A 131544-nucleotide genomic window follows, 5' to 3' on the forward strand; every position below is an offset into this window, starting at 1 on the left:
AGCCGCGCTGGCCCCGCCCCCAGAGGTGAGAAAAAGAGGTGGGGCCTGAGCGGGGGGCGGGGCCAGAGGTGCTGGAAAAGGGGCGTGCTTTGATAATAAATGCGTGTAGTTTGAGGAGGGGCGTGGCCAGCGGTGCCGGGAAAGGGGCGTGGTTTGTGAAGAAACGTGTGTGGATTTGGTAGGGGCGTGGTCAAAGGAGGCTCCGCCCCGGCGCCGCCCGGTCCCGGCGGGGATTGGGCGAGCCCGGGGGGATTTCGGGGGGATTTGGGGGGGATTTGGGGGGGTCAGGGACGTTCGAGGGGCGGCTCAGAGGGTTTGGGGGGTCCCGGTGCATTCGGGGGTCCGAGTTTGGGGGTCCCAAATGGTTTGGGGATCCCAATTTTAGGGATCCCGGTTCGGGGGTCCCGTGAGATATTTGGGGTCCCAGTTTGGGGGTCCCGGGTTATTTGGGGGTCCCGGGTTATTTGGGGGTCCCGGCGCAGGCATTCTCGGGGCGGGGCTCTCATAAATATTCTCGTGTTTGCATTAAGTTACATAGGAGGGGGCAGGGTCTCCCCTGAGTGACAACTGTCAATCAATCACCCGCGGGGCCTGGGCAGCCCAGGGCGCTCAGGCGGGGGGGGAATGATTGACAGCTGTCAATCACCTGCCGGCACGTGCAACGTGCCGGGGGGAGGGGAGGGGGTGCTGACGGCTCCTGGTGCTGGTGATTGACAGCTGACAGTCCTGGTGATTGATAGCTGACAGTCCTGGTGATCGGGGGTGGGGTCCATGATGATTGGCAGCTGCTGCTGATGATTGACAGCTGACAGTGATGATTGACAGCTGATGATCATTGACAGCAGCTGATGATGACTGGCAGCTCTGCATGCTGATTGACAGCTGACAGTGCTGAGAGTTATGGACAGTGACTGACAGCTGCAGATGATGATTGACAGCTGGTGACAATGATGGCCAGCAGTGCTCTGTGATGATTGACAGCTTCCGGTTCTGATTGACAGCTGTCTCTGGTGATGATATACAGCTGTCTCTCTCAGTGATTGACAGCTATCTCTGGTGAATGACAGCCGTCTCTGGTGATGATTGACAGTTGCTGATGGTAACGATTGACAGCTCTCTCCGCTGATGACTGACAGCTGTATCCAGCGATGACTGACAGCTGTCTCCAATGATTGACAGCTGTTCCGATGACTGACAGCTCACCTGGGGCAGGTGTCGGCCAGCAGTGACTGACAGCTGTCTCCAGCGATGACTGACAGCTGTCTCCGTTGATTGACAGCTCACCTGGGGCAGGTGTCGGCCAGGTACAGCCGCACCTTCCCGCGCAGGAAGCGGCTCAGGACCCCCAGGAGCCGGGGGAGGGTCCGGACCCGCACGGGGGCGGGGGGCGACGGCGGGGGCGTGGCCTGAGGGAGGGGGCGGGGTCAGGGGAGGACGGACCGCCCCCCGGCCCTCAAAAACCCGAAAAACTCAAAACTCCCCCCAAAAACCCCCGGACTGCCAAAAATCCCCAAACCCCACTGGAGCCCCTCAAACCCCCCTAAATCTCACTCAAATCCTCCCAGGACCCCCCAAATCTCCCCCAAACACCCCCCAGGACCCCCCAACTCCCCCCAAGACCCCCAAAAATCCCCCCAAACTTCCCGAAATTCCTCCCAAACCCCTCCAGGACCCTCCAAACCTCCCCAAATCCCCCCCCGTTTCCCCCCAAGACTCCCCAAACCTCCCCCCAACCTCCTCCCAAGTCCCCCTAAGCCTCACCCTAACCCAAACCTCCCTAAATCCCCCCTAAACCCACTCAGGACCTCCATAAATCCCCCCCAAATCCCCCCAATTTCCCCCCAAATCCCCCGGTTACCGGCGCGGGCAGCCCCCGCAGCAGCCGCGCCAGGCTCCGCGCGGCTCCGTACGCTCGGTCCAGGCTCGGCCGCAGCCGCGGGTCCCGCAGCAGCTCCCGCGCCCGCAGCACCGCGGCCGCCAGCGCCGCCTGGCCCCGGGCCACCTCCAGCGCGCGGGACCCCGCCTGCCGCACCGGGACGGGGTCACGGGGGGACTTGTGCCCCGATTTTTCCCGATTTCCCCCGATTTTTCCCCGATTTTTCCCTGATTTTCTCCAATTTTTCCCCCCAATTTCCCCCCGACTTTTCCCCGACTTTTCCCGATTTTCCCCAATTTTTTCCCGATTTTTCCCGACTTTCCCTGATTTTTTCCACGATATTTCCCAATTCTTCCCGATCTCAGCTGATTTTCCCCTGATTTTCCCCGACTTTTCCCCGACTTTTCCCAATTTTCTCTGTTTTTCCCCCGATTTTTCCCCGACTTTCCCCGATTTTCTCCAATTTTCCCTGATTTTTCCCCATTTTCCCCGACTTTCCCCGATTTTCATTGATTTTCCCTGTTCTTCCCCATTTTTCCCATTTTTTCCCGATTTCCCGGGATTTCCCCCATTTTTTCCCGATTTCCCCCCATTTCTCCCAATTTTTCCCGATCTCCCGGGTTCCCCCCCTCCCCATTTTTCCCCATCTCCCCCCTTTTCCCCCATTTCCTGGGATTTCCCCCATTTTTTCCCGATTTCCCGGGTTTTTCCCCCCATTTCCCCCATTTTTCCCGATTTCCCGGTATTTTCCCCCATTCCCACTCACGTCCAGGCTCCGCCACAGGTTGAAGTTGACGCCGGGGTCGGGGACAGCGACGGCCTCGGGGAGGTCACAGTGGGGGCCGCACCCGGCCTGGGGGGGGACGGACACGGTGACCGAGGGGACCCCGCCTGTGTCCCCAGCCCCCCGAAATGTCCCCAAGCCCCCCCAAATGTCCCCGATGTCCCCAAGCCCTGCAATGTCCCCAATGTCCCCAAGCCCCCAAATGTCCCTGAGCCCCCCGATGTCCCCACGCCCCCCGCTGTCCCCAAGCTCCCCACTGTCCCCACACCCCCAGATGTCCCCGCTGTCCCCGCTGTCCCCGCTGTCCCCGCTGTCCCCGATGTCCCCACTGTCTCCAAGCCCCCCGCTGTCCCCGCTGTCCCCGCTGTCCCCGCTGTCCCCGCTGTCCCCCGCTGTCCCCGCTGTCCCCGCTGTCCCCGATGTCCCCACTGTCTCCAAGCCCCCCGCTGTCCCCGGCTGTCCCCGCTGTCCCCTCACCGTGCCGCGCTCGGCGTCGCGCGCCTCCAGGATGAAGCGCTCCATCACTCGGGGGTCGCAGAGCGAGGGGGGGCCCTCGGGGCGGGGCTGGGGGCGCCCCGGGACCCCCAACAGCAGCAGCAGCAGCAGCGAGCACAGCCCTGGGGGACACGGGGGTCAGCGGGGTCATCCCGAGGGACACGGGGACAGCCCCGGGGCACGGGGACATCCCAGGAATGGGGACACGGGGACAGCCCCGGGACACGGGGACATCCCAGGAATGGGGACACGGGGACAGCCCCGGGACCCGGGGACAGCCCAGGAATGGGGACACGGGGACAGCCCCGGGGCACGGGGACAGCCCAGGAATGGGGACACGGGGACATCCCAGGAATGGGGACGCGGGGACAGCCCCGGGACCCGGGGACATCCCAGGAATGGGGACACGGGGACAGCCCCGGGACCCGGGGACAGCCCAGGAATGGGGACACGGGGACAGCCCCGGGGCACGGGGACAGCCCCCCAACCCCCGGGACCCCCCGGCCCAGGGATACCGGAGACCCCCCCTCACCTGAGCGTTCCCCCCTCACCTGAGCGTTCCCCCCTCCACCCGAGTGCCCCCCTCCCCTGAGTGCCCCGCCCCCCAGAACTTCCCGGGCTCTCGGTGGCCCCCGGGACCCCCGACACACCTGGGACCCCCCCCCCCGCGTGGTGTCCCCCCCACACCTGTGTCCCCGCCGGCCACCTGAGCGCGCGGGACGCACCTGGGCACCCCCAAACTCGCCCCCCCGCGAGACCCCCGGCTGTTACCTGCGCCCCCGCCCCTCCCGGTGCCGCCGCACACGTGGGTGTCCCCCCTCCCCCGCACACCTGGGCCCCCCCGGCACACCTGGGACCCCCAAACGCACGCGTGAGACCCCCTTCCCGCACACCTGGGACCCCCCGCAGCACACCTGGGACCCTCGGGCACACCTGGGCCCCCCCGGCACACCTGTCCCCCCCCGGCGCCCCCCGCTCACCCGCCGCCCCCATGGCCGGCTGCTCATGGCCCGGGGGTCCCTGGTGGCCGTCCCGGGGCTGTCCCGTCCCCGCCGCGTCCCCCGGCCCCGGCCCCGGTTAATGTTTGATCCGAGGGGCCGCGGGGCCGGAAGGGCCCTTGGGGGGGGGGGTTTCCATCCGCTCCCCCCGCCGCCCCCCCCAGACCGTCGAGGAAAAGGCAGCGCCGGGCGCAGCACGTCGGCCCCTGGCCACGGGCCACCCCCGGGCGCCGGACAGGCGGGGGGACACCGCGGGGACACCGGGAGGGGGGGACACCGGCAGGGGGGGACACGGGGACGTGAGGAGCCAGGCACGGAGGTGTGGGAATGGGGGGATATGGGCGGGACATGGCGGGGACACGGGGATGGGGGGCTCGGAATGGGGGGACACGGCGGGGACACGGCGGGGACACGGGGACACCGGGAGGGGGGGCTGGGAATGGAGGGACACGGGGGAGACACAGGGAGGACATGGGGGGACACGGGGACAGGGGGATGGGGGACACGGGGAGACCGGGGGACACGGGGGGGACACGGGGGGACACGGGGGGGACACGGGGGGGACAGATGGACATGGGACAAGAAAAAGGGGTGAGACGGGGATGGTGAATGGGGGGACACGGGGGGACACGGGGACGTGGGGAGCTGGGCACGGAGGGGACACGGGGACACAGGGAAAAGGGGGACACAGGGATAGGATGACAGCGCGGGACAGGGGGACACGGGGTGACACGAGGATGGGGAGCCGGGCACGGAGGCGTGGGGACAGGAGGAGGGACACGGAGCGGACATGGAGGGGACGTGGAGGGGACAGAGGGACACGGAGAAAGAGGGACACAGGCACGGGGGGTTGGGCACAGAGGTGTGGGGACACGTGGGGGGACACAGTGGGGGTCAGGGTGGGGACACGGGGACACAAGGACACACAGGGACACGCAGGGACAAGGAGCCCGACATGCAGATGGGGACAGAAGTGGGGACAGGGGCACGGGGAGTTGGGGACACACGGGGACAGGGATGGGGGACAGGGAGAGTGCCATGGGGGGCACACGGCGACAAGGTCCCGGGCACGGAGGTGCGGGACGGGGAAAGAGGGGACGGGGACAGAAGTGGGGACACGGCGGTGGCAGAGCGGGCGCGGGGATGGCGACATCGGCATGGGGGGACACGGGGACGGCGACACGGGGACGGCGACACGGGGACGGCGACACGGGGACGGCGACACGGGGATGGGGACGCGGGGACGGCGACTCGGGGACACCCCCGGGCCGTGGGAGCGCGGTGACACGCGAGCGGGGACACGGGGACGCGCCAGGCCGGGGGATCCCGGGATCCCCCCGGGCCCGGCGGAAGCGGCCGAACAATGGGGCAGCGTCACTGTCGCCGTCACCGTCCCCGCCGGCAGCGCCACCGCGGCCCCGGGGGCGGCCCCGGGGACCCCCCGGCCCGGGGGACATGGAGGGGCGGGGGGGGGACACGGGCAGGGCCGAGGGGACGGGAGGCGACACGGGGGACATGGAGGGGGGGACACGGGCAGAGCGGAGGCGACGCGGCGGGCACGGGGGGCGCGGCAGGGGACGCGCGGGACACCCAGGTGACACGGAGGTGACACGGGGGACCCGGAGGTGACACGGGCCCCCTGCCAGGCCGTACGTGCGGCTCCGCACAGCCCGGCCGCGGCTCCGGCGCCAGCGGGGCCAAAGGGCACCCGGGGGCGGGGGGACGGCGACAGCGACAGCGACGTCACCGACGCCAAAGGGTCCCCCCGGTGTCCCCCCCCCCCCCCCCCGGGCAGGGACAGCCCCGCACGGCGGGGACGGCCCGGGGACAGCCTGGGGGACCCCCGGTCACCGGGAGCCCCCTCTGGTCACCTGGCGGTGCCTTTGTCACCTGGGTGTCCCTTTTGTCACTCGGTGTCCCTGTGTCACCAGGGTCCCCCTCATTTCTCCCTCCCCCGTGCACCTTTAATGTCCTCAGTGTCACCTGGACCCCCCCCCAAGTCCCCACATTTCCCCCCTGGGGTCCCTCTTTGTCACCTGGGTCCCCCCCCGTTGTCACCCGGACCCTCTCCCTGTCCCCCCCGCCAGGTCCCCTGGGTCCCCCATTGTCACCTGGGGGTTTCCTGCCCCAAATGTCACCGGTGACGCAGAGGAAGCCCCAGTCCCGCCTCCCAGCCTGTCCCAAAAAACCCCAACAGTCCCCCCAAAATCCCCAAAAAACTCAAATCCCCCCCAAAAACCCTGAGGCGTCACTGCTGCTGCCACCGGCTTTATTGGGGTGTCACCTCCCTGTGTTCCCCCCAAAGTCTCCAGGCTGCTGTGGGGAGGCTTGGGGTGACACCAAGGGTTTGGGGTGACATCGAGGGCCCAGAGTGACATCGAGAGGCTCAGGGTGACACTGAGAGCTTGGGGTGACATCCAGAGGCTCAGGGTGACACCAAGGGCTTGGGGTGACAACAAGGGCTTGGGGTGACACTGAGAGTTTGGGGTGACATCCAGAGGCTCAGGGTGACACCGAGGGCCTGGGGTGACACCGAGAGCTTGGGGTGACATCGATGGTTTGGGGTGACACCAAGGGACCCGAAATGACATCGAGGGCTTGGGGTGACATCCAGAGGCTCAGGGTGACACCGAGGGGCCTGGGGTGACATTGTGGGCTCAGGGTGACACTGAGAGCTTGCAGTGACATCGAGAGCTCAGGGTGACATCATGGTGGCCCCAGCTCACGGCGCTCTGCACCCGTTGGTGGCATCTCGGTGTCCCCAAGTCCTTGCGGGTTCCGGGTGACCATGACCGGCCCCGGGCAGGTTCCGGGGGGATTTTGGGGACCCCCGTAGGGTGGGGGTGGTCCCGGGCCCCCCTCACGCGCAGGGCGCCTCCCTGCAGAGCCGGATGTGGATGGCCGAGTTGTGCCGCGGGTTGTCCCCGTCGCCGTCCCCGCTGTCGGCGCTGTCGGGGCGCTCGCGGTGGCGCTCGCGGTGCCGGTGCCGGTGGTCCCGGAGGGGCACGGAGGAGGTGCTGGCGTGCAGCCGCAGCGCGCCGCCCGCGCCCGCCTGCAGCTGCAGCGCCAGGTTGATGGTGCGCGGCACGGCGAGCCCCAGCCCGTGCAGCCGCAGCTCCCCGGGAGCCCCCCCGGGACCCCCGCCCGGCGCCAGGAGCCGCTGGCAGCGCCGCAGCTGCGCCCGGAAATCCGAGCGTGACGTCACGAACACGTCATTGCTGCCCGGGACGGCGGCGGCGGCGGCGGCGGAGGGGGGGGGGGAGCCCGGGGTAGGGGGGGCTGGCCCCGGGGGGGGCGGGGCACGGCGGCGGCGGCGCGAGGGGGGCCCGGGGAGCGCCCCCGGCGGCGGGGACGGAGCTGCGGAGCGGCCCGAAGACATTCTGGGGGAAATGGGGAGGGGGCGTCATGGGGGCATCCCGGAACCCCCCCGGGAACCCCCGAACCTCCCCCACACCCCGAACACCCCCTCCAGACCCCACAACCGCCCCCAGACCCCCCCAAACCCACCGTGACCTCCTCCCCCGAGGACATTCTGGGCAGAGGCGGGAAAATGGGGAGGGGGAGTCAGAGGAGGAACCCGGGACCCTCCCCACACCCCGAACCCCCCCCCAGACTCCCCCAAACCGCCCGTGACCCCCCGTGACCCCCTGACCCCCCCCGTGACCCCCCAACCTCCCCCCCGACACTGAACCCACCCCTAGACCCCCCCCCAAACCCCCCGGAACCCGCCCCAGGGCCCCCTCCCCAAAATCCCCCCCCCCCCCCGAACCTCGCGCGTCCCGCGCCGCCGCCGCTTCCGCTACGAGGCCACGCCTCCCCCCGAGCCACGCCCCGCATCGGCGCGGACACGCCCATATAATCACCGCCCACACCGAACCACGGCCCCCCCGCGCGCCAGGGAGCGTTTTTTGGGGTATTTTTAGGGTTTTTTAGGGCCGACAGGGGGCGCTCCGCCCCCTCCCATCGTGCACGAGCCCCGCCCCCCTCGGATCCGCCGTTTTGGGGGTTTTTAATTAATAAAAACCGTTAATTTTTTAGTTAATCAGCGGGGATGATTGCGTGGGAGTGGCTTAAGGGAAACCACGCCCCTTTTCACAGACAGATGCCCACAGCCATGCCCACAAGGGGGAGGGGCCTCGCTGCACAGACCACGCCCCCTCGCGGTTAACAAAGGGCCGCGGCCCCTTTAAGCGCCGCCATGGCGGCCAATGGGCGCGCGCGCCGCACGGCGGGCGCTGATTGGCCGCGGGCGGGGCCCCGCCCCCTCCCCCGGCCGGCGCTGTCCCGGTGCTGAACGCGGCCATGAGCGGCGGCGTCTACGGCGGCGGTAACGGGGCGGGGCCAGGCCCCGGGGGCGGGGCTACCGCGGGGGGCGTGGTCACGGCGGGAGGGGCGGGGCTAAGGCGGCAGGGGGGTAAAGGGGTGGGGCATGGGGGGGTCCCCGGGGGTTCGGGGGGGTCCCGGTGTCACCGCCGTGTCCCCGTCCTCTCAATGTGAGGGGGGCGTACGGGGGACTCATTGTCCCGGGGGGGTCCCGGTGTCACCGTCACTGTCCCTCAATGTGAGGGGGGTGTCCCGGGGGGGTCTCATTGTCCTGGGGGTCCTGGTGTCACCGTCGTGTCCCCGTCCCCTCAATTCCGGGGGGGTATCACTGTCCTGGGGGGTCCTGCTGTCCCCTCAATGTCCTGGGGGCGTCCCGGGGGGCTGTCACTGGCCCGGGGGTGCCCTCATTGTCCTGGTGTCACCATCGTGTCACCGCCGTGTCCCCTCCCCAGACGAGGTCGGGGCCCTGGTGTTCGACATCGGCTCCTTCTCGGTGCGCGCGGGCTATGCCGGCGAGGACTGTCCCAAGGTCAGTGGCACCGCGGCCCCTCCTGTCCCCTCTGTGTCCCCCCCGTGTCCCTGCCACACCCCCCCGGACAGACGGGGCCGCCGTGTCCCCAGCATGCCATCCCCATGGTGGTGACAGTGCCACCATCTCCACGGCCATGGTGTCCCCGAGGCCACCCTAGGCCAACGTCCCCATGGTGGTGACATTGTCACTGTGTCCCCAGAATGCCGTCCCCATGACCGGGGTGTCCCCAGGCCAATGTCCCCATTGTGGTGACAATGCCGCCGTGTCCCCAGCATGCCATCCCCATGGTGGTGACAATGCCACCACCCCCATGGCCACGATGTCCTCAGGGCCACCCCCAGGCCCTGTCCCCAAGGTGGTGGCACTGTCCCCTCGCTGTCCCCAGGCGGATTTCCCCACCACCGTGGGGCTGCTGTCCCCGGACGAGGTGTCCCTGGAGCTGGACGGGGACAAGGACAAGAAGGGTGGCAAGGTGTACTACATCGACACCAACGCGCTGCACGTGGCCCGCGAGGGCGTCGAGGTCCTGTCCCCCCTCAAGAACGGCATGAGTGAGTGTGGGGACACTGGGGGGACACTGGGGACATGGGGGGACATGGGGGGCACTGGGGACAGTCGGGACACTGGGGACATTGGGGGGACATTGGGGACAGTGGGGACATGGGGGGACACAGAGCAATGTGTGGGCACCAAGGGGACTGCAGGGGATACGAGGAGAGATCAGGGACATTTGGGGACATTGGGGCACACGGAGAGGCACGGGAGGACACGGGGGGAAGGTGGGGGGACAGCACAGGGACATTTGGGGACATTGGGCACACGGAGAGGCACAGGAGGACACCAGGGGCTGGGGGTCTCAGGGATCGGGTTGGGAGCCTTGGGGGTGGCTGTCGTGCCCCGGCCTGCATGTCCCCAATGTCCCCAACGTCCCCAATGTCCGCAGTCGAGGACTGGGAGTGCTTCCAGGCCATCCTGGACCACACCTACGGCAAGCACGTCAAGTCGGAGCCGGGGCTGCACCCGGTGCTCATGTCCGAGGCGCCGGTAGGTGTGACACGGCTGTCCCCTCCCCGGTGCCCCCTGGGCGTCCCCAGGTGTGACCTGGCTGCCCCCAGTGTCCCCCGGGTGTCCCCAGTGTCCCCCTGTCCCCCCTGTGTGGCAGTGGAACACGCGAGCCAAGCGGGAGAAGCTGACGGAGCTCATGTTTGAGCACTACAACATCCCGGCCTTCTTCCTCTGCAAGACGGCCGTGCTCACCGCGTATCCCTGCTGTGGCACCCGAGTGTCACCATAGTGCCACCCCTGGGTCACCTCTGTGTCACCTTCGTGTCACCTCTGTGTCACCTCGGGATCACCCTGTGTCCCCCCCGGGTGTCCCCGTTGTGCCCCTTGACCCCCGGCTCAGCTGGGCAAATGGGTGCAGCACGGGGCTGGGTGTGTCGGGCGTGGCTGGGCGTGGCCAGGAGAGGTTGGGCGTGGCCAGTGGGTGTGGCCAGGGCGGGTCCCGCCCCCGTTGTGCCCCCTTGACCCCGGGCTCAGCTTTGCCAACGGGCGCAGCACGGGGCTGGTGCTGGACTCGGGCGCCACCCACACCACGGCCATCCCCGTGCACGACGGCTACATCCTGCAGCAAGGTGAGAGCACACCTGGGACAGGTGAGAGAGAACCTGGGACACACCTGGGACGCACCTGGAGTAGGGGGGGCACATTGGGTACATCCTGCAGCAAGGTGAGAGCACCAGGGACACACCTGGGACAGGTGAGAACACACGCAGGACACACCTGGGGCAGGTGAGAACACAGCTGGGACACACCCAGGCAGGGGAGGAGCACCAGGGACACACCTGGGACAGGTGAGAACACAGCTGGGACACACCCAGGCAGGGGAGGAGCACCAGGGACACACCTGGGACAGGTGAGAACACACGCAGGACACACCTGGCACAGGTGACAGCTTACCCGGGACAACCACAATGGCCACCCCCCCCCCGCCCCCCCAGCCAGGTGAGCGCCCACCTGTGGCAGGTGAGGGTGGGCGTGGCCTGACGCCGGCCCCGCCCCGCAGGGATCGTCAAGTCACCGCTGGCCGGGGATTTCATCTCCATGCAGTGCCGGGAGCTCTTCCAGGAGCTCAACATCGACATCGTGCCCCCCTACATGATCGCCGCCAAGGTGGGCGGGGCTAAGGGCGGCCAATCAGGGAGGGTTGGGCCACACACAATGCTCCTCCCACTTGTGGGTGGGGTTATGCTTAGTCCCATCCTTTTTGGGGTGGCCTCATTTAGCTCCACCCCTTTCTGAGCAGACTAAATTTTAGGTCCGCCCATTTTGGGGTGGGCTTTTCCCCTAGCTCCGCCTCTTTGAGATCACACCCCTCATTGGATAGTCCTACCATTTAGCCCCACCCCCTGAGTGACATCACCCTTAGACTCCTCTTACCCCCGCCCAGGGGAGGCTCCTCCCCTTTCCTTTTGCATTATTACTCCCAAACCACGCCCCTTTTCTCCTCGGCCACGCCCCCATGGCCGCGGCCTCTCCCCCTGCAGGAGCCGGTGCGGGAAGGGGCCCCCCCGAGCTGGAAGAAGAAGGAGAAGCTGCCCCAGGTGTCCAAATCCTGGCACAACTTCACCTGCAACGTGAGATGGGGGGTTTGGGGGTCCCCGAGTGGGATTTTGGGGTCCCCGAGGGGGATTTGGGGGTCCCACCCCATTTTTTGGGGTCCCCGCAGGAGGTGATCCAGGACTTCCAGGCCTCGGTGCTGCAGGTCTCGGACTCCCCCTATGATGAGCAGTGAGTGCCGGGTCTGGGGGGGTTTTGGGGGGAATTTTGGGGTGGGGGGACCCCAAACTTGGCCGTTGTCACCGCAGGGTGGCGGCGCAGATGCCCACGGTGCACTACGAGATGCCCAACGGGTATAACACCGACTACGGGGCCGAGCGGCTGCGCATCCCCGAGGGGCTCTTTGACCCCTCCAACGTCAAGGTCTGGGCTTGGGGGTCCTGGGGGGGGTCTCTGAGGGGTGTTTGGGGTCCTGAGGGGTCTCTGAGGTGGGGTTTGCAGTCCTGGGGGGTTTAGGAGACCCCCATGCCCTGAGTTCTGCCCTACTGACTCTTCCAGTGTCAAGGTTTGAGGGTCCCTGGGGGGGTTTTGGGGGTCCCAGGAGGTGTGTGGGTTCCCGGGGGGGTTTTGGGGCTTTTGGGACCCCCTGACCCCCCTGTTTTTTCCCCAGGGCCTCTCGGGGAACACCATGCTGGGCGTGGGACACGTGGTGACCACCAGCATCGGGATGTGTGACATCGACATCCGGCCCGTGGGTCTGGGGGCGCCGGGGGGCCCGGGGGGGGGGGGGTCCAGGGGGGCGGCAGGGACCCCTCCCCACATCCCTGTCCCCGTGTCCCCTCCAGGGTCTCTATGGCAGTGTCATTGTCACCGGCGGGAACACGCTGCTGCAGGGCTTCACTGACCGCTTGAACCGCGAGCTGGCCCAGAAAACGCCCCCGGTGAGGGACCCTGGGACCCCCGGGATGGGGACCCCAAACCCCCCCTGTGAGGGACCCCCACAATTTGGGAAGGGGGGACTGAACAAAACCCCAAATTCTGCCTGGGAGAGACCCCCTGATGTTGGGATGGGGGGACCCCAAACCCCTCTGAGGGACATTTGGGGGTGGGGGGGAACCAGACTGGGCCTCAGAGTTTCTCCCAGTTATCACCAGTCACTCCCAGTCACTCCTGTGGTGGTTTCCCAGTCACACCCAATATCTCCCAGTGCTGCCAGTTGCCCCCAGTGGTTCATAGCTGTTCCCCCAGTTGCCCCCAGTGGTTCACAGCCGTTCCCCAGTGGCTCCCAGTGCTCCCAGTAACCCCCCTCTCCCAGAGCATGCGCCTGAAGCTCATCGCCAGCAACAGCACCATGGAGCGGCGCTTCAGCCCCTGGATCGGAGGCTCCATCCTGGCCTCGCTGGTGAGTGCGGGGCTCCAGGGGGAGCCGGGAGGTCCCCCCACGAGGGACCCCTCAAAACGGCCCCAAATTCCCTGCAGGGCACCTTCCAGCAGATGTGGATCTCCAAGCAGGAGTACGAGGAGGGCGGGAAGCAGTGCGTGGAGCGCAAGTGCCCCTGAGGGAATCTGAGGGGAACCTGAAGGACCCTGAGGAGCCTTGAGGGGATTTGAGGGAACCTGAGGGGTCCTGAAGGGATCTGAGGGCATCTGAAGGGCCCTGGGGGAATCTGAGGGGTCCTGATGGAGCCTTGAGGGGATCTGAGGGAACCTGAGGGGAAAATCGACCAGGAATCCATTAAAACCCGCACAACCCACCTGGAACTGGCTCAGTGGCGGCAGGGATCGGTGGAGGCGGTTCGTGGGTGGGGCGGCGGGGTTTTTTTCACCGATTCTGGCGGATTTCGCCTCAAAAAACGGATGCCCGGTCATGTGACGGGTGGGGCGGGCGCACGTGCCGGGGCAGGTGGCGCTGCTGCGCTGGCGCGAGGGCACGTGACAGCGAAAGGGCGGGAGAACGTGCGCGAGACGCCGCGCGGGGTCTCGCGAGAACTCGGAGACGTCTGCGGCGGCACCGCCCCCCTGCGGCCGCGGCGGGAACTGCCCGCCGCCGTTTTCGCGAGAACCCCGCGTGCGCCCCGTGAGCTCCGTTACCGGGCGGGTGGGGCGAGGGGAGGGAGGAAAAGAGAGAGCCGGTTCGGTGACGTCACGAACCGGAACGGTGACGTCACGAGCCGGAACGGTGACGTGAGTACTCGGCCGAAGGAGAGACCGGCGCTGGAACGGGGACAGGGGGACGGGGGGGGTGTGCGGGGGGAAAAGGCACCCGCAGTGCGCACGCGCGGCCCCTCACGGACTCCAGCTGCCGGCAGCCTCCGCGCGCGCGGTGAGGACCCCGCGCAGGGCGGCCTTACTCCGCCTGCTCTGCCTTCCGGCCGCCCGCCGTTCCCCTCCCCGCGCTTCGCCCGTCCCTCAGACCTTTAGCGAAATCCTCCCGGTGCCTCCTGCCCTTCCCCCCGTCCGGCGTTCTCCCGCGCTCTCCGCGCAGGCACTCCCCGCGGCCACCCCCCGCTCCTGAGGCCCCCTCTCTCTCCCCGCGCGCCGACTCTCGCGATTGGCCGCCGCGCGCCCCGCAGCCGCTCCTATTGGGCGAACCCCGCCGCCCCTCCCCTTTCAGTGGGCGTTCCCGCGCTGAGCCCCGCCCTTCTCCTATATAAGCCCCGGCGGGCCGCCGCGGCGCTGCCATCGCGGGCGGGAGGCGGCGGGCGCGGAGGCCCCGCGCGTGCGGCTCCCCCCGCTACCCCCTCCGCCGGCGCATGCGCGGGGGCGGCGCGGCGCAGCGCGCAGGCGCGGGCCGGGCCGCCATGGCGGCGGCGCCTGAGGCCTTCCTGGTGCCGCCGCCGCCGCCGCCTCCTCCCGCCGCCGCCGCGGCCCCGACCGAGCCTCCCGAGCCGCCGCGGCCCCGCAATGGCCTCCGCGCCGCGGGCGGTGGCGGCGGGAAGCGGCGCAGCAGCTGCGGGGCGAAGCAGCCGGCGTGGAAGCGGCGGCGCCGCGCGGCCTCGGAGTGCGGCCCGGTGCTGCCCTCAGAGTTCCTGCTCGGCGGGAACATCTTCGACCCGCTCAACCTCAACAGCCTGCTGGACGAGGAGGTCAGCCGGGCCCTGAACGCCCGAACCCCGCAGTCCTCGCCGCTCCCGCAGCGCGGCCGCGACCCCGTGGAGATCCTGGTGCCGCGGGACATCACGGACCCGCTGAGCCTGAACGCGCCCGGTGAGGGGCTGCGCCTGGCCTCGCCCGCCAAGAGCGCCCGCCGCCGGCACCGGCACCGCGGGCAGCAGCGGGGCGGCACCGCCAGCACCGCCGCGACCGCCGGGACCGCCGGTGAGGAGCCCGCCCGGCCCGCCGAACCCTCCGCCGCCGCCACCGCCCCGCCGTGCCCCGCCGCCCTGCCCGCCCCCGGCCGGCACCGCAAGCGCCGACGGACTTGCAGCAAATCCGAGGGGCCTCGCCCTCCTCCTCCTCCTCCCAGCACCACCGAGAAGCCGAAACCCCCCGGTAAGGCGGCGCAGCGCCCGCGGCACCAGGTGCGCAAGTTCCAGTACGGGAATTACTGCAAATACTACGGGTACCGCAACCCCGACGTGGAGGACGCGCGGCTGCGGGCGCTGCGGCCCGAGTGGTTCGCGGGCAAGGAGGTGCTGGACGTGGGCTGCAACGTGGGGCACCTGACGCTGAGCATCGCCAAGCGCTGGGCGCCCGCCAGAGTGGTGGGGCTGGACATTGACGGGCGGCTGATCCGCTCGGCGCGCCAGAACATCCGCCACTACCTGTCCGAGGGGCTGGGGGCGGACGGCGAGGCCGCGGGGGCGCCCAGGAAGGGATTCCCCGCCGCGCTCTTGGCCAGCCGGGGCCCCATCGCCGCCCCGCAGCTGCCGCCCGACGGGCCCGGGGCCGCCGATTTCCCGCACAACGTGGTGTTCGTCACGGTGAGAGAGCGGGGCGGGGGGTTTGGGGGGGTTCTCGGGGTGTTGGGCCGAGTTTTGGGTGGGTTTGGGGGGGTTTGAAGGGGTGGCAGGAGGGGATGGGGGTGGATTTTAGGGAGGATTTAGGCGGTCTGAAAGGGATGTGAGGGATGTTTTAGGGGAGTCTTGGTGGGTTTGAGGGGGTGACAATAGGTCTGGTGAGTTTTAAGAGGGTTTTGGTTGGGTTTTAGGGAGTCTTGGTGGATGGGAAGGATATTTTAGGGGAGTCTTGGTGGGTTTAAGTGGGTGAGAGGAGAGGAACGGGGGTAGAAGGGGATCTGGGGTGGATTTTAGGGGGGATTTAGAGAGTCAGAAAGGGATGTAAGGGATGGTTTATGGGGGTCTCAGTGGGGTTAATGGGGTGACGAGTAGGTCTGGAGGGTTGGCAAAGGCTTTAGGAGGGTTTTGGTTGGGTTTCAAAGGGTCTTGGTGGGTCTGAAAGGGATGTGAGGGAATTTTTAGGGGGGTCTTGGTGGGTCTAAGGGGTGACAAGAGGGGATGGGGGTTGGGGTGGGTTTTGGAAGGAATTAGAGAGTCAGGGACGTGAGGGGTATTTTAGGGGGGGTCTTGGTGGGTTTAAGGGGGCGGCAAAAGATCTGGAGGTTTTAGGGGGATTTTGTTGGGTTTTAGGGGGATCTCGGTGGGTGTAACAGGGCCGAATAGGTTGAGAGGAGTTTTAAGTGGATTTCAGGTGTTTTTGGGGGTCCAGGCAGGCCTAGACAGGTGACAGGGGTGGGTGTGTGGGGGGACGAGCGGCACGGGGGGATCTGGGGGGGCTCTGCAGGGGTCCCCAGGAGGGGGGAGTGGTGTGGGACCCCCTGGTTCCATCCTGGGGTCTGCGTGGGGCAGCTCCGGGCCTCGGCGTGGGGCACCCAGGAGCCCTGAGGGGGGCTCAGTGTGTGCCCCCTGCCCCCCAAAATCCTTCTATGGGTACCCCAAAACCTTCAGTGGAGCTCAGTGTGTGCCCCCCACCCCCCAAAATCCTTCTATGGGTACCCCAAAACCTTCAGTGGGGTCCAGTGTGTGCCCCCTGCCCCCCAAAACCCCTCCTTGGGTACCCCAAAACCTTCAGTGGGGTCCAGTGTGTGCCCCCTGCCCCCCAAAACCCCTCCTTGGGTACCCCAAATCCTTCAGTGGAGCTCAGTGTGTTCCCCCTGCCCCCCAAAACCCCTCCTTGGGTACCCCAAAACCTTCAGTGGAGCTCAGTGTGTGCCCCCTGCCCCCCAAAATCCTTCTATGGGTACCCCAAAACCTTCAGTGGGGTCCAGTGTGTGCCCTCTGCCCCCCAAAACCCCTCCATGGGTACCCCAAATCCTTCAGTGGGGCTCACTGTGGGCCTCCCAGGCCCTCCTTGCATCCCAAAACCTTTCAGAGGGGCTCAGCCCGTGCTCCCCGCCCCATCAGACACCCCCAAAACCCCTCAGGGAGGCTCAGGTCCCATCCCCAGCCCCCCAAAACCTTTCAGAGGGGCTCAGCCCGTGCCCCCCGCCCCATCAGACACCCCCAAAACCTTTTGGGGTCTGAGCCCCACGCCCTGCCGTTGTCCCCCCCCAGGGTAACTACGTGCCCGAGCGGGAGGAGGCGGTGGGGGCGCAGCGCCCCGAGTTCGACGTGGTGCTGCTGCTGTCGCTGACCAAGTGGGTGCAGCTCAACTGGGGCGACGAGGGGCTCAAGAGGCTCTTCAGGAGGGCGTTCAGGCACCTGCGGCCCGGGGGGCTCCTGCTGCTGGAGCCGCAGCCCTGGGAGTCCTACCGCAAGCGCAAGGGGCTCACCGTGAGTCTGGGGGCGTCCTGGGGGGGTCTGGGGGGTCACTGAGGGGTTTGGGGGCGTCCTGGGGGGGTCTGGGGGGTCACTGAGGGGTTTGGGGGGGTCATTGAGGGGTTTGGGGGGTCACTGAGGGGTCTGGGGGGGTCACTGAGGGGTTTGGGGGGGTTACACAGAGGTTTGGGGGGTTTACACAGAGGATTGGGGGGTTTACACAGAGGATTGGGGGGGTTACAGAGGGGTTTGGGGGGGTCACTGAGGGGTTTGGGGGGGTTACAGAGGGGTCCTGGGGGGGTCATTGAGGGGTTTGGGGGGGGTCATTGAGGGGTTTGGGGGGTTACAGAGGGGTCTGGGGGGTTACAGAGGGGTCTGGGGGGGTCACTGAGGGGTTTGGGGGGTCACTGAGGGGTCTGGGGGGGTCACTGGGGGGTTTGGGGGGTCACTGAGGGGTTTGGGGGGTCACTGAGGGGTCTGGGGGGGTCACTGGGGGGTTTGGGGGGGCAGTTTGAGGGGCACCAGAGGGCTCATAAAGGGGTTTGGGGGGATCTTTGGGGGTTATAAATGGGTCTGGGGGAGTCATTGGGGGCTCTAAAGGGGTCTGGGGGGATCTGTGCCTTTTGGGGGGCAGGATTGGGGGTGAATCTCTGTTTTTGGGGGGTTTCTGACCCCTTTTTGCCCCCAGGAGACGATGTAGGGATATCTCTGATTTTGGGTGGGATATCTCTGTTTTTGGGGCCGAATCTCTGGTTTTTGGGTTTTCCTGACCCTTTTCCCCCCCAGGAGATGATCTGGGTTATATTTGTGTGGGATATCTCTGATTTTGTGCGGGATATCTCTGTTTTTGGGGCCGAATCTCTGGTTTTTGGGTTTTCCTGACCCGTTTCCCCCCCAGGAGACGACGTACCGGAACTACCAGCGCATCCGGCTGCGTCCCGAGCAGTTCCCGGCGTACCTGACCTCGCCCGAGGTGGGGTTCGAGCGCTGCGAGCTGCTGGGGACCCCCCAGCACAGCTCCAAAGGTGAGCCACCCAAAAAGGCCCCAAATCCCCCCAAAATCCCCTGCCCGGGGGGACACCGCGCCTCAAAACAGCCTTAAACAGCATTTTAGGGGGATTTTAAATGAGTTTTTTAGGGATTTTCTGAATTTTAGGGTTTTTTAATGAGATTTTCTGAATTTTTGGAATTTTTTAGGACGCTTTTAGGGTGTTTTCAGGGATTTTAAAGGGTTTTTTAAGGGTATTTTAAGGATTATTAAATATTGTTAAAGGTATATTAGGTAATATTAAGAGCATGTTATTATTAAGGGTGTGTATATATATTACATATTATGTTATATATAATATATATTATAATATACATGATATATAGTTGTATATAAATAGTATATATATAATGTATATATATTATATATAGCACAATGTTATTAAGGGTATATTAAGTATTATTAAGATATTTTAAGTATTATTTAAGAATTATTAAGTATTAAAATTTTTCATGGTTTTTTTTTTTTGGAATTGGGGATTTTTTAGGACTATTTAAAAATTTTTAGGGATTTTTTAGGACTGTTGAGGGTTTGTGGAGGATGTTCTTTGGAGATCTTAGGGTTTTTTTTAAATGGCATTTTTAGAGCTTTTTTATGATTATTTAGAGTACATTTAGGGATTTGTTAATAGTATTTTGGGGATTTTTAGGGTTTTTTTAAAAGTAAGATATTTTTGGAACTCTTTTATGAGTTTTTAAGGTAGATTTAGAGATTTTTTTCCTGTTTTTTTGGGGGGATTTTATTTTTTTTTTTTTGAAACCAGATAATTTTTGTCAGTATTTTAACATTATTTGGGGGTACCAGTGTGAGGAGGGGGCTGTGAATTTTGTGCCCCCTCCCCAATTTTCTCTCTTTTTTTCCCCCCCAGGTTTCCAGCGGCCGATTTATCTCTTCCACAAGGGCCGAGGTGATGCCCCCTGAGCCCCCCCCGAGCCCCCCGGGGTGGGGGAGGGGCGGGGGGGCTGCTCCCCTCCCCCCCCCGGCTGCCAAACGGGGGGGAGGGGCTGCGCGCGCCCCCCTCCCCCCGGATTTTGGGGTGTTCCCTCCCCCCTCCCCCCCCCCGGGCGTTTGCCGTGGTTTGCTCCGAGCGGGGGGCGGGGCCCCGAATAAAGGAGGTGATTGGTCAGCGGAGGGGGCGGAGTCGTTTTTTGGGGGCGGGGCCACGGGGAACTTGTACGGGTTTATTATTTTGGGAGGGGAAAAGGGGATTGGGGGGGTCACAGAGGCCGTCAAAAATAACAAATTCATTTTTTGGGGGTGAAAAAAGGGGGATTTGGGGTGAAAGAGGAGATTTGGGGAGGGGGAAAAGGGATTGGAGGGAAAATCGGGACTTGAGGGGGGTCACAAGGGTCACAGAAGCCTTCAGAAATAACAAATTTATTTTTTGGGGGTGAAAAAAGGGGGATTTGGGGTGGGGGAAAGGAGCATTTGGGGATAAAAAACGGGGATTTGGGGTGGAATACATGGGGTTTGGAGGGGGAAAAGGGTTTCGGGATAGAAAAGGGAATTGGGGGGGGAAATGGGGTTTTGTGGGGGGATACAGGGGGGTTTTGGGGGGGTCTCTCCCCATTAGCCCCCTCCCCACTGCAGCCGTTTCCGGTACATGGCGAAGGCGGCTCCGGGGGGGCGCGGGTGGGCCCGGGAGGGCTCGGGGGGCGCTGGAGGGGGCAGCCACGGCCCCCCCCCGGTGTTCGCCGCCCCCTTTGCCAGCACGGCCAGGCACGGCCCGGGACCCTGGGGGGGCACAGGACACGGTGGGGACCCGCCGGTACCGAGGGTGGGGGAAAGGAAACCGTGGGGTCCCGCCGGTACCGGGGGGGCATCGGGGATGGATTTGGGGGGGCCTCACCTGCGGCGGGGGCGCGGGCGGGACCCCCCGGCGCGGCCCCGGTACCGGGGGGGGCACGGCCAGGCTGACGAGCCCGCGGAACAGGCGCTGGGCGGGCGGCACGTTCATGGCTGGAACCGGGGGGGGATTCCGGTTAAACCGGGAGCGGGGTAGGCGAGATGGACCCCCCCTCATACCGGACCCCCCTCTTCACCCCCCGGTCCCGCGGTTACCGGCGGCCGCCGCCCCGCCCAGCGCCGAGCGCGCCGCCCAGGAGCTGCCCAGGAGCGCGGCCGCCGCTCGGGGGGCGTCGAACGGAACCGGGGGGATCCCACCGGGCCCCCCGCGGGTGCTGTGCGGGGTGGGCGTGGCCAGGATCGGCTCCCCGGCTGCTTCATCCTCTTCATCCTCTTCATCGTCATCATCATCCTCCTCCTCATCCGGGATGGGCGCGAACCGCACCTGGGAATGGCGGGAGGGGAGAAATGGGGTCCCTGAGCCCGCCCCCCTCCCGGTTTGGGGTGTCCCGGTCCCGCCCGCACCCACCCCGATGTCCCGGAGGGTCCCGTTCCCCCCTCCCCCACCTGCCGGTGTCCCCCCCCGCGCCCCCCCCGCCTCAGGATTCCCCCGGGCGGCGGCGGCGGGAGCGCGCGCGGCCTCATGGCGGCGGAAGCCACGCCCTCTTTCCGCCGCCGGCTACGCCCCCCTGTTAACGGTGACCGCGCCAAGATGGCGACGCCTCCCTGACCTCCCCAAGATGGCGGCGCCCACGAGGCCACGCCCTCCCCAAGATGGCGCCCGCATCTTCCCGTGTCCCCGACGCCGCGGGTTCGAGTCCCGCCTCGGCCGCTGCCCCCAGTTCACTCCATTTTACCGCAAAATGACCACTGCGCATCCCCCGTGCTGTAAAAATCGCGAGTTTATTAAAAAAGGCCCCGAATCGCGCAGGAAGCACGGCAGAGCTCGCTATGCTCTGTCCCTTCCTCGCAGTGAAGCAGCAGCAGAGCGGCGAGTGCCGCCCCCTCCCCGGGTGCCCCAAAAACCCCCGGGGTTCCTCCGGGATCCCTTCCTGGGATCCCCCCGGCTCAGGGTGGCCCCGGGGGCGGCCCCGGGGGCAGGCGGGCCAGCTGCTGCGGCGTGGCCAGCGCCCGGAGCAGGCGGTTCTCTCTCTCCAGCGCCGCCCGCCGCTCGCTCAGCTCCCGGATCTGCTCCCGCAGCGCCTCCACCTCCTCCCGCACGGCCAGCAGCAGGTGCGACTTCACCAGGTCCTGGAGGGCACTGTCAGGAACCCCCAAAGCCCCCCAGTTCCTCCCTTCCAGGACCCTGAGCCCCCCTGACTCCTCCCTTCCAGGACCTCAATCCCCCTTGGCATCTCCCTTCCAGGACCCCAAGTACCCTGTTGCCCCCCTTCCAGGACCCTCAGCCTCCTCATATATCTCCCTTCCACGAACCCCAGCTCCCTGACTTCTCCCTTCCAGGACCAGAAACCTCATGACAACCCCATTCCAGGATCCTGAGTCCACCAAATCCTCCCTTCCAGGACCTCAAACCCCACATCTCATCCCTTCCAGGACCCCAAACCCTCCGACTTTTCCCTTCCAGGAGCCTCTCCGCCATTTCCCCCCCTCACAGTCTCACCATGGCCCTCTCAATTTTGTTGTCGATGGCGGTGACGCCGCTGCCAGTGCTGGGGACGAGGCCAGGATCAGATGGACGGACAGACAGATGGACACCGTGGGTGGGGGAAAGGAACAGCTCCCCCCCCCTCCCCCCCACTTTTTTTCCTTCCCCTTTTTTTTGGGGATGGGGGAGGGGAACTCGCGCCCCTCCCTCGCACCTGCCAAGCCCCGCCCCCTCTCGCCCCGCCTTAACCGGAAGTTGCGAAGACGGAAGTGCCGCCCTTACCCCTCGTCCTCGCTCTCCTCGCCAGCCAATCCCAGGCGCGCGCTGAGCTCGGCCCCGCCCCCTGGGCGTGGCGAGGGGGGTTTAGGGGGCAGCGCCTGTAAACAAACAAAGGTGGGAGTTGGGGGCGTGGTTACCGTAGCCCCGCCCCTCAGGAGACCCCGCCCACCTCACCTGCTGCACGAGCTGCGCGAAGGCCCCCAGGGACCGGGGCTGGTGGGGGGCGGGCACGGCCCGGGGGGCGTCCAGCGACACCGGGACCCTCCCGCCGCCAACGCCGCCGCCCCGCGGGGACACGTCTCGCTCGTAGAAATCGCGACACAGCCACCGCCCCCGTCGCAGCACCTCCCCCGGCGACAGCAGGCGGACGAGGCGGAACCGGGACCCGCTGGGGCTGCTGGACGAGGAAGGCGGAGAAGCGGCGGCGGCGCCGGTGGCATCGCCGGCCGCGCTCCCGCTGCCGCCGCGGACGCTGGTGATGGCGAAGCCGCTCTTCTTGCGGCTCATGGGGGCGGCGGCGGCGGGAGGAGGAGGAGGAACATGGCGGGGCCGGCCCGGAGCCGTTACCGGCGGCGGCGGCGGCAGCACCCGGAAGTGGGAACCGGAAGTGATGTTGCGCTTTAAGGCGGTGCTTTAGGGCGCGCCCCGCCCCAAGCCACGCCTCATTCACGGGAAGCCACGCCCATATCAGGACAGGCGCTCTAACCACGTGATCTCCCGTTGCGCCGTGGGTCCTCCCGCCGCCAGGGGGCGCCCTCACGGCGGCGGCGCGTCCCGGACGCTGCGTCAGCGCCAATGGAGCGGCGCGAGCGGGAGGCGGGAGCGGCCGGTGAGGGCGGAGGGGAGGGGTGGGGGTGGGCCCGGAGCCCCTCCCGCGCCCGGTGACCACCCGCTGCCCCTCCCCCGCAGGCCGCTAGACCCCCCGCCATGGGCCAACGCCCCCCGTGAGCCCCCGGCGCCCCCCGGGCGCGGCCGTGCTGGCGGCGGTGGGGGGGGGGGTGCGGCGAAGGATTCCCCCCCCCCCCAACCGTGGGACCCCCGAGAGAGCGACAGGTAACGGGGGAGGGGGGCGGGGAAGCACCGGGAGGGGGGTACAGAGGAACCCGGGGGCCGGGTGGGGCGGGGAGGGAGGGGGATCCCTGGGTTTGGGGTGATTTGAGGGAGGGGGGGGCTGGAGAGTCCCCAGCGCCGGTGTCAGCGGAGGGGCCGGGGGTCCGCAGGCGTTCGGGAGGTTTGGGGTACCCCGGTGTCACCGCGGAGGGGTCGGGGTGGGGTTGGGGGTCCGGCGAGCGGGGGTCCCATAGGGGGGAGGGGAGGGCAAAGGTACCTGGGCCCTGGGTGGGGACGGGTCCTGGGGGGTCTGGGGGATTTGGGGAGGGGGTCCTGGGAAGACTGAGGCGGCTGGGGGTTTGGGGGATTTGGGGAGGGGGTTCTGGGTGGCCTGAGGCGGCTGGGTGGTTTGGGGAGGGGTACTGGGGAGTCGGGGGGTTTTCGGGAGGGGGTCGTGGGGGCACTGAGGGGTTTGGGGAGGGGTCCTGGGGGGTTTGGGGAGGGGGGCTTTGGGCGCTGAGCTCCAAGGGGGTCTCGGGCTTCGGGGGTGCCGGTACCCCGGGCATGGGGGAGGGGGGCGTCCCGGTGCCGAGCCCGGGGGGCGGGGCCCGCTCTGAAGCCCCGCCCCCAGCCCCCCAGCCATGAGCGCCCCCCCGCGGTCGGAGCTCGCCGCCGCCGCCGCCGCCGCCCTGCTGCGCCTGGGCGAGGAGCGCCCCCCCGCGGCCGCCATGAGCCTCCTGCAGCGCAAGGGCCGCAACGAGTGGCGCCCCCGCGAGGAGGAGCCGAGAAAGGGGTCAGGGACAACGGGGGGACGTGCGGGGGGCGTCGGGGGGGACATGGTGGAGGTAGACATGGGGGGGACATGGGGACACCCTAAGGCTGCCCTGGGGGGAAGCCCGTAGCCCTGTGTCCACCCTGGACCAACCTCAGGGGACCCTAGTAGCCAAGGACCAGCCTGTATCACTCTTGGGGGATACTGGGACCCCCAGAACCACCCTGGCACCACCCTCGGGGGGACAGTGGGATCCCTCAGGACCACCCTGGGAGGTCACTGAGCCCCTCAGAATTCCCCAAAAAGCCCCAAATCACCCTGGTGGAACCAGAGCCCCCTTCCCCTTCCGAGGACCCCCAGTGCCCCCCTGCACTCCTGCACCCCCAAATACGGGTGACCCCAATTCCCTCCAACAACAGCAGCGAATTCCCAGACAGTCTCTGGGGGGGGGAGTCGGGGCATCCCCAGCAATTCTAGGGTGTCCCTGACCCCCACCATGTCCCTGTCGCCCTCTCCACAGGGTCCCCAAGGCGCGGGAGGGGGGGTCCCTGCGGCGCCCCCTGCGCGTGGGGTTCCTGACGCTGCCGGCGCCACAGGAGCGCGGCCCCCGGCCCTGCGCCCCCGGCATGGCCCCCCGCTCGCTGTCCTGCCACGCCGTGGGGCTCCCCGACCCGGGAGGGCCCCCCCTGCGCCCCCCGGGACCCCGCACCGGGCCCCACGAGGGGCGAGGCCTGGAGGCACCGCCCGCCAAGAGAGGGGGTGAGTGGCACCCCCAGGAATTGGGGCTGGGGGCAAACGAGGGGGCAAATGAGGAGGCTCAGGGTGGTTGGGAGGGGCAGGGAGGGGGTCCTGGTGATGTTTGGATGGCAGGGAGGGGACACAAGGAATTTGGGGAGGAGGGCACGGAGGCGTTGCCAGCCTCTGACCCCGTTCCCTTTGCCAGGCGCCCCCCGGGGGGGCTGCGTGCGGCAGACGCCCCCCCTGAAGCCCTCGCGCAGCCCCCAGACCCGGCTGTCGGCGGGGGCGGCCCCTGCCGAGCAGGGCGAGCAGGAGGAGCCCGTGTACATCGAGATGGTGGGGGACGCCCGGGGGGGCGCGGGGGGCGACCCCCGCAGGGGGGGCGGCCCTGGGGGCGCGGCCCCCCCGCCCGCCGAGGAGCCCGAGGCCATTTACGAGGAGATGAGCTGCCCTCTGCCCGCGGGGGAGGGGCCGGCCCCGGGACAGGCCCCTTTCGCGGGACACGCCCCCTTCCACGGACACGCCCCGCACGCCGCCCACGCCCCTTTCGGCGGCCCCGCGCTGCACTCCGGCCACGCCCCTTACGCGGGACACGCCCCGTTCTCCGGACACGCTCCTCATGCCGGCCGCGCCCCTTTCATCGGCCACGCCCCTTTCTCCGGTCCCGCCCCCATCCCGCCTCCTTTCCCTAATCTGCTGCCGCCCCGCCCACCCCCGCTGGCCCCGCCCCCCGAGGGCGCCTCGCGCCTGCCCCTCCCCTCGCGCCGCGACGCCCCGCCCCCCGCCCGCGCGCGCAGCCACTCCACGCCACTCCCCCCGCACCACGCGCCGGGAGGGGCGGGGCGCGAGCGCGGGGGGTCGGGGCTCGGCCCCCTGCCCCTCCCTCCCTCCGCTGAAGCCCCGCCCCCGGGGAAACGCCCGCCCGCCTACGAGAGCCTGCGCGGGGGCGTGGCCTCGGCAGGCCCCGCCCTCGCCCGCGAGGAGGAGCCGCCCCTTCGCCGCGGGGGCGGAGCCTCCGCCCGGCGCGGGAAGGAGACCGAGAGTGAGTGACAGCCTGGGTGGGCGGGGCTTGCTGCGGGGCCACGCCCCGTGGGCTGCACTGACCCCCCCCCTCCCCCCTCCTTTGGCAGAGGCGCCAGAGCCCCCCCGGGAGGAGCGGGGCGGGGCGGGGTCGGCCCTGCCCCCCTCGGGAATCCCCGTGAGGGCGGAGGGGCCCCGGGGGCGGCCCGGACCCCCCCTGCCCTGTCAGACCTTCCCCGCCTGCGGGAGAGCCTCGGGTACGTGCGGGACAGACGTGGGTGGGTTGGGGGGGGAACACACCTGCGGGGCGGCACTGCGGGACAGGTGGGGAAACACCTGGAGAGATGGGGGGCACTGAGGAACGGGGGGGACACACCTGGGGAGGGTGGGGGGGCACCGAGGGGCAGGTGGGGACACCGAGGGTGACACCGGGGGGGTTGACATGGGGGGTGACCCCGGTGTGTCCCCCTGACGCCCCCTCCCCTCCCCGCAGAGCTCCCCGGGGGTCCCCGCCTGGGCCGCTCCGCCTCCACCTCGGGGGTCCGCCAGGCCGGAGCCCCCCCGTTCCCGCGGGCCCCCCCCCCATCGCGGCCCCTTTCCGGGGGCGTCCCCGGGCCCGGGGCGGGCTCGTTCCCCGCCGCCCCCCGGCCCCGGGACGGGCAGCTGCAGGAGGTGATCGACCGCAAGCGCTGCGTGTGCACCGAGATCAAGGCGCGGGGGGGGCGGGGGGGGGGGGCTGTGCAAGCAGGACAGCCTGCCCCCCCTGCCCGCCCCCCCCGCCTGGAAAGGGCCGGGGGTCGCTGCCAGCACCGAGGGCCGCCCCCCGCCGCCCCCGCCGCCCCCCGGGACGCCCCCGGCCCGCCGGCCCCACGCCGTGCTCTGGGACACCGCCATCTGACCCCCCCGGGGTGCCTGGAGCACCCCAAAGCCGGGCCCCCCTCCCCAAAATCACTCATGGGGGGGGGGGGGTCCTGAGGATAAATATGGGGGGGGGGGGGTCCTAAAGTGGGGAGGGGGGGCGACACGGCTGGGCCGGGTTAGGGGAGAATTGGGGGGTATTTATGGGATGTGGAGCCCCCTCGGAAATAATGGGGGGGGACACTCCGAACACAACGGGGGGAGGATGCAGACCCCCCCCAAAGGAGGGACCCTAAAAAGAGGGGGGAAAAAAAACCCCAAAATGTGGGGCAAAGATTAAAGCCCCCCCCCATAGCAGGGGGGGGTGTCGAGCCCCAAAATCGGGGGGCAGCCCCCCCCCCGCGAGCCGAGGGGGTCCCTGCAAAGGGGGGGTTCACCCCAAAAAGGGGAGGGTGCTGTAACTGCTTTGCAATGTATTTATGGGGGGTTATTTATGGGGGTGCATCGAGCAGGGGGGGCCGGGCAGGGGGTCCGCAGTGCGGCCTGGGGAGGGTGGGGGGTGCTGGAGAGGGGGGCGGGCCCAATATTGGGAGGGGGGTGTGTGTGATAGGGGAGGGGGGATCTCCTCTGGGAATTTGGGGGGGGCCACCAAAGGACCCTTTCCTGGGACCCCCCCCCAGGCCCTCTGTGCCTCATCTCCCTCCCCCCCCTTTGCCCCCCGTTACCAGAATTGCCTTCGTCCCCGCGGGGTCCGGGGGGGCCCCAGTTTGGGGGGGGGTCGTGGGGACGGGGGGGTTTTGTAACGTGGTTCTGTGCACTATTAAAGAGAGATGCAGCTGGAAGTGAGATTGTGGGGGGGAGCGGTCCAAAAAGGGGAAATGGACACCCCCAAAGTGGCACTGAGACACCCCCAAAAATGGGACTAGGATCGTCCCAAAAATGCAACTAACTGTGAGCGCCTCAAAAATGCGACTGGGAACCCCCAAAAAATGGGACTGGGAACCCCCCCTGCAGCCCCTCACAACGTGCTCAGGGGAATTTGGGAAAAAATTACCCCAAATTAGGTAAAAGTAGTGAATTTGTGGGGAAATAAGCTAAAAGGAAGAGGAGTAATAGAGAGTTTGTAGGGAATCAACTGAAAGGAGGAAGGGAGAGTGTGGATAATAGTGATTTTATGGGGAAATGGCCCTGAGACTCTCCAGACCGTCTCGTGTTTGGGAGAGGAACAATAACAGAGATTTTGGGGGAAAACTACTCAAAAGAGGAACTTTATTTTTCGTGAGGGGCGGGGGGGGGCGGGAATGGGACGGCTCTGAGGGGACAAAAATGGCGGGAAGAGTTGGGAGTGCCCAGAGCCCCGTTCCTCACCGCGGGAGCAGCCGGGACGCGCCGGTGGTGGAAACTGCTGGTTTTGATGGTGGAAAATGCCCTTTTTCCGTGAAATTCACCCAAAACGAGGCGTTTCCCGCCGAGGGGCGGTGAATCCCCTAAGGGCGGGAGAAGGGGCGGTGCTGAGGGGAGGAAAAGGGCGGGAAGCGGCGGCGTGCGAGACGCCAGGGGGCGCTGCGCGCCGCCAATCAGCGGAGGCGCTGTGGCGGAGGGGGCGGGGCCCGCGGCAGCGGGAAGATGGCGGCGGGCAGCGGCGGCACCGGCACAGGGCCGGGAGCGGGGCCCGGCGGAGGCCCCGGGGCCCGCAGGGGCAGCGCGGGCCGGGACGCGGAGGCCGAGGTTTGGTGCCGGCGGGTTCGGGAGCTGGTGAGCGCGGATCCCGCCAACCGGCTCTGCTTCGAATGCGGCCAGCGCGGCGTCACCTACGTGGACATCAGCGTGGGCAGCCTCGTGTGCACCGGCTGCTCGGGGGCGCTGTGAGCGGGGAGGGGCCGGGGGCGTGAGGGCGGGGCGTGGGTGGGGCTAATTTACACCTGAGGATGGTGGGCGGGGCCTCACCGGGTCAAGGTGTCATTGATTGGCTGCTCCCTTTGGGGGCGGGGCTCGGCGGGAGGGAGCGTGGCCGCGGCACGTGGCTTCACACGCTGCGCTTATCGGGCACCTCTTTTTGGGGAGAAAGAGCTCAGTTTTGGGTGTTTACGGGCGCAGGGGGGGCGCACACCTTTTTGGGGAGAAAGAGCTCAGTTTTGGGTGTTTATGGGCGCAGGGGGGGCGCTGACCGCCCGAATCCCCCCCCAGGCGGGGACTGAACCCCCCGCAGCGCGTCAAGTCCATCTCCATGACGACGTTCAGCGAGGCCGAGGTGCTGTTCCTGCAGGCGCACGGCAATGAGGTAAGGTGGCAGCGGCTGGGGGGGCTCTGCCCGGTCCATTCCACCCTGCCCGCCTCCCCACGGACCCTCCCCGACCCCCCAGGCCTGCAGGAGGGTCTGGCTGGGCACCTTCGACCCCCGGACGTCGCTTCTCCCCGACTCCCGCGACCCCCAGAAGGTTAAGGAGTTCCTGCAGGAGAAATACGAGAAGAAGCGATGGTAGGAGAAGGGCTGGGGGAATTTTTACAGGGGGCAGCACAGGATGGGGAACCCTCAGATGATGTGTTCCCCTCCCACGGCAGGTACGTGCCACCAGAACAAGTGAAAGAACAAGTGAAAGAACAAGTGAAAGAACAAGTGAAGCCCCCCCAGAGCACATCAGCAGAGCCCGGGCCCCCCCAGCTCCTCCACGGGGATACAGGGATGCTGCCACAGGTGGGACTGGGCCCTTTCTGGGCGTGCCCCGGGGGTACAGCCCCCCCTGACCCTGTGGTGCCCCCCCCAGCCTCGCCCAGCTGCCCGAAAGGCCAGCACCGACCTCCTGGCTGACATCGGGGGGGACCCCTTCGCCAGCCCAGCCCCTGCCCCTGCCTTCGCTGCCTTCCCTGGTGAGCTCGGGAGTCTGGGGGGCTTGGGAGGGGGGGGCACAGGGGTCTCCAGGGGGCTTGGTGAACCCAGGGTGACCCCATCTTTGTCCCCAGCCCCAGCCCAGTCTGCTTTCCCCAGTTTCGATGCCTTTGGAACCAGCCCTGGAGCCCTTGGAGCACCCACGTTTGGGGGGGCTGTGCCCCCCTTCTACATCCCCCCCAGCACCACAGGTACCCCGCCGAGACCCACCGGGGCTCTTGGAGAGGGACCAGGGAGGGGTTTGGAGCACCCCCAAGTCTTTTGGACACCTGGGATTGATGGGCAAGGGGGGGAGCTGGGGTTTCCCCATCCCTGTGGGGAGCTGGGGAGGGGGCTTGGGGTCCCACCAACACTCCATGGTGATGCCTGTGCCCACCCCTCCAGGATACACCAACCCCTTCACTGCCCCCATGGCGCCCAGACCCTCCACGAACCCCTTCGAGATCAACGGGCCCGGTGAGTGACCTCCTGACCCCCCCGACCCCCCAATTCTGGACCAGGGTGGGGTCTGGGGGTCCCAATCCTGTGTCCCCTCTCTCAGGTGCTGCTTTCAACTCACCCCCTGTTCCTGGGGGCTTCCCCAGCCCCTTCCAGGCCGATGGTAAGAGCCAGGCGGGTTAAATATTTTTAAATTTTATATATTTATAAACTGCACACCCCCTCACTGACCCCTCCCCATTTCCCCCCTCAGGTTTGCCTTTCTCTTGGTTCAGCGTTGCCAAAGCTTCCACCAACCCCTTCGTGGTGAGCACCGGGGGGTTGAGGCGGGGTCCGGGCCCCCTTTCCCTGCCGCTGACTCCCCCTCTGTGCCCCCCCCCAGACTGTCCCGGCTTCGGCGGCGCCGTTCGGGATCCGGCACCGGGCCACCAACCCCTTCCTATGACCGCAGCTGCTCCGGGGGGCCCCGCAGCGCGCCGCACCTCCGCCGGGACCAGGTTTTATTTTTGTTCCGAGAGATTTATCGTAATATCTAATATATATTCGGTAAAAACGGCTCCGATCCGTTCCTCGTGCTGCCCCGCCAAAAGCTCCCCTCACGGCTGTACCCTCGGTAAAGATGGCGGCCTCCCCTCAGGGCTGTGCCCTCGGTAAAGATGGCGACCATGGGTGAGGCCTCCCCTCACGGTTTTGTCCTCATTAAAGATGGTGCCCCCATAGCCCCCTACGCGCCCTTAGCCAAGATGGCGGCCGGGGCCTCACCCCCGACGGCATGTCCATGGCGGCCTGCCCTCAACAAAGATGGCGCCGAGGGAAATTACCGGGGGCACCGGAGGGGTGGGAACGGGAATTAACGGAGGCACCGAGGGCGGGGGATGGGAATTAACGGAGGCACCGGGGGGGGACGGACGCCCCCAGCCGCCCCCGCGGGGCCCGGGCCCGGCTCGGGTCCTCCCGCACCTGCTGGGGAAGGGCGGAATTAGCGGCGGAGCTTTGGGGGGACAAGGGGGGGACACACGGGGCGGCACAGCACAGCTGAGAGTGGGACGTTCCCTTTTGGGCACAGAAAGCGCGAAAACGGACAAAAAGCTGAGCGGTGGCAGCAGGAGAGGGAAAGGACTGAACCCCCCCCCCCCGCCCCGGGGTTTGGTCCCAGCTGGTGATCGGTGTCACAAAGGGACAGGGATGTACCAAGTGTGATTTTGAGGGGGGTATCCGCACCCAGAAACTAAATTATTATAATAATTAGAGTGACAGCCCTATAATAGTTAAATATAATCATTTTAATAATAATAATTAATTACAATAAAATTGGTCATCCGTATTTTAGTGTTCTTCCACCATAATTAAGTTACAATTAACTGTAATAATTAACTTATTTTGCTCACAGTCCTGTATAACAACTCATTATAATACCTCATTATTATAATAGCGACAACTCATGATAATAATAATAATAACTCATTATAATAATAAAACTCATAATAATAACTCATAATTAATTAATTATAATATGAATAATTAAGTTCACACCCCCAGGGGGGCACAAGGGGTTCAGCCCCTCCCCCTTCCCTGCCTCAGTTTCCCCAGCGTTAAGGCACAAGACAAAAGGGGTGAAGGGGACAAGAAAAGGTGCAAAGATTGGGACCCTCCCCGGGGGTCTGGGGGGTCCCCCAGGTCCGGGGGGCTCCCCCAAGGTTCTGGGGGGGTTCCCCAGTTTTTGGGGGGGTCCCTCAGCAGCCAAAGAGCGCGCGGTGGGCGGCCACGAGCAGCACCATGAGGAGGCCGTAGAAGAGGGCGAAGAGCAGCCCGGGGGGAGGGCGCCGGGGGTGGGGGGGCTTCACCTGAGGAGGGGGGGGGCAACCCCGCGTCAGCCCTGGGAGGGTGCGGGACCCCCCCCCCAAATCAATCCCACACCCCTCCCAGAATGGGACCCCCCCCCCCAGAACAGGACCCCCCCCCCAGATCAGTACCTCGGAGGGCGGCGGCGTCCGGCGGGGGCTGGGGGGGCTCTGGGAAGGGGAAAAGGGAGTCAGGGGGGGTTTGGGGGGGGCTCAGGGGTAAAAAGGGGGTTGGGGGGTGATTGTGGGGGTGTCAAGAGGCAAACTGGGGGTTTAGGGGATGTTTTTGGGCTCAGGAGGTTGTTTTGGGGCTCGGGGGGATATTTTGGGGCTCTTTTGGGGGCTGTTTTAAGGTATTTTAGAGCAGTTTTGGGTCCCACTCACTGCCCAGGGCCACAGCCGTTTTGGGTCAGTTTTGGGGGGAGTTTTGGGGTATTTTAGGGCCGTTTTAGGTCTGTCACTCACCGCCCAGGGCTTCAGCCGCGCTGCCACGCGCCCCAGCAGCTCCAGGTCCCCCCCCAGCTCGTCCGGCAGCCGCAGCTGCAGCAGCGCCTCGAGGCTCTGCGGGGGTGGGGGGCACAGCAAGGACCCCCCCGAGCGAGTCAGGGGGGCACAGACCCCCAAACCCCCCCAAAATACCCAGGGAGGGGATGGGGGTGGGGGGCGTTACCTGTCGCAGCTCAGCCATCAGCTGGTCGGGGTCTGGGGGGGCTGTGGGGACATTTGGGGGGTCAGGGGACACTGGGGAGGGGACTGGGGGGTACTGGGGAGGGGATAGAGGGGACATTTGGGGGGGTCAGGGACTGGGGGCACTGGGGAGATTTGGGGGGCCAGGGGCTGGGGAGAGGTCACAGGGGAGGGGATGGAGGGCAGATTTGGGGGTCAGGGGCTGGGGGGCACTGGGGAGGGGACTGGGGGGAGTTTGGGCGGCACTGGGGGGAGTTTGAGGGGCACTGGGAAAGGGACAGAGGGGAGATCTGGGGGTCAGGGACTGGGGAGGGGACACAGGGGACTGAGGGGCACTGGGGAGGGGACATGGGGGTTTTGGGGGGCACTGGGAGGGGTCACAGGGGAGTTTTTGGGGTCAGGGGCTGGGGAAGGGACAGAGGGGGGTCGCTCTGTCCTACCTGGCTTGGTGGCACTGTGGGAGGAGGAAGAGGAGGAGGAGGAAGGGCTGCAGCAGGCGCTGGGTTTTGGGGGGCTGGGGGCTCCGTCGGGGTCCTGGGGGGGTCTCCGGGGGGGGGTCCTGGGGGGTGAGAGCAGCCAGTGCCTCACCCCAGTTTGTCCCCTGTCCCACCCCATTCCTGATCCCAGCCCAGCGCCCCAATTCCCAGTCCCCAGTTCCCAATCCACATTCCCAAACCCCAGTTCCCAGTCCTCAATTCCCAGTCCCCAGTTCTCAGTCCCTGACCCCAATTCCCAGTCCCCAGTTCCCAATTCCCAGTCCCCAGTTCCCAATCCCAGTCCCAAACTCCAATTCCCAAACCCCAAACCTCAAACCCTATTTCCCCGTACCTGTCCCGGCTCCTCTCTCTCTCTCTCTCCATCCACACCTCCAGGTTCTTGGGGCGCCGCCGGCAGTTGGGGACCCCCCTGCAGGGATGGGGGGGGTCAGACACCCACACACCCCCCCCAGGCCCTCCCGGAGCCCCCAGACCCCTCCTGGAGCCCTCAGACCCCCCCAGAGCCCCCAGACCCCCCCAGACCCCTCACCTGCTGCCCTCAGGGGTCTCACTCTGCTGCTCCTGAAGGGGGACAAAGGGGGGGTCAGGATTTGGGGGACAAACCCCAAATTTGGGGGGGATCAGAGATTTGGGGGGTGACATCACCTCGGGCGAGGGCTCCTCTTCCAGCTGCTCCGGGTCACTGTCACAGGCTGTGGGGACAGGGAGGATGACAAGGGGGTGACAGGGGTCCCCAGGGGGGTGACAAGTGGGTCCCCAGGGGGTGACAAGGGGGACCCAGAGGGTGGCAGGGGGTCCCAGAGGGTGACATGGGGGTGACAGGGGGTCCCGGGGAGGATTTTGGGGACCCCAGGGGGATTTTGGGGACCCCCGTCCCCTCACCTGCCCTGCCGTGCATCTCTCTGTGCTGCCGGGATGGCTCCGAGGACTCATCCGAGCACTGAAACGGTGCCAAAGGGGGTGCAGGGTTGGGGGGCACCCCAAATCCCCCCGAAACGCCCCCAAAACGCCCCCAAATCCCACCTCGTTCCCCGACCAGCGCTTGCTGCCGCTGTCCACGCTGTGGAAGCCGGAGTCCAGCCCCCCTCGCTGCCGGAGGGGACACGACTCATCCGGGGGGCTGTGGGGAGGGGGCAAACGGCGCTCAGAGACCCCCCAAAAACCCCAAAAACAACGCAGCGCCCCCTCCCCGAGCCCCCCCTTTACCATGCTGGAGCAGGATGGGCGGCAGCCTCGGCTTCCAGGTACTTGAAGACGTGGACTTTGCCCTTCAGGCAGATCTGGGGGGCACAGAGGGCTCAGCCGGAGCTTTTGGGGGGTCGGGGGGACGCCCCGGGACCCTCCTCACCTGGGCAGGGGGGAACTGGAGCGGGTTGTTGTCCGCCAGGAGGGTCTGGAGGTGCCGGAGCCGGCGGAAGCAGCGCGGAATCGCCACCACCTGGTTGCAGGAGAAATCCAGGCGGACCAGGGGCAGCTCCGAGAGCTCTGCTGGGGGGAACACGGGATGGAGGGGACCCTAAAAAAGCGGAGGGACCCCCCCAGGGCCCTCACCCACCCTCGGGCAGCGCTGCCAGCTGGTTCCGCCGCACGTTGAGGTCCCGCAGCGCCCGCAGCTGCCCCAGCCCCGGCGGCAGCGCCCGCAGCCGGTTACAGCCCACGTCCTGCGGGGCGAGACGGGGCTCAGCGGGGTCCGGCGCGGCCCCGCGGGGTCCCTCCGGCCCGGGCCAGGCTCACCAGCTGCCGCAGCGTGCGGAGGGCGCCCAGGTTCGGCGGCAGCCGGGCCAGGCGGTTGTTGCTGGCGTTGAGGACGCGGAGCGGCAGCAGGCACAGGCAGGCGGGCAGCGAGCTCAGCTGGTTGCGGCTGCGGAGGGGACACGGCGGGGTCAGGGCGCTGCTGCTGGAGCTCCCCGGTCACGCCGGCGGGGCTGGAGCGTACCTGAGGTCCAGGTGAGCCAGGGCCTGCAGGTTGGCGATGGCCGGGGGGACGCTGCGCAGGCAGTTGTGGTGCAGGCTCAGCCCTTCCAGAGAGACCAGGCGGCAGGCGGCCTCCGGCACCTCCCCGAAACGGTTCCGGGACAGGTCTGGAGGGAGCCGGCGCAGCGTGTGGGACAGCGGAGGCGGCCCGCAGGGACGGGGCATTCACGGGGATAGGGAACGACAGGGACAAGGCAGCCTCAGGAAGGGACTAATGGGGATAATGGACGCCCTGGGATAAGGACAGAGGACGCAGATCCGCGGGGACAGTGGTGCTGATGGACCCCGAGCCGCCCGGCTGAAGCTCGGGGACGCTGAAGCCGCCGGACCGCCCGGACCGGGAGCTCCGGCTCGTCCCGTCCCGGCGCCTCCGGCAGCTCCCGCGGGCCTCGGGCTCCGGGACGCGCCGAGGGAGGCGGGGCAGCCACAGCTTCCCCTGGGAAACACCCCGAGGGACCCGGGGCTGTGGGGAAGGGTCGGGGATCCTGCCCCGGGGCCGCGGTCTCACCGGCCTGGGTGGTATCGCTGAGGTCCCAGCGCCGCGCCGCCGCCGCCGGGAAGGCGCGCAGCCGCCGGCCGGCCAAGCTGAGGGTGCCGGAGGCCTCTGCTTCTTCCAGGGCGCGCTCCGTGCCGGCTCCTCCAGGCAGGCGGCCCGGCAGCGGCAGCGGCTCAGCCGGGACAGCCCCCACCGCCCCCGCGGCCATGGCGGGCCCGGAGCTCCGCTCGCCGCGGCCGCCGCTGCCCGACTGAGCCCCGGACGCTTCCGGACCCCGCCGCGGAGGCGGGGCCAGAGCGGCAGCCAATCAGAGCAAGGGGTGCGCGGGGAGGCGACGAATCGGAGAGGGGCAGTGGGGGGCGCTGCCTGGAGAAATGCGGAAGTTTGGTCTTTGATTGATAGGTAGGTTGAACCAATCGTCGTCAAGTGATGAGGGGATGCTGCCCAACTGCAGCCAATCACGGCTAAAGCACAATCTCCACCAATCCCGTGAGGATCGTTGCCAGGCAACGGTTACGAAAATTTTGGCGGCATCAGCCAATGGAAACCGAGGAGGCGGGAGCAGCGCCCGACATTGACGTGGCGCTAACCAATCGCGTTTGACGCAAAAGCGGGATGATAAAAACCCTGCTCGTGGCCGGGGCATGGCGGCTCCACCAATCAGGAGTTACGGCAATGATTGACAAGCAGAGAAGGTCTGGAAGCCACGCCCCGATTCCTTCAGCCCCGCCCATTGCTCCTCTTAAAGGAGCCGCACCTTTTAAAGGGGGGGTGTCCCTTTTTGGGGGGGGGGTGTCCCCATTTTAGGGGTCCCATTTTGGGCGTCTCATGTTGAGGGTCTCATTTTAAAGTCCCCATTTTGAGGATTTCATTTTGAGGGTCCCATTTTGAGGGTCTCATTATGAGGGCCGCATTTTGGCGTCCCCATTTTGAGGGCCCCATTTTGATGTCCCATTTTGAGGGTCCAATTTTGAGAGTCCCCATTTGAGCTTCCCATTTTGAGGGGTCTCATTTTGAGGATCGCCATTTTGGGGGTCCCATTTTGAGACTTCCATTCTGAGGCCCCCATTTTGAGGGTCCCATTTTGGGTGTCCCCCATTTTGAAGCTCCCATTTTGGGTCCCCATTTGAGGGTCCCATTTTGCGGCTTCCATTTTGAAGTCCCCATTTTGCGGTCTCCCCCTTTGAATGCGTCGCCCGGCCTCTCTCCCCCCAGACCCCTCACGCACACGCTCCATCTCTGCACCCTTTATTACCGAATGCTCGGGGGGCACCCCGCGGCCCGGGGCGGGGGTCTCAGGGCCGGGGCCCCTCAGGGGCTCCCCCGACACGGCCTCTTGCTGAGGTTGCCCAGCAACTGCTGCTGCTGCGGGCGGTAGGGCACCACGAAGGCGTCGGGCGGCAGCAGCGCCGCCCCGTCCGCGTCCAGCCGCCCCATCAGGACATAGCTGGAGCCTGGAAGGGATTTCGGGAGGGGGCGTCAGGGCCGGGGGGCCCGAACAGAGCCCCGCGGGCTCCCCCCGGGCACACGCACCTTTCTTGAGCGAGGGGCAGAGGCGGCAGGGCAGCTGCAGCCGCAGCGAGGAGCCCTTGGCGGGCTGAGGCAGCCCCAGCGGCGCCGCCGCCTTGAACACGCCGAGCACGGAGAGCACGGCCCAGCCCGGCTCCTGCGGAGGGCCCCGCGACACCGACTTCACCGTCCCGGTCAACACTGTAGGGACGGGAACGGGGGTCAGGGTTCCTAAAGCTCGGGAGTGGGGGTTTGGGGGGGGGCGGCCTCAGGTTCCCCTCAGGGCTCTGGGGAATTCTCCAGAACTTTCTGCCCACTTCCTGCCTCAGTTTCCCCTCACGATTCTAGGAATTCTCCAAAGCTTTTCGGGTCTCCTTGCCTCAGTTTCCCTCATGATTTTGGGGAATTCTCCAGAACTTTTCGAGTGCTCCCTGCCTCACTTTCTCCTCACAATTTTAGGACATCCTCCACCCCCATTTCAAGCTGTCCCTCCCCGTTTTTTCGGGGTGTTTCTCACCGAAGTCGCTGCTGCAGAAGTTGCTCTGCAGGGTCCCGGCGCGGCGGCAGCGCTGGGGGCAGGGGGCGGCCGTGGGGGGGGGCTCGGCTTTGGGGCCGGGGGGCGCCTTGGCTTTGGAGCCCCCCCGGGGCTTTGGGGCGGGGGTCTCGGGGGTCTCGCTGCCTCCTGCGGGGTCCCGCAGGGTGTAGGAGGCCGAGAAGCCGTCGGCGGTGACGCTCAGGTCGGACACGAACTGCACCAGCAGCTCCGGGGAGCTGGACACGATGGGCCTGGGGGGTTTGGGGGGTCAGGGGGATTTGGGGACACGATGGGGCTGGGGTACGTGGGTCAGGGGGATTTGGGGGGCATGGGGGGTCAGGGGGGCATGGGGGGTCGGGGGGGATATGGGGGCTTTGGGGACACGATGGGGCTGGGGGCACGGGGTCAGGGGGATTTGGGGGGCATGGGGGGTCAGGGGGGCTTTGGGGACACGATGGGGCTGGGGTCATGGGGGGGGTCAGGGGGATTTGGGGGGTCAGAGGGTTTTGGGGGGTTGGGAGGCTTTGGGGGCTGTGGGGGGGTCAGGGGGACACGGGTTCCCAGGTGTGTTTGGGGGGTACTCAGGGGGTCCAGGTGGGTTTGGGGGTTCCCAGGTGGGTTTTTGGGGTGCTCAGGGGGTTCAGGTGGGTTTGGGGGGATTTGGGGGGCTCAGGAGGGTTTAGGAAGGACAGGGACATTTTGGGGTGGCTCGCACAGGGTTTGGGGCGGGCCGGGGGGGCTCGGGGGGGCTCACCCGGGGGTCTCCTCCCCACAGAAGCGGCCGAGGCGCCACGCGTCGTCCCGCGCCCCCCCCTCGAACACGGCCACGTAATCGTAGCGGCAGTGAGGGTCGGGCTCCACGTCGAACTTCCCGAACCGCAGCTCCACCACCTGCACAACCCCCCCGGGAACCGTGCTGAGACCCTCGGAACCCCCCGGGCTCCTCCCCCACACCCTGCAGACCCCTCCCCAAATTCGCCCGAGCCTCCCTGAACCACCCTGCTCTCTGCTTAGCCACCCCGGACATCCCCTTGTGACCCCAAAAAAGGATTTCTGACCCACAAAAGGAGTTCTGACCCCCCCAAAGGAATTTTTGACCCCCCCAAACCCCCCCAGACTCACCGAGCCCCCCCTTGAATACCCACAAATCCCTCCTGACCCTCCCCATCCCTCAAATCCGATCTCCCCAAATCCTTCTGACACCCCCAAACCCCCTGTGAACCCCCCCAGACCCCCCCCAAACCCCCTGTGAGCCCCCCAGAATCCCCCAGACCTTGCCGGGGGGGGCCACGATGTGCCAGGAGCAGCTGATGCCGGGTGGATAATTCTCCTCGGGCCAGTTCGGGGTGCTCAGGCTGCCCTGGGGCTTCTCCAGCCGCCCGCCACAAAACTGATGCTCTGGGGGCGGGTGGGGGTCACGTTTTTGGGGGGCACAGACACCTTTGGACCCCCTCCCTTCTCCCCACACCGCCGGCATCTCCTCTGTCCCTGAGACCCCCCAAAATCTGGGGGGGAAATTTGGGGGGGGCTCCGCCAAAACCACCCTGGGACTGTTGGGGGGAGATGGAATTTGGGGAGCGAGACCTCCCCCCCGGGAATGTTTTCTGTAAATTTTTGAATTTTTAATTTTTGGGGTTTTTTTGGGGGGGGAGATGGAATTTGGGGAGTGAGACCGCCCCCCCGGGAATATTTTTGTAAATTTTTTTTAAATTTTTTTTTTTGGGGGGGGGGTCGTACTCACCGTCAAAATAGTGCCAGGACTCCCCGAAAAAATGGGGTTTATTAAAGACCCCCGAGCGCCGCCGTCCCTGGGGGGGCCCTGCAAAAGGGTTGGGCTGGGTTGGGGGGGGGCTGGGGGGTCTCCACGGGGCGTTTTGGGGCAGATTTGGGGTTTTTTTTTTTGAGGGATTTTGGGGCAATTTGGGATGTTCCATGCGGCTTTGGGGGGTCTTTGTATGGATTTGGGGTCTGGGTGATTTTGGGGTCTCAGTGCTCCCCTTTCCCTCTCAGCTTTTCTCTCCATTTTGTGCCATTTTTTTGTGCCAAAAAAAATAAAGTTTCCTTCATTTTTTTCCTGACACTTTGCTCCATTTTACTCACTGGCTTTTTTTCTCCAATTTCTTTCTTTTCACTCATTTTTCCCTCCGTTTTTAAAAAAAAAAAATTCAGTTTTTCTCCCCTCATTTTTCCTTTTCCTCTTATTTTTCTCCTTTCCCTTTCACACTTTCCTCCCCTTTTCTCCTCAGCTTTTCCCTCCTTTCCTCCCTTGCACTTTTCCCTCATTTCCCTGTTTTCTCCTCAAACTTTCCCCCCATTTCCTCTGCACCCTTTTCCATTTCTTCATCACACTTTTCCTTAATTTCTCTTTTTTTATTCTCTCACTTTTCTCCCCAATTCCCTATCGGGGTTTTCCCTTTCTGTTTTCAGTTTCACAGTTTTCCCTCCTTTTCCATTCACATTTTCTCCTCATTCCCACTGTTTTTCTTCATTCCTACTCTTTTTTTCCTCATTCCCACTGTTTTGTTTTCTGCTCATTCACCCTCTTTTTCCCTCATTCCCAGTTTTCTTTAATTCCCACTGTTTTTTCCTCATTCCCACTATTTTCATTCCTAGTGTTTTTTATTAAAACGGCGTTTTAATAAAGTGCTTTAATAAATAAAGTGTCCTAGTATTCCTTATTCCCACTGTTTTGTTTTCTCCTCATTCTCACTGTGTTCTTTTCTTCTCATTCCCACTGTTTTTCCCTCATTCTTACTGTTGTTTTTCCCTCATTCCCACTCTCCTCACACTTTTCCCAATTTCACCTGCTTTTCCCTCTTTGCCATCTCTCTCCAGGGAGTCCTTTTGCCCTCTCAGCCCTCACATTTTGGGGCTCTTTATGGCACTTTGAGGGTTTTTTTTGATCTCTCCACATTTCCAGGGAGTCTCTGGGTGGTTTTGGGGTGTCCCCCCGGGCCTGTCCCTGCTCCCCACCGGCGGTGCTCCCCGTTTTTGCCCCGGGGGTCTCGCCCCGTTACCCACCATGGCTCGGGGGGCTGCCGGCGCTGAACCAGGCCAGGAACCCCCGTCCGGCCGTGGCGCCGTCGCTCTCCATGTGCAGGCGGAGCCGGTTTTGGGGCGCCCGGAGCGCCCCGGGGCGGAAGGTGCCGCAGAAGCGCCCCAGGAGCGGCGCCGCGGGGCCGTGGCCCCCGAACACGGACAGGGCGTCGAAACGGCACCGCGGGTCCGGCTCCAGGTCGAACACGCGGAACGACAGCGTGGCCACCTGGCCCTCGGGCACCTGGGGACATTGGGGACACTGCCGGGTCACCACCTGGCCCTCGGGCACCTGGGGACATTGGGGGGTCAGCACTGGGACACTGGGGACACTGTCGGGTCACCACCTGGCCCTCGGGCACCTGGGGACATTGGGGACACTGCCGGGTCACCACCTGGCCCTCGGGCACCTGGGGACATTGGGGACACTGCCGGGTCACACCGGGACCTGGGGGTCACCACCGGGACCTGGGGGACTTGGAGACATTGGGGGTCCCCACCTGGGCCTCAGGGACACTGGGGACACTGCGGGGTCGCCATATCCAGGGAGCCCCGGGTGACCGTGGGGGTGTCTCCGGTTCCGGGGAACCCCCGGGGGTGTTGGGGTGACCGGGGCGGGGGTCTCCGGGGAGCCCCCGGGTGTCCGTACCGTGATGGTCCAGGTGCAGTTGCTGCCGGGGGGGTAATGCCGGGGGAAGCCCTCGCTGGCGATGAACCCCGACTCGCCGCGATGGTCCCCCCCGCACGGGAACACCGGGAACACCGGCCTGGGGGGGACACGGGGGGGTCACGACGGGGGAACCACGCTCGGGGGTCCCGGGCGGTGCGGGGCTCCCGGTTCCGGGGAGGTTCGGGGCAGCCCCGGCTCTGGGGGCTCCCGGTTCCGGGGAGGTTCGGGGCAGCCCCGGCTCCGGTTCTGGAGCGGAGGCTCCCGGTGCCCCGGGGGGGGGTTCGGAACAGCGCGGGGCTCCCGGACCAGGGTGTCCCGAACCAGGAGTGTCCCGAACCGGGAATGTCCCGCCCCGGGCCCAGCCCCGTCCGCGGGGGTGGCGGTGCCACGTTCGGGGGGCGGTCCCGTCCCGGAGGGGTCCCGTCTCGGAGGGGGGACCGTCCGGCCCCGAGGCTGCCGTCCCGGGGGTCCCGTCCCGGGGGTCCAGTCCCGAGGGGGTCCCGGGGGTGCCGTTACCTGGTGGCGTTGGGCCGGGGGCTGGGCGCGGGGCTCGGGGGCGGCTCCTGCCCCGCGGCCCGGGGGGGACTCAGCGCCCACAGCGCCCCGAGCAGCAGCAGCGGCAGCGGCGCCCCGAGGCGGCTCATGGCGAACGGGGCCGGGGCGAACGGGACCGGAACGGGACAGGAACGGGGCCGGGGGGGACCGGGGGGTGCGGGGAGAGGGGAACGGGGGGGCGGGAATGAACGGGAAAAGGCGTGGCCTGGCGGTGACACGCCCAAAAGTGGGCGGAGTTCACGGGTCCAGCTCCGCGCTGCCTGCGTGGGAGGGCGGGGTTTTCCTGAATGCCACGCCCACAAATGGAAAGAGGCGGGGGCCTCAGCGACTGGGCGGGACACGACTTGACTCCGCCCCAGAAGGCGTGACCGGGGCGTGGCCTAGACATGCCAAGCTGGAGTGGGCGTGGCCAGCAGAGAGGAGGCACCAAAATTGGGAGGGGGGGTGCCCATAATTGAGGCGCTTCTGTTTAATTAGCCATTAATTAAGGACTCCCCTTAATTAATTAATAGGATCGCCATTAACTAAGGACTCCCTCTAAGGGGGCGGGGGGGGGGGGCCCTCCTGACCGAGGACCCCTCCCCAGACACACACACACACACACACACGCGGGGGGGTGGGGGCAGTGTGACAGCAGCTGGGGGCTCCCCAGGGCAGGGAGACCCCCCAAATGTGGGGAGGGGGCTGTGATTGTCCATTTGGGGAGGGGGGCGCGCTCCCAAATCCCCTTACGGGACCGGACCCCGCGCCTTCAGGTCGGGAGCCGAGCGCTGGCGGTGGACTCGGGGCGGGGGTGGGGACCCCCCATCCAGAGACCCCCGGCGGGGCCGCCCCGAGTGCGGAGGGGGCTGCAATGAGGGGAGGGGGCTGTTATCAGCTTGGGGGGCGTCCCCCGCGCCCCCTCCCCACGCCAGGCGGTGCTGGGGGTTACTCTTGAAGGGGAAGCGCAGCTTGGAGTCCTGCTGGAAGCGCGGGGGGCGCCGGGGGGGCTGCAGGAGGGGCTGCGGACCCCCGCCCGCCATCAGCCGTGCCTGCTCCTGGCGCAGCCAGCGCAGCCGCCCCCGCCGGAACGCCGGGTCCTGCTCCATCAGCCGGCACAGCCGCGCCGCCGCCGCCCCCGGGGGCGAGGGGGGGTCTGCGCGGGGCTGGGGGCGGCACGGGGAGGGGTCCCGGGGCGGGTCCCGGGGGGGCGGATCGGCATCGTCAGCGTCGTCCTGGGAGCGGGATGGAGAGGGGGGTTACAGGGGTCTGGGGGTGCTGTGGATGGTTTGGGGGTGTCAGAAGATGGGGAGGGGGGGCTTGGGGTGTCAGGGAATGGGGAGGGGGCCCTTGGGGCGTCGGAGATTCCATGTTGGGGGGTGTGGGGTGTGAAAGGGGGGGTGGGACACAGGCCGGGGTCCAGGGGGACGGACCAGGGGCGCTGGGGGGGGTGTGGGGCAGGCAGACCCTGCTCTCAGTCCCTCCCCATGTCCGTCAGTCCCTCAGTGTCCGTCAGTCTGTCTGTGCTCACCAGGGGGATGGGGATGACGTGCTCCATCACACGCGTCCCTCAGTCTGTCCCCGTGTCCCTCAGTGTCCGTCAGTCCCTCAGTGTCCATCAGTCCCTCAGTGTCCGTCAGTCCCTCAGTCTGTCCCCGTGTCCCTCAGTCTGTCCCCGTGTCCCTCAGTGTCCGTCAGTCCCTCAGTGTCCGTCAGTCCCTCAGTGTCCGTCAGTCTGTCCCTCTGTCCCCAGGGGGATGGGGATGATGCACTCCATCTGCCCCACGCACGTCCCTCAGTCTGTCCCTGTGTCTGTCAGTCCCTCAATGTCCGTCAGTCCCTCAGTGTCCGTCAGTCCCTCAGTGTCCGTCAGTCTGTCCGTGCTCACCAGGGGGATGGGGATGACGCGCTCCATCATGCGTGTCCCTCAGTCTGTCCCTGTGTCCCTCAGTCCCTCAATGTCCGTCAGTCCCTCAATGTCCGTCAGTCCCTCAGTGTCCGTCAGTCTGTCTGTGCTCACCAGGGGGATGGGGATGACGTGCTCCATCACACGCGTCCCTCAGTCTGTCCCCGTGTCCCTCAGTGTCCGTCAGTCCCTCAGTGTCCATCAGTCCCTCAGTGTCCGTCAGTCCCTCAGTCTGTCCCCGTGTCCCTCAGTCTGTCCCCGTGTCCCTCAGTGTCCGTCAGTCCCTCAGTGTCCATCAGTCCCTCAGTGTCCATCAGTCCCTCAGTGTCCGTCAGTCTTTTCCAGGCTCACCAGGGGGATGGGGATGACGCGCTCCATCACGCGTGTCCCTCAGTCTGTCCCTGTGTCCCTCAGTCCCTCAGTGTCCATCAGTCCTTCTCCGTGTCTGTCTGTCCGTGCTCACCAGGGGGATGGGGATGACGCGCTCCATCTGCCCCACGCGGTCGCGCAGGGCCCGGATCTGCTCGTCCTTGGCGCTGTTCTGGCGCCGCACCTCGCTCAGGATCCCGGCCAGCCTGTCCAGGTGCAGCCGCAGCCCCTCCACCTCGCTCACCTGGCACACAGGTACATTCTATCAAAAACCCTTTCCTTAGGGTTCTCTCTCCTGAGAACTTGAGAGGCCTCAGAAATTAAAAGTAAATAATAATTATCACCTATGGAATGCAACAGGTGGATCTGTGATTAATCTCATGTGATTGTTTCTAATTAATGGCCAATCACAGTCCAAATGTGTCTCTCTCTGGTCAGACACAGGATTTTGTTATTCATTCCTTTTCTATTCTTAGCTAGCTTTCTAATGAAATCCTTTCTTCTATTCTTTTAGTATAGTTTTAATATAGTATTAAAATACTAATATAATATTAATATAATACTATTTAATATAACACTAACATATTAACATAATAAATTAATATTACTTTAACATAATGTTAAAATAGTAAAACATTGCCATACTATGAATTTAATATTAAAATATTAAATTAATATCATAAAATAATAAATCAAACCTTCTGAAACACGGAGTCAACATTCTCCATGTCTCTTCCCTCATCCTGGGACCCCTGTGAACACCACCACACTCACCTGCTCACCACCTTCATCCTTCTCCTCCTCCTCCTCCCGCAGCCGCGGTGCCGGCTCCAGGCTGGGCTCGGTGCTGACCCTCGGGGCTGGCGATGACGATGATGATGACGACGATGATGATGATGGTGAAGGCGCTGTCCCCCGGCGGCGCTGCGGGATCTGGTAGACGCGCAGCGGCTCCCGGCGCCCGGCCCGGCGTGGCCCCGAGCGCACCGAGGGCACCACCGAGGGCACCGAGGGCACCGGGAGCGGCCGCCAGCCCGGCCCGGGGCACGGGGGGGGCTCAGGGCACGCGGGGGCCTCAGGGGGCTGCGGGGAGATGGGATGGGAGATGGGGGAGAGGCTCTGGGGGGCACCCAGAACACCCCCAGGACACAGAGAGGAGGGTCACAGGACACCGAGGGGACCCAGGGGCGACCCCTGAGACACATCCAGGGTGCTCACGGGACACTGAGGGGACTCAGGGGACAATGAGGGGGACAACTGTGACACCCAGGGGCCACCCAACTACATCCAGAGGACCCGGGGGTCACCTCTGATGGGGGCTCCTTGGTGCTGGGGGGCTGCGGGGGGATGTAGGAGAGGCCCTGGGGGAGTCAGGGCAGCCCGGGGGGACACTCAGGAGACCCCCGAGACACTGAGGGGACAAACGTGACACCAGAAACAGCCCCAAAACACATCCAGGGCACTCATGGGACACTGAGGGGACCTAGGGGACAATGAGGGGGACAACTGTGACACCCAGGGGCCACCCAACTACATCCAGAGGACCCGGGGGTGACCTGTGACACTCGGGGACACCCAGGGGCCACCCGGGGACACCAGGATTCCCAAACGCCCCCCGTGCCCCCCTCACCTGCGGCCGCTCCGACCCCTCCTTGTCCCCCTGGGGTTGGTTCTGCAGCTCCTGCAGCCTGGGCCGGGGGGGACACGCAGGGTGAGCCCCCCCAGGGCACAGCCCGGGGGTCCCCGTGCCCAGCCCTGCAGGGCTCCGGGGCCCCGTGCCCACCTGTGCAGGCGCATGTCGATGCCCTGCTGCTCCAGCAGCTCCCTCTGGGCCAGGTTCCAGTCCGGGGGGGGCCCGGGGGACGCCCCCCGCTCCCGCTGCCGCCGCGCCTGCTCCGGGTGCGTGAAGCGGAACACGTGGTTCTGCCCCAGAATCAGCCTGTTCCCTGGGTTTGGGGGGTCACGGGGGACTTTAGGGGAGATTGGGGCAGGTTCTGCCCCAAAATGAGGGTTGGGAGGGGGTTGGAGGGGTCACAGAGGGGATTTGGGGCAGAGTTGGGCAGGGTCACAGGAAGTTTTGGGTGGATTTAGGTGGAAAATGGGGCTTTGAGGGTGTCATAACAAACTCCAGAGAAAATCTGGGGGCAACACGAGATTTGTGAGAGTTCCAAGGGAATTTGGGGAGAAAAGTTGGGGTTTTAGGGGGGGTTTCAAGTGAGACCCATGGGGATCTTGGGCACAGGGGGATTTTGGGGAGACACACAGAGATCTGGGGGGGGCTTTGGGGGGTCCCTACCCGAATTGAGCACCACCGGCTCCGTCACCTGCTTCCCGTTGACGTAGGTCTCAGCCCCCTCACACGGCTCCAGCGTCACCACAGCTTCAGGGGGGGACAGCAACACCAGGGGGGGTCACCTCCGTGCTGGGGGAACCCCAAATCCCACCCAAACCACCCCAAAAAATCCGCCCAGGAGCCTCGCGGTACCTGGGGGGGGCCGCGCTGACCTGCTCCAATTGCAGCATTTTGAGGAGGAAGGGGGTAAAAAAGGAGTTAATCTGTGCCAGGAGGGGGCTGGGCAAGGGGGGGAGGCACCCCAAAATCCGGCGGGGACCCCCCAAAATCCCGTACCTTCCCCCGAGGGGTCGGGGCAGCTGCGGAAGAGGCAGTGCTGATCCTGGATGGACGGTCCTGAGAGCTTGATGTCCACGTCCACCCTGCCCACCCTGCCCGAGGGGGCAAAACACAAATTGGGGGGGTCCCAAAGGGGGTCCTGAGGGGGTTTGGGGATCCCACAGCCCCCCCACCCACCTGGTGACGCCATCCTTGATGTGGTACAGGAGGCACTCGGACATCAGGGGGTCCTCGTTGAGGTTCACCAGGTGCGGGGTCTGTTTGGGGGGATTTGGGGGGGGCACGGGGATAAAAAGGGGGGTGAGGGGTTGGGGGGGACCCTCAGGGTGAGGTGAGGCCCCCCCCCAGTTTAAAAGAGTTAAAACCTTGCCTTTTTGGGGGAAAACACCCCGACGGTGCCGCCATCCTCACGCAGAGCCACCCCCATCTCGGCCAGCAGCGCTTCCCTGGGGGGGCATAGGAATTTAGGGGGGAAAAAGGAAATTTGGGGATTTGGGGGGAAATTTGGGGATTTGGGGGGAAAAGGAATTTGGGGAGGCACAGGCAATTTGGTGGGGGGAAAAGGAATTTGGGGGGGGAAAAGGAATTTGGGAGCGTTCTGGAATATTTGGGGGGGGCTCAGCGTATTTCGGGGGCCGTGGGGAGGGTTCAGGGTATTTTGGGAGGGGTCAGGAATATTTTGGGGGGCACGGGGGGTCCATGGCCCCCCTCACCGCTCCAGCCTCAGCGCCTCCGTCCGCCTCAGCTTCTCCTCCCAGGTCTCGTTCAGCTCTGCGATGATTTTCTCCGTTTCCTGGAGGAAAAACAAATTTTGGGGGGGGGGGGTCCCCGTGGTTTGGGGATCCCCCCAGGCTCCCTGAGGAGCAGGGCAGGGGTTTTTGGGCTTTATTTTGGGGTTTTTTTGGGGGGTTGTTCACCTGCAGCCGCTCCATGGCCTCGGTGGGGCCCAGGGGGGGCTCCAGCCCCGGGTCCCCATTGAGGGTGGGGGGCGTTGTGCCGGGGGGGGGGCTGGAGGTGAGGGAGGGGTCGGTGAGGCCTGGGGGGAGATGAGGGGTGGGTGTGAGGGGGGGTGCCACCTCCTGCACCCCCAAATCAAACCCCAAACCTCTTCTGCCCCCAGATCCTCTCTGCAACCGACACCCCAAATCCGCCCCCCCTGCAAAACCCCCTAAATCTGACCCCCAGACACCACAAACCCCTTTAACCCCATCCTGAAACACCAAATCCCCCTCAAATCCCTCCAGAGCCCCCCAAATGCCCCCAAACCCCCTCACCCTGGGCGCTGAGCAGCTCAAACTCCCCAAATCCCCCCAAAACCCCCCAAATCCCTCACCCTGGGCACTCAGCAGCTCCTGCAGTCTCTCAAAACCCCTAAAAACCCCCAAATCCCCCCTAAATCCCCTCAGAGCCCCCCAGACCCCCCGGCCCCTCACCCTGGGCACTCAGCAGCTCCCTGAGCCGCGTCACCTCCCGGCGCAGCTCGCGGATCAGCCGCGCGTTCGGGTCCTCGTTGATCACCGCGTGGCACCGGATCTGCTTCGTGCGGTCCGCGTACCTGGGGGGCACAGAAAGGGGAGAAATGGGGGTGGGATCAGCACCGGGACCCCCCCAACCCCCCAGAGCCCCCTCCTCACCGCAGCGTGCTCAGCGTCTCCTCGTAGCTGCAGTCGGCCGGGCTCAGCGCCGCGATCATGGCGGTGCGGGAGTTCCCTCCTGTTTATATAGATTTATATTTATATAAACATTTATGTAAATATTTATACAGAAATACATACAAATTTATATCTATATAAATCTATATAAACAGGAGGGAACTAAATATATAAATATATATGCATAATATATAAATAACAATGTATAGAAATTATTTTATAAATAATAAAATTACTTTTAAAATAATAGATATATTAAAATGATATATACAAAATATATATTTACATATAATATAGAAATTATTTAATATATAATAAAGTAATAATATATGTTTATATATAAATATATTAATATATATTTATATATATAAAAACATATAATACATATTTTTATATAAATATATATAAATAGGAGGGAATGAATAATAATATATATAAACCATATTATATGTAAAATTACTATTTTAAAAGTAATATATATTTAAATAATGTATATAAAAATAATATATGTTTATATATACTGTATAAAATTATTTAATATTTAACAAAATTATCAATATAAATAATAATATAAATAAATAAATAAATACATATATTTATTTATATATATATAAAAATACCCTGAGCCCCCCAAAATATTTTGGGTATTCAATAGTTGTTTAGATAAAAGGGCTCTGTAATCACCTGTAAATTGTGTTGTGTATTTGGGAGCTATCCCACAATAAACATAAGTATTTACTTTCTAACTCTAAACTGTTAGAGATTTTTTCTCTCTCACAGTTGGATATCGGTACTAGATCAATATCCATATTTTGGTGCTAAATCAATATCCATATTTTCAATAAATCAAACCCACCCAGGTTCTCCTTCAGCAGCCACGTCAGCACCGAGTCCCGGTACGGGATGAACTCTGGCTTCTTCTTCTTGCTGGTCTGCTGGGAGGATGAGGAAGGTGGTGAGGAAGGTGGTGAGGGGTCCCCAAAAAAGGAGGGGACCCCCCCGAGGGCGAGGGCCCCCAGACTCACCGCCTCGGCCAGGGCAGAGATCACCTTGCCCAGCGTGGTCAGGGATTTGTTGATGTTGGCGCCTTCCTGGGGAGGAGGAGGAGGAGAGGAGGAAGGCTCAGGAGGGCTCTGGGGGCAGGGGGAAGTCGCCCCCTGTTTTCTGGGGGTCCCAGCCCCTGTTTTCGGGGGTCCCAGCCCACCTTGAGGCGGATGCCCTTGGCCCCCGATGCGTCGGCGCGTTCGCTGCCCGCCAGATCCACCAGGGAGATGCGGCTGACCTGGGGGGACAGGGGGGTTTGGGAGCGAATTCTGGGGGTTTGGGGGCTGTGAGGGGATTTGGGGGGAAATTTGGGGGTGTTTGTGGAATTATGGGGAGATTTGAGGGAGCGGAGAGAATTGATGAGTGCTGGATGAAGATAACGGAGAATTTTGGGGGGGATTCAGGAGATTTCAGGGGGATTTCAGGGGATGATTTTGGGGGGATTTTAGGGGAGATTTCAGGGGGATTTCAGGGGGATTTCAGGGGAATTTCAAGGGAATTTCAAGGGATGATTTCAGGGTGATTTCAGGGTGATTTCAGCGGAATTTCAGCAGGATTTCAGGGTGACCCAAAACCTGGTTTGGACAGATTGAGGGGGTCACTCCAGGGCTCCCCAACCTTCTCGGTGGCCAGCTCGCTGAGCGGGTCCTGGCGGCGCTGGCTGAACACGATGCTGAACACTGCGTGCGAGCGGCTGCTGGTCTCGTTCATGTTGGTGGCTGCCACCGTCCTGCGGGGGACCGGGACGGGACCCTCGGTGCCTGGGGGTGGTTCTGGGGGGTCCAGGCTGCCCCCGTGCCCCGCCCTGCCCACACCTGGCCTTGTTGCCGCTGTCCATGAGGTCGGCGATGTCGGCGAACGAGGCCACGGCCAGGCGGGACAGGTCCTGCACGTAGGGCCCGAGCAGGGGGTGCTCCCGCACGCGCAGCCCCCCGCGGCTCTTGGGGTTCAGCAGGTCCCGCACGCGCTCGCAGTAGATCTCCAGGTAGCTCACCTGGTGGGGGGGGGGGGGGCACGCTCAGCAGGGACCCCAACACTCGGGGGGGAATTTGGGGGTGAAAAATCCAAACTGGGGGGCAAATCGATGGGGATTTGGGGGGAGGAATCCCCAAAATGGTGACAGGGAAAAATGCCCAAGGTGCTTGGTTGAGCCCCCAAAGTGTTGGGGTGGGGGGCAGATGAACCCCCAAACTGTTGTGGGGGGTTTGGGGTGAGTCTGCAGGAGCTGAACACCCAAATTACTCAAGGGGGGGTCTGCAGGTCACGCTCTGAACCCCAAAATCCCCCTGACCCCCCCAGAGTCCAGGAGACCCTCCCCAAAGCCCCCGAAATTCACCTCCACAGAGAATGACAGCTCCGGCGACCCCTCCCGAGCCATGCGGGCGAACAGATCCTCGCAGAGCTGCAGGTGAGGAGGAACCTTTGGACCAGGGTCTGGGGGGGCTCCAGCCCTTCCTGAGGCCCCCGGGAGCCCCCCAGCCCCCGGACCTGCGGGATGATCCCGCGCTGCCCCGGCTCCTGCCGCCCCATCATGGTGTAGGATTTGCCGGCTCCCGTCTGGCCGTAGGCGAGGATGCAGACGTTGTAGCCCTCGAAGGCGTGGGCCAGCATCTCCTCGCCGATGTCCTGGTACACGCGGCGCTGCGAGGCGAAGTTGGGGTCCTCCTCCTGTGGGGGGGCACTCAGGGACCAGCCCCCCTGTTCTGGGGGTCCCAGCCCCTCTTTTTGGGGGCTCCAGCCCCCCCGGACCCCCCCAGCACTCACCGAGGTGTGGGACCAGTAGGAGTAGTCGAAGGTGAAGTGTTTGGTGCCGTCCTTGGGGAGCTTGGGGTTGGTGATGCCTGTGGGGTGGGGGGGGGGACACCGGCGTTGGGGTGACCCCCCCACATCACCCTCACCCCCCCAGCACCCTCACCCCCCCCCAAAATCCTCCCCGTTGCTATTTTTAGCCCAGGGCAGCTGGCACTCCGGGCTCGGGGCCAGCACGGGACAAGGACGGGGACAACGGGGGGGGGGGGGGGTCCCATATCGCGATCTCCCCTCCACCCCTGGGGGCTCCCTCCCCTTTCCGGGACCCCCCCTCCGGGACGCCCCGCACTCACAGGTGGTGTTCCCCTGCATCTGGATGACACACTTGGCCTGGCGGCTGCTCTCCCTGGCGCTGAAGGGCCGGACCCGCACCGCCACCTTCACCGAGGCGCCCGCCATGCCCGCGACAGCCTCAGCCTGTCGCGACAGAGCGGCGTCACCGCCCCCTCCCCTCCCGTCACCGCCACCCCTCGGCCAGGTGCGTGTGCCAGGTGTGTGTGCCAGGTGTGTGCGACCCCCGGGCAGAGCAGGGGGGGCTCCGTGTCCCTCCCCCGGTGCCGCCCAAGGAGAGCCCTAAAAATAAACCCGGGGGCGGTACAAAAAAAAAAAAAGTTTTTTAAAAAATAAAAATAATTTTAAAAATTAAATAATATTAAAAATATATAAGCATAAATATAAGAAATATAAATATACATAAATCTATAAATGTAAAATATATATAGTATAAGTAAGAATAAAAAATAAAAATACATAAAAGGATAAATAAACATAAATATATAAAATAGTAATTGTAAACACAAAAGCTAAATAAAAATAAAAAGTACATATATATATATAAATGTAAACAACTATATAAAAATATAAAAATAATAAACATATATACGTATATGAATATATAAATGTAAATTATATATAAATACAAATATATAGAAATAAATAAAAGTAATAAAAAAAAATAAAACCGGGGGAGGGGGTGAGCAAAAAGCCCCCCGGGCCGGACCCTCCCCAGCGCCCCCCCCCAAAATTCAGGGGGCGTCCCAGCAGGGTCCGAGGTCAGGGATGGGGGCACAGGGGGGGATTTGGGGCAGGGGGTGGGAAGCCCCCCCTGGAGTTTCCCCCCGCCCCCACACCCCAGGTGACTCCAGGTCACAATAAACAACACATGACACACCCGAACCCCCCAGGACCCCCTAAACCCCCTTCCCACACCCCCAGGACCCCCAAACCTGCCCCTACCCCCCTGTGAACCCCCCTAATTTGCTCCCCGAGCCCTGACGTCCCCCAAACTCTCGCCGTTCCCGCTCACCGGCCCCGCGCTGCGGCATCCCCTCGGCCCGGGGGTGTCCGGGGTTTCCGAGGGGGTCCCGGGGGGTCCCCGGCCGTTCCCGGGGAGTTCCGAAGATTTCCCGGTGGTTCCTGGTGGTTCCCGGCGGTTCCGGGCCGTTCCTGAGGGGTTCCGAGGGGGTCCCGGGGGGTCCTGGCCGTTGCCGGGGGGTTCCCGGGGATGTTCCGGGGGTTTCTGGGGGGTTCCGGGGGTGTTCCGGAGGTTTCCCGGTCGTTCCCGGTGCTCCGCGGCGGCTCCGAGGCTGTTCCGAGGGTGTTTTCGGTTTTTCCCGGTTGTTCTCGGCCGTTCCCGGCGCTCCGCGGCGGCTCCGGGGCTGCGGCCGCGCCCGGGCCCGGCGGGGCGGGGCTGGGCCGGTCCGAGGGCGGGGCCTGGGGCGTGGCGCGAGGGGTGGGGTTGATGCTCCGCCCCTTCTTAAAAGGGCAACGCGGTACAGATGGGGCCCACAAATGGAAGGGCTTTTCCCGCGTTTTTACCTCAGGATTTTCCCGTCGCGTGTCTCTCTCCTTTTTCCTTCAGGCTTGTGTTTTCCCCATTTTTTAACTCACGCTTTCGTCTTCTTTTTCTGAAATAATTTCATCCATTTTCTCTTTGCTTTTTTCTTTCTCTTTTCTTTCAGGTTTCCCTATATTTTTTTCGCCCAGAAAGGCTACAAATCCTCAAAATGGCCTCAAAAAGACAGCCTCCGAATCCTCAAAATGGCCCCAAAATTGCCTCAAGAAAGTTTATTTACAGTACTAATGGTATTTCTCACACCATTGGAAACCTTTTTTCGTGGTTATGTAGTCTGAGAGCACAACTGGCAGTTGTTCGTCGCGCCACGTCGCCCCGCCCACACGACCCCGAACACCCCCACCCAACCACGCCCTTTTACGCGCTGACCACGCCCCCGCCCGGCGGAGCGGCCCCGCCCCCTTGCGCGCTGACGTCAGGCGCCGGCGGCGCTGGCCCGCGGCGGGCGGGAAGATGGCGGCGGGCGGCGGGGGCGGGGGCGGCGGCGGCGGCGGCGGCCCTGAGGCGCCAGGTGGGGCCGGGGGGGCCGGGGCGGGGCCGAGGGCGGGGCCGGGACCGTGTGGGGCGGGGATGGGGGTTGGGGGGGTTCCGGGGGGGGGGCCGCTGTGGGGCGGGATGTGGGGCGGAGATGGGGGGGCGGTGGGCGGGGCGTGGGGGGTGTGGGGCAGAGATGTGGGGGGCAATGGGAAGGGGATATGGGGGGCAGTGGGGCAAAGATGTGGGGGGCAATGGGAGGGGGATGTGGGGTTATAGTGCAGAGATCTGGGGTGCAGTGGGGCAGAGATGTGGGGTTAGACTGCAGAGATGTGGGGGGCGATGGGGCAGAGATGTGGGGGGCGATGGGGCAGAGATGTGGGGGGCAGCGGGGAAGAGATGTGGGGTGCGATGGGCAGGGGATGTGAGGTTACAGTCCCCTGTCACCCCATTGATCCCCCACCCCGTCAGCCGTTTTTTGGGGGGTCCCTGGTTCCCTGTCCCCCCGATGTCACCCCATTGATCCCCCACCCTGTCAGCCATTTTGGGGGTCCCTCCACTGTACCTCACCCCATCAGCCGTTTTTGGGGGGTCCCGTGTCCCCCACCCCATCACCTATTTTTTTTGGGGGTCCCTGCAGGTTGCAGCCCTTGCTGTGCCCCCCTTGGGGAGCCCTGAGGGCCCCACACACCTCCCGAGATGAGCAGCAAGGACCCCCCTGAGGTCTCAGGTGAGGGCAGGGGGACACGGGGACAGGGAGGGGACACAGGGGACACTGGGGGGGCGTTGGGGACAGGGAGGGGACACAGTGGGGACACTGAGCCATCCCCCCCGGCAGAGAGGGGACACCTGAAGGTTTTCCTGCCCCGGAAGTTGGTGGAGTGTCTGCCCAAATGTCCCGTGCTGCCCAAGGAGCAGCTGCGCTGGAACACCAACGAGGTGGGCACTGGGGGGCACTGGGGGGCTCGGGGGGATCGTGGAGGGGATGTGGGGACACGAGAAAGGAGATGGGAGGGATGTGGGGTGGGAAGGAGGAACTTGGAAACATGGGAGGGGATGTGGGGACACAGGAATGGGGATGGAAGGGACTGGGATGTGCAGGAGGCATCTGGAGCTGTGGGGACACAGGAGGGGGCTTGGTTTGGGATGGGGGGAAAATGAGGGACGGGGGCAGGACAGGGGACATCCAGACCGTGGGACAGCAGGGGTGGGACAGCAGAGTGGTGCAGGGTTGGGGGAGAGGGGACACAGACTTGTCGCCTGTCCCCTCCCCAGGAAATCGCCTCGTACCTGATCACCTTTGAGAAACACGACGAGTGGCTCTCGTGCTCCCCCAAAACCAGGTGTGGGGATGCCCTGAGGGGCTGGGGGTGGCCTGGGGGTGCCCGGGGGGCTCCCAAGGACCCCCTGACCCCGTGTCCAGGCCGCAGAACGGGTCGGTGATCCTGTACAACCGCAAGAAGGTCAAGTACCGCAAGGATGGCTACTGCTGGAAGAAACGCAAGGACGGCAAAACCACCCGCGAGGACCACATGAAGCTGAAGGTGCAAGGAGTGGAGGTAGGGGGCCCCCAAAACACAGCCCCCCACCTCCCCAAAAAACCCCTGGTGCCACACAAAAAGCCTCCCTTTCCATAAAGGTGCCCCTGGTTCAGGTATGGGCAGCTGGGGATGCACCTCTGGGGGGTGTCAGGACACACAAGAGGGGGATCACAGGGGGCTGGGTGCCCTCAAGGGACACTTGGGATGCTGGGGACACCCAGTGGGCGGTTTAGGTGGTCCAAGATTCCCAGTTGTGTGTCTAGGCGTGCTGGGAGGTCCCGAGCTGGGGGTTTGGGGGTGTTGGGAGGTGCCCAAAATGGAGTTTGGGGGTGCTGGGGATCCCCAGCGGGCAGTTTGGGGGTGTTGGGAGCAGCAGAGGATGGTTTTTGGGTGCTGGGGGGCAGTTTGGGGGTGTTGGGAGATGCCCAAAATGGGTTTGGGGGTGCTGGGGATCCCCGGGAGGGGCAGTCTGGGGGCGTTTATTTCCTCCAGCCCATGCAGCTAAAACTCTGGGGTCACCCACACTTGGATGTGAGACCCCCGTAGGCTGCAGGGACCCCCCAAAATCCGTCAGGACCCCCCCCAGTCCGTGCTGTGTCCCCTCCCCAGTGCCTCTACGGCTGCTACGTGCACTCCTCCATCGTGCCCACCTTCCACCGCCGCTGCTACTGGCTGCTGCAGGTAACTGGGGAGGGGGCCAGGACCCCCCCCAGGGACCCCCCCAACCCCAGTATGCCCCCCCAGAACCCTGACATCGTGCTGGTGCCCGACCTGAATGCGCCGGCCGTGGAGGAGTGAAACCCCCCGGCTTTGCAGCCCCCCCCGTGCTCAGGGACCCCCGGGACCCCCCCGGGACCCCCCCACACCCAGAGCTGCCCCCTGTGCCCCCCAGAACCCCGACATCGTGCTGGTGCACTACCTGAACGTGCCGGCCATGGAGGAGTGCGGCCGGGGCTGCGCCCCCCGGCTCTGCAGCCCCCCCCTCTGCTCGGGGGCCCCCCCGCTCTGCGACCCCCGGGAGTGGCTCAAGTGGTCCCAGGAGGAGCTGGTGGCTCAGCTGCGCCCCATGTGTGAGTGGGGGGCGGCCCCCGGGGGGCTTCTGCATCGGGGGGGTTTGCACGTAGAGGAGTTGGGGCAGTGGGAAGGGGAGAGAGGCCCTAAATGCTCTTTTTTGACAGATTTTTTAATTTCTTTATGAAATTCTGCAGGGTAAAGTGGGGCTGGGGAGGGGGAGAACACCCCAAACCAAATTCTGGAGGAATTTTGTGCTTTCCCACAGGATGGAGTGGAATGGGGGGCTCTGTGGGGCTGTTCTGGGGGGCTGGGCAGAGGCTGTGGGGCTGTTTGGGGGTCAGGGAGGGGTTGCACCCCCCAGCTCTGTTTCTGAGGGATCTCCCCCTCTGTCCCGCAGTCCACGGGGTGAAGTGGGGCTGTGGCAATGGGGGGGCCGCCCCCGGGCTGTCCCTGGAGCAGCTGGTGCAGCACGTCCTGGAGAGGCACCAGGCCCGGCCACCCCCCCGCACCCACGCCTGCCTCTGCGCCGGGGGGCTGGGTGAGACAGAGCCCCCCCGGGACCCCCGAAATCCTGGGGAAACCCTCGAACCCCCAGGGAATCCCCCAAAACCCCCAGGGGAAACCCGGGGAATCCCCCAAAATCCCAGGGAAGCCACCGAAACCCCAGGGAACCCACTGGGAACCCCCAAAACCCTGGGGAAACCCCCAAAACTCTGGGGAACCCCCCAAAATCCCAGAGAACCCCCCCCAAAACCAAAGGGAACCCCCCAGCACACCCAAAACCCCCGGGTAGCCCCCCAAAACACCAGGGAACCCCCCGGGACCGCCCAGAACCCCTTGGGAACCCCAAAACTGCCCCTGGGACCCCAGAACAGCCCCTGGTACCCCAGAACAGCCCCTTGGGACCCATGTGGAACCACCCCAAACCCCTCGGGACACCCCCAAATTCCTCTGCTCACTCTGAACACCCCGAATCTCTTTGGGACTTTCCCAAAATCCCCGTTGTGACCCCAAAATCTGCCCCCACCCCAAATTCTGCCCCCCGCTAACCCGCCCCCCCTTGCCCCCCCAGGCACCCCCGGCCATAAGTGCAGCAGCACCAAGCACCGAATCATCTCCCCAAAACTGGAGCGGGAAGGGGTCGCCCCCCCTGGGGACCCCCCCAAACCTGCCCCCTCCTCCCCGGACACCACCCAGCCCTCCCCCGCCCCCCCCGAGGGACCCACCCGACCCTCCCCATTTCCGCCCCCATCCTCGGGGGGTGGGGGTAGTAATGGGGGGGCTCTGCCCCTGTTGGTGGTCGCCAATTTGGGGGGGGGTGGGGGGGGCGCGGCGGCGCCGGGGGGTCCCGAGCAGCCCCTGGGGCTGACCCCGAGCCAGCACCTGGTGGGAACCCCCGAGGGGTCCTGCCCCACGGCCCCCCCCCCGCTGCAGCCCCCCACCACTGCCTTCGACCCCGACTGCTTCCTCAACAGCCCCCGCCGCGGGCAGACCTACGGCTGCGAGGCCGACCCCCCCCCCGGCGCGCCCCCCCCGGCCCCCCCAAAGCTGCAGGAGGAGGAGGAGGATGAGGAGGAGGAGGAGGAGGAGGAAGGAAAGCGGGGGGCTGCAGCCCAGGGCCCCCTCCCTGCCGCCGCGCCCCCTCCCCAGCCCGCGTTCCCCCTGCCCTTCCCCGAGCTGCTGCTGGGGGGTGGGGGAGACACGGGGGGGGTCCCCCCAACCCTGCGCGACCCCCCCCACGCCCCCCCCCACCACCAGCTCCCCTCCTCCCCCTCGGGCCCCCCCAGCGACCCCCCCCCCGCCGTGGCCATCACCGATTTCTCCCCGGAGTGGTCGTACCCCGAGGTGAGCGATTTGGGGAGGGGGTGTTCTCCCCGGGTGACCCCCCGGTGACCCCCCCCGGTGACCCTCCCGGTGTGTCCCCCCCAGGGCGGGGTCAAGGTGCTGATCACGGGGCCCTGGGGGGACCCCGGTGCCTCCTACTCGTGTCTGTTCGACCGCACCTCGGTGCCCGCCGCGCTGGTCCAGCCGGGCGTGCTGCGCTGCTACTGCCCCCGTGAGTGCCCCCCACCCGCAAATCCCCTCCCCGCAAGGGTCTGTCGGTGCTCTGACCCCTCCTCTCCGCGTCTGTGTGTCTGTCCTGCAGCCCACGAGGCCGGCGTGGCCGCCCTGCGCGTGGCCTGTCCCCCCCGGCTGCTCTCGGCTGCGGCCCCATTCGAGTACCGGGCACGGGGGGCGGCCCCCGGGGCACAGCTGGACTGGCTGGCGCTGGACGGTGAGTGGGGACCCCCGGGACCCCCCCAGAACAGGACAAACCCCCCCCAGGGATAGCACCCAAACACCTGTGTTCATTTTGGGGTCCTGTCGTGGTGGCCCCAAACCCATCCTTCTCTCCATGGAGTAACACTCTTTGGGGTCAGGGCTTTTGGGGGGGCTCAAAGAGGGTCAGGGTGCCCCCCTCACCCTTGGGTCCCCCCTCTGCAGAGGCCCAGTTCCGTCTGTCCATCCTGGAGCGCCTGGAGCAGCTGGAGATGCGTTTGGGGGCCCTGCCCCCCCCCGCGCCCCTTCCCCCCCCACGGGGGGCTCCTTCCGAGACCCCCCCCGAGCAGGTGAGGCCACCCCGGCACCAAGGTCCCTGTGTCCCCTGACATTCCCTGATGTCCACACTGTGTCCTCCATGTCCCCTGACATTCCCTGGTGTCCCCAGGGGCCGAGCTCGTCCTTCGAGGCGCGGGTGGTGGCCGTCTGCGAGGCCATGATGGCGCGGCCGGGCTGGTCGGGGTCACCAGGGACAGCGCCGGGCACAGCGGGGACCTCGCTGCTGGCACACGGGGTGACGTTCCGTGGGATGACTCTGCTGCACCTGGCGGCTGCCCAGGGCTACGCCAGCCTGGTGGAGGCTCTGCGGCGCTGGCGGTGAGCAGGGATGCCTGGGGACACCTGGGGACAGAAATGGGTGTCCCCCCAAGCAGCGTCCCCAAGCAGAGGTGGCCCTCCCCAGCCTGTGACCCCTCGTGTCCCTGCAGGGCGCTGGCAGTTGAGAGCCTGGAGCTGGAGCAGGAGATCGACCCCCTCAATGTGGACCATTTCTCCTGCACCCCCCTGGTGAGGGGACACTGGGGACATAGGGAACACTTTGGTGGTGACACTGTGGCAGGGCTGGCAGTGCATCCCAAGGGCATGGGGCACAGCGTGGTGTCTCAGGCAGGGCTGGGGGATACCAGGGGTGGCACCTGGACACAAGTGACACCCTGGGGACACCGCTGTCCCCTCGTTGTCCCCAGATGTGGGCGTGTGCCCTGGGGCACCGGGAGGCGGCGGAGCGGCTGTGCCGCTGGGACCGGCGGGCGCTGGCCGTCCCCGACACCCTGGGCCGGCTGCCCCTGGCCCTGGCCCGTGCCCGCGGCCACCTGGCCCTTGTCACCCGCCTGGAGGAGCTGCAGGTGTCACCCGTGTCCCCTCGCTGCCACCTGCCCGGCCTGCGCGTCCCCTCCCCGCTGTCCGCCAGCCCCGACACAGGTATGGCCCCTTGTCCTCCCTGTCCTCTGGCACTCTGTCCTGGTGTCACTGTGTCCTGTCCCTGGTCTCCACCCCCCTGGTGTGGTCACTGTCCCCTCACTGTCACTGTCACCCTATCCTCACCCTGTCCCCTTTTGTGTGCTCCCAGGGCATCACTGGTCCCCTCCAGCCTTTTGACCCTGTGTCCTCCCCATGTCCCCTGATGTTCCCTGTCCTCCTCCAGCATCTTTGTGTCCCTGGAATGCCCCCATGGTGTCCCCTGTCCTCCTGCCATGTCCCCCATGTCCCCATGTGCCCTCGGGGTGTGTCCCCCCATCACTAACCCCCCCTGTCCCTGCCATGTCCCCGTGTCCCCAGGGCTGAGCACAGCCAGCAGCCTCTCGTCCCCCTCGGGGCTCTCCGAGGGTCCTGGCTCCGTCCCGCTGCCCCCCGGCCCCTCCGGGCCCCCCGAGGATGACACCTGGGGGGTGGCAGTGCCCCCCAGCCCCCCTGAGGACGCCCTGGCCCCGCCCTCTGACGCCCTGCAGGTAAAGGGGGGGACAGGGGCTGGGGACACCCCTGGTGCAGACCCCCGATGTCCCCCTGTGTCCCTAGGCCGAGGTGGGGACACCCCTTGTCCTTTGTCCCCAGGCTGAGGTGGTGACCCTGGCCCGCCAGATCATCGAGGCCACCCCCGAACGCATCAAGCAGGAGGCGCCAGGGGGGCCCCCGGGGGCACTGGGAGCACTGGGAGCACCGGGAGGGACCCCGGGGACACCAGGCACAGCAGGGACAGCGGGGCTGGGCGCTGCCATGGCCTGGCTGGCCACGTACCTGGAGAGCGTGGACCGGCCCCCCACACCTGGGCACAGGTACCCTGGGGTTCCAGGGGGGCACCCTCAGCTCCCCGGGGGGGGGTCACAGGGACCTCCTTGGGAGGGTCCTGTGGTACTCCAGTGTCTCCATGGGGGAGTCTCCCACATCCTCCACACCCCAGAGTCCCCCTGGGGGCACCCCCTGGTCCCTGGGACACCCTGGGGACATCCTGTGACACTCCTGGGTGTGTCCCCCCCCATCCCCCTGACCCTCCTGTGCGTGTGTCCCCCCCAGGGCGGAGGTGGCCTCGCGGGGGTCCCCGGGGGTCCCCGAGCGGCCGCCCCCCCCCTCGGCGGCAGGCTGGGCCGAGTTCCTGAATGCCTCCGGGGGGGCTCGCGGCGAGGGGGGGGCCGTGGCCCTGCTGACCCTCAGTGACCAGGAGCAGCACGAGCTCTACGAGGCCGCACGGCTCGTCCAGGGGGCCTTCCGCAAGTACCGGGTGGGTGCTCACCCCTGAACCCCAAAATCTACCCTGGGACCCCCCCCCGGGGCTCCCCTGCACCCCAAAACCCACCCACGGGCTCCCCTGCACCTCAAAATCCCAGTGGGCGTTCCCTCCCTGCACCCCAAAACCCTCCCAGGGCCCCTCCAGGGGCTCCCCTGCACCCCACAACACCCCTGGGGCCCCTCTGGGGGCTCCCCAGCCCCACTGACCCCCCAAACCCTCCCCTGGCTCCCCAGGGCCGGAGGCTGAAGGAGCAGCAGGAGCTGGCGGCCGCCGTCATCCAGCGCTGCTACCGCAAGTACAAACAGGTACCGGGGTGTGGGGGACCCCAAAACCCCCGGGACCCCTGCCAGGCACCCCCGAGAGCCCCGGGGACCCCAGACCCCCAGGGACCACCCAGAACCCCCCTAACCCTCTGTCTCTGCCCCACAAGCTGACCTGGATCGCTCTGAAGGTAACGGGGGCAGTGTTGGGGTCACCCAGATGTTTGTTTGGGGCCGTTTTGGGTGTTAGGAGTCACCCAGGTGTTTTTGACGCAGGGGTGCTGGGACACTGTGGTGACACTGAGGTGACACTGGTGTCCCTTGCAGTTCGCGCTGTTCCAGCAGATGACGCAGGGGTGCTGGGACACTGGGGTGACATTGGGCTCCCTGTTTGAGGGTGCTGTGACATTGAGGTGACACTGGTGTCCCTTGCAGTTCGCGCTGTTCCAGCGGATGACGCAGGCCGCCATCCTGATCCAGAGCAAGTTCCGCAGCTATGCGGAGCAGAAGCGCTTCCAGCGCCGCCGGCGGGCGGCCGTGCTGATCCAGCAGCGCTTCCGCAGCCTCCGCCAGCACCGGTATGGGCGGGGGGCACCCGGGGGGTGCGGGGCAGGGGGCACAGGGGGCTCACCTGCCCCCTCCGTCCCCCCCAGGAGCACCTTCCTCACCCTCAAGCAGGACCAGGCAGCGAGGAAGATCATGAGGTTCCTGCGGCGCTGCCGCCACCGGTACAGGGACAGGGAGGAGACAGCAGGGAGGGGACAGGGAGGGACACCGTGAGGTGTCACACAGGATGGGTGGGGACATGGGAAAGGTGTTCCCAGGGGTTTGGGGACAGGTGGTACCGTGGGTGCAGAGTCCCAAAAAAGCCTGACCCCACCCCAAATTTGTGTGTCCCTGGCCCAGGATGGAGGAGCTGAAGGAGAACAAGGACGTGGAGAGTTTACAGACACGGGGCCTGGCCTCGTGACCCCCCCACGGGGTTGGGGGACCCTCAGTGACCCCTCCACGGGGGTCCCAGGTGTTGGGGGGACCCTCAGTGCTCCCCCCACAGGGGTCGCAGACGTTGGGGGACCCTCAATGCTCCCCCCATGGGGGTCCCAGGCACGGGGGGAGCTCCCCTCGCTGTCCATTCCCCCCAGGCGTGTCTGTGTGTCCGACTGTCCCCGTGGGGAGGGGCAGAAGGGGGCAGGGCTGCCCTGCACCCCCTCCCCATCGCCCCCCGCCCCTCCTCCGCATGCCCCCCCCGCCCCCCCCCGCCCCGTGGGGGCTCTTTGTACAAAGTTCCATTAAAAAACAATGAGGAAGCGGGAATGGAAAATGCGGTGAGTTTGTGTTTGTGGGTGGGGAGGGGACACTGGGGGGGACATGGGGAAGGGAAGGAGGGAGGGAGGAGAGATCGCTGGGGGGACATGGCGGAGAGGGGACAATGGGGGGACATCGCTGGGGGCGCGGGAAGACCCCGCAGAGCTGGAGGTACGGGCCCTTTAAGGGCAGGCCACGCCCTCTGGGCCAGATCACGCCTCCTAGGCCGGGCCACGTCCCCTGGCGTGCCACGCCCATTCCCCGCTCCGTCCCAGGCCCCTCCTGCGTCCCCGGACGTGATGACGCAGGCAGACGTCGGGGACGTGTCCCGCGCGCGGCGGCGGCGTCACGCATCGCCCCGTCGCAAGATGGCGGAGCTGGACTTGCTGGGCTCCATCCTCAACTCCATGGAGCGGCCGCCCGCCGCGGCCGACGGCGAGACGCGGCGCCGGGCGCGGGGTCAGCAGGGCCGGGGAGGGCGCGGAGGCTCCGGGGCAGCGGCCCCGGGCGGGGAGCGGCGCGTTCCGGCCCTTCGCCCTCAGAACCCCCCCGACCCCCGGCGCCCGCCCACAGGCGAGGCTCCGCCCCCAGCACGATGGCCACGCCCCCTATGCTGATTGACAGCGGGGGCCGTCTGGCCACGCCCCCGCCATGTCCCCCGTGTGGCGCTGTTGATCGCAGGTTACGCCCACCGCAGGCCACGCCCCTGCCCTGGTCAGAGGGCGCAGGCCCCACCCCCTCCACCCCCCGAGAGTTCTTTTGGGGTCCCCGGAGATTTTGAGGGTCCCCTGAGGTTTTGGGGCTCCCCTGAGGTGTTTTTGGGGTTCCTCCGTGACCCCCCCCCCCGTCCCCCCCAGAACAAGCTGCTCGCATGAAGAAGCTGCAGGAGCAGGAGAAGCGCCAGAAGGTTGAGTTCAGGAAGAGGGTGAGTGGGGGGGCTTGTGCATTGCTGGGGCGTTTTGGGTTTTCCCCTACGAACCCCGGGCTCCCCTGCCCCGTCCGTCTGTCCTCCCCAGCCTGTCCATCTGTCCCCAGATGGAGCAGGAGGTGTCCCAGTTCATCCAGGCCACGGGGGAGCCCCGGCGCCGCTTCCAGCCCATGAGCAAGATCGAGAGGAGCATCCTGTGAGCCCTGGGAAACTGGGAGGGCACTGGGGGGGTACTGGGGGCATACTGGGGTGATACTGGGGGCCACTGGAGGTACTGGGAGGGCACTGAGGGAACTGGGAGGGCACTGAGGGAGTAGTGGGAGGGCACTGGGGTGGTACTGGGGGCACTGGGAGGGCACTGAGGACACTGGGGGTGTCCCAGTGGTGGCACTGGGGAAAACTGAGGGTGTACTGGGGCAGCTGGGGGACCCCCTGGGAGGGCAGGGACCCCCGTGGGGAGCACAGGGATCCCCCTGGGGCCCCCCAGTGCCAGCAGCTCCCTGTTGTGCCCCCAGGCACGACGTGGCCGAGGTGGCTGGGCTGACATCATTCTCCTTCGGGGACGACGAGGACAGCCGCTACGTGATGGTGTTCAAGAAGGTGGGGGACGGTGGGGGGTGTGCTGGGGGGTTTACAGAGCCTGGGGGGACACCGCTGTCCCCTCCTGGGTGCTGGCTGTTCCCTGGAGGCTGGGGGGGTGACAAGGCCCAGGGTGACCCCACTGTCCCCTCCTGGCTGTCCCCATCCCGCCCAGGAGTTCGCACCCTCGGATGAGGAGCTGGAGGCGTACCGGCGGGGGGAGGAGTGGGACCCGGCCCGTGCCGAGGAACGGCGCCGCCTCCGGGTAGGCGGGGCTTAGAGTGGGTGGGGTTTAACTGGAATATGGGTGGGGTTTAACTGGGATATGGGTGGGGCTTAGCAGGGCGTGGCCACATGGGTGGGGCATGTATGTGTGATGGAGGGAGGGCATACCTGGGTGTGGCATGGGCTCGGTGGGTGTGGCCCGGGTAGGCGGGGCTTAGTGTGGGTGAGGTTTAACTGGGATATGGGTAGGGCTCATCAGGGCGTGGCCAGGTGGGCGGGGCATGTAGGTATGATGGCGGAAGGGCTTACCTGGGTGTGGTGTGGGCTCGGTGGGTGTGGCCTGGTGGGCGGGGCTTGTTGCTGACTGCTCACCTGCAGGAGCTGGCGGCACAGCAGGAGGAGGCGGAGCTCGAGTCTGGCCCTGCCCCTCCGGGCCCCCCCAATGATTACAAGGACAAATACCGGCACCTTATTGGCTGCGAGGCTGCCAAGGCCGCTGCCCGCACCATGGAGGCCAACAAGGCCTACGGCTGTGGTGAGTGGGGGGTCTGGGGGGGCTCCTGGGGGTATCCGGGGGGCTTGGGGGGTCCTGGGGGGCTTGGGCAGCCTGGGGGGGTTGGGGCATCACTGAGGGTCCCTCCCATCCCCCCAGTGCCCGTGGCCAACAAGTGGGATCCCATGGAGCTGCTGGGGGTCTCTTGGGGCCTCCTGGGGGTACCCAGGGAGAGTTTGGGCAGCCTGGGCTGTCCTGGGGGGTCTGGGGGGTCGCTGAGGGTGTCTCCCGTGCCCCAGTGCCCGTGGCCAACATGCGGGGTCCCATGGAGGTCCTGGGTGTCTCTGGGGGGCTTGGGGGGGTCTCTGGGGGGGTCCTGGGTGTCTGCGTCCCTTCCCCAAACACCTGGGGGGTCTGGGGGTTGCTGAGGGTGTCTCCCGTGCCGTGCCCCCCAGTGCCCGTGGCCAACAAGAGGGACACACGCTCCATCGAGGAGGCCATGAACGAGATCCGGGCCAAGAAGCGCCTGCGGCAGGCGGAGGACGAGGGGGGGGCCGGAGGGGCCGCGGGGGGGCCCTGTGTGTGATGGGGGGAGGGGTGGGGGGGTGACTCCCTCCCATGGGTATTTAACAGCGGGGGGAGGGGGATGGGGCACGCAGAGGGGATGATAAAGAGCCTCGTTCTCCTCTCATGGTGCCCGTGGTCTTTGGGGGGGCTCTTTTGGGGAGGGGGCACCCCCATGTCTGCAAATCTCTTTTGGGGGGGCGGTTTTGGGGAGGGGGGCACCCCCACGTCCCAGATTGTGTGTGTGTGCATCCCACTCCCCCAAAAAACCACGGGTCAGGAGCTCCTGGTACTTTACAGAGGTTTTTGGGGTGGGGGGAGCCGTTTGGTGGGGGGGCTAGGATGCCCTTCCCCCTCCTTCTCGGCCTTGGGGGATTTTGTGCCCCCGAACCTGGTTTTGGGCATTTTGTGCCCCCCCCCAACTTGGCCTTGGGGGGTTTTGTGCCCTCCCAACTTGGCCCCCCAGTGCCAACAGTGCCCTCCAGTTCCATCAGAGGCCCTCCCAGTTCCATCCCAGTGCCCTGCAGTGCCTCCTGGTCCTCCTCAGTGTCACTCTCCTGCCTCCCAGATCCGTCCCTGGGGTGTCCAGGCCCCAAATCCCTCCAGAGACCCCAAATCCCTCCATACATGGATGCACCTTGGCCAAGGGTCCAGGGGCATCCAGGCCCCAAGACTGCCCTTCCAAATTCCTCTCCCTCCACAGGCAGAGGGACCCCAGTGCCCCCCCTCCATCTCCTGTCCTTTCCCACCCTTTCCCACCCTTCCCCCACTGACTTTTCTGCAATTACCAGAAATTCGTGATGGGACCCCAAAACCCCGTCACCCCCTGCCCTGGGGCGCTCCATGTCCCCAGCACTCCTGAGTGTGTCACCACAACCCCAGCGCACCTCCAGGACCCCCCCTCATCCCAGCACAACCCCTGCCCCTCAGCTGTGAACGAATCTGTGATTCCCGTGGGAATCCGGGGTCTCCTGGGTGGATCTGGGGGGCCCCGGGGTCAAGGCCAAAGTCATGGGGGTCCCAGCCCAACCCTGGACGCCACAGGCCGCCCCCAAAAACGAGAAGAACCCCACCATGTCCAGTGCCCTGAGCTGACCCCAACCCCTCCCCCCCCCCATCCCACGAGGGACCCTCAACGACCCCAGACCGTCCCCCCCCCCAATTCCTGGGACACCCAGAGGGGCCCGGGGGGAGTTCGGGCCCTTCCCACCCTTCGCTGCCCCCCCTGCCCCGCCCCCTCCCCCCCATCCCTTCGCCCCTCCCCCTCTCCGGAGGGACCGGGGTCACATTCAGCCCCCGCCGGGGAAGGGAGAAAAGGGGCGGGGCCACTTGAGGGGGTCCCCAGGTATCCCCCCCGGGTCTGGGACTGCTTTTAGCCCCCCTCAAAGGTCGCTATAACGCGACCCCCAGCCGGGGGGGCTGCAGCGCCGCCCGAAGGCGCTAGGGGGAACAGGAGCCGACAGAAGGGGAGGGGGCGAGCCGGGGGGGCACGCGATTTTGGGGGTGCAAATGGTCCTTTGGGGGGAGAGCTCAGCCCCTAAGGAGTCCCGGGGTGGGGGAGGGGGGAGCTCAGCCCCATGGGCCCCACAGCGTGGGGGAGGGGCGGTGGCTTTGACCACTTCCCGGGGAAGTTCTTGCGGGGGGGGGGGGCGGGGCCGGTCCTTTTATTAGGGGGGGGGGGAAGGGGCACCCCACGAGGCCTCGACCCCCCCACACTCCAGCCCCGTTCTGGGGGTCTCGGTACCCTCGGCCCCCCTCGGGGGGAGATGATCCCGAACTCCTCGGTTTCCCCCCCAGCCCCTTTCCCCGTCTTCAACCGCCGAGCCCCTCCCCCACCCCGGGGCAGGAAGTGAAACCGCTGCCCCTCCCCCCGGAAAGTCCCGCCTGGGTCTGACTCAAACCGAGCCCCGCGGGGGGACGGGGGGGGGGGGGGGGTCCCGCGCCCCCCGACTCACACCGAGCTGTCGCGACCCCCCCAGCGACCCCCGAGAGGGGCCCAGTGCGGGGCGCGGTGTCGCGATAAGGGCGTGTGTGTATCCCGGAATAACCGGGAATCGCGATATACAGGGAGGAGGCGCAATAACGAGGGATTCGTTATCAGTCTGGGGGGGTCACGATACCCGTGGGGGTGTCGCGATAGCGGGGGAGGGGGTCGGAATAACAGGGAAGAGGGGGCACAATAAAGGGTGGGGGTCGCGATAATGGGAGGGATCTGATTAACGGAAGCGAGCGCCGGGATACTGAGGGGGTGTTCGAATTTCGATGTATCGTGATAATCGCGGGATGCAGAATAGGAGGGGTTTGGATTGAGGGGGGTGGCGGGCGCAGCGAGGGAAGGGATCGCGGCGAACGGGAGCGCCGGGATCGCGGTAACGGCGCGGGCCGGGCCATCGCGGAGGGCCGCAATGGGCGGGAGATGTCGCGATAGTCAGGGGAGGGTCGCGATAAAAAGCCCCCCATCCCCCCCAAAATCGGCGCGCGCCCTCGGCGGCACGCGGGACGTTCCGGCCCCTGGCTCCGCCCCCGTTAGCCCCGCCCCCGTTAGCCCCGCCCCCGTTAGCCCCGCCCCCTGCGGCCCCTATGAAAACCGCCGCGCGGCGCCTCCGCTGCTCCTCCGCCGCCGCCGCGCCTCGACTGCACCGCGCAGGCGCCGAGCGAAAAGCCCGCCCCTTTCCCCGCCGAAAGCCCCGCCCCCCCGCGGAAGGCCCCGCCCCCCGCGCCCCGCCCGCCCGCCCCGCCGCCGCCATGAGCGGGTGGGCGCCCTACGTGGAGACGCTGCTGGCGGACGGCACCTGCCAGGATGCTGCTATCGTCGGCTATCGCGACACCCCCGCCGTCTGGGCCGCCGCCCCCGGCAAGACCTTCGCCAATATCACGGTGAGCGGCGGGCGCCGGCGGGGCCGGGGGGGGGTGCCGCGCGCTGAGGCGTTTCCCGCCCAAGCGCGCGGAGGGCGGGGGACCCGGCGGCCTCTGAGGGGCGGGGCTGAACCCCCCCACCCCTCCCGCGACGGGCTCCGGGAAGGACAAAAAAGGGAGAAAAACGCAAAAGCGCCAGCGTGGAGCGCGGCGGGGCGGGGTGGGGGGGCTCGGGCGCTGCCCGCGGTGCCGGTACCGGGGGAGGGCTGGTACCGGGGGGCCCTGTAGGCCGGAGAGGGGCCCAGCGGAGGGGCAGCCCCCTCCTCAACCGCGCTCCGAGTGTTTCGGGGGTCGCGGTTGGGCGGGGAATGGGGGGATGGGCGAGCACCACGTGCTCCGGCGACCTCCGTCCCCGGTTCCCGTTGCTTTTATGGCGCTGCCGGGAGTGGATGGCGGGGCTCTCGTGGAGGGGGACGTGGAGATGTGGAGGAACCCCTCCCCACTTAAAAACCCTCTAAAAATGCGCGGAATGCGGCCACTTCCCGGTGGAGGAGGGGCGGCCGGGGCTTCCTGTGGGGGAGGGGCGGCGCGCGCGCACCCCCCTCCCCCCCTCCCCACTTCCCCCCAAGGAAATTGGGGGGGGTGGGGGGGTGGTGGGAGGGAAGAAATTTGGGGAAGCCCATGGTAGGAAAGGGGGGGCTACCGGCGCCCTGGTCCCTGTCTGGGGTCAATTGGGAGTTACGGGTGTCCCCGGGATGGGGGGGCACCCCAGGGACCGTGTCGGGGCTCATTGGGGTCCCGGTGGGGGTGTCTGGGTTCGGTGTGGGGTCCTGGGGCGGTTCGCTTGAGGGCTCCTTTCTGGGGTTCCTGCGGGGCTGCTTTTGGGGTTCCTGATCTGTTCTCCCCCGTGGCAGCAGCGGGTGGAAGTGCTGGCCTTGGAGGGTCCCGAGTTTGGGGGGCTTTGGGAGATCCCTGGACGCTCGGGCCCTCTTGTGGGGACACTTCGGGGATCAGGGTTCTCTCGTGGGGTCTCTGGCGGGAGTCATGGGGGTCCCGGGACACCTGGGTCCCTTTTATGGTCATGGAGTGGGAGTTATGAGAGTCCCTGTTTGCCGAGCGCCCTGCAGGGGCCCTGCCCGGGGCATTGGCTTTGGGGGTCCCTGGGTGGGGGTCTTTGGGGTCCCCTTGACCTGTCCCCACCCCATCCAGGCTTTGGGAGCCCCCTGGGTTTTTAGGGTTCCACTGACCTGTCCCCATCCCTGCAAAGTGACATGCCGTGATCAGGGGAGGCTATGGTGGTTCCCCACGGGTCTGTTTGGGGGTCTGTGCTCTGTTTCTGGGCTGCCCTGACCTGTCCCCACCCCATCCAGGCTTTGGGGGTCCCTGGGTGTGGGTCTCTGGGGTCCCTTTGACGTGTCCCCACCCCTGCAAAGCGACAGGCTGTTATTGGGGGAGCTATGGCAGTCCCTCACGGGTGGTCTGGGGGTCTGGGCTCCGTTCCTGACGCCTGTCCCCGCAGCCAGCGGAGGTGGCGGCGCTGGTGGGCCCCGAGCGGGGCCCACTGCTGGTGCAGGGGCTGACGCTGGGGGGGCTGCGCTGCTCCGTCATCCGCGACTCGCTGCTGGTGGAGGGCGAGCACAGCATGGACCTGCGCACCAAGGGGGCTGCTGGAGCACCCACCTTCAACATCACGGCTGCCATCACCAACAAGAGTGAGGGACTCTGCTGCTGCCCCTGTCACCCCTGAAATTGCCCCTTGTCACCCCTGAAACTGCCCCCTGCCGCCCCTGCCACTGCCCCGTATCACCCCTGAAACTGCCCCCTGCCACTGCCCCGTATCACCCCTGAAACTGCCCCATGTCACCCCTGCCACTCCGTGTCACCCCCTGCCCACCTCCCTGTCACCCTGTGTACTGCCCCCACCTCCCTGTCACCCTGTGTCACCTCCCTGTCACCCCGTGTAACCTCCTGACCAGTTCCTGTCACCCCCCATGACCCCAAGCCTCCCATGTGTTTTATGCCATCACAGTGTCACCCGGTGTCACTCCCCAGGTGCTCCCCCCTCCCCCAGTGCCACCCTGTGTCCTCTCCCTTGCACAGCCACGTCACCTGCCCTGTCACCTGTGTCACCCCTGCCCTGCTTCCCATTCCTGTCCCCCTCCCCTTTGACCCACAAATTACCCCGTGCTAACTCCTGCCATCCCTTCACCCCTGCCCTGTCTGTCTGTGCCCCCTGTCTGTCTGGGGAGCCTTGGGGTGACCCCAACCTTGTCCCCTCTCCCCTTTGACCCACCTCCCCACAACTTACCCTGTGCTAACTCCTGCCATCCCTTCATCCCTGCCCTTGTGCCCCCCTGTCTGTCTGTCTGGGGGTACGGGGAGCCTCGTGGTGACCCCCACCATGTCCCCATCTCTGCAGCCATCGTGCTGGCCATGGGCAAGGAGGGCGTGCACGGCGGCTGCGTCAACAAGAAATGCTACGAGATGGCCAACCACCTGCGGCGCAGCCAGTACTGAGGGGCTGGGGGCCACCCCGGGACCCCCAGGGACCCACCAGGGACCCCCAGGGACCAGCCAGGGACCAGCAGGACCCCGTCCCCCTCCCCCAGCCCACCCCCCGATGATCCCCGCTGCCGGCAGCAATAAAGTGCCCTTGTGGGGATCCCTGTGCCTCGGGGCTTTTGGGGTGCTGGGGAGCTTTGGGGTGCGGCTCTGCCTCCACCCAGGGCGGTTGCCCGGGTCCAAGGGTGCTGCCGTGCCCTGGGGGGACAAAGTCCAGGCTGGGGTGGGGGTGACGCCGCAGCTGCCGCCCCACGGGGCCCTCCCCGCCACCCCCCGACTCTCAGCAGGCAAAGTTGGGGAGCAGTGGCTTTATTGGGGGACACAGGCTTTATTGGAGGGCTGCACTTGTGGGGCAGGCTTCGCTGGCATTGGCGGAGGTCAGATGGGGGTTGTAGGATGGAACAAGGGGGGTGGGGGACATATTGGGGGGAAACAGAGGGGCTGTGGGGAACTGGGGGGCAGGAACCCTAGGTATCCTGGCAGGTTGTGGTACAGGGCCCCCCCCCCAGGTGTTCAGGGGGTGGTGGGGGCCAGAGGTGGGGGTTGGGGAGGTGCTGGGATGGGTTGGTGTGGGGGATGGGGTGGGGCAGGGGGAGATGGGCGGGCTGGTGTGGGGTGAGGAAGGCAGGGTGGGGCAGAGATGGGGGTGTGGGAAGGCTCTGTGGGGTACAGCAGGAGATGTGCAGCAGGACCTGGGCAGGCGGAAGCAGCTCCCGGTGCCGTCGAGTCGAGGCCATATAAGGGCAATGTGGTTGCTCCGGCACTTCCTGCTCCCCCCCCTCACCCCCTCCCCGTGTGACTCACGGGAAGGGGGGAAGGGCCCGCGGCTGCTCCACGGCGGGAATTGAGGCAGATTTGGGGTATCAGATTGGGCTGTGGGACTGTCCTGTCCCCTCACCCAGGTGTGGGGGTCCCCACCGTGCCTTTGCCCTTGCTGTGAGGTGACCCCCATGGCTGTGAGGTGGGGGCACACTGTCACCCCATCAGTGTGGGGCCATTGCACCCCTGCATCCTGCAGGACAGTGTCCTTGTCCCCCTCTTGTCCACCCTGAAGGACAGTGTCCTTGCCCCCCCCTCCCACACCATGTCCAGGTGATTCTGTCACCTGTGACACCTGTAGGATGTTGTCACCTATGTCATCCCTGCCACCGTGTGCCCCCTGGTGTCCCCAACACCTCAGGGGTACCCCGAAACTGGGGAGGCTAGAGGAGAATGGAAGGGCTGGGGAGGGGGTGGTGTGCAGTACCCAGTACCTCACCAGTGACTCCCAGTTAGAACCAGCAGTAGAGGTCAGCGGGGTATGCCAGCATGAGTAGGGGGACTCGGAGTGACCCCGGTGCCACGCAAGATTGCCCCCAGTACAGCCGGACATCCTTCACTGCCCCACAGTGACCCCATAGTGCTTCCCAGTGACCCCAGAGTGCCTCGTAATGACCCCAAAGTGCCTCCCAGTGACCCCCAGTGCGCTCAAAGCGCCTCCCAGCGATCCCCAGCGTACCAAGCGCTTCCCCTCACAGCCTCAGAGCCTTCCAGTACCTGACAGCGCCCTCCAGTGTCCCAAATGCTTCCAATATCGCCCAGCGCGCACCAGTACCCCCCACCCAGCACTCACCGGCTGGAAGAGCACGGGACAGGCATCGCCCCAGGGCGCAGAGCAGCGGCGGGACCGAGTTCGTGAGGCGCCGGCCGCCGGCCACCGCCCCCTCCCGCCGCCGCCGCCGCCGCCGGCTCCCCTCAGCCCCCTCAAGATGGCGAACTCTCGCGAGAGAAGGACGGGGCTACTTCGCCCCAGCCACTCCCCTCGCTTACCGAAGAACTCCCCGCCTAAACGCGCTTCACCAATGAGAGGTGAGAGCGCGGAACACGCCCCCCCTTTGGAGGCGGAGCTTCCCGCCCAGCCGCGCTCCCTGCGCGGGGCCCCCCGGCCCGGGCGGCGCGCACGCGCCCCGCGCAGGCGCACTGGCGCCGCGCCCCCCCGAGTCACCTTGGGGCGCCGCCGGTGCCGGACCCGGGACCGGACCCCGAAACCTTCCCGGGACCGGACCCCGAGACCCCCCGGGACCGGACCCCGCAACCCCCCCGGGACCGGACCCCGCGACCCACCCGGTACCACGGCCCGGCCGAGATGGCGGCGGTACCGGCGGCTGAGAGGCCCAAGACCTCCCCAAAATCCGTCAAGTTTCTCTTCGGCGGCCTGGCCGGGTGAGAGCCCCCTCCTATATCCCCCTCATCTCCCCCAAATTCGGGACACCGCACTCCCAAACCGAGAACCCCCCTACCAGAGCCTTCAGAGCGCCCCTAAAGCACCCCCGGTGCCCCTCGTAATCCCTCAGCTCACCCCAGACCCTTTAACTTCCCATCACTGCCCCCCGAAGCCTCCCCCCAATCCCTTCTGTGCCCCTCGAGTGCTCCCCAAACCCTCTTCAGACCCCCCCCGATCCTCCCCCAAATCCCTTCTGTGCCACTCCTAACCCCTCAGCTCCCCCCAACCCTTTAACGTCCCATCACTGCCCCCCAGAGCCTCCCCCAAATTCCTCCTGTGCCCCTCGAGTGCTCCCCAGACCCCCTTCAGACTGACCCAACCCTCCCATCACTAATCAGCTCTCCTCCAAAATCAATTAAAATCTACGGAACCTTTTCAAAGCCCCCGAAATTCCATCCAGCTCCCCTCAAATCTCCTTCATAGATCCCCAAAACTCCTTCAGGCTTTCTCGTCCCCCTGGGTTTCACCTGAGAGGACTGTGGGTGGGTTTTGGAGGGCTGTGAGTAATTTTTGGGGCCCTACCTGATCCCCTTTTCCTTCAGGATGGGGGCCACGGTGTTCGTGCAGCCCCTGGACCTGGTGAAGAACCGGATGCAGCTGAGCGGGGCCGGGGCCAAGGGCCGGGAGTACCGGACATCCCTGCACGCCCTGGGCTCCATTCTGCGCCACGAGGGGCTGAGGGGCATCTACACCGGGTATGGGCCCCCCCAGACCACCCCTGAACCCTCAGACCCCCTGGGAGTCACTCCCACGCTGCAGGGGGTTGCTGATCACCTCCATGGGATACAGCCCCCCCCCAAAACCTCAAAACCCCAAGCACCTGCCAGCCTCGAGCTCTTTCCTGCTCCACTCTCTCCCCATTTTTGGGACTCCTGCCATTCCCTGTGTGCCCCCCAGGCTGTCAGCGGGGCTGCTACGCCAGGCCACCTACACCACCACCCGCCTGGGCATCTACAGCGTCCTCCTGGAGCGTTTTGGGGGAGCTGACGGGACCCCCCCTCCCTTCCTGGCCAAGGCAGCCATGGGCATGACCGCAGGGGCTGCGGGGGCTTTCGTGGGGACCCCAGCTGAGGTGGCGCTCATCCGCATGACAGCTGATGGCAGGTAAGCCCCCAGCCCTCCTGAACATACCTGCAGCCCCCTGAGTCTGCTTTTTTGACCAAAATCGCCTTTTTTTGCCCCGAATCCCAGGCTACCCCCCGGCGAGCGCCGTGGGTACCACAACGTGTTCGACGCCCTCGTGAGGATGGCGAGGGAGGAGGGGGTGCTCACTCTGTGGAGAGTACGTGGGGGCTGTGGGACCCCTGCCAGGACCCCCCTGCTGCCTCCCCGGGGATGCTGGGGGTGTCCCCGAGCTCTGGGGAGGGGCATTGGGGTCTACCAAAGTGCCACGTGCCGTCCCAGGGCTGTACCCCACCCACTGTGGTGAGGGGGGAGATCATGGTCTAGGGGGAAAGTGGGAATGCAGGGGGGGGTCTGTGGTGGGGTCTGGGGGTGCACAGGACTCACCTAAACACGCTTTTGTCCTCCAGTGCTGTGTCCCCATGCTCTGGGGAGGGGGATTGGATCCCCCAAAATGCCATGTGCCACCCCAGGGCTGTGTCCCCACTGTGCTGAGGGGGTCTGTGGGCTGATGTGGGAGGTCTGGGGGTGCGCAGCTTACCCAAACACCCCATTTTTCCCTAGGGCTGTGTCCCCACTGTGGTGAGGGGGCAGATAATGGTCTGTGGGGGGATGTGGGGGGTGTGGGGGCACTGCTTACCCACACATCCTTTTCCCCCAGGGCTGCATCCCCACCATGGCCCGTGCCGTGGTGGTCAACGCCGCCCAGCTCGCCTCCTACTCCCAATCCAAACAATTCCTGCTGGACTCCGGTGAGCTCAGGGGGAGGGTCTGAATGTGGGGGAACCCTAAATCCCACTGCACTCTTCTCCCCTCCCCACCGTTCCTCTTTGATGTTTTGGGGTGCCCCCAGGGCATTTCCGTGACGACATCCTGTGCCACTTCTGCGCCAGCATGATCAGCGGGCTGGTGACCACGGCCGCCTCCATGCCCGTGGACATCGTCAAGACCCGGTGGGTGCATTGCTGGTGGGGTCCCTTGCTCCCCATTAGATAACCACAGGTAGGACACCCCAAAAACCTCCTGTTTAACCCCCAAATTCTGCCCGACAGGATCCAGAACATGAGGACAATAGATGGGAAACCCGAGTACCGCAACGGGCTGGTGAGTGAGGGTGGCACCATTTGGGACCCCCCTTTAATTTAGGGGGGGGCTTCTTTAAGCCCCCTTTAATTTGGGAGGGGCTCCTCTACCATTTTGGAAATGCCCTTTCACAACCGGGGGGGTTCCACACCATTTTGCGTGTGTTTTCCCTGTTATTGGAGGTGGGGGGAGAAATTCAGGTCATCTTGAGGAGATGCCCATAATTCTGGGGAGCTCCCCTGGCATTCTGGGAAGCTTCCGCATTATTTTCTAGGGGAAATCCCTGTAATTTTGGGGGGGCAATCCTTGTCATTTTTGGAAGGCTTCTCATAATTTGGGAGGATTCCCCATCATTTTGACAGTGTCCATGTTATTCCAAGGAAGTTTCCCATCCTTCCTATGGAAGAGCATCCCTGGATTGTTTTTTTGGGGGGCTCCCCTATTATATTGGGGGGGCTCCCCCGACACTCTGCCCCTCCTGCAGGACGTGCTGCTGAAGGTGGTGCGCTACGAGGGCTTCTTCAGCCTCTGGAAGGGCTTCACCCCCTACTACGCCCGCCTGGGCCCCCACACCGTGCTCACCTTCATCTTCCTCGAGCAGATGAACAAGTGGTACCAGCGGCTCTTCCTCAGTGCCTGACACCCCCGGGGGGGGGTCGGGGGGCATCTGACCCCATCCCGTGGGCCTTCCAGGGGCACTTGACCCCCACTGAAGGGGTTTTGGGGGTGTCTGACTTCTCCCTCAGGTGCTGTGGGGGTGCCTGACCCTCCCCACACCACCAGGGGCTGGGGGGAGGTGGCTCTGCTGGAGTGCCTGAGCACCCCCATATCAAGGCTATGAAGTGGTCCTGGGGCCCTATGGAGGAGTCTTGGGCCCTATAGGGGTGCAGGACCCACTCCTTGGGGCTGTAGGGATCCCTGGGGCCCTGTGAAGGGGCCCTGGACCTGATGCAGAGGTGCTGGATCCCTCCCATGGGGACACCAGGGGATGCCTTGTCCCTGTGGGGCAGCCCTCTCTAAGGACTGCAGGGCGCCCTCCCCCTGTGCTCCCCTTTCCCACCCCTCTGGGGGTTTTGTTACCAGCCAATATCAAGGTCACAGTGTGGGGCAGGAGCCCCCCGAAATTTCCCCCCTCCCTCCCCATCCACCCTGTGCTTCGTTAACGAATCATGGATCGTGATCATATAATTAAAGCAAGACCCACAGACACTGGGGGGTGATTTTTCTCTGCCAGGAACAGGCTGACAGCAGGGGACCCCAAAGGCACACCCCAGCAACATCCAGCAGAACTGTTTATTGTGTCCCCACACCAAACTGGGGGGTCCTGGGGCGGGCTCACCCTCACACAGCGGGGCCACCGTCACCCCAGGGCAGGTCTGATCCAGCCAGGACTGTCCGTTCCACCCCCTCCTCCGTGATGGCTGCCAGCCTGATGACACCCCCGCTGGAGCCATCCCTCACCATCGCCAGGGCCAGGGCTGGGGGAGCACAGGTCAGCACCCCCCAAACTGCCCCTGCTCCCAAATCCCCTCAGCACTGCCCCCAAATCCCCTTCCAGGGTCCCCCAAACCACCCCTGTTCCCAAATCCCCTCAGCACTGCCCTCAAATCCCCTTCCAGGGTCCCCCAAACCCCCCATATCCCCAAAATCCCCTCAGCACTGCCCCAAAATCCCCTTCCAGGGTCCCCCAAACCCTCCATGTCCCCAAAATTCCCTCCCAGGACAAGCCCAAATGCCTTAATGCCAGCCAAACTCCTCTGTGCCCCCAAATGCCCTTCCAGGACCCCAGGCCCCCTCTCAGGACCCTTCCCCATATCCAAATTCCCCAAAATGCCCCAAAACCCACCGCGGGCGACGAATTCCTGGCACTGGGAGCGGCTCATGCCAGGCTGGAACGTGGCATCCAGGAATCCATAGATATAGGAGCTGCCTGAGCCCCCCACGGCGAAGGGCTGGCGCAGGAGGAGCCCCCCCATGGGCACCACGTACACCTGGGGGGCACAGGGGGGGCTCTAAGGTGCTGTGGGGCAAAGGAAGGGGCTGTGGGGCAGAAAGGAGGGGGGGGCTGTAGGGAAAACATGGGGTTATGGGGCGGAAGGGGGCCCTACAGGGTGTAAAAAAACGACATTCCAGGGCAGAAAGGGGAATGCTGCAGGGCAGAAAAGGGGACATGCTGGGGCAGAAAAGGAACACGCAGCAAAGGCAGCCCACCTGTCCCCCCCGGCGCGGGTCCCAGCCTGCCACAATGATGCCGGCGCTCAGCTCCTCGCGGTAGCGGTAGCAGCTCTGCTGGAAGAGGCGCGCAGCCGTGCGCACCCGCGGTGGCTCCTCCAGCTCCACGCTGCGGGGCAGGGCCGGGCGTGGGGCTGGGGCCGCCTCCCCCGGGCCCCCCGGCCCTGCCCCGTGCCCCGGGACCCGCGGGGGTACCTGTGGAAGGCCAGCTGGTAGGCCACGGCGTCAGCCACCGCCTGCGTGTCGGCTGCCGAGCCCGAGCGGCAGCAGAAGATGCGGTCGTGGACGGGCGTCAGTTTGTCTGTCACACGGTTGGCGATGTAGGCCCTGGGGACACGGGGGGTGGTGTCACCAGGAGAGCCACCCAGCTGCTGGAGGTGGCACCACAGCGACAGGCCCAGGAGAGCCACCCAAGGTGGCATCACAGTGACACCCTGACAAGAGTGATAGCCCCATGATGCGGTCCCAGGCCTTCGTGACGTCACTGATTACGTCACAGCGCTCACCCGGTGGTGGTTCTGGAGTCGGCCCCTATCACGACACCTCCATCGAACTCCACGGCCATGATGGTGGTCTGGGGAGAGGGGAGGGGAAGGAAGGGGCTGCGCTGAGACCCCCAGCCCCAGAGAAACCCCCTGCCCCACAGCAGATCCAGCCCCACCGCACAGAAACCAACCCGTGCCCCACAGAAATCGTCTTCCCAAAGAACTCCCGGCCCCACAGCAGTTCTCCCCTCTCCAGACGAACCCCCCTGTGTCCCCCTCTCCAGGGGGTGTCCCTCTGACCCAGATTCTCCTTTCCACACTCCTCAGGGAGCTCTGCTCCCCCAGCCCCAATTCCCAGAGGAACCACCCTCCATCCTCCGCAGAGGAACCACCCCGTGCCCCCCTCTCTAGGGAGTTCCCTCTGCTCCCACATTCCCCTTCCCCCACTCCTCAGGGCGCTCTGCTCCCCCAGCCCCAATTACCCCCTCAGCCGCACACCGGAGACCCTCTGCCCCGCAGCGCGCCCCCTCCGCCCCACGACGCTTCTCCTGGCCCATAAACGTCCCCAAGGCGACTCCGCAGCCCTCCAGGAGTGTCCCCCCGCCGCACTCACGCCGGTGCTGACGGGCTCCGCCGTCCATTCCCGGTGCGGCCCGGCGGGGCCCGGCCCGGCCCGCGGCTCCCACACCGTCACCGCCGCCATCTTCCGCCGCGCTTTACGGCGGCGCGGCCGGCGCGGCGGGCTTGGCTCGGCCCTTTACGGCAGTGTCACGGCAGCAAGGGGGGGACGTGGCGGCTGCCCGCTCTGGTGATCGCTCTTCTCCTCGGGAATAAAACTGCCGCTTCTCCTCGGAAATAACACTGCCGTTTCCCCCGCGCCCCAAGCCGTGCCTAACCCGCCATCTGACCGGTGCGGAGGCGCCGGTTGCTGCTGGGGCCTGTCGGCGGGGGTTACCTGGGCACACCTGAGCTCCTGTGGGGGGGGCGGTTCCCAGGGGGATCTCTCAAGGAAGGATGGTTGGAACGTGCTCGGTCGCACCTGGGCACGGAACAAAGCTCCAAGGAAAAACCGCGCCATTTCTTCGTGTTAAGGGGTTCACTTGAATGAAGCTCTGAGTTTTTCAGCATTTTAAGGGTTAGGGGTCTGGGTACCAGGACACTGGGTACCAGGTAGGGTTAGGGTACAGGTGTAACACTCATGGTGGGACAGCACCAGAACCCTTCCAGCAGATCCAGACAGTTACCCCAAGGCTTGAGGGTGGCAGAGGCTGGGAGCTGAGGGAGGAGCAGGGAGAGGGGACAGTGGGTGACACGCTGACATGCTGAGGGTGGCAGGGGCAGCTGGAAGGTGACACCAAGAAGCTGGGGGCTGAGGAGCAAAGGAGAGGGATTAAGGGTGACACAAAGAGCTGAGGGGCACTTAAGAGGGGCCTTGAGGGGCATAGTGGGGGGGGGGGGGGGGGGGGGGGGGGGCTTGAGGGTGACAGAGCCTGAGGGCTGGGGGGCCAAAAGGAAAAGGGCCAGCGTTGCTGTTCGGGGGCCTGTGGCTTGGAGTGGCTGGCTGCCTCCTGAAATTCTGCAATACACAGGATGCTTCCCCGACCCAAGCTGGCACCAGTGCTAACTCGGGCTGCTTTGACAGTGCCAAGTGTCTCCTGCAATCTACCATCAGGAAACTGGGCTAGTTAGGTTTTTTTGCCAGGGAAAAGGGCCAGCACTGGTGTTCAGGGGCCCGTGGCCCAGAGCGGCCGGCTGCATGCTGAAAATTGGTCATTGTGCCGGATGTCTCCCAGACCCAAGCTGCCACCACTACAAAGTCAGACTCCTTTGTGAGTCTTAAGTGCCTCTTGCAAACCTTCCCTAGCTGTCCCTCCTTGTTAAGGGTTTTGATTGAGAGAAAAATTTATCTTTTTTTTCTTTGCTGGAGGGATTTAAATTGAGGAGAACCCTTATTTTCACAATATTTTTGGAGAATAAATTAAAGAGCAGAATTGGTTTATTTGCCATTTTATCAGTTTCAGTGAAGATAATTACCTTAGTTTCTCATTTTTACAGGTTCACTTGAAGGAAGCTCTGTCTTTTTCAGCATTTTAAGTATTTAAATATTCATTTCTGGGCACTTCTTTCTGTGCCTTTGGATCAGCTATCTCTGAGAAGGGGGAGCCTAGCATGTACTTAACCCTTACGCTGCCCAGGAGAGTTTTTTTTCTTATTTTGGTTTATAATGTCAATAGGCCTAATTAGGAGTCTCAAGGAGACTTAGACTATATACATCATTAGTATTCTTCTCCACCCTACTTAGCCACACATGATGTACGACTTACTAATCGTCAAGGAATAATTATATAAGTTAACAGCAAAGTACCCAATTTATCTAGCAATGCTACCTAAACACAAAGCTTTATGTCTTACCAGTTTTCTGTTCTTCTGCTCCAAGTAGTTGCTGCAAAAAAGAAAGTGCTGTTATTTTTCTGAAGAGTTTTCTTCTATAACAAGCCCTTTGCACCCCTTGAACTTGAGTCAGAGGAGCCAAACAGCTGTAGCTTCTCTGAGGGCTTTCATACCCGGTGGGATTCGCCCCCTCCCTTTTCCCGGGTGCCATGGGAACGAGAGGCGGGCACCATCAGGGGTATATTAACCCCAGCCTTTGCTCAGGGCCTTCATTCCCCCTCTGGGATGTGCTGGGATCAGAGCTCTCCTCTCATTTCAGTGAAGAGGCTCTCCCAGCTTGTTTTCAGCAGGTGTTTCTGGGCATCTAAAGCAACAGAGGCTTTGAAGATACTGGGAAGAAAACAGCATAGAATACAGGGAGTATTTAAGTTCACAATTTTGGGTTTTGTGTTTAGGGGTGGTAAAGAACATTTTTAATTTCTGGTTTTGTTCTTATTTTATTTTGCATTTTTTTTTTGAGGATTGCAGCTTCCAGTGACTCCAGGTTGTGTCAAGTACAACACTTTTTTCAGCAGATTCATCGTGTCACAAGAGGCATCTGCCCAGTGTCCAAGATGATGTTTGAGACTGAGGCTTCAGGTGAGTTGAGGATTGTGACTAGGAGAGGGAGGGTGAGCAGGTATCCGGTTAGGAGTTATTGTTGGGGGGGTGGTTTTGAAGGCAGCAGGGTGAGGAAGGGTGTTTATTTGAGCCCCCCACCCCAAGGCTTTTCAGAAGCCTAGCAGAGGCATTCACACGTCTTGCAGCACACAAGGTCATCCAGTGCACTCACAGGAATGCCATTTCACTTTGCCTTTCTCTAACCCAGGTGCCACTCATAATAATGGCCGCAGCCTTGGAATCAGGATGAAGCTGGAGCCTGAAGGAGCCGGGCACACTCAGGAGAGGGCAAGTAGCTGACTCGCTGGGATTTGGCCCACATAACTCTGTACTCATACTTTGGTTTTGTTTTTCTTTATTGTAGCTGACTGAGAGGCTAACAGGTGATCACGGGGCCCTCCGAGGCAGACTCATTTCAGGTGCAATGTGGATCCTCATCACCGATCATCCAAAAGATAAGTCAGGGCCACGGCCTGCAGTTGGGACAATGGGAGAGTAGCGGGTTGGGAGTTCCTGGGACAGATTTAAAGACTAGCAGAGGGAAAGGCAATCTTCTCCAAGGGGCCTCTTAGGACAGCTAAAGGGAGAGGCTCTGATTTTGATGGCAGCTTTCAGGCGGGCAGCGCAGAGCAGTTCCGGTCCACGTCGTGTTGTCCAGCGTACTTTGTTACCTAGTGTGTCTTTGGGGTCCCTTTTGCCTTTTCCCCTCGAGACCCTCACCACAAGCATGCTGTGTTGTGTTTGTCGTCCCCCTGTTTGTCACGTTCTGTGTCACGGGTGTCCGCACATATTTGTGCCGGAGCTGCTCTGCCCTGCCGCATAGCCTGCTGCAACAGGACAAGTCCCAGGGACTTGCAGTTTGTGGGGCGTTGCCAGACTCTAGATGATATTCCTAGATAGACAGAAGATGTTTGGAGCTGTGAAGTCATCCTGCAGCCCTTTGACTTTTGTCCTCGCTTTCTTTCAGACACAGAAGGATAAAATCCAGGGCAAAATCCATCCACCCATCCTGAGTGAGGAGGTTCCCCCGAGCAGGTCAGGCACCATTTGTCTCTGCAGGGGGAGTGTGACTCTGTTGCAGCTCTGTTCTTTTTCTTTTTAGGAAGTAAAGCTGGATATCAGCAGTCAAGGTGAGGTGGGCAAGGTGAGCATTGAGTAGCTCACCTTGTTGTTCTTGCTCCAGTCTCACTTTCTGGTGCAACTCTAAGCATCCCTTCCTGTTTCTGTGCTTTAGGCAATGCACTCGGAGTACACCGAGCCCCAGTCACCCACCGGCCGATGCACCGGGTGTGCCGCTCTCCCGAGCCCTGCGGAAGAATCACGGGACTCGTCGATGAAGCCTCTGCCTTTTCTATTTAAAGGTGTCACCAGGGTAGCCTTGGGCACCGGACGAGGAGTCGCGGTGAGTCGGGGAAGTAGGGAGGAAGAGTGAGGGTCCGCTCAGGTTTCAGCAGCGCCACATCACCTCGTCTCCTCTTACCCCAGGCGTACCCCGTGACAATGGCATCAGCCTCGGAGTGCGGCCGAAGGGTGCGGCCCCAGGAGCCGGGCATTCTTAGGAGAACGGTGAGTGGCAGAATTGTTGGGTTTTGGCCAGTGTGCTGCAGAGATCATGCATTGATATTTGGATTTCTTTCATGTAGCTGACTAAGAAACAACAGGGAGTTATTGAACAACAGTGCCAGCAGGAACTTCCCACGTGTGGAGGCCGCCTTCATTGTACATGACACAGACCTGCATCCCCAGATGTCTGAGAGATAAGTAGAGGCGTACGACCCATAGGGGGGATGAAAGCGGGGCGCAGGGTAGGGGCCCACCAGGAGGGGTTTTTGAGTCCCCTTTGGAGATGGGGGCATCCATGAAGCGGCCACTTAGGCCCCATAAAAGGAAAGTGTCACTTTTGATGACAGAACTGAGTTGAGCAGGGTAGACCAGTCCCGGTGTGTATTGTGTCACTTGTCTTTTGTGTATTATGTGTTGTTGGATATCTCATGTCTTTCATCATAGCCCTTTGAGGGGCCTGTAAGAAACCTTGGCACCAGTCTTAGCATCGGTACTCTCAGCGTTCCTTGCCCTGGCACCAATGCCATGGAACTTTTAACTCGGCAGCTCAGACAGGTACCAGAATGGCAACTCTTTTTTGAAGCATCTGGTCAGATGTCTTTTCAGGTCTTGTTCTGAGCTGTATGGACAGCTCTGCCCCGCCAGGATCCATTATGGCGGACTAGGACTTGTTAGAATGTGAGGACAGGTAGAGGCTTCTGGCCGTAGGATTCTCGGGCATCCATCTTTGCAGTTCTTGGAATAAATCATTTGGTTAGCATCTTCTTCCTCCAGGTTTCTCTGAGCCTCATCAGCTCACCATTGGTCTCACCTCGGTCATCTCCTTTTGCATTCTCTCAGTCCTTGCAGCCATTTTCCTTGCCAGGAGATTTCTGTCCGTGTTGTGTCCCCGTTGTCTGTCACGTCCTGTCCTGTGTCACGGGTGTGTGCACACACATTTGTGCCGGAGCTGCTCTGCCCTGCTGCATAGGCTGGTGTAGTAGGAGAAGTCCCGGGGACTTGAAGTTTGTAATGTGGGGTGTAGTTGGACTGTAGATGGGATTTGTAGATGGACACAGGATATCTGGAGCTCTTAAGTTATCCTGCAACAGTTTGACTCTTGTCCTGACTTTTTTTTCAGATTCAGATGGATTAAATGTGTGCCAGAGGGCCCCATCCCGGGTGAGTGGTTTCCCCCGAGCAGGTGAGGCACCATTTGTCTCTGCAGCAGAAGTGTATGTGGTGACTCTGTTACAGCTCTGTTCTTTGTCTTTCTTTTTAGGAAGTAAATCTGGATACCAGCAGTCAAGGTGAGCAGTGGAGAGAAGTAGCTGTTATTGCTCCGGTCTCAATTTCTGGTGCTGCTCTAAGCTTCCATTCTCGTTTGTGCGCTTTAGGCCATCCACTCAGGGTACGCCGAGCCCCCGTCACCAGCCGGCGGATGCACCGGGTTCCCTGCACGTGTGAGCCCTGTGGATGCGTTACAGGACCTGGTGAGGAAGTCCTGAACTTTTCTATTTAAAGGTGCCATCCAGGTGGCCTTCAGCAGCTGCCCAGGAGTTGGGGTGAGTCGGGGAAGTAGGGAGGAGGAGCGAGGGTCCCCTCAGGTTTCAGCCATGCAAAATCACCTCATCTCCTCTTAACCCAGGCACCCCCTGTGACGACGCCCTCGGTCTCTGAGCGTGCCCGAAGCGTGCGGCCCGAGGAGCTGAGCGTTCTTAGGAGCATGGTGAGTAGCAGACTTGTGGGGTTTTGGCCGATGGGCTGCCAAGATCCGGCACTGATGTTTGGTTTTCTTTAATACAGCTGTCTGAGAGACATCAGCCTGGTGCCAACAGGAGCTTCCCGGCTGACGAGGTGGCCTTTCTTCGCACCCGAGACCGGCATCCCCAGCTGTGCGAGAGATAAGTAGAGGGCTACGACCCACAGAGGGGATGAAAGCAGGGTGCTGGTTTGGGAATTACTGGGAGGGGTTTTTGAGTCCCCTTTGGAGGTGGGAGGTGTCCATGAAGTGCCCCCTTAGGCCCCATAAAAGCAACGTCTCACTTTGGATCACAGTGCTGAGGTGCGCAGGGCAGAGCAGTCCCGGTGTGTATTGTGTCACTTGTCTTTTGTGTATTATGTGTTGTTTGGATATGTCATGTCTTTTATCTTAGCCCTTTGTGGGGCCTGTCAGAAACCCTGGCATCATTGTTAGCACCTGTGCTCTCTGCATTCCTCGGCCTGGCACGCAGGCCATAGAACTTTCCACTCGGGATCTCAGACAGGCATCAGACTCTCTTGTCTCTTTAGAAGCATCCGGTCAGATGTCTTTTCGGGTCTTGTTCTGAGCTGTATGGACAGCTCTGGCCCGCCAGGATCCATTATGGCGGACTAGGACTTGAAAGAACGTGTGGGCAGGTAGAGGCTTCTGGCCGTAGGATTCTCGGGCATCCATCTTTGCAGTTCTTGGAATAAATCATTTGGTTAGCATCTTCTTCCTCCAGGTTTCTCTGAGCCTCATCAGCTCACCATTGGTCTCACCTCGGTCATCTCCTTTTGCATTCTCTCAGTCCTTGCAGCCATTTTCCTTGCCAGGAGATTTCTGTCCGTGTTGTGTCCCTGTTGTCTGTCACGTCCTGTCCTGTGTCACGGGTGTGTGCACACACATTTGTGCCGGAGCTGCTCTGCCCTGCCGCATAGGCTGGTGTAGTAGGAGAAGTCCCGGGGACTTGAAGTTTGTAATGTGGGGTGTAGTTGGACTGTAGATGGGATTTGTAGATGGACACAGGATATCTGGAGCTCTTAAGTTATCCTGCAACAGTTTGACTCTTGTCCTGACTTTTTTTTCAGTTTCAGATGGATTAAATGTGTGCCAGAGGGCCCCATCCCGGGTGAGTGGTTTCCCCCGAGCAGGTGAGGCACCATTTGTCTCTGCAGCAGAAGTGTATGTGGTGACTCTGTTACAGCTCTGTTCTTTGTCTTTCTTTTTAGGAAGTAAATCTGGATACCAGCAGTCAAGGTGAGCAGTGGAGAGAAGTAGCTGTTATTGCTCCGGTCTCAATTTCTGGTGCTGCTCTAAGCTTCCATTCTCGTTTGTGCGCTTTAGGCCATCCACTCAGGGTACGCCGAGCCCCCGTCACCAGCCGGCGGATGCACCGGGTTCCCTGCACGTGTGAGCCCTGTGGATGCGTTACAGGACCTGGTGAGGAAGTCCTGAACTTTGCTATTTAAAGGTGCCATCCAGGTGGCCTTCAGCAGCTGCCCAGGAGTTGGGGTGAGTCGGGGAAGTAGGGAGGAGGAGCGAGGGTCCCCTCAGGTTTCAGCCATGCAAAATCACCTCATCTCCTCTTAACCCAGGCACCCCCTGTGACGACGCCCTCGGTCTCTGAGCGTGCCCGAAGCGTGCGGCCCGAGGAGCTGAGCGTTCTTAGGAGCATGGTGAGTAGCAGACTTGTGGGGTTTTGGCCGATGGGCTGCCAAGATCCGGCACTGATGTTTGGTTTTCTTTAATACAGCTGTCTGAGAGACATCAGCCTGGTGCCAGCAGGACCTTCCCGGCTGACGAGGTGGCCTTTCTTCGCACCCGAGACCGGCATCCCCAGCTGTGCGAGAGATAAGTAGAGGGCTACGACCCACAGAGGGGATGAAAGCAGGGTGCTGGTTTGGGAATTACTGGGAGGGGTTTTTGAGTCCCCTTTGGAGGTGGGAGGTGTCCATGAAGTGCCCCCTTAGGCCCCATAAAAGCAACGTCTCACTTTGGATCACAGTGCTGAGGTGCGCAGGGCAGAGCAGTCCCGGTGTGTATTGTGTCACTTGTCTTTTGTGTATTATGTGTTGTTTGGATATGTCATGTCTTTTATCTTAGCCCTTTGTGGGGCCTGTCAGAAACCCTGGCATCATTGTTAGCACCTGTGCTCTCTGCATTCCTCGGCCTGGCACGCAGGCCATAGAACTTTCCACTCGGGATCTCAGACAGGCATCAGACTCTCTTGTCTCTTTAGAAGCATCCGGTCAGATGTCTTTTCGGGTCTTGTTCTGAGCTGTATGGACAGCTCTGCCCCGCCAGGATCCATTATGGCGGACTAGGACTTGAAAGAACGTGAGGGCAGGTAGAGGCTTCTGGCCGTGGGATTCTCGGGCATCCATCTTTACAGTTCTTGGAATAAATCACTCGGTTAGCATCTTCTTCCTCCAGGTTTCTCTGAGCCTCATCAGCTCACCATTGGTCTCACCTCGGTCATCCCCTTTTGCATTCTCTCAGTCCTTGCAGCCATTTTCCTTGCCAGGCGATTTCTGTCCGTGTTGTGTCCCCGTTGTCTGTCACGTCCTGTCCTGTGTCACGGGTGTGTGCACACATTTGTGCCGGAGCTGCTCTGCCCTGCTGCATAGGCTGGTGTAGTAGGAGAAGTCCCGGGCACTTGAAGTTTGTAATGTGGGGTGTAGTTGGACTGTAGATGGGATTTGTAGATGGACACAGGATATCTGGAGCTCTTAAGTTATCCTGCAACAGTTTGACTCTTGTCCTGACTTTTTTTTCAGTTTCAGATGGATTAAATGTGTGCCAGAGGGCCCCATCCCGGGTGAGTGGTTTCCCCCGAGCAGGTGAGGCACCATTTGTCTCTGCAGCAGAAGTGTATGTGGTGACTCTGTTACAGCTCTGTTCTTTGTCTTTCTTTTTAGGAAGTAAATCTGGATACCAGCAGTCAAGGTGAGCAGTGGAGAGAAGTAGCTGTTATTGCTCCGGTCTCAATTTCTGGTGCTGCTCTAAGCTTCCATTCTCGTTTGTGCGCTTTAGGCCATCCACTCAGGGTACGCCGAGCCCCCGTCACCAGCCGGCGGATGCACCGGGTTCCCTGCACGTGTGAGCCCTGTGGATGCGTTACAGGACCTGGTGAGGAAGTCCTGAACTTTGCTATTTAAAGGTGCCATCCAGGTGGCCTTCAGCAGCTGCCCAGGAGTTGGGGTGAGTCGGGGAAGTAGGGAGGAGGAGCGAGGGTCCCCTCAGGTTTCAGCCATGCAAAATCACCTCATCTCCTCTTAACCCAGGCACCCCCTGTGACGACGCCCTCGGTCTCTGAGCGTGCCCGAAGCGTGCGGCCCGAGGAGCTGAGCGTTCTTAGGAGTACGGTGAGTAGCAGACTTGTGGGGTTTTGGCCGATGGGCTGCCAAGATCCGGTACTGATGTTTGGTTCTCATTAACACAGCTGTCTGAGAGACATCAGCCTGGTGCCAACAGGAGCTTCCCGGCTGACGAGGTGGCCTTTCTTCGCACCCGAGACCGGCATCCCCAGCTGTGCGAGAGATAAGTAGAGTGCCATGACCCACAGAGGGGATGAAAGCAGGGTGCTGGTTTGGGAATTACTGGGAGGGGTTTTTGAGTCCCCTTTGGAGGTGGGGGGGGTGTCCATGAAGCGGCCCCTTAGGCCCCATAAAAGCAACGTCTCACTTTGGATCACAGTGCTGAGGTGCGCAGGGCAGAGCAGTCCCGGTGTGTATTGTGTCACTTGTCTTTTGTGTATTATGTGTTGTTTGGATATGTCCTGTCTTTTATCTTAGCCCTTTGTGGGGCCTGTCAGAAACCCTGGTATCATTGTTAGCACCTGTGCTCTCTGCATTCCTCGGCCTGGCACGCAGGCCATAGAACTTTCCACTCGGGATCTCAGACAGGCATCAGACTCTCTTGTCTCTTTAGAAGCATCCGGTCAGATGTCTTTTCGGGTCTTGTTCTGAGCTGTATGGACAGCTCTGCCCCGCCAGGATCCATTATGGCGGACTAGGACTTGAAAGAACGTGAGGGCAGGTAGAGGCTTCTGGCTGTGGGATTCTCAGGCATCCATCTTTGCAGTTCTTGGAATAAATCATTTGGTTAGCATCTCCTTCCTCCAGGTTTCTCTGAGCCTCATCAGCTCACCATCGGTCTCTCCTCGGTCATCTCCTTTTGCATTCTCTCAGTCCTTGCAGCCATTTTCCTTGCCAGGCGATTTCTGTCCGTGTTGTTTCCCCGTTGTCTGTCACGTCCTGTCCTGTGTCACGGGTGTGTGCACACATTTGTGCCGGAGCTGCTCTGCCCTGCCGCATAGGCTGGTGTAGTAGGAGAAGTCCCGGGGACTTGAAGTTTGTAATGTGGGGTGTAGTTGGACTGTAGATGGGATTTGTAGATGGACACAGGATATCTGGAGCTCTTAAGTTATCCTGCAACAGTTTGACTCTTGTCCTAACTTTTTTTTCAGATTCAGATGGATTAAATGTGTGCCAGAGGGCCCCATCCCGGGTGAGTGGTTTCCCCCGAGCAGGTGAGGCACCATTTGTCTCTGCAGCAGAAGTGTATGTGGTGACTCTGTTACAGCTCTGTTCTTTGTCTTTCTTTTTAGGAAGTAAATCTGGATACCAGCAGTCAAGGTGACCAGTGGAGAGAAGTAGCTGTTATTGCTCCGGTTTCAATTTCTGGTGCTGCTCTAAGCTTCCATTCTCGTTTGTGCGCTTTAGGCCATCCACTCAGGGTACGCCGAGCCCCCGTCACCAGCCGGCGGATGCACCGGGTTCCCTGCACGTGTGAGCCCTGTGGATGCGTTACAGGACCTGGTGAGGAAGCCCTGAACTTTTCCATTTCAAGGTGCCATCCAGGTGGCCTTGGGCAGCTGCCCAGGAGTTGGGGTGAGTCGGGGAAGTAGGGAGGAGGAGCGAGGGTCCCCTCAGGTTTCAGCTATGCCAAATCACCTCATCTCCTCTTAGCCCAGGCACCCCCTGTGACGACGGCCTCGGTCTCTGAGCGTGCCCGAAGCGTGCGGCCCGAGCAGCTGAGCGTTCTTAGGAGTACGGTGAGTAGCAGACTTGTGGGGTTTTGGCCGATGGGCTGCCAAGATCCGGCACTGATGTTTGGTTTTCTTTAACACAGCTGTCTGAGAGACATCAGCCTGGTGCCAGCAGGAGCTTCCCAGCTGACGAGGTGGCCTTTCTTCGCACCCGAGACCGGCATCCCCAGCTGTGCGAGAGATAAGTAGAGGGCCACGACCCACAGAGGGGATGAAAGCAGGGTGCTGGTTTGGGAATTACTGGGAGGGGTTTTTGAGTCCCCTTTGGAGGTGGGAGGTGTCCATGAAGCGGCCCCTTAGGCCCCATAAAAGCAACGTCTCACTTTGGATTACAGTGCTGAGGTGCGCAGGGCAGAGCAGTCCCGGTGTGTATTGTGTCACTTGTCTTTTGTGTGTTATGTGTTGTTTGGATATGTCATGTCTTTTATCTTAGCCCTTTGTGGGGCCTGTCAGAAACCCTGGTATCATTGTTAGCACCTGTGCTCTCTGCATTCCTCGGCCTGGCACGCAGGCCATAGAACTTTCCACTCGGGATCTCAGACAGGCATCAGACTCTCTTGTCTCTTTAGAAGCATCTGGTCAGATGTCTTTTCAGGTCTTGTTCTGAGCTGTATGGGCAGCTCTGCCCCGCCAGGATCCATTATGGCGGACTAGGACTTGAAAGAACGTGAGGGCAGGTAGAGGCTTCTGGCCGTGGGATTCTCGGGCATCCATCTTTGCCGTTCTTGGAATAAATCATTCGGTTAGCATCTCCTTCCTCCAGGTTTCTCTGAGCCTCATCAGCTCACCATCGGTCTCTCCTCGGTCATCCCCTTTTGCATTCTCTCAGTCCTTGCAGCCATTTTCCTTGCCAGGCGATTTCTGTCCGTGTTGTGTCCCCGTTGTCTGTCACGTCCTGTCCTGTGTCACGGGTGTGCGCACACACATTTGTGCCGGAGCTGCTCTGCCCTGCCGCATAGGCTGGTGTAGTAGGAGAAGTCCCGGGGACTTGAAGTTTGTAATGTGGGGTGTAGTTGGACTGTAGATGGGATTTGTAGATGGACACAGGATATCTGGAGCTCTTAAGTTATCCTGCAACAGTTTGACTCTTGTCCTAACTTTTTTTTCAGATTTTGATGGATTAAATGTGTGCCAGAGGGCCCCATCCCGGGTGAGTGGTTTCCCCCGAGCAGGTGAGGCACCATTTGTCTCTGCAGCAGAAGTGTATGTGGTGACTCTGTTACAGCTCTGTTCTTTGTCTTTCTTTTTAGGAAGTAAATCTGGATACCAGCAGTCAAGGTGAGCAGTGGAGAGAAGTAGCTGTTATTGCTCCGGTCTCAATTTCTGGTGCTGCTCTAAGCTTCCATTCTCGTTTGTGCGCTTTAGGCCATCCACTCAGGGTACGCCGAGCCCCCGTCACCAGCCGGCGGATGCACTGGGTTCCCTGCACGTGTGAGCCCTGTGGATGCGTTACAGGACCTGGTGAGGAAGCCCTGAACTTTTCCATTTCAAGGTGCCATCCAGGTGGCCTTGGGCAGCTGCCCAGGAGTTGGGGTGAGTCGGGGAAGTAGGGAGGAGGAGCGAGGGTCCCCTCAGGTTTCAGCCATGCCAAATCATCTCCTCTTAACCCAGGCACTCCCTGTGACGACAACCTCGGTCTCCGAGCGTGCCCGAAGCGTGCGGCCCGAGCAGCTGAGCGTTCTTAGGAGCACGGTGAGTAGCAGACTTGTGGGGTTTTGGCCGAGGGGCTGCCAAGATCCGGCACTGATGTTTGGTTCTCATTAATATAGCTGTCTGAGAGACATCAGCCTGGTGCCAACAGGAGCTTCCCGGCTGACGAGGTGGCCTTTCTTCGCACCCGAGACCGGCGTCCCCAGCTGTGCGAGAGATAAGTAGAGTGCTATGACCCACAGAGGGGATGAAAGCAGGGTGCTGGTTTGGGAATTACTGGGAGGGGTTTTTGAGTCCCCTTTGGAGGTGGGGGGGGTGTCCATGAAGCGGCCCCTTAGGCCCCATAAAAGCAACGTCTCACTTTGGATCACAGTGCTGAGGTGCGCAGGGCAGAGCAGTCCCGGTGTGTATTGTGTCACTTGTCTTTTGTGTATTATGTGTTGTTTGGATATGTCATGTCTTTTATCTTAGCCCTTTGTGGGGCCTGTCAGAAACCCTGGTATCATTGTTAGCACCTGTGCTCTCTGCATTCCTCGGCCTGGCACGCAGGCCATAGAACTTTCCACTCGGGATCTCAGACAGGCATCAGACTCTCTTGTCTCTTTAGAAGCATCCGGTCAGATGTCTTTTCGGGTCTTGTTCTGAGCTGTATGGGCAGCTCTGCCCCGCCAGGATCCATTATGGCGGACTAGGACTTGAAAGAATGTGAGGGCAGGTAGAGGCTTCTGGCTGTGGGATTCTCGGGCATCCATCTTTGCAGTTCTTGGAATAAATCATTTGGTTAGCATCTCCTTCCTCCAGGTTTCTCTGAGCCTCATCAGCTCACCATCGGTCTCTCCTCGGTCATCTCCTTTTGCATTCTCTCAGTCCTTGCAGCCATTTTCCTTGCCAGGCGATTTCTGTCCGTGTTGTTTCCCCGTTGTCTGTCACGTCCTGTCCTGTGTCACGGGTGTGTGCACACATTTGTGCCGGAGCTGCTCTGCCCTGCCGCATAGGCTGGTGTAGTAGGAGAAGTCCCGGGGACTTGAAGTTTGTAATGTGGGGTGTAGTTGGACTGTAGATGGGATTTGTAGATGGACACAGGATATCTGGAGCTCTTAAGTTATCCTGCAACAGTTTGACTCTTGTCCTGACTTTTTTTTCAGATTCAGATGGATTAAATGTGTGCCAGAGGGCCCCATCCCGGGTGAGTGGTTTCCCCCGAGCAGGTGAGGCACCATTTGTCTCTGCAGCAGAAGTGTATGTGGTGACTCTGTTACAGCTCTGTTCTTTGTCTTTCTTTTTAGGAAGTAAATCTGGATACCAGCAGTCAAGGTGAGCAGTGGAGAGAAGTAGCTGTTATTGCTCCGGTCTCAATTTCTGGTGCTGCTCTAAGCTTCCATTCTCGTTTGTGCGCTTTAGGCCATCCACTCAGGGTACGCCGAGCCCCCGTCACCAGCCGGCGGATGCACCGGGTTCCCTGCACGTGTGAGCCCTGTGGATGCGTTACAGGACCTGGTGAGGAAGTCCTGAACTTTTCTATTTAAAGGTGCCATCCCGGTGGCCTTGGGCAGCTGCCCAGGAGTTGGGGTGAGTCGGGGAAGTAGGGAGGAGGAGCGAGGGTCCCCTCAGGTTTCAGCTATGCCAAATCACCTCATCTCCTCTTAGCCCAGGCACCCCCTGTGACAACGCCCTCGGTCTCTGAGCGTGCCCGAAGCGTGCGGCCCGAGCAGCTGAGCGTTCTTAGGAGCACGGTGAGTAGCAGACTTGTGGGGTTTTGGCCGATGGGCTGCCAAGATCCGGCACTGATGTTTGGTTTTCTTTAATACAGCTGTCTGAGAGACATCAGCCTGGTGCCAGCAGGACCTTCCCGGCTGACGAGGTGGCCTTTCTTCGCACCTGAGACCGGCATCCCCAGCTGTGCGCGAGATAAGTAGAGGGCCACGACCCACAGAGGGGATGAAAGCAGGGTGCTGGTTTGGGAATTACTGGGAGGGGTTTTTGAGTCCCCTTTGGAGGTGGGAGGTGTCCATGAAGCGGCCCCTTAGGCCCCATATAAGCAACGTCTCACTTTGGATCACAGTGCTGAGGTGCGTAGGGCAGAGCAGTCCCGGTGTGTATCGTGTCACTTGTCTTTTGTGTATTATGTGTTGTTTGGATATGTCATGTCTTTTATCTTAGCCCTTTGTGGGGCCTGTCAGAAACCCTGGCATCATTGTTAGCACCTGTGCTCTCTGCATTCCTCGGCCTGGCACGCAGGCCATAGAACTTTCCACTCGGGATCTCAGACAGGCATCAGACTCTCTTGTCTCTTTAGAAGCATCTGGTCAGATGTCTTTTCGGGTCTTGTTCTGAGCTGTATGGGCAGCTCTGCCCCGCCAGGATCCATTATGGCGGACTAGGACTTGTTAGAATGTGAGGACAGGTAGAGGCTTCTGGCCGTAGGATTCTCGGGCATCCATCTTTGCAGTTCTTGGAATAAATCATTCGGTTAGCATCTCCTTCCTCCAGGTTTCTCTGAGCCTCATCAGCTCACCATTCGTCTCTCCTTGGTCATCCCCTTTTGCATTCTCTCAGTCCTTGCAGCCATTTTCCTTGCCAGGCGATTTCTGTCCGTGTTGTGTCCCTGTTGTCTGTCACGTCCTGTCCCGTGTCACAGGTGTGTGAACACACATTTGTGCCGGAGCTGCTCTGCCCTGCCGCATAGGCTGGTGTAGTAGGAGAAGTCCAGGGGACTTGAAGTTTGTAATGTGGGGTGTAGTTGGACACAAGATATCTGGAGCTATTAAGTTACCCTGCAACAGTTTGACTTTTGTCCTGACTTTCTTTCAGATGCAGAAGGATAAAATCCAGGGCAGAGCCCCCCATCCCAGGTGAGGGGATTGCCTCGAGCAGGTCAGTCACTGTTTTTCTCTGCAGAGGAAGCCTAAATGGTGGCCGTTACAGCATTGTTTGTTGTCTCTCTTTTTAGGAGGTCAAGGCCGAGAGCAGCAGTCAAGGCCGAGTGGGCGAGGTGAGCATTGAATAGCGTACAGAAGCAGTTGTTATTGCTGATGTCTCAGTTTTGGTTCAGCTCTAAGCATCTCGTCTTGTTTTTATTTTAGGTGGTCCACTTGCCATCTCTCCTGGCCGAGCACGCCTATGCCAGGTGGGTGAGAGCTTAAGGTATCAGTGTGGCATCCTTGTCAGATTAGGGAGGTTGTGTTTTCACAGTATCTCACCATGCTTTTCCAATTTGTTTCTTTGCAGGTGCTGTCACTGCCCTAGGCACGCCCTGGATCAGAGCAGGGCAGGTGAGTCGGAGTTTAGGCAGGCTGACTCCTAGGTGAGCGTTACACAGCAGCATGCTAAGCGTGTCCCTTTTCTCTTTGCAGGTCTCTTCCGGGCACCCTCTGGAGTCAAATCAAGATTTGAGGTGAGCCGGGGCAGTGGTGCGGAGGAGTCCCGGGGATTACTGTTTTTGAGGGCAATAGTCAGGTTTTCTGTTTTGTCTTAGGTACCCTGAGGAGGCTCGTAGCCCAAGCTTGGAAATGGCAGCACCGAAGCACACACGCAGAGCATCTCCACGTCCATGTGCGACCGAGGATGGATTTTGTCCTCTCATCTTCCAAAAGCTAAGTGTCGGGGCCAGCGGTTGGGAGAAGGGGAATAGCCTTTACTCTCAGAGGAGGCAATTTGATGTCAGCTTAGGGGACAGGTCTGTAGCGGGGTGGGCTCTCTGGAAGTAAAGGGAGAGGGTTTCCCCTCAGCCTCGCCAGAGCCTTTGCCGGGCAGGGCAGTTCCGACCCATCTGCACATTTTCGCGTACTTTGCGTCGTCCACCTCCCTTGACCCGACGTCGTCACGGATCTTTCCCCCGAGGAGCTCGCCTTCACGTCCGGAGCTACGGCCACGGTCACCCGGCAGTCGGCTTCTTTCTCTAGGCTCGCCGAGCCTCTCGAGCATCCTCTTAACTGCTTTGGCACTAACTTCTTTTGACGAGTTACATTTCACCATCACGTGCCATCGTCATAGGGCTTCCTTTCCTTTGGCATCATCAGCCTCTGGCTCATCTTGCACTAGGAATCTCGGGTCCCTAAGGGGACAGTGCCAGGCAGTTGTCACTCGTCTCTGTGTTATGTCATCTGTGTCTATGTTATGTTGTCCATGTCTGTGTTATGTAGTCTGTGTCCATTGTCTTACGCGTCACAGGCCTTTGTTATGTCTCGATGCTTTATCGGCACTATTCCGTGCCACGTAGGCCATATTCTACTCATGTTCCTTTCCGGATATCCCTTATTCCGGCATCTTTACATTTTTACTCTTTGAGACAGGAATGTCTCAAAGGGACAAGATGTTCTCATCCGTCTTCCTTCTCACTACCGGCTTTGGTAGTGCCTTTTTTTCCACGCCATTCTCTTGGACTTCCCGAGGGAGCGTCTTACACCCTCCTCACGTGACCGCAGGAGTTCGATAGGTTCCATCCTCCCGAGGGGTATAGGGCTCAAGAATTAATCTTCCAGAGAGCTATCTCAAGTCCTGGCTTGTACTGTATGTACTTACATTGTTTGTGCCTATGCTGGCTTATACTGTATGTACTTATACTGTATGTACTTACATTGCGTTTACCTATGTTGGCTTACACTGTATGTACTTACATTGTGTGTACCTATGCTGGCTTATATTGTATGGACTTACACTCCATGTACACTTGCACTGTATGCGTCTGCTTTTATTGTGTGTACTCATGTTGTACCACTTACGCTCAGAGCTGCCCTGCCCTGGCACATAGTCACAGTTAGGTAGCAGAGTTATAAAAACTTTACTGTTCATCTGTCTTTAGTGGGGTTTAGGGTAGAAAATTTATCGGTCAGAGCGGGGACAAGTCCTAGCTGTCAGCCACTCGTTGACCGCTTCCTGTTGTCTCACAGGTCCCCGAGGCTGCTGATTTCCCCAGAATCTACCATTTGACGTTGAGGAGCGGCAGCCAGAAGAAGCGTGGAAGCACGTTCTTCAGCGTCTCGAGGAAGAGCCACAGGGAACGTTTAAATGGGAGGAGTGCGTGAGCGTGTGGGAGAGCACGTGTCTGTCTGTCAGCGTCTGCTCGTCTCTGCGTGTGTGAGCGCATGCTGTGACTGGATTTAACGTTGTGTGTGTGACTTGCTTTTCAGGTTTTTCAACTCATTTGTAAATTTAGAGTAAAAAATCCCCAGCCGGGTTTACCCCCCCCAACCCCCCCCCGGCTGTTTTTTTTTTCTTTTTTTTTTCCCCCGGCTGGATTTTTTTCCCCGGTCCCGGTCGGTCAGCGAGGCGACGTTCATCGCCAAAGTTTGGGCACAGACCCTCCAGGGACCGGGTATTTCTTCAGGCAGGAGGAATTTTTGGAGGCTCCAGGGAACCACGTTCCCGAGGAGCAATGATTGCTGGGGTGTAATTTAGCAGTTGTGATCAGAGGGATGGTGAGTTTGTGTGTCATTTGAAGGGGGTGTTAATGGTAGATGAGTGCTGTTTTTTGTGTGCTTTTGTTGTTTTGGGTGTCCTGTAACAATAAATCCACAAGTAATGAAAATAGAAAAAGGTTATCATCTTGTGTTAATGTGTGTGTTGTGTTGTATTGCTCTGTATTGCAGGGTGAGCACAGGGTGAACTCTCTCCTCCTTGCTGTGACACCTGGGCTGGCAGGAATGACACAGTGACCTCTGCCAGCCGATGCTGCCTGTGCCATCACCTGGCACTGACGTGTTTGATGAAAATCCTTTTGCTGGGTTTTTTCTCCTGAGAAGCCTCAGAAAAGAAATGGAACCAGTAACAATCTGCTGGCTGTGGAGTGTGGGCTGGAGATGGTTTAGCAACAGGGGCATCTTGGATTGGTCTCCTGTGCATTGTTTCTACTTGATGACCAATCATGGTCCAGCAGTGTTGGGGCTGTGAGCAGTCCCAGGTTTTTATTATTCATTCCTTTCCAGCTTTCTGATGTCTCCTTGCTCTTTTAGTGTAGTTCTAATATCTCATTTTCTTTTAATATAATAGAGATCATAAAATAATATTTCAGCCTTCTGAAAGGGGGAGTCAAGATTCTCATCTCCTCCCTTGTCCTGGAGGACCCTCAAACACCACCACAATCAGCGGCCGAGCGGGTTTGTGCGAGCCCCTCAGGAACCCTCAGCCGGTCCCGAGTTGGCAGACACCAGGGGGCAGCCCCGACACGGCTGAGAGCGGGGAGACACTGTCTGTGCCCCGAGGGTGCTGAGGGCACCTGGGCTGGGGGCAGACACTCTCTGTGCCCCGAGGGTACTGAGGGCACCTGGGCTGGGGGGAGACACTCTGTGTGTGCCCCGAGGGTGCTGAGGGCACCTGGCCTGGTCGCCTTTGCAGCACAAGAGAGACCAGAGACAGCGGTAGATGATAAAGGGCTGACTCTTAGCAGGGGTTAATCCAAGGTTTTATTAGGAGTCCCAGAGGAGCTCCTGCACCTCAGGGGGCTCCTGCCAAGAGCCCTGGGAGATGTGCCAAGGTTACATTTTAAGGGAGGTGGAAACCGACAGATAACATCCTACCAACCATTAAGTGACCCTAAGGGATGGATGCTAGGGGATAGACGTATAGGACAGCGTATGGGGCAAGGCCTGGGGGGCTGACCCCTGGCCTCTGGCTGATCACTCGAGGACTTGGACCGAAACTTCTGGATGGAGGGGATGGGAGGCTGAGTGATTGACAGAGAGCCAGGTTGGGGGTTTGGGGATGATCTCATCCCGGGAGAGGGATAACACAGGTAAAGGGAGGGGGGTAAAGTTTGGGATAAACCATTTGGGAAAAATTACTTCAAAGTATTACAAAGTATAAAAATGCACTAGAGCAGGTTTGGGCAGCACCAAATAAAATGTAATAAAATGCTTTAAAAATAGAAAAATTAAAAATAAAAATAAATAAAATAACAAAATTAATTAAAAATAAATAATAAAAAAACCCAAACTGTAAAGTGCTGTTCAAGTTCCATAAAATGTAGTGCTGTAATGCAAGACCCTCAAACACCACCACAATCACCAGCTTAAATTGGTCTGGGCAGCACCAAATAAAATAAAATAAAAAGCTTTAAAAATAGAAAAATTAAAAAAAAATCAAATAAAAAACAAAAATAAAAAATCAGATGCTTTAAAAATAGAAAAATTAGAACTAAAAAATAAAAAGAAAATTAAAAAAAGAAAATGCTTTAAAAAGAGAAAAATAAAAAATAAAAATGAAATAAAAAATAAAATTTAAAAAATGCTTTAAAAATAGAAAAATTAAAAATAACAATTAAATAAAAATAAAATTAAAAAATAAAATAAATGCTTTAAAAATAGAAAAATTAAAAATAAAAATTTAATACAAAACAAAATTAAAAAAATATAATAAATGCTTCCAAAATAGAAAAATTAAATATAAAAACTAAATTAAAAATTAATAAAATTAAAAGGTTTAAAAATAGAATAATTAAAAATAGAAATAAAAAATTAAATTAAAAAATAAAAAAAAGGTTTCAAAATATAAAATTAAAAATAAAAATTAAATAAAAAATAAAATTAAACAATAAAAAAGCTTTGAAAATAGAAAAATTAAAAATAAAAATTAAATAAAAAATAAAATTAAAAAAGAAATGCTTTAAAAATAAAAAAATTAAGAATAAAAATAAATAAAAAATAAAATTTAAAAATTCAAAAACTTTGAACATAAAAAATTTAAAAAATAATTAAATAAAAAACAAAATTAAAAAATAAATGCTTTAAAAATAGAAAAAATAAATATAAAAATTAGAAAAAAAAAATTAAGAAATAAATGCTTTAATAATACAAAAATTAAAAATAGAAAAATAAATAAAAAACAAAATTAAAAAAATAAATGCTTTAAAAATAGAAAAATGAAAAATAAAAAAATTAAGAATAAAAATAAATAAAAATAAAATTTAAAAATTCAAAAACTTTGAAAATAGAAAATTTAAAAAATAAAAATTAAATAAAAAACAAAAAAATAATTGCTTTAAAAATAGAAAAAATAAATATAAAAATTAGAAAAAAAACAAAATTAAAAAATAAATGCTTTAATAATACAAAAATTAAAAATAGAAAAATAAAAAACAAAAAAATAAATGCTTTAAAAATAGAAAACTGAAAAATAAAAAAATTAAGAATAAAAATAAATAAAAAATAAAATTTAAAAATTCAAAAACTTTGAAAATAGAAAATTTAAAAAATAAATATTAAATAAAAAACAAAAAAATAATTGCTTTAAAAATAGAAAAAATAAATATAACAATTAGAAAAAAAACAAAATTAAAAAATAAATGCTTTAATAATACAAAAATTAAAAATAGAAAAATAAAAAACAAAATTAAAAAAATAAATGCTTTAAAAATAAAAAACTTAAAAATAAAAAAATTTAAAATAAATTAAAAAAAAAAGCTTTAAAAATAGAAAAATTAAAAATAAACATTCAATAAAAAACAAAATTAAAAAATATAATAAATGCTTTAAAAATAATAAAATTAAATATAAAAATTAAATAAAAAATTAATAAAATAAAAAGCTTTTAAAATAGAAAAATTAAAAATAAAAACGAATTTTAAAAATTTTAAAAATATTTTAAAAATAGAAAAATTAAAAATTAAATAAAAAAAATTTACAAATCAAAAAAATGCTTTTAAAATAGAAAAATAAACAATCAATAAAAAACAAAATTAAAAAATATAATAAATGCTTTAAAAATAAAAAAATGAAATATAAAAATTAAATAAAAATTAAAAAAATAAAAAGCTTTAAAAATAGAAAAATTAAAAATAAAAATAAAAAAAATTTAAAAAATAGTTTAAAAAGAGAAAAATTAAAAAAATTAAAAATAAAATTTAAAAAATAAAAACCTTTAATAATAGAAAAATTAAAAATAAATATAAATATTTAAAAAAGAAAATAAATGCTTTAAAAATAAAAAAAATTAATAAAAAAAAATTTAAAAAATAAAAAGGTTTAAAAATAAAAATAAATAAAAAATAAAATTAAAAAAATACAAAGCCTTAAAAATAGAAAAATAAAAATTAAAAAAAATAAAATTAAAAAAATAAATGCTTTAAAAAAAGAAAAATTGAATTTAAAAATTAAATTTAAAAATAATTTAAAAATAAAATAAAAAGCTTTAAAAACAGGAAAATTAAAAATAAAAACAAATAAAAACATTAAAAAAATAAAATAAAAAGCTTTAAAAATAGAAAAATTAAAAAAAAACCAAAATTAATAAAATAAAATTAATTAAAAATACATGAAAAACAAAATAAAAACTCTAAAGTGCTGTAAAGTGCCGTAAAATTTCCATAAAACGTCGTAAAACTGCCGTAAAATTTCCATAAAACGTCGTAAAACTGCCGTAAAGCGTGACTGTCGTAAAAGGTGCCGTAAAGCGCGACTGTCGTAAAACTGTCGTAAAAGGTGCCGTAAAGCGCGACTGTCGTAAATCTGTCGTAAAAGGTGCCGTAAAGCGCGACTGTCGTAAAACTGTCGTAAAAGGTGCAGTAAAGCGCGTCTGTCGTAAAAGGTGCCGTAAAGCGCGACTGTCGCAAAAGTGTCGTAAAAGGTGCCGTAAAGCGCGACTGTCGTAAAACTGTCGTAAAACGTGCCGTAAGGCGCGACTGTCGTAAAACTGTCGTAAAAGGTGCCGTAAAGCGAGACTGTCGTAAAAGGTGCCGTAAAGCGCTACTGTCGTAAAACTGTTGTAAAAGGTGCCGTAAAGCGCGACTGTCGTAAAAACTGTCGTAAAAGGTGCCGTAAAGCGAGACTGTCGTAAAAGGTGCCGTAAAGCGCGACTGTCGTAAAAACTGTCGTAAAAGGTGCCGTAAAGCGCGACTGTCGTAAAAACTGTCGTAAAAGGTGCCGTAAAGCGCGACTGTGGCAAAAGGTGCCGTAAAGCGCGACTGTCGTAAAACTGTCGTAAAAGGTGCCGTAAAGCGCGACTGTCGTAAAAAGGTGCCGTAAAGCGCGACTGTCGTAAAAACTGTCGTAAAAAGGTGCCGTAAAGCGCGACTGTCGTAAAAGGTGCCGTAAAGCGCGACTGTCGTAAAACTGTCGTAAAAGGTGCCGTAAAGCGCGACTGTCGCAAAAGGTGCCGTAAAGCGCGACTGTCGTAAAACTGTCGTAAAAGGTGCCGTAAAGCGCGACTGTCGCAAAAGGTGCCGTAAAGCGCGACTGTCGTAAAAACTGTCGTAAAAGGTGCCGTAAAGCGCGACTGTCGCAAAGGTGCCGTAAAGCGCGACTGTCGTAAAACTGTCGTAAAAGGTGCCGTAAAGCGCGACTGTCGTAAAAGGTGCCGTAAAGCGCGACTGTCGTAAAAGGCGCCGTAAAGCGCGACTGTCGTAAAAGGTGCGTTTTTTCGACAGTCGCGCTTTACGACACTACCTTTTATGGAAATTTTACAGTACTTTACAGCACTTTACGGATTTTATTTTGTTTTTTAAGTTTTTTAAATTAATTCTATTTTTTAAATTTAATTTTTATTTTATATTTTTTAAATTTTTATTTAATATATTTTTAATTTTCCGATTTTTAAAGCTTTTTTTAATCTTTTTTTTAGTTTTAATTTTTCTATTTTAAAGCATTTATTTTATTTTTAAATTTTCCTTTTTATTTAATTTTTAGTTTTAATTTTTATATTTCTAAAGCATATTTTAAATTTTTTTATTTTTATTTTTTTCTTAATTTTTACTTTTGATTTTTTGATTTTTAAAGCTTTTTTTTATTATTTTTTATTTAATTTTATTCTTGATTTATCTATTTTTAAAGCTTTTTATTTTATTTTAAATTTTTTTTTAATTTAATTTTTTTGTTTTATTTTTTTTAAAGCATTTATTTTTTAAATTTATTTTTTATTTTTTAGTTTTCATTTTTTATTTATTAACTATTTATTTTATATTTTAAATTTTAATTTTTATTTCATATTTATTTTTGCTTTATCTATTTTTAAAGCATTTATTTTATTTTTTTAGTTTTTATTTAATATTTAGTTTTGATTTTTTTATTTTTAAAGCATTTATTTTATTTTTTACTTTTTATTTAATTTTTATTTTTGATTTTTCTATTTTTAAAGCATTTTATTTTATTTTTTAATTTTATGTTTTATTTCATTTTTTGTTTTAATTTTTTTATTTTTAAAGCATTTGTTTTATTTTTTAAATTTTATTTTTATTTCATTTTATTTTTTGCTTTTTCTATTTTTAAAGCTTTTTTTATTTTTTAATTTTATTTTTATTTAATTTTTTGTTTTAATTTTTTTATTTTTAAATCATTTATTTTATTTTTTTAATTTTATTTTTTATTTCATTTTTATTTTTTCTTTTTCTATTTTTAATGCTTTTTAAAAAAAATATTATTTATTTAAATTTTAGGGGGTTTTTTTATTTTTAAAGCATTTTTTAATTTTTTATTTAATTTTTATTTTTGATCTTTCTATTTTTAAAGCTTTTTAAAATTTTTTTATTTAATTTTTTATTTCATTTTTAGTTTTAATTTTTTATTTTTGAACTATTTATTTTATTTTTCAAATATTATATTTTATTTCTTTTTTTTTTGCTTTTTCTATTTTTAAAGCATTTATTTTATTTTTTTACTTTTAATTTTTATTTAATTTTTAGTTTTGATTTTTTTATTTTTAAAGCATTTTTTAATGTTTTTTTAATTTAATTTTTATTTTTGATCTTTCTATTTTTAAAGCTTTTAAAATTTTTTTTAATTTTCAGTTTTAATTTTTTTTATTTTTAAACATTTATTTTATTTTTTAATTTTATTTTTTATTTCATTTTTAGTTTTAATTTTTTATTTTTGAACTATTTATTTTATTTTTTTAATTTCATTTTTATTTTTTGCTTTTTCTATTTTTAAAGCATTTCTTTTATTTTTTTAATTTTCTTTTTTATTTAATTTTTAGTTTTGATTTTTTTATTTTTAAAACTTTTTTTTATTATTTTTTATTTAATTTTTATTTTTGATCTTTCTATTTTTAAAGCTTTTTTTATTTTTTATTTAATTTTTTTAAATTTTTCTATTTTTAAAGTTTTTTTTTATTTTTTAATTTTATTTTTTATTTCATTTTCATTTTTTGCTTTTTCTATTTTTAAAGCATTTATTTTTTTAATTTTCCTTTTTATTTAATTTTTAGTTTTGATTTTTTTATTTTTAAAACATTTTTTCATTTTTTATTTTTTCTTTAATTTTCAGTTTTAATTTTTTTATTTTTAAACATTTATTTTATTTAATTTTATTTTTTAATTTTATTTTTTATTTATTTTTAGTTTTGATTTATTTTTAAAGCATTTCTTTTATTTTTTTAATTTTATTTTTATTTAATTTTTTAGTTTTGATTTTTTTATTTTTAAAGCATTTCTTTTATTTTTTAAATTTCATTTTTATTTCATTTTTAGTTTTAATTTTTGTATTTTTAAAGCATTTCTTTTATTTTTTTAATTTTTTTTAAATTTTTAGTTTTAATTTTTCTGTTTTTAAAGCTTTTTATTTTTTTAATTTTCTTTTTTTTATTTTCCCATTTTTAAAGCATTTATTTTTTTTATTTTATTTTATTTTTTATTTAATTTTTATTTTTAATTTTTCTATTTTTAAAGCTTTTAATTTTATTTTATTTGGTGCTGTCCAGACCAACTCAAGCTGGTGATTGTGGTGGTGTTTGAGGGTCTTGCAGTTACCCCGATTAATAGGTAGAGATGATGTTTGGAGGCCACAGTGTTACAGGTAGGGGTTAAACAGTTTTTTAGGGTCTTTCAGGTGATTTTTCAGGCATTTTTAGGGATATTTTAGGGGTTTTTTTGCAGGAGTTTTTTAGGAATTCTCTGGAAATGTTTAGGATACCTTTAGGTACCTTCAATAATTTTTAGGGTGTTTTAATGACTGTCTTACCGGGGCGCCCCAGCCGCCCAAGGCACCCCGTGCCGGCGCCACGGCGCTCCAGCCCAGCCTCCCGTCAGCGCCGCCCGTGGTCGCTTCCCCTCTCCTGCCGTCGCCGCTGCATGGCAGGCCGAGCCGCGCCTTCCCCACCGCACCCTCCCGCTTCAGAGCTGCTGGATGGCGCGGCTCCGCCGCCTCCTGCAACCACGGACATCCCGGCGTTTTCTTCCACGGCCGCAACCGCGGCCCCGTTCCCGCAGCTCCACTTCCTCCCGCACGCCCCGGCCCGCCCGCCGCCATGATGACTGCCCGCACTGCGGTAGTGACGGAACCCACGCATGCGCAGTTGCTACAACCCCAGCACCAGCGATATCACTCCACGCCGACTCATCAAACCACAGCGCTGCTTCCGGGATCAGCCACACGCATGCGCAGTTCTATCTCCACAGCCCCGCCGCCAACCCCCGCTGCGTTTGCCGCAGCTTTGGTACAGCCCGGTCCCAGTTCCGAGTCGCTGCGTGCCGCTGTCCGGCCACAGCCGGCATCCATGTGCCCTGTCACGCCACTTCTGCCGCCACTGCATCTGTACACAGCACCACAGCAGGCGAAAACTGCAGCACCTTGCATGTATCCTTCCGCGTCTCTCCTTCTGCCGGCACCGAGAGATCCCTCTGCAGCGCGTAACCCTGAGCAACCGATACCTGGTGTGCCTCCGCGTTTTCGCCTTCCACACTCCTAGCACCCAGTGGGACTACTTTGTGTCACGATTCGTCTGCACAGCCACATCCATGCACACAAACCGTGCGACAAGGAGGAGGAGGAGGAGGTTGGAATATGACAGCTGCTTTAATAAATACAGGACAGACAGAGAATTATTTTGCCCCTGCAAATGCCAGCCCTTTGATCCCAACACAAAAGAATTTCAAAAAAGAACTCTTCCCAAATAGCTCCAGAGTCCCCTCAGTGTTTGGGACAGATTTCTCGACCCAAAATTAGACAGTGAACCCTGAAAATTCGCCAGCATTAATGCCAAAATTAGAAAACTCACAAAAATCTTTTGATAATTTTCACCTAACAGACTGGTGTGAAAAATGCCAATCACTTGCTTTTAAAATTTTTGAAAGTTTAATAGTAATAAAATGGTTATAAAAATAGTCATACAATTAGAGTAATAATAATTTGGACAATTTGAATTAGGACAATATGAGACAACAAAAACAAAGAGTTACGGACGTCCGGGTACCTTTTTCTGGGCAGCACGAGCCTGAAAAAGGACCCCCGTTAACAAAGGATTAACCCTTAAAAGCAATAGCCTGTTGCATAGTCATACACTTCGTACATGGTGCATAAATTCCATTCAAACACAGGATTCTGTCTGGTCATCATCCACTTCTTCCTTCTAATCCTAACAGCGCTTTGGAGGCAGGAAGAAGTATGTTTCTTCTGATAAGAGGGCAATAAATTCTTTTTCTCTGAAAGATCCAGGTGCCCTGTGGCCGCTATCTCACTGCAAGTCCTTTCTTTAAAAAAAGTATCTTACATAGCATCGTTTCTATTTTAACAGTTTTTGTAACCTATAACTATATTTAACACACTACTTAAGAGAATTAATACAGCATTACTTTCTAACACAACACATATAATATTCATTTTAATATTTCAAAAAAGCCAATCATAAAATACCTGCATTTTTCACAATCCCCACTCTTATTCTTTGTAAATCATTTGGCTTGAGCAATATTTCTTATCTACTTGCATCTTCTGGACTATGTGGGCAAAATAAAACAGGGGATTACACAAGGAAGAAATATAAAAATAGTTGCAACACATAAAATGAAAGATCTTAATTTCTTCTAATACATTACCCTACCAGCTAGGTTTTAACATTGTTTTCTAATTTTTGGACTGGTACCTGGGTTATTATATGCATATATATTTTTTTCTTCTTTGATTTCTTTTGCTTTTTCTAGAATCACTTTTCTGTGGTCATCAATTTTCAACAATTTGATATATTAAACTTTCCACAAACACCCCCTTCTTTGGCCAATAAATAGTGTAAAGCCAACCTATTCTGATACCCTACAGTTTTTGTTTGGCTTAGCTGACTTGATATTAACTCCAATGCCTGGGCGGCTCCATTTGCTATCATTTCTATAACTGCTTGGAGTCTTGTAATATGACTCAATAGATTATTTGGGGTCAATACAGATTCAATTGCTGTGCTGGTTTTACCTTTTCATTTATTATTTGGTTTTTTTACCAAATCTTCTTGAACCATATCTTCAAGATTAAATTTAAAACAAATCCATCTCTCTCCTTTTAAACATTCAATTCCAAATCTATTACCACATTTTCCTAAGTTTCTTGTAATCCAATAATTTATTCCGTTTTGCCTACAGGTTCTTAATTTGGATGGGTTATAACAGTGGCTGTTGACATAGGTATGTGTAATAAAAGAGGAACTTTGGTTTCTTTCCACGTGATGCTTTCTGCAGCATTTGTGACACGATCTTGCTGGTATCCTGAAAGGGAAAAGAGAACAAATGAGTGCCAGAAACAGGAATAACAGAGGTCCAGTATGCCTTATACTCCCACCTCCCAGGCCTGTGAGGTTGCAACCCACAGCAGGTGTATTTGATCTTCTCGGTGGCAAAATACAGAGGCCAATCTGGTCTTGCCCTCTATTTCCTTCTCACTTTCTCTTAAATAATTTCCAGGCAAATTGGTTTGAACACCCTTTAACTGTGGTCTCTTATGGTTCTTCAGGTATTTCTCGTTCACCAGGCAGTAATAATTCCCATCCACAAAGCTAAGTTATTACTTTAACACTTTTTGCAATAAAAGCATAAATGTTGTGCACTTCAATACTAATTATTCTCACAATTCAAGCATTTACTTATAACCCAGCTAGCATGTCCAGTATTGGAATGAATCAAATAAAGTTTACTGATGGAAATGGTAATTCCCCTTCTCCCCTGTACAATTCTCAGGCTAAGGTCAGAACACAAAAACAGGCTTGATCCTTCTATCTGGAGTATTCCTCCCCTAAGGAGATGTTCTATTCAGGCATGACCAGAATAAAACCAGGCAGGGCTTGAAACCAGTGGTATAAGCGTCATCTTAACTCTTAATTCAGTGTTGTTCTTTGTACATTTTTTGGATCATTTGGCTTTTGCCAAACTATTACCACTCAGTCCCCATTGGAAAGTCAGTTCGGTATCACCCGGTTTAAATGCAACAGTCCATTCCTCAGGTTCCTTCACAAGTCCTTTGATTCTGCTGGCATGAATTCACCCTCTTTCTGTGATTCTGATTGTTGCTTCAGTAGTACCTGGAAAGGACTTCTTAATAGCATAGTAATAAAAGAAAGATAATACTGCATTAACTTTTACCATTCACTTTTCTTCCAAACTTTCTGGGTTTAGCTAAAAGCTTTTTCCACAGCAGCCTCTTCTTCTTCTATTCAGCTGTGCTAATAGCTGCAGACGCAAATTCTTCTTTCTGTGAGTTACAGTTAGTTAAATAAGAAAAGCTAGACCAATTTTAACATGAGATGTATCACATCTATTGCTTTTTACTTTTTGGGCAGCATTTAATTGTTTTAGCCTTACAAACCCATTCTTCAGGAAAAAAAAACAAAAACCAAAAAACTTCTTTTTAACAGCAAACAAAACACACAAAAGAAAAAACCAAAAACCTTCTTACTTAAGAAAAACAAACCACTTTGTGAGGTTTGGAGAGTCAGCAATCTCTGCTTTGATTTTATCTTTTAATGCTAGCCCCCCTCCTGCTCTTTTCACGGCCTTGCTGTCAATGCCGTGCTGCCACTTCGCTGCAGGGCCGGAGCAGGGGAGAGCAGCCAGGGGCATGGGGACCCTGGGGGCAGCCTTGGGTCCCTTTTGCCCTCTCTCTCTCTTCTTCTCTCTCTTTCTCTTTCCTTCTCTCTCTCGGCCCACTTACCGGGGCCGACACTGCCATCCTCGACTCGGGACCCCGGCAGTCTGGGAGCCCCCCCGGCAGTTCCGCCACGGAGCCAGCCCGCTCCTGGCCGGCAAACCCGTGTGTCCCCTGCTGCCAGCACTGCCGCCGGGTCACCTCCATGGATCGGTGCCTGCCGCAGCCCCCGAGACCCTGCCGCTCGTAGGGAGCGGTCAGACACCTCCCAGCCTTGACAACCCCAAACCTGGCGTCCCCAGGTGCTCCTGACATTCTTTTCCTTTCTCTAGTCAACTTCTCCTCTTTTCCCTTCAAGGAGGGCCCGTTCTGCTAAACCCTTTCTGGAGCTCAGTTCGGCATTGAATAACCTCCTAACAACCGTGTGTTAAGACACTTCCCTGCCTTTCACGCAAAAACCCCGCATTCACACTTCTGCTCTCTTCTAGCACCAAGATGTCATCACTTCACATTCTAACATCTCAGAGTTTGCTAACCACCTCCCTACCTCAACTTCTCTCTTTCTTCTCTTCTTACCTGTTTTTTGTGGTTTTTTTTTTTTTTTTAATTCAACAGACCTGAGATGGTACAAGGTGAACCTAACTAAATTACTTCCAAAAGTAGGCTTACAACTTTCTTTTACTAGGATTGCAGTAGCTGTTAAATACCTACTGGCTAGCTGTGGCCTACTGAGTCTAACATCTTTGATATATAAGCTACTAGATATTTTCTTACTCTTCCTTAGTCTTGAAGTAAAATTTTATGAGCTACTCCATTTTCTGTATTTATGTATAAATGATAAATGACTTTTCGAACAAAGGTAAGCTTAAAGCTGGTACTTAGGCTAGTTTTAACTTAACTCTTTTAATTTAACAATATCTTCTTTGGTCTGTTTTATATCATCTCCTTCTGTCAGTTTTTTCATACACAAATTTTGCTACTTGTGCGTACCCCTCAATCTATAATCTATAATATTTCAATAATCTAGGTAATTTTCTGATCTCTCTCTTTGAAGAGGGAGGGAGAATGAATAAAATTCTTGCAATTTTCTCATGGTTGGTTTTCTAGCTACTTTTATTTATTAAGTGTCTAAGATATTTTACCACTGGGTAGTGAGTCTGAGTTCTTTTATTAACCTCCCTTAAATCTTGTACTAGTCTATAACTCCTATCAGACTTTACTGGGCGAATAGGGATATTATGAGGAGACATACAAGGTTCTTATGCCCCATTCTTTATTAGTCCTTCTATTACCGGCTTCAAACCTTCCCGTCCTTCTAAAGATCCAGGATACTGACGTACACGTACGGGACAATCTTCTCTCTCAGTTGTAACCCTTATGGGGTCGATATTTAATCTTCCCCTATTTCCTTCCCCACTTCAAACTTTTTTGTTGTTTTTTTTTTTTCTTCATCCTCTCTTAAATAATTTTAAAACTCTAGCTGTCATTTTCCCATTTTCTGATAAAACTCCTATTCTTAATTGCACTTTTAAGACTCTTCCCAATAAATTGCTACCTGCCCCTGGGACCAATAAGACATCTCCCATCCAAATTTTAGTTTCTTCCCTCAATTACTACATCTTTAATGAGCAGAAATGTAAAACTTTCCCTCTTTGCCCCTGTTACTTTCACTATATGTTTGCTCACACTATAACTTTTTGGAATATTTAACAGGCAGGTTCTCTCTGCCCCTGTGTCTATTACAAATTCCAATTCTTCTTCTTGGGGACCCACTTTTAAAGTTATCACAGGCTCCAGATGGTATTTGTCCCCCCCAGAAAATTAGAGCTTATGACCTCCCTATTCCTCCTCTGTGCCCATCTCTTTAAAGATTTTCAGATCTTCTGCTTACTTAGGACCATTTTCCTATTTCTCTTAAGTTTGTTTATCTATTTAGTTGCAGTTTCTTCTTTCCCTTCGAAAAGCTGTCCCTTAAAAACCTTTTTTTCCCTGCATTTCACCTTTGATATGCTGTTGCATTTATTCCTTTGATTACGTAATTACGATAATTATTCATGTGTTTACTCCCCTCCTCGTTATTTTTACCCCACTCAGGAGGTACAGTTGGCATTTTGTCTTCTCTGGGGGTCCCCGTAGATTATCCTTTTTCCTAAGCTTTTATTTCAGCTGCTGTGATTAATTGCCTTTCTTCCTGAGAAAAATATTATTTTCATTACAGACCACATCTCTTCTGAAGTATAAATGTTTGGACCTAAAAATTGGTCTAATTGTTCAGCTATGCCTATGGGATCCTCCAAGTAGCCCTTTTATTTATTTCTTAAAATTTCAGACCTCAGACGAAGTCAAAGGAGCATTTACAAACCCTGGTCCGCCCCCTCCTATGGGAGCCTCTTTTAATGGAAATAGACCAATCCCTTTATCCCATTCTTTTTGGATTTTTATCTTCTATAGCTTTTCTCCCGTATTTTTAGGATGAATCAGGAGAGGGTTTTCTTTTACCTGAACTTTTAGTGTTTTGATAAGGTGATTCCTTTAGAGAGTTCCGCTGAGCAGCCGGAGCTGTGGTTACCAAGGGAACGGAGCTCGGGGCAGGACGGGGAAACTCGGCACAGCTCAGGGTCTGGGTGCTCCAAAGGCGGGGTCTGCAGCCGGGATCGCCCGAGGGGATCGGCACAGCTCAGAGTCTGGGTGCTCCAAAGGCGGGGTCTGCAGCCGGGATCGTCCGAGGGCATCGGCACAGCTCAGGGTCTCGGTCCTCCAAAGGCGGGGTCTGCAGCCAGGATCGCCCCAGGGGCTGTTCTGGTGCAGACCGAGCTGCAGCGTGGATCGGCCCCACATGGCTCACGGCGGCTGATCCGGCAGAGACAAAGCCGGCGACTGACCCCGGCTGCAGCGGCGGGAGCCGAGCAGAGTCAGGGCAGCCGGGAACGGGACAGACGGGACCCCCCCTCGGTGCGGTCAGCGCGGTACCCACGGTGCACACGGCAGGACGGACCCCCCGCCCCTTCCGCCGGCACGGCCAGCGGAGCGGCCGCGGGCCAGGCGGCCGGGACCGGGACAGACGGACCGGGACAGACGGACTGGGACAGACAGACCGGGACAGACAGACCGGGACAGACAGACCGGGACAGACAGACCGGGACAGACGGACTGTGCCGGAGCAGGCACAGGGGCTGGGGCAGCCGCGAACGAGTCGGGGAACAAACGGGAATGGATGAGGTAATATTTCGTTCCCAGCCTTATACTTTCACCGTTTTTCTTTTATTGCCTTTAAAAATGTTATTTTCTTACAATCTCCCTCCTGCCCAGCATGTGGTATATCCTTTTTTTTTCCTGGATTAAACGGTATTTACAAATAAATCCAGAGCTTACCAAAGCAAACTTCTGCTTGGATACTTTGAAATGGTCGACGAGTTAACCCACGACCTTCTCATGTTGTTTTTCGCACCACCCTTTTATTTATCCTTTGGCAAATTATACATCTTTCAGTTACTTGTTTTTCTACTCCAAAAATCGCAATGCATCCATAGTTCCTTAAAAAAATGATCGCACAAAGCCTGAGTATCCCACTGGGCGTTTTGATACATGTCCTCTGCTATTCCCTAGTAAGCATTTATTATCTGTCTTCCATCAAGATGTTTCTATTTCCCCCATTTATCTTTTTCGCCACCTATCTTGTTTTAATTCGCCTTTTTTTTTTTGCTTCCCTAAACTTTGGAATTTCCAATTTTTCCTCATTTGGACTTAATATTAACTCTTTCAGCTCCATTTTCTGCTGCATCCTTAGCTTCCTGATCTGCCAAATTATTTCCAGGGTCTTTACCCTGCAAATGCCAACCCTTTGATCCAACACAAAAGAATTTCGAAAAAGAACTGTTCCCAAACAGCTCCAGAGTCCCCCCAGTGTTTGGAACAGATTTCTGACCCAAAAAGAGACACTAAACGCTGAAAATTCATCAGCATTAATCCCAAATTAGAAAACTCACAAAAATCTTTTGATAATTTTCAACTAACAGACTAGGATGAAGTCAGAGGCCAGATTTGCAAAGAAGAAAGTCTAAATCCTCTAGCTATGCCTGTGCCATTCAGCCAACAAGCTGCTGGTCCTAGAACACGGGTGTGTATCCCACCTCATGAGATAAAAGAATTGCGAAAAGCAATAAGGGACCGTGGTATCTGCTCCCCATATTTTAAGCAACTGCTGAAAAGGACAGTCCTGGAAGGACATACACTCACACCAAATGACTGTAAAAATCTTGCTAGTATAATTCTCACAGACTCACAATATATGCTATGGGAACTCAAATGGAAAAGACTGCTCACAGGGGTACAAGCCACTTATAGACAGAGTACCGATGCAGACCTTCGTACCCTTGTCACGTCTAAGCTGACTGGTGACCCTCCTGATGATCAGAATGATAATCGAGAGAATTTACCCAAAACAGCATTAGATGACATTAAAAAGATGGCTCGCAGAGCCTTTTTGCAAATTCAGCCTGCAAGAAGTTTTGAAAAAGCCTATAATATGATTAGGCAAGACTCGTCTGAACCATTTACCACATTTGTGGGCCGGGTAACGCAAGGAGCAGAAAGACAATGCGGCGATGATATAGCTTGCCCAATAATGATACGCGACATTATTGAAAATAATGCCAATGCAGAATGTAAAAGAGTTATCAAAGCCCTAGGAAAAGAAAAACCCACAGTGCCTGAAATGATGGATGCCTGTAACAAAATTGGGAGTCCACAGCAAGTGGCAATTATCCAGGCAAATGAACTTGGAAAAACTCTAGGAGAAAAAATTGAAAGGGCTCTTACAGCTCAAGCAGCGCAAGCAGTCGCACAGGCAGCACAAACAGAAGCTTTACCTGTCAATCAACCAAAGACGAACGTCTGGGTTGCTTTAGCCAGGTCTGCAGGCTCCGATACCATCCGTCTATCTGACACAAGCCCTGACAAACCTTTTTCAACCTGTCTAGTTGGAGTACCTTTCCCAAAGGGTTTTGATAATGTTACTCCTGATAAATATTGGCCATATGATGATCATCACGTATCTCCAACTCCCAGCCAGAAACACCAAACTTATATTGATAATTCTAAAGCTGATAAATCTGACCTTCAAGAGCTAGAAATCCTAGGCTCATTAACTATGGATACCTGTTACTTCTTTCATTTCCTAGGAGAAGACGGCCCTCATTTAAAGGTTACCCCATATCACCCAGCTTATAGCAATATGCCTTCTCATCTCCGTCCGTCCCGACCGTGCTACCCCCCGATGCCCCTACAGGTAGAAACTCACTCACTAGCAGGAAAAATCCTTCCAATGCATTTTTTCTATTTTTATCCTCTAAGTGTCCAACTTCTTTTGCTAAATTTCTACATATTTGAGGTCAAATTACCATTTCTGACCAGTGCAGAGACAAATGATGAAACATTCCTGAGTTATTCTTACTCTTCATCTTATGGAAGTAGCAGCCAGCACTAAATTTGCATGATCTAACCAAAGTAGACATTTCACAGAAAAGCACTTTCTATAGCAATATTGAAAAACTATAGATTGAGGTAAAACCATCAAGTTTCTGCCCTCACTGGTGCAAAGTCACATGTTGTTTGAAGAGCATCCCACTGAATTTTCTAAAGATGTGTGAATGTGTCATCTGGACCACAGGAGATAAAGCAGGGTTAAAACACTGAGCAAAACTGAAGTTAACAAACACAAGGTTCATCAACCTTGCAATAGAAGCTTGCAGAAACCTTTCAAGGCTCATCCAATAAAGCCCCGTGGCACTTTGTTCTTCCCCCTCCTCCCAAATCTCCATCCGTCTGAGCCAGCATCAGCAGGAAACTTTGCACAGAAGCTTACCAAATAAAATAGCTATATCATCTGCCATTAGTTTTAGAGAGTTCTTCAAAAATAGGTTAAAAATTATTTTATCTATTATTTTTTAGCTGTGTCCTAAGTTAAGGATGGGCCGAGTCTTGTGTCTTTGTCTCACAGAAAGGTGGTTCATGTGTCCTTTAATATCATATGTGCAAATATTTCCAATCTGCATTCTGCCTTATCAGAAGGCTAATTAATTGCTTTATTATACTATATTACATTACATCTAAACCCAATCTGCCAAGTACTCAACCCCGCACCCAACTCATGACTGTCACCCAACAGTCCCGACACACACACACACTTGGCCCCGACAGGCCAAGGAAACAAAACACCATCACTTTGGGTAAACAATCTCCACGCTGCATTCTACTTCAGCACAAACACAGGCACAGCAAATGAGATAAGAATTGTTTTTCCTTCCTCTGAGGTTCAGAGAATGTGAATCCCAGAAATATTCTTGGGGAGAATTGTGCCTTGCTTTTCTCTGTGAAGAGAAATGCGGTGACAGGTGCACCCTTGCCTCCAGGGCAAAGAATCACGGAATGGTTTGGGTGGGAAGGGACCTTGAGGTTTATCTTTGATTTATGCAACACTTCAACAGGCAAGAGGGGGCTCATCTGCTTCAGAGCTGCTTGCTTTTCTCACACCTTTCACAAGCAAAGCCTGAAGCAAACCCTCCCAAGTTGCCCTATCGACCAGTGGACCCCTCAGCACTCGGCGATGCTGCCGGCAAAACCTCAAACTTTTACTCATACAGGGACGAGGCCGTGCACTCGGTTGTAACCCAGATTCTCTTTTTCCCACAGAATCCTCAAACTTCCTTTTTTCTCTCTGCAGGCCTTTTTGCAAGCACACCGATTAACAGACTACACAAGTTTCACCAGCAGACTTCAGCTAAATCCAAAATTGGTTTCTACCCCAAGTAAAATTTCCAACCCCCTGTCTCACCTGCGATGTTTGGAATTTTAGGAGGTGGCAGCCCACTCGAGATCAAAGGTCCTGGGCAGGGTGCAGGCCCACGGACACAGATGCCATCCCTTTTCCAAGGGAAACAAAACTCATCACCCCAGTTTCCTTACATCAGTTTGCCGAAGATGTTCGGCACTCCCAGGTCACTCAGAGTTCTCGTTGCTGCAGACTCGGTCTTGGAGTTACGGAGTTACGCTTCCTCCTAACACTCACCTCCTCACCTCAGCCCCCTGCTGCTGCGTCCCCTTCTCCGCCCCTAACCCTACTCTATTTTCCAGCCCGCCCTTGCTCCATCCCTCACTCCGCCCTTAACCCGTCCCACCACACCTCCCGCTCCATCCATTACTTCACCCACCGCCCACCCGTGAGTCCCCTGCAGCAGCACGCAGGAGCCCGAACCCTCGGAGGACGGCACAGCTCTCGCAGCAGGACAACACCCAAGCGAGACAGGCAAGGACAACGTCTGTGGGCTGCAGGGTGTCACAAGGGGCTGCGGGCTGAGGGGAGGGGGCTGGAGGGTGACACAGAGGATGGGGGGAGCTGAGAGGCAGAAGGGGGCTTTAGGAGCAACTGGGGGGGCTCCAGCGTGGCACAGAGATGCTGAGAGGCTGAGAGCGGGGAACTTGAGGGTGACAAGAAAAGGGTGAGGGGGAGCAGATGCCTTGAGGGGCAAAGTGGGGGCTGCTTGAGGGTGACAGGTGAACCAGCTCTCACACCACCCCTAACCTTACCCTAAAAACCACCCCTAACCAGGTGGAGAGTGCACGGTGGAGGCCAGGGGGCCAAGGGACAATGTCAGAGGTCTCGGGGTGGCACACAGACATTGCGGGCTGAGGGGCAAGGAGCTGGAGGCTTGACAGATAAAGTGCTCACACTGAGGGTTAGGGGTACAAAGGACACAGGGTACCAGGTAGGGTTAGGGTACAGGTGCAGCAGCCCTCAACCCAACCCCATGTAACCCTAAAGAGCACCCCTAGGACCCCAGTTTTCTCCAACAGCAGCACAAGGCAATAACCCCAATGCTGGGACAGCCCCAGAAGTCTCCCAGCAGCTGCAGGCAGCAACCCTAATAAAAAGGTAGCAATGATGTTTGTGGTCTAGAGAGTGACAGGTAGGAGTTGGGGGCTGAGCAGTTTTTTAGGGGATTTTTAGGGTTTTTCTCACGGCTTTAAAAGGGTATTTTAGGGCTTTTTTGGAGGAGTTTTCCAGGAAATTTCTGGGAACATTTAGGATACTTTTAGGGCTTTTAAAAGATTTTGTTAGGGTATTTTAAGGGCTTTCTTAGTACTTTTAAGAATTGTTTGGGGGGGGGGGGATTTGTGTGTTCTTGGGGCTTTTTCAGGACTATTGAGTGTATGTGGAGGACTTTTTAGGGCTAGGGTATTTTTAGGGTTTTTGAGGGAATTTTTAGGCTTTTTTAGGGTCTTATCAGGGCATTTTAAGGATTTTTGGGGTATTTTTAGAGCTCTTTTTGGACTATTTAGGGTATATTTAGGCATTTCTAAAGGTTCTTTGGGGATTTTTTAGGGGTTTTTTAAAAGTAGGGTATTTCCAGTGTATTCTAACAGCATTCTGAGGCTATTTTTAGGTTTTCATGGGGTTTATAGGACATTTTGAAGATTAGGGGGTTTTCAGGGAATTTTTAGGTTTTTTTAGGGTCTTTTCATGGCACAACACATGGAGGCTGAGGGGCAGCTTGAGGGGCACTGTGGGGGCTTGAGGGTGACAGAGGCTGGGAGCTGAGAGAGGAAGAGGGAGAGGGGACAGCGGGTGACACACAGAGATGCTGAGGGTGGCAGGGGCAGCTGTAGGGTGACACAGAGAAGCTGGGGGCTGAGGGGCAAAGGAGAGGGGTCAAGGGTGACGCACAGGAGCTGAGGGCTGGGGGGCAGAGGGACCGGTTGAGGGGTAAAGGGAGAGGGCTTGAGGGCTGGACAGTCCAGTGGAGATCAGGGGTACAGGGTACAGCTGTACCACCCCTCACCCCAGCCCTAACCTCAGCCTAAGCAGCCCCCCTAAAAACAGCCTTTTCCCCCAACAGCAGCACAACGCAGCAACCCTAACAGCGAGACCAGACAGCAACCCTCACACAGCAGCACAATGACAGAACCCTCAGAGGACAACGGACCCACTGCAGTAAGGTAGGGATGACATCTGTGGGCTAGACAGGAAGAGGTAGAGTTCGGAGACTGAGCATGTCTTTGTGAGGTTTCTTTCCAGGACTTTTACAGGTATTTAGGGGATTTTGGAAGGGACTTTTCTGGGACTTCTTAGGGTATTGTTGGGGCTTTTTCAAAGCCATTTTATGAGTCTTTAGCATATTTGGAAGATTACGGTCAGGGTCAGAGGAAACACCCTCAGAAAAGGCAGAGTTTTAGGACTGCAGTGGAATGCTTGAGCAAGGGGCCAGCGGTGGCACAGCGGGTTGGGTCCCACGCTGCCAGGCCAAAGGTTGTAAGTTTTAGACCCAGCTAAGCTGTTGTGGTTAGGGTTAGATGCTCTCAGCTGTGGTCTGGGAGAACTTCTGCACAGAAAAACTCACCCCCCGCGTTTCCCGACACCAGTTTGCAGGAGGTGCTCGGCACTGCCAGGGCAGCCCAAGTTCTCAGCGGGGGCAGCTTTGCTCCCGGAGAAATCCTGCGCTGGCCCTCTTCCCCGTAAAGCCAAACTCACCCCTGCTGCGCGTCGACGTCCGTTCGCAGGAGGCACGCGGCACTCCAAGGGCGGCGAGAGTTCTCGGCGTTGGCAGCCGCGGTCCGTGAGAAATCGTTCTCTGCGGTTTTGGAGGAGGTTTCGGCCACGGGCACACAGAGAGGAAAGGTTAATTTCCTTAGAAAGGAAAGTCTGGCAGCCCATGGTTTAAGGGGCAGACGAAGGGCTATGCAGGGGAAGGAACTCCTCACAGGACCTTTCTTCATCTCAAACCCCACTCCAAGGTCTAGCAGCCCCCCGTGTGCCCAGCTGCTTTCAGAGGGTTACCCGGGCACACCTGCACAGGGAGCTGCTAGTCCAAAGGGGCTAACAGGGGCATCCCAAGGGTCCCTCCAGGAACTACGGTCGGAGCATCCAGCACGGACTAGGGAGCAGCCGGACCCACCCGGGCACGGAGCATCACTTTGAGAAAATGCCAAGGCAAGAGCCCTTTTGCCGAGGGGCAGCATCTGAGCAGGCCAGGCAGCATGTGGGGTTCCAGGAGAGGGCTTTCAACTTTCCCCTTTTACTGTGCCAGTCCCTCCCCAGAGCCCCCAGACCCTCCACAGCACTCCCAGAAAGGAGAGGGGTTATTAGGAGAAAAAGGGTTTAGAAAAAAGGGAAAAAGCTTCCTTTTCCTTTATTTTTTGTGTTCCAACTGGGAGGGACTCTGCTACCCCTGCAATTTTAATGGTCTCAGTTGAAAGAATCCCTGCCTTTTCTATGCTGTTAGGGGTGTTAATTGACAGGGAGTCCTCATTTTCAATTATTTTCCAGTTTAAGTAGAAGGGGAAAATCTTGACAATGTTTCTTATGCGTTTGAATTAAGGGCAGCCAGCCCCTTTTTGTTGTCCTGAGGCCTAAATTGAGGGAGAAGCCCAGCTGTACCCTCCATCTTAAGAGTTTGAATCCCTCTTTTTCCATCACCAGAGAGATTTAAAGTGAGGAAAACCGCTCTTTTCCCAGTACTTAAGGAGAATAAATTAAAGGGAAGAAGCTATTTATTTGCTATTGTATTCGTTTCAGTAGAGGTAACTGCCCCATTGCCTCTGTTTAAGGGGTGCACTAGAAGGAAGCTCTGCTTTTTTCAGCATTTTAAGAGTTTAAAAATACATTTCAAGGCCCTTCTTTCTGTGCCATAGGACCAAGTATCTCAGAGCAGGGTAAGCCAGGCACACACTTAACCCTTACACTGCCTGGGAAGCTTTTATTTTTCTTATTTTTACTTATAATGTAGATAGGCCTAATTAGAGGTCCCAATGAGACTTAGACTATTCACATCATAAGCATTCTTCACCACTGGACTTAGTCACACGTGAAGTATTACTTAGTAGCCACTAAGGAATAATTAAGTAAGTTAACAGTAAATTAGCCAGTTTATCTAGTTATACTGCCTAAACAGAAAATTTTATTTCTTACCAGTTTTCTGCTCTCTTACTCCAAGTAGTTGCTGCAAAAAAGAAAGGGCTGTTATTTTTCTGAAGAATTTTCTTCTATAACAAGCCCTTTGCTTCCCTTGAATTTGAGACAGAGGAGCCAAACAGCCTCAGCTGTTCTGAAAGCTTTTATACCCGGTGGGATTCGCCCCCTCCCTTTTCCCGGGTGCCATGGGAACGAGAGGCGGGCACCATCAGGGGTATATTAACCCCAGCCTTTGCTCAGGGCCTTCATTCCCTCTCTGGGATGTGCTGGGATAAGAGCTCTCCTCTCATTTGAGTGAAGAAGCTTTTTCAGCTTTTCTCAGCTTGTTTTCAGCAGGTGTTTCTGGGCATCTAAAGCAACAGAGGCTTTGAAGATACTGGGAAGAAAACAGCATAGAATACAGGGAGTATTTAAGCTTGTGATTCTGGGTTTTGTGTTTAGGGGTGGTAAAGTGCATTTGTAATTTCTGGTTTTGTTCTTATTTTGCTTTGTATTTTTTTTAGGAGGAGTGCAGCTTCCAGAGGCTCCAGGTTGTGTCAACTACAACACTTTTTTCAGCAGATTCATCGTGTCACAAGAGGGATCTGCCCAGTGTCCAAGATGATGTTTGAGATTGAGGCTTCAGGTGAGTTGAGGATTGTGACTAGGAGAGGGAGGGTGAGCAGGTATCCAGTTAGGAGTTATTGTTGGGGGGGTGGTTTTGAAGGCAGCAGGGTGAGAAAGAGTGTTTATTTGAGCCCCCCACCCCAGGCTTTTTAGAAGCCGAGCAGAGGCATTCACACATCTTACAGCACACAAGGTCATCCACTGCACTCACAGGAATGCCATTTCACTTTGCCTTTCTCTAACCCAGGTGCCACTCATGATAATGGCCGCAGCCTTGGAATCAGGATGAAGCTGGAGCCTGAAGGAGCCAGGCACACTCAGGAGAGGGCAAGTAGCTGACTCGCTGGGATTTGGCCCACATAACTCTGTACTCATACTTTGGTTTTGTTTTTCTTTATTGTAGCTGACCAAGAGGCTAACAGGCGATCACGGGGCCCTCCGAGGCAGACTCATTTCAGGTGCAATGTGGATCCTCATCACCGATCATCCAAAAGATAAGTCAGGGCCACGGCCTGCAGTTGGGACAATGGGAGAGTAGCGGGTTGGGAGTTCCTGGGGCAGATTTAAAAATTAGCAGAGGGAAAAGCAATCTCCTCCAAGGGGCCTCTTAGGACAGCTAAAGGGAGAGGTTCTACTTTTGATGGCAGCTTTCAGGCGGGCAGCACAGAACAGTTCCGGTCCCCGTCGTGTTGTCCGGTGTACCGTGTTACCTAGTGTGTCTTTGGGGTCCCTTTTGCCTTTTCCCCTCGAGACCCTCACCACAAGCATAATGTGTTGTGTTTGTTGTCCCCCTGTTTGTCACGTTCTGTGTCACGGGTGTCCGCACATATTTGTGCCGGATCTGCTCTGCCCTGCCCTGCCGCATAGCCTGCTGCAACAGGACAAGTCCCAGCGACTTGCAGTTTGTGGGGTGTTGCCAGACTCTAGATGATATTCCTAGATAGACAGAAGATGTTTGGAGCTGTGAAGTTATCCTGCAGCCCTTTGACTTTTGTCCTCACTTTCTTTCAGACGCAGAAGGATAAAATCCAGGGCAAAATCCATCCACCCATCCTGAGTGAGGAGGTTCCCCCAAGCAGGTCAGTCACCGTTTGTCTCTGCAGGGGGAGTGTAAAGTGTGACTCTGTTACAGCACTGCTCTTTTTCTTTTTAGGCGGTAAAGCTGGATATCAGCAGTCAAGGTGAGGTGGGCAAGGTGAGCATTGAGTAGCGTCCAGAAGCAGTTGTTATTGCCCAAGTCTCACTTCCCGGTGCAACTCTAAGCATCTGTTCCTGTTTCTGTGCTTTAGGCAATGCACTCGGAGTACGCCGAGCCCCCGTCACCCGCCGGCCGACGCACCGGGTGTGCCGCTCTCCGGAGCTCTGCAGAAGAATCACGGGACTCGTCGATGAAGCCTCTGCCTTTTCTGTTTAAAAGTGTTACCAGGGTAGCCTTGGGCATGGGCCGAGGAGTCACGGTGAGTCGGGGAAGTAGGGAGGAAGAGTGAGGGTCCGCTCAGGTTTCAGCAGCGCCACGTCACCTTGTCTCCTCTTACCCCTGGCTTACCCCGTAACAATGGCATCAGCCTCGGAGGGCGGCCGAAGGGTGCGGCCCCAGGAGCCGGGCATTCTTAGGAGAACGGTGAGTGGCAGAATTGTTGGGTTTTGGCCAGTGTGCTGCAGAGATCATGCATTGATATTTGGATTTCTTTCATGTAGCTGACTAAGAAACAACAGGTAGCTGTTGAATAACAGTGCCAGCAGGAACTTCCCAGATGTCGCGGCTGCCTTCTTTTGCACCTGAGACGGATAGGCATCCCCAGATGTCCAAGAGATAAGTAGAGGCGTACAACCCACAGAGGGGATGAAAGCGGGGCGCAGGGTAGGGGCCCACCGGGAGGGGTTCTTGAGTCTCCTTTGGAGATGGGGGCGTTCATGAAGCGGCCCCTTAGGCTCCATAAAAGGAAAGCCTGACTTTTGATCAAGGTGCTGAGGTGCGCAGGGCAGAGCAGTCCCGGTGTGTATCGTGTCACTTGTCTTTTGTGTGTTATGTGTTGTTTGGATATGTCATGTCCTTTACCTTAGGCCTTGGAGGGGCCTGTCAGAAACCCGGGCATCATTGTTAGCACCTGTGCTCTCTGCATTCCTCGGCCTGGCACCCAGGCCATAGAACTTTTGCCTCAGGAGCTCAGACAGGCATCAGACTCTCTTGTCTCTTTAGAAGCATCCGGTCAGATGTCTTTTCGGGTCTTGTTCTGAGCTGTATGGGCAGCTCTGCCCCGCCAGGGTCCATTATGGCGGACTAGGACTCGAAAGAACGTGAGGGCAGGTAGAGGCTTCTGACTGTAGGATTCTCGGGCATCCATCTTTGCAGTTCTTGGAATAAATCGTTCAGTTAGCATCTCCTTCCTCCAGGCTTCTCTGACCTCATCAGCTCACCATCGGTCTCACCTCGGTCATCCCCTTTTGCATTCTCTCAGTCCTCGCAGCCATTTTCCTTGCCAGGAGATTTCTGTCCGTGTTGTGTCCCCGTTGTCTGTCACATCCTGTCCTGTGTCACGGGTGTCTGCACACATTTGTGCCGGAGCTGCTCTGCCCTGCCACGTAGCCTGGTGCAATAGGAGAAGTCCCGGGGACTTGAAGTTTGTAATGTGGGGTGTAGTTGGACTCTAGATGGGATTTGTAGATGGACACAGGATATCTGGAGCTCTTAAGTTATCCTGCAACAGTTTGACTCTTGTCCTAACTTTTTTTCAGATTCAGATGGATTAAATGTGTGCCAGAGGGCCCCATCCCGGGTGAGTGGTTTCCCCCAAGCAGGTGAGGCACCATTTGTCTCTGCAGCAGAAGTGTATGTGGTGACTCTATTACAGCTCTGTTCTTTGTCTTTCTTTTTAGGAAGTAAATCTGGATACCAGCAGTCAAGGTGAGCAGTGGAGAGAAGTAGCTGTTATTGCTCCGGTCTCAATTTCTGGTGCTGCTCCTAGCTTCCATTCTCATTTGTGTGCTTTAGGCCATCCACTCAGGGTACGCCGAGACCCGTCACCAGCCAGCGGATGCACTGGGTTCCCTGCACGTGTGAGCCATGTGGATGCGTTACAGGACCTGGTGAGGAAGCCCTGAACTTTTCCATTTAAAGGTGCCATCCAGGTGGCCTTGGGCAGCTGCCCAGGAGTTGGGGTGAGTCGGGGAAGTAGGGAGGAGGAGCGAGGGTCCCCTCAGGTTTCAGCCATACCAAATCACCTCATCTCCTCTTAACCCAGGCACCCCCTGTGACGACGGCCTCGGTCTCCAAGCGTGCCCGAAGCGTGCGGCCCGAGGAGCTGAGCGTTCTTAGGCGAAGGGTGAGTAGCAGACTTGTGGGGTTTTGGCCGATGGGCTGCCAAGATCCGGCACTGATGTTTGGTTCTCATTAATATAGCTGTCTGAGAGACATCAGCCTGGTGCCAGCAGGAGCTTCCCAGCTGACGAGGTGGCCTTTCTTCGCACCCGAGACCGGCATCCCCAGCTGTGTGAGAGATAAGTAGAGGGCCACGACCCAGAGAGGGGATGAAAGCAGGGTGCTGGTTTGGGAATTACTGGGAGGGGTTTTTGAGTCCCCTTTGGAGGTGGAGGGGCGTCCATGAAGCGGCCCCTTAGGCCCCATAAAAGCAACGTCTCACTTTGGATCACAGTGCTGAGGGGCGCAAAGCAGAGCAGTCCCGGTGTGTATCGTGTCACTTGTCTTTTGTGTATTATGTGTTGTTTGGATATGTTATGTCTTTTATCTTAGCCCTTTGTGGGGCCTGTCAGAAACCCTGGCATCATTGTTAGCACCTGTGCTCTCTGCATTCCTCGGCCAGGCACGCAGGCCATAGAACTTTCCACTCGGGATTTCAGACAGGCATCAGACTCTCTTGTCTCTTTAGAAGCATCCGGTCAGATGTCTTTTCGGTTCTTGTTCTGAGCTGTATGGGCAGCTCTGCCCCGCCGGGATCCATTATGGCGGACTAGGACTTGAAAGAACGTGAGGGCAGGTAGAGGCTTCTGGCCGTAGGATTCTCGGGCATCCATCTTTGCAGTTCTTGGAATAAATCGTTCAGTTAGCATCTTCTTCCTCCAGGTTTCTCTGAGCCTCATCAGCTCACCATCGGTCTCCCCTCGGTCATCTCCTTTTGCATTCTCTCAGTCCTCGCAGCCATTTTCCTTGCCAGGCGATTTCTGTCTGTGTCGTGTCCCTGTTGTCTGTCACGTCTTGTCTGTGCGGTGTCACGGGTGTCTGCACACATTTGTGCCGGGGCTGCTCTGCCCTGCCACGTAGCCTGGTGCAATAGGAGAAGTCCCGGGGACTTGAAGTTTGTAATGTGGGGTGTAGTTGGACTCTAGATGGGATTTGTAGATGGACACAGGATATCTGGAGCTCTTAAGTTATCCTGCAACAGTTTGACTCTTGTCCTGACTTTTTTTTCAGTTTCAGATGGATTAAATATGTGCCAGAGGGCCCCATCCTGGGTGAGTGGTTTCCCCCAACCAGGTGAGGCACCATTTGTCTCTGCAGCAGAAGTGTATGTGGTGACTCTGTTACAGCTCTGTTCTTTGTCTTTCTTTTTAGGAAGTAAATCTGGATACCAGCAGTCAAGGTGAGCAGTGGAGAGAAGTAGCTGTTATTGCTCCGGTCTCAATTTCTGGTGCTGCTCTAAGCTTCCATTCTCATTTGTGTGCTTTAGGCCATCCACTCAGAGCCTGCCAAGCCCCCGTCACCAGCCGGCCGATGCACTGGGTTCCCTGCACGTGTGAGCCCTGTGGATGCGTTACAGGATCTGGTGAGGAAGCCCTGATCTTTTCTATTTCAAGGTGCCATCCAGGTGGCCTTGGGCAGCTGCCAAGGAGTTGCGGTGAGTAGGGGAAGCAGGAAGGAGGAGCGAGGGTCCCCTCAGGTTTCAGCCATGCCAAATCACCTCATCTCCTCTTAACCCAGGCACCCCCTGTGACGACGGCCTCGGTCTCCGAGCGTGCCCGAAGCGTGCGGCCCGAGCAGCTGAGCGTTCTTAGGAGTACGGTGAGTAGCAGACTTGTGGGGTTTTGGCCGATGGGCTGCCAAGATCGGGCACTGATGTTTGGTTTTCTTTAATACAGCTGTCTGAGAAACACCAGCCTGGTGCCAGCAGGACCTTCCCGGCTGATGAGGTGGCCTTTCTTCGCCCCTGAGACCGGCATCCCCAGCTGTGTGAGAGATAAGTAGAGGGCCACGACCCACAGAGGGGATGAAAGCAGGGTGCTGGTTTGGGAATTATTGGGAGGGGTTTTTGAGTCCACTTTGGAGGTGGGGGGGTGTCCATGGGGGCGACCCCTTAGGCCCCATAAAAGCAAAGCCTGACTTTTGATCACAGTGCTGAGGTGCGCAGGGCAGAGCAGTCCCGGTGTGTATCGTGTCACTTGTCTTTTGTGTGTTATGTGTTGTTTGGATATGTCATGTCTTTTACCTTAGGCCTTTGAGGGGGCTGTCAGAAACCCTGGCATCGTTGTTAGCATCTGTGATCTCTGCATTCCTAGAGAATGGCACCAATGCCATAGAACTTTGGACTCAGGAGCTCAGACAGGCATCAGACTCTCTTGTCTCTTTAGAAGCATCTGGTCAGATGTCTTTTCAGGTCTTGTTCTGAGCTGTGTGGACAGCTCTGCCCCGCCAGGATCCATTATGGCGGACGAGGACTTGAAAGAACGTGAGGGCAGGTAGAGGCTTCTGGCCATAGGATTCTCGGGCATCCATCTTTGCAGTTCTTGGAATAAATCATTTGGTTAGCATCTTCTTCCTCCAGGTTTCTCTGAGCCTCATCAGCTCACCCTCGGTCTCACCTCGGTCATCTCCTTTTGCGTTCTCTCAGTCCTCGCAGCCATTTTCCTTGCCAGGAGATTTCTGTCCGTGTTGTGTCCCTGTTGGCTGTCACGTCCTGTCCTGTGTCACGGGTGTCTGCACACATTTGTGCCGGGGCTGCTCTGCCCTGCCGCATAGGCTGGTGCAATAGGAGAAGTCCTGGGGACTTGAAGTTTGTAATGTGGGGTGTAGTTGGACTCTAGGTGGGATTTGTAGATGGACACAGGATATCTGGAGCTCTTAAGTTATCCTGCAACAGTTTGACTCTTGTCCTAACTTTCTTTCAGATGCAGAAGGATAAAATCCAGGGCAGAGCCCCCCATCCCAGGTTCGGGGATTGCCCCGAGCAGGTCAGTCACTGTTTGTCTCTGCAGAGGAAGCATAAATGGTGGCTGTTACAGCATTGTTCTTTGTCTCTTTTTTTAGGAAGTCAAGGCCAAGAGCAGCAGTCATGGCCGAGTGGGCGAGGTGAGCATTGAATAGCATACAGAAGCAGTTATTGCTGAGGTCTCAGTTTTGGTGCAGCTCTAAGCATCTCCTCCTTTTTTTTTTATTTTAGGTGGTCCACTTGCCATCTGTCCTTGCCGAGCACGCCTATGCCAGGTGGGTGAGAGCTTAAGGTATCGGTGTGGCATCCTTGTCAGATTTGGGAGGTTGTGTTTTCACAGTATGTCACCATGCTTTTCTGCTTTGTTTCATTGCAGGTGCTGTCGCTGCCCTAGACACGCCAAGGAACGGAGGAGGGCAGGTGACTCGCAGTTTAGGCAGGCTGACTCATAGGTGAGTGTTACACAGCAGCATGCTAAGCGTGTCCCTTTTCTCTTTGCAGGTATCTTCCGGGCACCCTCTGGAGTCAAATCAAGATTTGAGGTGAGCCGTGGCAGCGGTGCGGAGGAGTCCCAGGGATTACTGTTGTTGAGGGCAATAGTCAGGTTTTCTGTTTTGTCTTAGGTACCCTGAGGAGGCTCGTAGCCCAAGCTTGGATATGGCAGCACCGAAGCACACACGCAGAGCATCTCCACGTCCATGTGCGACTGAGGATGGATTTTGCCCGCTCCTCTTCCAAAAGCTAAGTGTCGGGGCCAGCGGTTGGGAGAAGGGGAATAGCCTTTACTCTCACAGGAGGCAATCAGATGTCAGCTTAGCGGAGAGGTCTGTAGCGGGGCGGGCTCTCTGGAAGCAAAGGGAGAGGGTTTCCCCTCAGCCTTGCCAGAGCCTTTGCCGGGCAGGGCAGTTCCTACCCATCTGCACATTTTCGCGTACTTTGCGTCATCCGCCTCTCTCGGCCCGACGTCGTCACGGATCTTTCCCCCGAGGAGGTCGCCTTCACGTCCGGAGCTACGGCCACGGTCACCTGGCAGTCGGCTTCCTTCTCTAGGCTCGCCGAGCCTCTCGAGCATCCTCTTAAGTACTTTGGCACTAACTTCTTTTGACGAGTTCCGTTTCATCATCACGTGCTCTCGTCTTAGGGCTTCCTTTCCTTTGGCATCATCAGCCTCTGGCTCATCTTGCGCTAGGAATCTCGGGTCCCTACGGGGACAGTGCCAGGCAGTGTTCACTCGTGTCTGTGTTATGTCATCTGTGTCTATGTTATGTTGTCCATGTCTGTGTTATGTAGTCTGTGTCCATTGTCTTACGTGTCACAGGCCTTTGTTATGTCTCGATGCTTTATCGGCACTATTCCGTGCCACGTAGGCCATATTCTACTCACGTTCCTTTCCGGATATCCCTTATTCCGGCATCTTTACATTTTTACTCTTTGAGACAGGAATGTCTCAAAGGGACAAGATGTTCTCATCCGTCTTCCTTCTCACTACCGGCTTTGGTAGTGCCTTTTTTTCCACGCCATTCTCTTGGACTTCCCGAGGGAGCGTCTTACACCCTCCTCACGTGACCGCAGGAGTTCGATAGGTTCCATCCTCCCGAGGGGTATAGGGCTCAAGAATTAATCTTCCAGAGAGCTATCTCAAGTCCTGGCTTATACTGTATGTACTTACATTGTTTGCGCCTATGCTGGCTTATACTGTATGTACTTATACTGTATGTACTTACATTGCGTTTACCTATGTTGGCTTACACTGTATGTACTTACATTGTGTGTACCTATGCTGGCTTATATTGTATGGACTTACACTCCATGTACACTTGCACTGTATGCGTCTGCTTTTATTGTGTGTACTCATGTTGTACCACTTACGCTCAGAGCTGCCCTGCCCTGGTACATAGTCACAGTTAGGTAGAACAGTTATAAAAACTTTACTGTTCATCTGTCTTTAATGGGGTTTTGGGTAGAAAATTTATTAGTCCAGAGCGGGGACAAGTCCTAGCTGTCAGCCACTCATCGACCGCTTCCTGTCGTCTCACAGGTCCCCAAGGCTGCCGATTTCCCCAGAATCTACCATTTGACGTCGAGGAGCGGCAGCCAGAAGAAGCGTGGAAGCGCGTTCTTCAGCGTCTCGAGGAAGAGCCGCAGGGAACGTTTAAATGGGAGGAGTGCGTGAGCGTGTGTGAGAGCACGTTCCTGTGTCTGTCAGCGTCTGCTCGTCTCTGCGTGCGTGAGCGCATGCTGACTGGATTTAACCTTGTGTGTGTGAATTTTGCTTTTCAGGTTTTTCAACTCATTTGTAAATTTAGAGTAAAAAATCCCCAGCCGGGTTTACCCCCCCCCACCCCCCCTGGCTGTTTTTTTTTTCTTTTTATTTTTTTCCCCTGGCTGAGTTTTTTTTCCCCGGTCCCGGTCGGTCAGCGAGGCGACGTTCATCGCCAAAGTTTGGGCACAGACCCTCCAGGGACCGGGTATTTCTTCAGGCAGGAGGAATTTTTGGAGGCTCCTGGGAACCACGTTCCCAAGGAGCAATGATTGCTGGGGTGTAATTTAGCAGTTGTGGTGAGAGGGATGGTGAGTTTGTGTGTCATTTGAAGGGGGTGTTAATGGTAGATGAGTGCTGTTTTTTGTGTGCTTTTGTTGTTTTGGGTGTCCTGTAACAATAAATCCACAAGTAATGAAAACAGAAAAAGGTTATCATCTTGTGTTAATGTGTGTGTTGTGTTGTATTGCTCTGTATTGCAGTGTGAGCACAGGGTGAACTCTCTCCTCCTTGCTGTGACACCTGGGCTGGCAGGAATGACACAGTGACCTCTGCCAGCCGATGCTGCCTGTGCCATCACCTGGCACTGACGTGTTTGATGAAAATCCTTTCGCTGGGATTTTTCTCCTGAGAAGCCTCAGAACAGAAATGGAACCAATAACAATCTGCTGGCTGTGGAGTGTGGGCTGGAGATGGTTTAGCAACAGGGGCATCTTGGGTTGGTCTCCTGTGCATTGTTTCTACTTGATGACCAATCATGGTCCAGCAGTGTTGGGGCTGTGATCAGTCCCAGGTTTTTATTATTCATTCCTTTCCAGCTTTCTGATGTCTCCTTGCTCTTTTAGTGTAGTTCTAATATCTCATTTTCTTTTAATATAATAGAGATCATAAAATAATATTTCAGCCTTCTGAAAGGGGGAGTCAAGATTCTCATCTCCTCCCTTGTCCTGGAGGACCCTCAAACACCACCACAATCAGCGGCCGAGCGGGTTTGTGCGAGCCCCTCAGGAACCCTCAGCCGGTCCCGAGTTGGCAGACACCAGGGGGCAGCCCCGACACGGCTGAGAGCGGGGAGACACTGTCTGTGCCCCGAGGGTGCTGAGGGCACCTGGGCTGGGGGCAGACACTCTCTGTGCCCCGAGGGTACTGAGGGCACCTGGGCTGGGGGGAGACACTCTGTGTGTGCCCCGAGGGTGCTGAGGGCACCTGGCCTGGTCGCCTTTGCAGCACAAGAGAGACCAGAGACAGCGGTAGATGATAAAGGGCTGACTCTTAGCAGGGGTTAATCCAAGGTTTTATTAGGAGTCCCAGAGGAGCTCCTGCACCTCAGGGGGCTCCTGCCAAGAGCCCTGGGAGATGTGCCAAGGTTACATTTTAAGGGAGGTGGAAACCGACAGATAACATCCTACCAACCATTAAGTGACCCTAAGGGATGGATGCTAGGGGATAGACGTATAGGACAGCGTATGGGGCAAGGCCTGGGGGGCTGACCCCTGGCCTCTGGCTGATCACTCGAGGACTTGGACCGAAACTTCTGGATGGAGGGGATGGGAGGCTGAGTGATTGACAGAGAGCCAGGTTGGGGGTTTGGGGATGATCTCATCCCGGGAGAGGGATAACACAGGTAAAGGGAGGGGGGTACAGTTTGGGATAAACCATTTGGGAAAAATATGAGGATACAAAACAAAATTACTTCAAAGTATTACACAGTATAAAAATGCACTACAGCAGGTTTGGGCAGCACCAAATAAAATGTAATAAAATGCTTTAAAAATAGAAAAATTAAAAATAAAAATAAATAAAATAACAAAATTAATTAAAAATAAATAATAAAAAAACCAAACTGTAAAGTGCTGTAAAGTGCCGTACAAGTTTCATAAAAGGTAGTGCCGTAATGCAAGACCCTCAAACACCACCACAATCACCAGCTTAAATTGGTCTGGGCAGCACCAAATAAAATAAAATAAAAAGCTTTAAAAATAGAAAAATTAAAATTAAATAAAAAACAAAATTAAAAAAATAAATGCTTTAAAAATAGAAAAATTAGAACTAAAAAATAAAAAGAAAATTAAAAAAATAAAATGCTTTAAAAAGAGAAAAATTAAAAATAAAAATGAAATAAAAAATAAAATTTAAAAAATGCTTTAAAAATAGAAAAATTAAAAAAACAATTAAATAAAACATAAAATTAAATAAATAAAATAAATGCTTTAAAAATAGAAAAATTAAAAATAAAAATTTAATACAAACAAAATTAAAAAAATATAATAAATGCTTTAAAAATAGAAAAATTAAATTTAAAAATAAATTAAAAATTAATAAAATTAAAAGGTTTAAAAATAGAAAAATTAAAAATAAAAATAAAAAATAAAATTAAAAAATAAAAAAGGTTAAAAAACATAAAATTAAAAATAAAAAGTAAATGAAAAATAAAATTTAACAATATAAAAGCTTTGAAAATAGAAAAATTAAAAATAAAAATTAAATAAAAAATAAAATTAAAAAAATAAATGCTTTAAAAATAAAAAAATTAAGAATAAAAATAAATAAAAAATAAAATTTAAAAAATCAAAAACTTTGAAAATAGAAAATTTTAAAAATAAAAATTAAATAAAAAACAAAATAAAAAAATATATGCTTTAAAAATAGAAAAAATAAATATAAAAATTAAAAAACCCCCAAAATTAAAAAATAAATGCTTTAAAAATACAAAAATTAAAAATAGAAAAATAAATAAAAAACGAAATTAAAAAATAAATGCTTTAAAAATAGAAAACTTAAAAATAAAAAAATTAAAAATAAAAACGAATTTAAAAAATTTTAGAAAGGCTTTAAAAATAGAAAAATAAACATTCAATAAAAAACAAAATTAAAAAATATAATAAATGCTTTAAAAATAAAAAATGAAATATAAAAATTAAATAAAAATTAAAAAAATGAAAATCTTTAAAAATAGAAAAATGAAAAATAAAAATTAAAAAAAATTAAAACAATAGTTTAAAAAGAGAAAAATTAAAAAAAAATTAAAACTAAAATTAAAAAAACCCCTTTAATAATAGAAAAATTAAAAACTAAATATAAATATTTAAAAAATAAAATAAATGCTTTAAAAATAAAAAAATTAAATTAAAAAAATTAAATAAAAATAAAAAGTTTTAAAAATAAAAATAAATAAAAAAATACAAAGCCTTAAAAATAGAAAAATAAAAATTAAATAAAAAACAAAATTAAAAAAATAAATGCTTTAAAAAAAGAAAAATTAAATTTAAAAATTAAATTTAAAAAAATTTAAAAATAAAAGAAAAACCTGTAAAAATAGGAAAATTAAAAATAAAAACAAATAAAAAAATTTAAAAAATAAAATAAAAAGCTTTTAAAATAGAAAAATTTAAAAAAACCCCAAAATATTAAAATAAAATTAATTAAAAATACATGAAAAACAAAAAAAAAACTCTAAAGTGCTGTAAAGTGCCGTAAAATTTCCATAAAACGTCGTAAAACTGCCGTAAAGTGCGACTGTCGTAAAAGGTGCCGTAAAGCGCGACTGCCGTAAAACTGTCGTAAAAGGTGCCGTAAAGCGAGACTGTCGTAAAAGGTGCCGTAAAGCGCGACTGTCGTAAAACTGTCGTAAAAGGTGCAGTAAAGCGCGACCGTCGTAAAGCTGTCGTAAAAGGTACCGTAAAGCGCGACTGTCGTAAAACTGTCGTAAAAGGTGCTGTAAAGCGCGACTGTCGTAAAATTGTCGTAAAAGGTGCCGTAAAGCGCGACTGTCGCAAAACTGTCGTAAAAGGTGCCGTAACGCGCAACTGTCGTAAAACTGTCGTAAAAGGTGCTGTAAAGCGCTACTGTCGCAAAAGTGTCGTAAAAGGTGCCGTAAAGCGCGACTATCGTAAAAGGTGCGTTTTTTCGACAGTGGCGCTTTACGACACTACCTTTTATGGAACTTTTACGGTACTTTACAGTACTTTACGGATTTTATTTTGTTTTTTAATTATTTTTAATTATTTTTTTTTAAATTTAATTTTTATTTAATTTTTTTAAATTTTCCTATTTTTAAAGCTTTTTTAAT

The 131544-nt window shown here is 57.2% G+C and overlaps 15 protein-coding genes and 1 long non-coding RNA gene across 27 annotated transcripts; 8 read left to right on the forward strand and 8 right to left on the reverse strand.

The window, feature by feature from the left end:
• Positions 1–6405: 6405 nt before the first annotated feature.
• On the reverse strand, positions 6406–14250 carry POP7 (POP7 homolog, ribonuclease P/MRP subunit). Its single transcript, XM_066569968.1, has 4 exons — positions 13933–14250; positions 13323–13781; positions 7438–7533; positions 6406–7394 (listed from the first exon to the last, which is right to left on the reverse strand). The coding sequence occupies exons 1-4, from the start codon at positions 14248–14250 to the stop codon at positions 7014–7016; spliced, it is 1254 nt and encodes a 417-aa protein (XP_066426065.1). The 3' UTR covers positions 6406–7013.
• ACTL6B (actin like 6B) lies at positions 8382–13321 on the forward strand. Its single transcript, XM_066569970.1, has 14 exons — positions 8382–8480; positions 8929–9005; positions 9394–9559; positions 9952–10052; positions 10171–10268; positions 10548–10642; positions 11074–11180; positions 11555–11644; positions 11737–11798; positions 11876–11990; positions 12238–12318; positions 12413–12508; positions 12883–12969; positions 13047–13321. The coding sequence occupies exons 1-14, from the start codon at positions 8456–8458 to the stop codon at positions 13125–13127; spliced, it is 1281 nt and encodes a 426-aa protein (XP_066426067.1). The 5' UTR covers positions 8382–8455; the 3' UTR covers positions 13128–13321.
• Positions 14251–14320: 70 nt separating the features above from the next.
• Positions 14321–19402, forward strand: MEPCE (methylphosphate capping enzyme). The gene is made up of 4 exons (XM_066569987.1): positions 14321–15490; positions 17081–17299; positions 18183–18309; positions 19201–19402. The coding sequence occupies exons 1-4, from the start codon at positions 14321–14323 to the stop codon at positions 19251–19253; spliced, it is 1569 nt and encodes a 522-aa protein (XP_066426084.1). The 3' UTR covers positions 19254–19402.
• A 291-nt stretch (positions 19403–19693) lies between these two features.
• Positions 19694–20850, reverse strand: PPP1R35 (protein phosphatase 1 regulatory subunit 35). Its single transcript, XM_066569989.1, has 4 exons — positions 20745–20850; positions 20394–20622; positions 20182–20291; positions 19694–20066 (listed from the first exon to the last, which is right to left on the reverse strand). The coding sequence occupies exons 1-4, from the start codon at positions 20820–20822 to the stop codon at positions 19902–19904; spliced, it is 582 nt and encodes a 193-aa protein (XP_066426086.1). The 5' UTR covers positions 20823–20850; the 3' UTR covers positions 19694–19901.
• Positions 20851–21061: 211 nt separating this feature from the next.
• TSC22D4 (TSC22 domain family member 4) lies at positions 21062–22693 on the reverse strand. Its single transcript, XM_066569988.1, has 4 exons — positions 22237–22693; positions 22066–22160; positions 21799–21847; positions 21062–21428 (listed from the first exon to the last, which is right to left on the reverse strand). The coding sequence occupies exons 1-4, from the start codon at positions 22567–22569 to the stop codon at positions 21246–21248; spliced, it is 660 nt and encodes a 219-aa protein (XP_066426085.1). The 5' UTR covers positions 22570–22693; the 3' UTR covers positions 21062–21245.
• Positions 22694–22892: 199 nt separating this feature from the next.
• NYAP1 (neuronal tyrosine phosphorylated phosphoinositide-3-kinase adaptor 1) lies at positions 22893–26540 on the forward strand. The gene is given in 7 exon segments (XM_066569969.1): positions 22893–23115; positions 23744–23905; positions 24405–24643; positions 24828–25664; positions 25753–25899; positions 26136–26359; positions 26361–26540. Coding segments are annotated over 6 exon segments (1779 nt in total). The 5' UTR covers positions 22893–23115; positions 23744–23753.
• Positions 26541–28125: 1585 nt separating this feature from the next.
• On the forward strand, positions 28126–30382 carry AGFG2 (ArfGAP with FG repeats 2). 3 transcript variants are annotated; one of them, XM_066569996.1, is made up of 10 exons: positions 28126–28365; positions 28688–28781; positions 28864–28979; positions 29063–29195; positions 29266–29368; positions 29462–29578; positions 29772–29843; positions 29929–29988; positions 30079–30131; positions 30208–30382. In XM_066569996.1, the coding sequence occupies exons 1-10, from the start codon at positions 28127–28129 to the stop codon at positions 30268–30270; spliced, it is 1050 nt and encodes a 349-aa protein (XP_066426093.1). In that variant the 5' UTR covers position 28126; the 3' UTR covers positions 30271–30382. The 3 variants fall into 3 exon arrangements, with proteins under 3 accessions (XP_066426093.1, XP_066426094.1, XP_066426095.1); XM_066569997.1 differs by having other exon boundaries at positions 29487–29578; XM_066569998.1 differs by lacking the exon at positions 29266–29368.
• Positions 30383–31087: 705 nt separating this feature from the next.
• LRCH4 (leucine rich repeats and calponin homology domain containing 4) lies at positions 31088–35551 on the reverse strand. Of its 7 annotated transcripts, XM_066569992.1 has the most exons (16): positions 35333–35551; positions 34787–34931; positions 34585–34711; positions 34406–34511; positions 34199–34335; positions 34057–34130; positions 33874–33970; positions 33733–33790; positions 33496–33542; positions 33380–33411; positions 33182–33259; positions 32794–32912; positions 32337–32377; positions 32132–32227; positions 31799–31837; positions 31451–31669 (listed from the first exon to the last, which is right to left on the reverse strand). In XM_066569992.1, exons 1-16 carry the CDS (start codon positions 35526–35528, stop codon positions 31559–31561), a joined length of 1503 nt encoding a protein of 500 aa, XP_066426089.1. In that variant the 5' UTR covers positions 35529–35551; the 3' UTR covers positions 31451–31558. The 7 variants fall into 7 exon arrangements, 6 of the variants coding, with proteins under 6 accessions (XP_066426087.1, XP_066426088.1, XP_066426089.1 ...); XM_066569990.1 differs by lacking the exon at positions 32337–32377 and having other exon boundaries at positions 31088–31669; XM_066569993.1 differs by lacking the exon at positions 31799–31837.
• Positions 35552–36552: 1001 nt separating this feature from the next.
• On the reverse strand, positions 36553–41771 carry PCOLCE (procollagen C-endopeptidase enhancer). The gene is made up of 8 exons (XM_066569975.1): positions 41587–41771; positions 41050–41167; positions 40386–40644; positions 38638–38762; positions 38119–38255; positions 37347–37615; positions 36854–37030; positions 36553–36774 (listed from the first exon to the last, which is right to left on the reverse strand). Exons 1-8 carry the CDS (start codon positions 41712–41714, stop codon positions 36632–36634), a joined length of 1356 nt encoding a protein of 451 aa, XP_066426072.1. The 5' UTR covers positions 41715–41771; the 3' UTR covers positions 36553–36631.
• Positions 41772–42057: 286 nt separating this feature from the next.
• On the reverse strand, positions 42058–53164 carry KIF1C (kinesin family member 1C). Of its 2 annotated transcripts, none has more exons than XM_066569972.1 (24): positions 52835–53164; positions 52323–52729; positions 51310–51433; positions 50972–51048; positions 50696–50848; positions 50544–50609; positions 50023–50201; positions 49826–49937; positions 49368–49445; positions 49189–49254; positions 49020–49095; positions 48146–48224; positions 47945–48066; positions 47429–47547; positions 47225–47304; positions 46882–46957; positions 46689–46768; positions 46509–46603; positions 46176–46259; positions 45663–45825; positions 45510–45567; positions 44654–44962; positions 43974–44123; positions 42058–42839 (listed from the first exon to the last, which is right to left on the reverse strand). In XM_066569972.1, exons 3-24 carry the CDS (start codon positions 51413–51415, stop codon positions 42354–42356), a joined length of 2814 nt encoding a protein of 937 aa, XP_066426069.1. In that variant the 5' UTR covers positions 51416–51433; positions 52323–52729; positions 52835–53164; the 3' UTR covers positions 42058–42353. The 2 variants fall into 2 exon arrangements, with proteins under 2 accessions (XP_066426069.1, XP_066426068.1); XM_066569971.1 differs by having other exon boundaries at positions 50696–50875.
• Positions 53165–53323: 159 nt separating this feature from the next.
• On the forward strand, positions 53324–62223 carry CAMTA2 (calmodulin binding transcription activator 2). Of its 3 annotated transcripts, none has more exons than XM_066569977.1 (22): positions 53324–53382; positions 53986–54075; positions 54184–54284; positions 54621–54688; positions 54769–54904; positions 55496–55567; positions 55779–55956; positions 56298–56438; positions 56973–57745; positions 57830–57956; positions 58047–58175; positions 58385–58509; positions 58608–58816; positions 58927–59005; positions 59185–59419; positions 59777–59946; positions 60050–60270; positions 60509–60713; positions 60956–61027; positions 61153–61173; positions 61418–61710; positions 61889–62223. In XM_066569977.1, exons 2-22 carry the CDS (start codon positions 54045–54047, stop codon positions 61950–61952), a joined length of 3450 nt encoding a protein of 1149 aa, XP_066426074.1. In that variant the 5' UTR covers positions 53324–53382; positions 53986–54044; the 3' UTR covers positions 61953–62223. The 3 variants fall into 3 exon arrangements, with proteins under 3 accessions (XP_066426074.1, XP_066426076.1, XP_066426075.1); XM_066569979.1 differs by lacking the exon at positions 61153–61173 and having other exon boundaries at positions 61418–61560; positions 61636–61710; XM_066569978.1 differs by lacking the exon at positions 53324–53382 and having other exon boundaries at positions 53786–54075.
• A 348-nt stretch (positions 62224–62571) lies between these two features.
• On the forward strand, positions 62572–65098 carry SPAG7 (sperm associated antigen 7). The gene is made up of 7 exons (XM_066569976.1): positions 62572–62746; positions 63145–63212; positions 63323–63411; positions 63731–63815; positions 63970–64059; positions 64398–64554; positions 64968–65098. The coding sequence occupies exons 1-7, from the start codon at positions 62587–62589 to the stop codon at positions 65096–65098; spliced, it is 780 nt and encodes a 259-aa protein (XP_066426073.1). The 5' UTR covers positions 62572–62586.
• Positions 65099–67803: 2705 nt separating this feature from the next.
• On the forward strand, positions 67804–70594 carry PFN1 (profilin 1). Its single transcript, XM_066569965.1, has 3 exons — positions 67804–67953; positions 69452–69644; positions 70352–70594. The coding sequence occupies exons 1-3, from the start codon at positions 67822–67824 to the stop codon at positions 70447–70449; spliced, it is 423 nt and encodes a 140-aa protein (XP_066426062.1). The 5' UTR covers positions 67804–67821; the 3' UTR covers positions 70450–70594.
• Positions 70595–70787: 193 nt separating this feature from the next.
• On the reverse strand, positions 70788–72227 carry LOC136569579 (uncharacterized). The gene is made up of 2 exons (XR_010785387.1): positions 72107–72227; positions 70788–71448 (listed from the first exon to the last, which is right to left on the reverse strand). It is a non-coding gene; the product is annotated as an uncharacterized lncRNA (long non-coding RNA).
• A 219-nt stretch (positions 72228–72446) lies between these two features.
• Positions 72447–76171, forward strand: SLC25A11 (solute carrier family 25 member 11). The gene is made up of 8 exons (XM_066569963.1): positions 72447–72696; positions 73300–73452; positions 73655–73861; positions 73949–74039; positions 74541–74631; positions 74733–74832; positions 74932–74983; positions 75447–76171. Exons 1-8 carry the CDS (start codon positions 72620–72622, stop codon positions 75600–75602), a joined length of 927 nt encoding a protein of 308 aa, XP_066426060.1. The 5' UTR covers positions 72447–72619; the 3' UTR covers positions 75603–76171.
• Positions 76172–76179: 8 nt separating this feature from the next.
• On the reverse strand, positions 76180–78425 carry PSMB6 (proteasome 20S subunit beta 6). Its single transcript, XM_066569964.1, has 6 exons — positions 78293–78425; positions 77701–77768; positions 77390–77521; positions 77174–77303; positions 76809–76953; positions 76180–76440 (listed from the first exon to the last, which is right to left on the reverse strand). Exons 1-6 carry the CDS (start codon positions 78380–78382, stop codon positions 76304–76306), a joined length of 702 nt encoding a protein of 233 aa, XP_066426061.1. The 5' UTR covers positions 78383–78425; the 3' UTR covers positions 76180–76303.
• Between the last annotated feature and the right edge of the window lie 53119 nt (positions 78426–131544).

The sequence above is a fragment of the Molothrus aeneus genome, unplaced genomic scaffold, assembly GCF_037042795.1.
Source record: "Molothrus aeneus isolate 106 unplaced genomic scaffold, BPBGC_Maene_1.0 scaffold_134, whole genome shotgun sequence".
Taxonomy (NCBI): domain Eukaryota; kingdom Metazoa; phylum Chordata; class Aves; order Passeriformes; family Icteridae; genus Molothrus; species Molothrus aeneus.

Bases quoted from the DNA above. Each gene is read 5' to 3' on its own strand.
- PCOLCE (XM_066569975.1), bottom strand. From the start codon at position 41,714: ATGAGCCGCCTCGGGGCGCCGCTGCCGCTGCTGCTGCTCGGGGCGCTG. The intron at 41,168-41,586 runs GTAACGGCACCC...TGTCCCCCCCAG, and splicing joins CCCCGGCCCAACGCCACCAG to GCCGGTGTTCCCGGTGTTCC. The intron at 36,775-36,853 runs GTGCGTGTGCCC...AATCCCTTCCAG, and splicing joins CTGCCCCTCGCTCAAGAAAG to GCTCCAGCTATGTCCTGATG.
- PFN1 (XM_066569965.1), top strand. From the start codon at position 67,822: ATGAGCGGGTGGGCGCCCTACGTGGAGACGCTGCTGGCGGACGGCACC. The intron at 67,954-69,451 runs GTGAGCGGCGGG...CTGTCCCCGCAG, and splicing joins AGACCTTCGCCAATATCACG to CCAGCGGAGGTGGCGGCGCT. The intron at 69,645-70,351 runs GTGAGGGACTCT...CCATCTCTGCAG, and splicing joins GGCTGCCATCACCAACAAGA to CCATCGTGCTGGCCATGGGC.
- LRCH4 (XM_066569990.1), bottom strand. From the start codon at position 35,528: ATGGCCGCGGGGGCGGTGGGGGCTGTCCCGGCTGAGCCGCTGCCGCTG. The intron at 33,971-34,056 runs GTAAAGGGGGGG...CCCTCCCCACAG, and splicing joins GCCCATCCTGCTCCAGCATG to CCCCCCGGATGAGTCGTGTC. The intron at 31,670-31,798 runs GTACTGATCTGG...CCCCCTCCTCAG, and splicing joins GGACGCCGCCGCCCTCCGAG to GTGAAGCCCCCCCACCCCCG.
- PPP1R35 (XM_066569989.1), bottom strand. From the start codon at position 20,822: ATGAGGCCGCGCGCGCTCCCGCCGCCGCCGCCCGGGGGAATCCTGAGG. The intron at 20,623-20,744 runs GTGGGGGAGGGG...CGCCATTCCCAG, and splicing joins GCGGGGGGGGACACCGGCAG to GTGCGGTTCGCGCCCATCCC. The intron at 20,292-20,393 runs GTAACCGCGGGA...CCCCGGTTCCAG, and splicing joins GGGCGGGGCGGCGGCCGCCG to CCATGAACGTGCCGCCCGCC.
- ACTL6B (XM_066569970.1), top strand. From the start codon at position 8,456: ATGAGCGGCGGCGTCTACGGCGGCG. The intron at 9,006-9,393 runs GTCAGTGGCACC...CGCTGTCCCCAG, and splicing joins CCGGCGAGGACTGTCCCAAG to GCGGATTTCCCCACCACCGT. The intron at 12,509-12,882 runs GTGAGGGACCCT...CCCCTCTCCCAG, and splicing joins TGGCCCAGAAAACGCCCCCG to AGCATGCGCCTGAAGCTCAT.
- SLC25A11 (XM_066569963.1), top strand. From the start codon at position 72,620: ATGGCGGCGGTACCGGCGGCTGAGAGGCCCAAGACCTCCCCAAAATCC. The intron at 74,632-74,732 runs GTGAGCTCAGGG...GGGTGCCCCCAG, and splicing joins ACAATTCCTGCTGGACTCCG to GGCATTTCCGTGACGACATC. The intron at 74,833-74,931 runs GTGGGTGCATTG...TCTGCCCGACAG, and splicing joins GTGGACATCGTCAAGACCCG to GATCCAGAACATGAGGACAA.
- PSMB6 (XM_066569964.1), bottom strand. From the start codon at position 78,382: ATGGCGGCGGTGACGGTGTGGGAGCCGCGGGCCGGGCCGGGCCCCGCC. The intron at 77,769-78,292 runs GTGAGTGCGGCG...CCCTCTCCCCAG, and splicing joins CGGAGCCCGTCAGCACCGGC to ACCACCATCATGGCCGTGGA. The intron at 76,954-77,173 runs GTGGGCTGCCTT...TGTGCCCCCCAG, and splicing joins ACCCGCGCCGGGGGGGACAG to GTGTACGTGGTGCCCATGGG.
- SPAG7 (XM_066569976.1), top strand. From the start codon at position 62,587: ATGACGCAGGCAGACGTCGGGGACGTGTCCCGCGCGCGGCGGCGGCGT. The intron at 63,816-63,969 runs GTGGGGGACGGT...CATCCCGCCCAG, and splicing joins ACGTGATGGTGTTCAAGAAG to GAGTTCGCACCCTCGGATGA. The intron at 64,555-64,967 runs GTGAGTGGGGGG...CGTGCCCCCCAG, and splicing joins CAACAAGGCCTACGGCTGTG to TGCCCGTGGCCAACAAGAGG.
- POP7 (XM_066569968.1), bottom strand. From the start codon at position 14,250: ATGGCAGCGCCGCGGCGGCCCGCCGGGGCTTATATAGGAGAAGGGCGG. The intron at 13,782-13,932 runs GCAGAGCAGGCG...TCCCCGTTCCAG, and splicing joins GAACGGCGGGCGGCCGGAAG to CGCCGGTCTCTCCTTCGGCC. The intron at 7,534-13,322 runs GTGGGTTGTGCG...CATTTCCCCCAG, and splicing joins CGCCACTGAGCCAGTTCCAG to AATGTCTTCGGGCCGCTCCG.
- MEPCE (XM_066569987.1), top strand. From the start codon at position 14,321: ATGCGCGGGGGCGGCGCGGCGCAGCGCGCAGGCGCGGGCCGGGCCGCC. The intron at 15,491-17,080 runs GTGAGAGAGCGG...GTCCCCCCCCAG, and splicing joins ACAACGTGGTGTTCGTCACG to GGTAACTACGTGCCCGAGCG. The intron at 17,300-18,182 runs GTGAGTCTGGGG...TTTCCCCCCCAG, and splicing joins GCAAGCGCAAGGGGCTCACC to GAGACGACGTACCGGAACTA.
- TSC22D4 (XM_066569988.1), bottom strand. From the start codon at position 22,569: ATGAGCCGCAAGAAGAGCGGCTTCGCCATCACCAGCGTCCGCGGCGGC. The intron at 22,161-22,236 runs GTGAGGTGGGCG...GTTTGTTTACAG, and splicing joins TCGCGCAGCTCGTGCAGCAG to GCGCTGCCCCCTAAACCCCC. The intron at 21,429-21,798 runs GTGAGACTGTGA...AGTGCCCTCCAG, and splicing joins ACAAAATTGAGAGGGCCATG to GACCTGGTGAAGTCGCACCT.
- CAMTA2 (XM_066569977.1), top strand. From the start codon at position 54,045: ATGAGCAGCAAGGACCCCCCTGAGGTCTCAG. The intron at 55,568-55,778 runs GTAACTGGGGAG...TGTGCCCCCCAG, and splicing joins GCTGCTACTGGCTGCTGCAG to AACCCCGACATCGTGCTGGT. The intron at 57,746-57,829 runs GTGAGCGATTTG...TGTCCCCCCCAG, and splicing joins CGGAGTGGTCGTACCCCGAG to GGCGGGGTCAAGGTGCTGAT.
- AGFG2 (XM_066569996.1), top strand. From the start codon at position 28,127: ATGGCGGCGGGCAGCGGCGGCACCGGCACAGGGCCGGGAGCGGGGCCC. The intron at 29,369-29,461 runs GTGAGCTCGGGA...CTTTGTCCCCAG, and splicing joins TGCCTTCGCTGCCTTCCCTG to CCCCAGCCCAGTCTGCTTTC. The intron at 30,132-30,207 runs GTGAGCACCGGG...GCCCCCCCCCAG, and splicing joins CTTCCACCAACCCCTTCGTG to ACTGTCCCGGCTTCGGCGGC.
- KIF1C (XM_066569971.1), bottom strand. From the start codon at position 51,415: ATGGCGGGCGCCTCGGTGAAGGTGGCGGTGCGGGTCCGGCCCTTCAGC. The intron at 51,049-51,309 runs GTGAGTGCGGGG...CCCACCCCACAG, and splicing joins GATGCAGGGGAACACCACCT to GCATCACCAACCCCAAGCTC. The intron at 44,963-45,509 runs GTGAGGGGGGCA...ATCTCCCCGCAG, and splicing joins AGGGGTCGGAGCGGCCGCAG to CCCCCTGAGGCCCCCGCGTG.